General features: G+C 48.8%; 4 protein-coding genes and 1 non-coding gene across 5 annotated transcripts; all 5 read right to left on the bottom strand.

Moving 5' to 3' along the window:
• Nucleotides 1-38,136: 38,136 nt before the first annotated feature.
• Nucleotides 38,137-66,270, bottom strand: BPIFB4 (BPI fold containing family B member 4). The gene is made up of 16 exons (XM_023550149.2): nt 66,125-66,270; nt 64,839-64,901; nt 63,827-64,346; nt 62,772-62,876; nt 61,721-61,864; nt 58,357-58,420; nt 57,835-57,895; nt 56,660-56,751; nt 54,851-55,054; nt 53,244-53,297; nt 50,478-50,648; nt 48,716-48,783; nt 46,321-46,363; nt 44,235-44,298; nt 41,709-41,785; nt 38,137-38,234 (listed from the first exon to the last, which is right to left on the bottom strand). Exons 1-16 carry the CDS (start codon nt 66,228-66,230, stop codon nt 38,211-38,213), a joined length of 1,860 nt encoding a protein of 619 aa, XP_023405917.2. The 5' UTR covers nt 66,231-66,270; the 3' UTR covers nt 38,137-38,210.
• LOC111751139 (U6 spliceosomal RNA) lies at nt 46,589-46,696 on the bottom strand. The gene has a single exon (XR_002786227.1). It is a non-coding gene; the product is annotated as a U6 spliceosomal RNA (small nuclear RNA).
• Nucleotides 66,271-74,332: 8,062 nt separating the features above from the next.
• On the bottom strand, nt 74,333-91,104 carry BPIFB3 (BPI fold containing family B member 3). Its single transcript, XM_003411656.4, has 15 exons — nt 90,114-91,104; nt 89,016-89,172; nt 88,059-88,163; nt 87,474-87,614; nt 85,872-85,935; nt 83,947-84,007; nt 83,082-83,173; nt 82,764-82,943; nt 81,047-81,100; nt 79,037-79,207; nt 78,054-78,121; nt 76,553-76,595; nt 75,742-75,805; nt 75,147-75,223; nt 74,333-74,362 (listed from the first exon to the last, which is right to left on the bottom strand). The coding sequence occupies exons 1-15, from the start codon at nt 90,223-90,225 to the stop codon at nt 74,333-74,335; spliced, it is 1,419 nt and encodes a 472-aa protein (XP_003411704.1). The 5' UTR covers nt 90,226-91,104.
• A 7,010-nt stretch (nt 91,105-98,114) lies between these two features.
• Nucleotides 98,115-110,986, bottom strand: BPIFB6 (BPI fold containing family B member 6). The gene is made up of 15 exons (XM_003411502.2): nt 110,887-110,986; nt 109,446-109,545; nt 108,221-108,325; nt 107,611-107,760; nt 107,369-107,432; nt 106,838-106,898; nt 105,969-106,060; nt 104,964-105,140; nt 103,480-103,533; nt 102,913-103,086; nt 102,090-102,157; nt 100,554-100,599; nt 99,720-99,783; nt 98,783-98,859; nt 98,115-98,147 (listed from the first exon to the last, which is right to left on the bottom strand). The coding sequence occupies exons 1-15, from the start codon at nt 110,984-110,986 to the stop codon at nt 98,115-98,117; spliced, it is 1,365 nt and encodes a 454-aa protein (XP_003411550.2).
• Nucleotides 110,987-119,976: 8,990 nt separating this feature from the next.
• Nucleotides 119,977-142,101, bottom strand: BPIFB2 (BPI fold containing family B member 2). Its single transcript, XM_003411501.3, has 15 exons — nt 141,993-142,101; nt 137,843-137,936; nt 136,199-136,303; nt 134,446-134,592; nt 132,729-132,789; nt 131,150-131,210; nt 125,456-125,547; nt 125,023-125,208; nt 124,745-124,798; nt 124,103-124,273; nt 123,514-123,581; nt 123,282-123,327; nt 122,364-122,427; nt 121,926-122,002; nt 119,977-120,018 (listed from the first exon to the last, which is right to left on the bottom strand). The coding sequence occupies exons 1-15, from the start codon at nt 142,099-142,101 to the stop codon at nt 119,977-119,979; spliced, it is 1,377 nt and encodes a 458-aa protein (XP_003411549.1).
• Between the last annotated feature and the right edge of the window lie 478 nt (nt 142,102-142,579).

The following is a 142,579-nucleotide window of genomic DNA, read 5'->3' as shown; positions in this document are numbered from 1 at the left end:
CTGACCAAAACCACCGAAAGACTTGTCCCTAGCCTGGCTATTCATTGATCTTGCTCCAGATTGACCCACACCACCAAATGACCCAGACCTAGGCTGAGCATTTGTTGACCCTGTTTGAGACTGATCATATTCTCCAAATGACTCTCTCCCAAACTGATCATAACTACTAGATGACTCAGTCCCAGTATGACCACTTATTGACCATGCCCCAGAATGACCAAAACTACCACTTTTCCTAGACCCAGGTTGGCCATTCATTGACCCTACCTTTAAGTGACTATAACCATTAGAAGACCCAGCCTCAGACTGACCATTTGTTAACCCTGCCCACATTTGATCAAAATTACCGGACCTGTCCCCAGCCTACCCATTCATTGATCCTGCCCCAGATTGACCAAAACCTGCAGAAGACAAGGCTCCAGACTGACCATAACTGCTAGGCATAGTCACTCCAGACGTGGCAGCACTTCTTTGAGAAGAAACATCTGAAGGATGACCACTACCTGAGAAATTCATACCACTCACACCTGTATGGCCAGATTGAGTTGACCACTTGTGGTCAGAGTAGCCAGGGCTGTTTATATCTTTGTAACCAAACTGTCCAGAAGGAATCACTCCTTTGTGGCTCAAGGATCCTTGGCTGATCATATCTCTTTTGTCAGTACAACTTTTACCACTCATCTCACCTTGACCGAGGTTATCTTTAGTATCCTGATTGGTCACATGGGTTCTCACGGATGGAGTAGGAGTTGGCCCGGCCCTTCCCCCTGAGGGTGTGGCCAGAATGTTGGGCTTTCAGGGCAGGGCTGGGAGCATACTGGATTTCCTGGGCTGGGAACTGTTTTCAGTGAAGTCTTCAGGGTAACTCAGGTAAATGTATTCCCGGTTACTTTCAAGGAGCTTCTCTTCATAGGACTAGCTGGCTCCTCTGCTACTCAAAGAACCGGTGTTGGCTCCAGCCTGATGGTTACTCCCACTGAGAAGACCTGTGCCAAGCACACCACCATTGCCAAGCACCTGGCCATTCTTGAGAAGGCCTGTGCCCAACAGACCACCACTTCCCAGGAGACCTTCATTTCTACTGCCTGTTGCAACAGAGAGACATGGGTGAGTCCAAGAGCACACCCTCCCATTAGGGGAATAAGAATGAAGAACTGAGCCCCAAATCAGCTCAGTGACTATGTCCAGTAACCAGAGTAAAGTTTACTCCAGCACATTTAGAACTGAGACTCAGTCTTTCACTAGATTCTCTTGAGCACTTGATCCAGGAGAAAATGAAAAGCCAGATACAAGGTGACTACATTTGGGCCATCTACGGTGGAACAAGGTCCTTGGGCAGTGCAAATGATTTGCTCTTGGCTACTAACCAAAAGGCTGGAGGTTTGAACCCACCCAGTGGCACTATGGAAGAAAGGCCTGGCAATCTACTTCTGTAAAGATTACAGCCAAGAAAATCCTGTGGACCTCAGTTCTACTCTGTAACACATGGGATAGCTATGAGTTGGAATCAACTTGATGACAACAGGTTTGGTTTTTTTGGTTTTATGGTGGAACAGAGAAAACACAAAGAGAAAATGATGATACAGTTATGCTCAAAGAAATAGAAACAAGCACTGTGGTCTCATACGGGGAGTAGCTGCTTTAGTTTCTGACAGCTTCCCAAATCTTGGTTTTAGTGCCTTTGGAGGCCCAGGGGACTTCTGAAGTTTGAAATCAGTGGAATAACCCCTCTCCCTCCCCCATAAATCAGTTATTTTGTTTAACTACTTTGTAGTGGGAGGTTTCTATTCCTTGCAACCAGACAATCTCTATTTCAGAAATTGGTACGAGGAACCATCAGAGAAAATGTGGGTCAGGCTATGGAACTGAAGCCGTTGGATGGTTTCTAAGGAGTCCTTCATCCCAGAATTGGAAGCTCTTAAGTCTATGATATGTGGCGCCAAAGCATCTGTTTAAACTTTCACCTGCAATCTCATGGGGTTCAGGTCATCAGAGATTAAGGTTAGAAAGATGTACCTGGAAACTAAATATAAGAATTGGAGACTCTGATGAGACAACAGAGAGGTGATGTGTGGTTTGTCTTAAATATATGTCTAAACACCAAGAGGTAACCCAGAGGGATTAGGAACCTCTGAGGAAGGCAAACTGCCTCCAGGTGGCCCATGTAGCACTTGCAAATCTAAGTTTTTCCAAGAAGTCAGGTTTGGTAACAGATGCCAGCTCCAACAGAGATGAGTTTGCTTCTTCTGGAGTCTCCTTGGTTAAACTCCCAGGAAGGATGGGATGGATTACCTGTTCGGGATCTGGAATCTCCAAATCGAGCTTGGCTTGTGCTAAGCAGGCACCAAGGAAGGAAGAGAGCCCACAGCAACTCCCCCGTGTTCACTCCAGCTGCCTGTGGAGGTGAGAGTTGGGCAACATTGATCTGGGAGCCAGGAGGCCTGGAGTCTCATCTCATCTTCACCATAACTTTCTTTCTTTTTTCTGAACTTATCAAGGATTTCATTTTACTTAAATCCACAATTAATGCCCATAGAAATCAAACAATGTATTGCATTGAGCAAATCTGCTGCAAAAGACCTTTCTTTAAAGTGTTAAAAAGCAAAGATGTCACTTTGTGGACTAAGGTGCACCTGACCCAAGCCATGATATTTTCTTTTTTTAAAATTTTTTATTGCGCTTTAGGTGGAAGTTTACAGAGTAAATTAGTTTCTCATTCAAATGTTTGTACACAAAGTGTTCCATGCACTCTCCTCATTTCCACCCCAGACTCCCCATTTCCTTTTGTCCAGATTTTCTACCCCTGTGTGGCTTCTTATCTTTGCTTTTGAGCAAATGCCGTCCTTTGGATCTCATAGAATTGATTGTTCTAACGAATACTTTCCTCTTGGGTGTTACCGTTTATATTATGGGCCTGTCTATTGTTTGGCTGAAAGGTGGTTTCTGGGAATGGCTTCAGTTACAGGTCAGAAGGGTGTCTTAGGGCTATAGTCTTCAGGGTTCGTCCAATCTCTGTCAGACCAGAAAGTCTGGTCTTTTTTGTGAATTTATTCTATGTTTTCTTCCACTCTGTCTGGGACCCTCTGTTGTGATCCCAGTCAGAGCGGTAGGTAGTGGTACCTGGGAACCATCTAGTTCTTCTGGTCTCAAGGTCATGTAGGCTGTGGTTCATGTGGTCTGTTAGTCCTTTGGACTAACTGCTCCCTTGAGTCTTTGGTTTTCTTCACTCTCCTTTGCTCCAGACGAGAAGACACCAATAGTTGTATGGCTGCTCACAAGCTTTTAAGATCCCAGACACTACTTATCAAAGTAGGATGCAGAACTATGTTATGCCAATCGATGTAGACATCCCCCAAGTCTATGGTTCTTTGCCTTTGAGCCTAGAAACTTTGTCCTGTAAAGTGTTGGTTATGTCTAAGAGATTTCCGTGACTGTGCCTCTTGTGTGCTCTATTGTCTATATTAATATACATGCAGCACCTACAATTATATATGTAGAAATATCCACAACCAAACCTGTATCTACAAATGAATGTGATCTCTTACACCCTCCCACATTTCTTTAGCATACCTATCTACCTATGTATCCATGATAGATTATAGTTTGTTAATAATATTATTGCAAGATTGTCTATGTTATAGTAACTATTGTAATTGCTCTTTATTCTTGTGTTCCTCTCAGTGTCTTCCTTTGCCTTGGTCATGTTGTGCTGACTTCCCCATATCGTGTATTTCCTTTCTCTTCACCAGTATTAACACATGTCTTCTATCTAGTTAGTAATTTTTTCCCTCCCTCTCCCATCCCTGGTAACCATCAAAGAATTTTTTTTTTTCTGTGTGTTAACTTTTTCTTGTTTTTTTTTTTAATAAAGGTCTCAAACAAGAATAGTCCTTTTATGATTGACTTATTTCACTTCACATAATGTCCTCCAGATTCATCCATGTTGTGAGATGTTTTGTGGATTCATAGTTATTCTTTATCATTATGTAGTACTGTTGTGTGTATGTACCACAGTTGGTTTATCCATTCATCTGTTGGCAGACACTTAGGTTGTTTACACCTTTTTTGCTGTTGTGAACAACGCTGTAATGAACATGGATATGCGTATGTATATTTGTGTCATGGCTCTTATTTCTTTAGGTTATATACCTAGGAGTGGGATTGCTGGATCATATGGTATTTCTATGTCTAGCTTTTTAAGGAAGCACCGTATCATTTTCCATAGTGGTTGCACCATTTTACATTCCCACCAGCAGTATATAAGAGTTCCAGTCTCCCCACAGCCTGGCCAACATTTGTTATTTTCCTTTTTTTAATTAGTGCCATTATTGTCAGGGCTGGATGACATCTCATTGTAATTTTGATTTGCATCTCTCTAATGGCTAACGATCATGAGAATTTCTTCATGTGTTTGTTAGCCGTCTCAATGTCTTCTCTAGTGAATGTTTGTATCCTTCCCCCCCCCCTTTTTTTTATTATTGTCCTTTAGGTGAAAATTTACGGAGCAAATTAATTTCTCATTCAACAATTTATACACAAATTGTTTTTGCAATATTGGTTCCAATCCCTGCGATGTGTCAACACTCTCCCCTTCCACATCCCAATTCCCCTTTTCCATCCGTCCATTTTTCCTGTCTCTTCCTGCCTTCTTATCATTGCTTTTGGGCAGGTGCCAGCTGTCCTTTTGGTCTCGTATAGATGATTGAACTAAGCAGCACGTTCCTCACGGGTGTTACCGTTTTTTTTTTTTCAGTCCTGTCTAATCTTTGGCTGAGGAGTTAACTTCAGGAGTGGCTTCAGTTCTGAGTTAGAAGGGTGTCTGGGGCCATAGTCTCAGTGGTGCCTTTGCGCATTTTTTAATTGGATTGTTTGTCTTTTTGTTGTTGAGGTGTTGAAGTTTTCCATGAATTTTAGAGATTAGACCTTTGTCAGATATATCATAGCCAAAATTTTTTCCCAGTCTGTAGGTTCTCTTTTTACTCTCTTGGAGAAGTCTTTTGATGAACATAAGTGTTTAATTTTTAGAAAGTCTCATTTATCTAGTTCATTTTCTGCTGTTTGTACATTTTTAGTTATGTTTAGTATTCTATTTATGCCATATATTAAGGCCCTTAACATGGTCCCTATTTTTTCTTCCATGATCTTTATAGTTTTAGCTTTTATATTTAGGTCTTTGATCAATTTGAGTTAGTTTTTGTGTATGGTGTGAGATATGGGTTCTGTTTCATTTTTCTACAGATAGACACCCAGCTTTGCCAGCACTATGTGTTAAAGAGACTGTCTCTTCCCCCACTTAATGGACTTTGGCCCTTTGTTGAAGATCAGCTGTCCTTACCTGTTGCCGTTGAGTCAATTTCGACTCATAGTGACCTTATAGGACAGAGTAGAACTGCACGATAGGGTTTCCAAGGAGGAACTGGTAGATTCAGACTGCTGATCTTTGGTCAGCAGCCAAACTCTTAACCACTGTGCCACCAGGGCTCCTCAGCTGTCCATAGATGGATGGATTTATGTCTGGGTTCTCAATTCTGCTCCACTGGTCTGTGTGTCTGTTGTACCAATACCAGGCTGTTTTGACAGGCTGTATAATAGGTTCTGAGATCAAGTAGTGTGAGACCTACTTCAGTCTTCTTCTTCAATAAGGCTTTACTTAGCCAGAGCCTCTGTCCTTTCCATATAAAGTTGATGATTAGTTTTTCCATCTTGTTAAAGAATGCTGTTGGAATTTGGATCCGGATTGCATTATATCTACACATCTCTTTGGGTAGGTAGTATTAACATTTTCACAATGTTAAGTCTTCCTATCCATGAGTGTGTTATGTTTTTCCATTGGTGTAAGTCTCCTTTGGTTTCTTGCATTCATCATTACTTTCTATGTGTCTTAATCAAGCCACTCTAAGCCTCTGTTTCATTGCCTGTAAAACTGGCATATTTTTACTTGCCCTACCTCTTGAGAGGAAAACATGATGCTGGATACAGAGGCACTTTGTGGAAAGTAAATTCCTCTGTACATTTAGTTGTAATCACAGGTAACATTTATTAAGCTTGTTATGTATCAAGCTTTGTCTACATTATCCCATTTCATCTTCATAAGGACCATATGAAATAAGTGCTATCATTATCTCTGTTTAATGGGGGGCAGAAATAAGGTGTGAGGAGGTAAAATAACTTGCCTAAGATCACAGCTGGTCAGTGGCAGAATTAGAATTCAAAGCCAGGCAGGCTGGCCCCAGAGCCCATACTATGGCGTAATGCTTCATCTGATAGCAGAGAGTGAAACAGCAGTTACTATTTATTGAGGGCCTACTCTGTGCTGGTTTTCATGCTAGGTGCTTTCTACTCACCATTTCACTTAATCAAATCTTCAAAATAACCATGAGAGGTGCATACTATTGATTAAGTTACTGATGAGGAAACTGAAACAAATTGACCTGCCCAAGGTCACTTGGTGGGTAATGACAGAGTTTGGATTATGGGAGATGCTTATTGTTTGAATTCACTCTCTCTGACACTTGGGCTAGAACGTTGTGGTAGATCCCATTTTCCAAAGAGGGTTGTTGTTGTTGTTAGGTGCCATTGAGTCAGCTCTGACTCACAGCAACCCTATAGGACAGAGTAGAACTGCCCCGTAGGGTTTCCAACGAGCAGTTGGTGGATTTGAATTGCCATCCATTTGGTTAGCAGCTGAGCTCTTAACCACTGTGCCACCAGGGCTCCAAAGAGGGTCAGGCTCTTCTTACATATTAGGGACACCCCACACACTGAGAGGTGGGACCTATGTTCCGTCTTCTTGTATCTGAGGTGGAGGGGCTGGTGATTGTCCCAACAAATGGAGCTCAATGGAAGTGATACTATGTGACTTCTGAGGCTAGGCCATTAACAGGGCACAGCTTCCTCTCACTCTCTCCCTCTCTTTTGGGATGGTCACTCTTGGAACTCAGCCACAATCTTGTAAGGAACCCACATGGAGAGGCTACATGTAGGTGTTCCAGCTGATGGCCCCAGAAAAGGACCCTACTAATAAGAAGCATCAATTGCCAGATGCATGAGTGAGCAAGCCTTCAGATGACTACAGCCCCCACCAACACCTCACCACAACCTCATGAGAGACTTCAAGGTAGAACTGCCCAACTCCAACTGCTCCTGAATTCCTGAGAGAAGCCATTTGTTAAAAAAAAAAAAAATTGTTGTGTAGCAATATATAATCAGCTGCAAACGAAATGGTACTAAGAACTAAACCCAATGGCATACCTTATCGTGGGCATCACAGCAACCTGGCACTGCACACTTGAAGGAAGGCCCTGTTCTGATTTCCCCAGCTCTAGCACAGGGTCTTCCTGCACACAGTAGGCACTAGCAGTGAGAGAATTTCTCCCTACCCGTATCCCTCAGCTCAATCTCATCATTGTGGAAGCAATGGCAGACAGTGGGGAGAAGGTGCCAACTTCCTCAATCCCACAGAAAACCGCCAAGGACTTCTTTTTAGTAAGAACTCGAATGGATCAGAGTGGGGATTATAGGTGGTTACAAGTGGTTAAGGGAGTTAGGAAGATTTATCTTCCAATTCCAGCCCCACCATTTAATGACTGGGTGACTGGTTGAGTCCCTTGCCCCTCTGAACCTCAGTCTCCCCAGCTGTAAAATGGGGATATGAGGACACCCTCCATTACAGGGTGATTGGAGGGTTCAATGAGGTAATGTGCATAAAGCCCCTGGCACAGCGATGGGCTCATGAGAAACCCCAATGAAGGATTGTGATCATGGGAAGGGAATTCTTAACAATCTAAAGGAGCCTGGCAGCCTCTTGAGAATTACTCTGGATTTGTTTTTAATACTGTAGAAACTGGAAAGGGATGGTCCCCTCTCCCTAACCCTAAAAACAAACAACAGCAAAAAAAAAAAAAATCCATTGCATTGTATCAACTCTGATTCCCCATGTGTTACAGAGTTGACTGAGATCCATAGGGTTTTCTTGGCTGTAATCTTTATGGAAGTGGATTGCCAGGGCTTTCTTCGATGGCACTGTTGGGTGGTTTCAAACCACCAGCCTTTTGCATAGTAGCTGAGCAGAAGCCACTTGTGCCACCCGGGGACCTCTTCCTAACCCTATGCCTGTGCTTTGGTGCATGTTGGAGGTGACAAGGAGGCCAGGTGGGGTAGAGTGGGAAAGAGGCAAGGGTCATTAAGAGCCTTCCTTGTTCTTCAGCACTGACAAGAGTGGTCAGGCATGAAGGAGACAACCCCAAGTAGGACTTTGCTTCCCAAAAATCAAGGCCAGGGATTACCAACTTCAAATATCTTTTGGAGCCAGGCCAGCAACTCAAATGGGGGACAGGGACTGCCTTGCATTGGAGGGCAAGTGGCCATTTAGAAGGTGTGGCTCTTACTAGGCTTCAGCCAACTGCTTCCGTGTGGGAAACATGGGCCTATTGTGGCTAGAACTTACAATTCAAGAGAAGCAGGAGTTTTTATTTTAATACAGCAGCCCATAAAATGTAAGGTCCTTGTTGGCAAGATTGTTGTTCATTGCTGTGTCTCTAGGCTCTGTAACAGCACCGGGCTCAGAGTAGATGCTCAATAGCAATTTGTCAAAGGGATGAATTGGAGTTCTCGATTTTAAAATATCAGCAATATAATTCAAATTTCGTAAAGTCGTTTAAATGCACTTTGTGAGACACACACACACACGCACACACACACCTGTGCATGCAAGTCCAGGCTTCTGATTGACTGAGTTGGATGGAGGAGGAAAATGAATAATGTTTTGCGGCTGGAGACGTTGACAGCTGAGGCCCCAGAATAGGGCAAAGCTCACCCAGCTGGGGCATGAGGAGGACAGATGTGGGACGGCAGGATCTGGGCTCTCGCTGGACAGAGGCTAACAAAATCCTAAAAATATGACACCTCAGGCGGGGTGATAGAAGGTGTAAGAAAGAATGAGTGCTGTCAAAATCACAATGAGATAATCATTTTACTCCCACTAGGATGGCTAAGATAAAACAAAAACAAACAAACAGAAAATAACAAATATTGGCAAGGATGTGGACAAATCGAAATCCTTACCCATTGCTGGTAGGAATGCAAAATGGTACAGCCATTGTGGAAAACAGCATGGTAGTTCCACAAAAAGATAAAAATAGAACTACCATAGGACCCAGCAATTCCACTTTAGGTAAATACCTGAAAGACTCGAAAACAGATTCAAAAAGAGACTTGTTCACCAATGTTCATTACAGCCCTATTCACGATAGCCAAAAGTTGGAAACAATCTAAATGCCCAACAACAGATGAATGGATAAACAAAATGTGGTGCATACATACAATGGAATACGAGTCAGCCAGGTTGAAGTTGTCGAGATTTCATTTTACTTGGATCCACAATCAATGCCCATGAAAGCAGCAGTCAAGAAATCAAACAACATACAGTATTGGGCAAATCTGCTGCAAAGACCTCTTTAAGATGCTAAAAAGCAAAGATGTCACTTTGAGGACTAAGGTGTACCTGACCCAAGCTGTGGTATTTTCAGTCACCTCATATGCATGTGATGGCTGGACAATGAATAAGGAAGACCTAAGAAGAATTGATGCATTTGAATTATGGTGTTGGCAAACATTATTGAATATACCCCGGAGTGCCAGAAGAACAACAAATCCGTCTTGGAAGAGGTACAGCCAGAATGCTCCTTAGAAGCAAGGATGGCGAGACTTCATCTCACGTACTTTGGACATGTTATCAGGAGGGACCAGTCCCTGGAGAAGGACATCATTCTGGGTAAAGTGGAGTGTCAGCGAAAAAGAGGAAGACCCTCAAAGAGATGGGTTGACACAGTGGCTACAACGATGGGCTCAAACATATCAGCGATTGTGAGGATGGCGTAGAACCAGGCAATGTTTTGTTCTGTTGTACGTGGGGTTGCTATGAGTCGGAACCAACTTGACTACACCTAACAATAACAATCTTTAAACCTTAAACCAAAAATATCCTCTGAATTTTTCTTAAACCAAACAATAATTTTAGCTTAACTGGTAAAAATGTCTGCTTTGAGCATTATGCTCTTTTAAGAACTGTTTATCAAATTGACAACATCAACTGTATTGTTTAGATAGGAACTTTAGAGGGCAGAAACCAAAAAACCTGTTGCCATCGAGCCGATTCCGACTCACAGCATCCCCATACTACAGAGTAGAACTGCCCCATATGGTTTCCAAGGAGCACCTAGTGGATTTGAACGGCCAACTTTTTGGTTAGCAGTTGAAGTCTTAACCACTACACCACCAGGGTTTCCCAGAAAGCAGAGAATTTATGTTAATGGGGGAGGAATAGCTCAGAAAAGGAGGGTGAGAGTGGTTACACATTTCAAAGAATGTAATCAGTGTCACTAAATGGTACATACAGAAACTGTTGGTGTATGTTTTATAGTGTGATTCTCAACAACAACAGCAAAATAAATAAAATTACCTACATACCTACACATATATATACATATAAAAGAAAGAATGGGTGCCGAGCTCCCCCAGGCCTCAAGTTGACGGGGAAGCTGAGGGGTAGAGGTGCCCAGCTCCACCCTGCAGGCTGGGTGAGGAGCAATGAGCACCAGCAAAAAGCACTTGTTTGGTATGTGTGTATCTTAGGGAGGGGAGAGGAGGGGTCTAGGTTCTTGAGCTGGATTTAATTTGATTTAGAAAAACAGACAAATGTAGGAGAAAAGATGGTACATGCAAGCAACATGGATGAATCTCACAGACATTATGTTGAAAACTAGTCAGTTACAAAAGATCACACTCTGGGGGCAGGTACTGACTGAGAGCGAATGTGAGGGAGAATTTTGGGTCATGGAATTGTTGTGTAGCTTGATCTGGGTGGCGGTTACATGGTTGTACACATAAGCAAAACACCATCAAGCTGTACATTTTACTGAGTGTAACTTAAACCCCACCTTTAAGACATGGAATAAAGAAAGGAAGGAGGATGGCAGGTGGGCAGGAGGGGTACTTCTTGCCCCTTGAGGGCTGGGAAACTTGTCATGGTGATTATACCATCATGGTTTTTACTACTGAACTTCATTGACTCTGAGACATATATTTTCTCTCCTTTTACTCTCTCTGAGATCAGGATGCATCTTAACAACCAATTTGCTTAATTAACAGCATGTTTCTCTCTTGGCATTGCATGCAAAAGAGGGGTGCATCATATAGTTGATGGCATCTAAGATCCAGAAGTCCCTTTAGCCCCCTCTATAGAACCCTGGAGCCCTGGTGGCGCAGTGGTTAAGAGCTTGGCTGCTAACCAAAAGGTCGGCAGTTCACATCCACCAGCTGCTCCTTTGAAATCCTATATGGCAGTTCTACTCTGCCCTATAGGGTCACTATGAGTCGAAATCGACTAAACAGCAACGGGTTTATAGAACTTTAGAAGTCCCTGGGTGGCGCAAATGGTTTGTGTATGAATACTAGAAAAAAGGTGGGTGATATGAACCCAACTAGCAACCCTGCAGAAGAAAAATCTGGCACTATGCTTCCGTAAAGATTACAGCCAAGAAAACTCTATGGCACAGTTCTACTCTGTAACACATGGGGTCACCATGAGTTGAAGTCGACTGTAATTTGTTTGGTTTTTTTGGTTTTATAGAATCATAGCACCTCAGAAGTCCCTGGATGGTCAAAATGGTTAACATGTTCAGATGCTATCCCAAAGGCTGGAGGTTCTAGGACACTCAGAGGCAGGTATTTGAATAGAACAAGGGGATACTGCATGGTTTAAAATCAGGAAAGGTGTGTGTCAGGGTTGTATCCTTTCACCATACTTATTCAATCTGTATGCTGAGCAAATAATCCAACAGACTGGACTATATGAAGAAGAATGCAGCATCAGGATTGGAGGAAGACTCATTAACAACCTGCAATATACAGATGACACAACCTTGCTTGCTGAAAGTGAAGAGGACTTGAAGCACTTACTGATGAAGATCAAAGACTACAGCCTTCAGTATGGATTACACCTCAATATAAAGAAAACAAAAATCCTCACAACTGGATAAATAAGCAACATCATGATAAACAGAAAAGATTGAATTTGTTAAAGGTTTTATTTTGCTTGGATCCACAATCAATGCCCTTGGAAGCAGCAGTCAAGAAATCAAACAACATGTTGTATTGGACAAATCTATCGCAAAAGACCTCTTTCAAGTGTTAAAAAGCAAAGATGTCACCTTGAGGACTAAGGTGTGCCTGACCCAAGCCATGGTATTTTCAATCACATCATATGCATGTGAAAGCTGGACAATGAATAAGGAAGACCGGAGAAGAGTCGATGCACTGAATTATGGTGTTGGAGAAGAATATTGCATATACCATGGACTGCCAGAAGAAGGAATAAATCTGTCTTGGAAGAAGTACAACCAAAATGCTTCTTTGGACACGTTATCAGGAGGGACCAGCCCCAGGAGAAGGACATCATGCTTGGTAAAGTAGGGTCAGTGAAAAAGAGGAAGACCCTCAACGAGATGGATTGACACAGTGGCTGCGACAATGCACTCAAACATAGCAATGATTGTGAGGATGGCTCAGGACCAGGCAGTGTTTGGTTCTGTTGTACATGGGGTCGCTAGAGGTCAGAACAGATTTGATGGCACCTAACAACAACAGCTCGGCTGCTAATCCGAAGGTTGGAGGTATGAGTCCACTCAGAGGTGTCTTGGAAGAAACGCCTGGTAATCTGCTCCTGAAAAATCAGCCTTTGAAAACCCTGTGGAGCACAGTTCTACTCTACACACACAGAGTCACCGTCAGTCAGAGTCGCCCCACGGCAACTGTTCTGTTTGTTTGGTTTTGGTTTTTGGTTATAGAACTGTAGAGATGAAGTCGGCTGGGAATTGTCTCCTCATCAACTGGGCAGAGGAGGAAGCCATTACAACTCCCGTTATTATTGCATGAGCTCAGTTCTTCAAGAGACTGTGCTGCCTCCTCCCCTGGGACCTGTGGTGAAGTGGTGGAAAGGAGTCTTGAAAAGCGGAGGACCTGTACTCTTTGCGGCTAACGGCGGCCCCCATACAACAACAACAGCAGCAGCAGTGGCGATAATAATAGCTGTCAGGTATTGAATGCCTTCTAAGTGCCACGTCCCGTGCCCAGCACTCACCTCCCATGTCTTCTTTGACTCCTCATGCCCCGTTTCCCTCCCCAAGTGGGTGCTGCTGTTGGTGACATTTAACAGAACACAATTTCAGAGCAAGAAATTTGGTCCCAACAATATTAAAGGCATTGTCTATGTCCTTAAAATTTACTACAAAGAGCAAATAATTACAGAATGTCCACGAGCTGACACACTGTGGTCTCTGACAAGTGAGCGTGGGGTTTCCCTGAGGCAGTGTTGGCTCTTTGACAGATATAACGTACAAGAAGTTGAGGGCTCCCATTTTCACATCTGGAAACTGAGCCCCTGGGTCACCCAGCAGGTCAGTGACAGAGCCTGAACTAGAACCCACAGCTTCAACTCCTTCCTCACCACCACCTGGCTGGTCTCCAGTCCTCTGAGAGTGGAGAGCGCAGGGCCCTCACCTGGAACATGGTTCCAGTCTCCCAGGACCTGCGGGCCTCCCCCTTCTGCTTCCAGAGTGAGAGCCGGGAGCGGAGAGGAGCTTAAGTAGCAGGCAGGCCAGGCCAAGGGATTGGCCAGGACAGAGGGGGTGAGCAGATGACCTGAGCACAGCTCCTGGAGCACCACTTCTGGTGACACCAGGTCAGAGGTGAAGAGGGCAGGGCAAAGGGCTGAAACCCAAAGAACTGAGGAGGATGAGGCCGTACGGTCATCTGGGCCAGGAATTGGGCCAGGAATTGTGACTTTCTGAAACCACAGAAACCCACATGTGTGTGAGCATCCGTGTGTGTCTGCCTGTGCATGTCTGCAGGCATATCTGTGTCTGTGTGAGCTTGTGTGCTTGTGTGTGCCTGTGGGTGTGTTGCATCTATGTGTCTGCATTTGGGTGTGTGTCTGTAGGCATGTCTATGTCTGTGTACACTTATGTGTGTTTGTGTCTACATGTACCCATGTGTGTGCCTGTTGACACACATTTTGGCAGGGGGCGGGAGGCGAGCACAATTCACTCCACAACAGAAGGGAAACTAGGGCATTAGGGGCAGGTCTCAGCTTGGCCCCTGGCCAGTTATGTGACCATGAATATGTCCCTTCCTATCTCTGGGTCTCAGAGTTCCCTGGGCACTGTTCTTCACACCCCTCCCTAGTGGATGGGGAGGGTAACTTGCAAACCGTAAAACGCAGTACCTATTGAAGGGGCTGTTGTTACCCCAAGGATGGTTCTTTCTGCTGCCATTTGCTCAACTTCAGCACGACTCTTCCGGGGTTCCTCCTGGAGGTAAGAGGGATATTAGAGGCAGAGGGGATCAGCACAGTCACCCAGCGAGTTAGTGCTGGATGGGACCGCAGGGGACAGGGGACCTCTCCATTCTCTCTTTCCTTTTAAGGTGCACCAAAGCCCTTGAGGTGCCTCAGGTATGGGAACCAGGAGTCACTCACAACGTGGCCAGGTCAGGAGTGGTGTGGGTGGGCAGTCTTTGTGGAGAGGGCTGGCTGGCCTCCCGCCCTGCTTGCAGGCTCTTTGTCCATTTCACACCTCACTTCACAGAAGGAAGGAAAACAGTCACTCCCATGTGGGCTGATGATGTCAAGCCTGAGGGAACAGGTAGCGTGACCAGGCTGAGTCAGGAGTGAGGACAGTCAAAGCCAAAGAGCCAGGGTGGCCTCTGGGGTGAGCTCTTCCACTTCCAAAGTCTAAGTTTACACCGTCTGTAAAACAGGCACATGAGGGGCTGGAGACTTCCATTGGTTGGGGACAAGGCAAACCGGGCTGGCCAGCATGTTCTTCCCAGAGACTAGACAGAAAGCCCTGATGGGCTCCCCTTTCTCTGGCTGTCTGCAGTCCTTCTGAGGAATTATGCTGGGCATCGTCTTAGGGACTTTCAAAGACGCGCTGCTAGCTTTAGTCAGACCAACCTCTAACTGAGTGGATTCCAGCCTTTTTTTAATTTCTACTCAGTAGTAGAATATTAGAAAATCATGTACCCCTTCGTTGCTTTTTTGATTGAAGTATAACATACATACATAAAAGTGCACAAATCATAAGCATAGAGCTGGAGGAAATTTTTTTAAAGTGAACCGTCCGATGTTACCAGAAACCAGACAAAGTACATGACATCACCGGCACCCCAGAAACCCCTTCCAACCTCTCCCCGAGTCTCTCACTCTCTCCACCAAGGTTAGCCGCTATCCTGACTTCTAACAACATAGACTAGTTTTTACCTGTTTTTGCATGTTGCATAAACTGAATCACGCAGTGTCTGGTTTCTTTTGTGTCTAATTTCTTTCACTCAACACTGTGTCTGTGCGATTCACCCCTGTCGTGTCTGCCACCATTGCTGGCTGATTCTCATTGCTGTATAGTATCCCATTGTATAAATTACCGCAGTGTATCCAGTCTACTGTGGTTGGTCATTTGGGTGGCTTATAGTTTGCAGTATTACAAACAGCGCTGCTCTCATGATTCTGGCACACGTCTTTTGGCGAACATGTGCACACATTGCCGTTGGGTAAGTATGTAGGAGAGAAATTGTCGGATCACAGGGTTGTGAGTGGTCAGTTTTTCTAGATACTGCTAAACAATTTTCCAAAGATGCACCACTTTATACTCCCACGAGTGACGTATGCAAGTTCAAGTTGCTCTGTATCCTTGTCAGCCCTTGTATTTTTCGTCTTTTTCGTCTTAGCCATTCTGGTGGGTGTATAGTATTGTCACATGACCCTGCCTCATTTTTTGGTTGACATATCAAAATTTTCAGCAGGAGTTGAAGTAGTTGCAAAGTTGATCATTTTCAGAGGGTTGTAAATATTGACATTTTGCAATAATACATTTATATCACTCTTATAAATATGTTCAATGGTATATAAATACCATCATACTGAGTCCCACCTTTATCCATTTAAAAACACATCAACTAGTTCTTTAACAACTGGAAGTTCAATGACATTTCTTTTTCTCCTTGAACTTGTATCTGCTTTCCACTTCCTCCATAGAGCTTTATCCTAATGTGATGTATATTTATGCTTGGAAGTCTGTCGTCGATTAAGCCCGTTCATTCATTTATTCATTCAACTATAATTTATTAAACACCAAACAATGACCGTCAGGCTCTGTTCTGGGGAAACTGGTGGTAAATAAAACAGACAAAAATCCCTGCCCTTTTGGGTCTGACATTCTAGTTTATCTAGAAACAAAATAAATAAGTACAATATATGTGCAATATGGTGGTAGGTGCTAAAGGAGCGGGGAGGCAAGAAGAGGATATAAAGAGTTGAGGGAAAAAGGGAGAGGTTTTAGTACAGAGGTTAAAGAAGGCTTCATGGAGAAGGTGACTTAGAGAAAGGCCACAGTAGACAAGGGAGGCAGCCATAATTACATCTGGGGCCCAAGCAGTCCCAGCAGAGAGAATAGCATGTACAAAGTCCTAAGGCACCAGTGCGCCTGGCATATTAGAAGAATAGTGAGGAGGCCTGCGAAGCTGGTGTGAAGTTGTAGGGGTGGGAAGAACAGGAGATGAGATTGGACAGGCAAGTAAAGAGGTGTACTTTTCTGTATCAAAAATGTGCATATTGATTGAAAATTTTTCAAATCTTTTACAATAGGCACAAAATATTTTTTAAAAATTTTTAGATTGTTATTGTAATTATTAGTAAGGTACAATTTATCAAGACAAAATTTAATAATAATTAAATACAAAGTAATATTGATTTTGAAATAGATGTCTTAATGACATAAAAAACTGGTTGTCATCAAGCAGATTCCGACTCATGGCGACCTCATGCATGTCAGAGTAGAATTGTGCTGCCTACAGTTTTCAATGGCTGATTTCTCAGAAGTAGGTCACCAGGCCTATTTTCCAAGGTGCCTCTGGGTGGACTTGAACCTCTAATCTTTTGGTTAGCAGTTGTGCACACTAATAGCTCTTTTCTCTATGGATTAATTTACTTGTTGATAGAACAAGGCACAGTTCAGCACCCATCAGAGACTTAATTTTTATTTTTAGAGACTTAAGTACTGTAAGAAAAACTTTCTGCTTATTTGTTTAGACAAACAAGCAGATGGGAGCAAAAGTTTTATTAGAACAGTGTTACTCAAGTCTTTGAACAGCTTTCAACATACCTGTTGCCGTCAAGTCAATTCCAACTCATAGTGACCCCATAGGACAGAGTAGAACTGCCCCATAGAGTTTCCAAGGAGCACCTGGTGGATTCGAACTGCCGACCATTTGGTTAGCAGCGGAACACTTAACCACTGTGCGACCAGGGCTCTGCTTTCAACAAAAATTGTTTCTTACAACATTGCCATAGCCTGATAATAGCAGTAGTAACAATATTTCCCTTTTGTTAAAAGCATAGCTGAAAACCACCTGGGCTTATTTCCTGGATATCGGAGACTCTTTCGTGGTTCCTGTGTTCAGAGCCCTGAAGGTCAATTCTCTCAAGTAATGTGCTCGAGAAGGGAGTGGGGGGAAAGAGAGAAGTGTCTTTCTTCTATTAAGAGAGAGGAGTATTTGTGGGAGGGAAGGTGGGAAAGGAGAAGTCACTCTTAAGAGGAAGGTTCTTGGGAAAGAGAACATAGGAACTCCGAGAATCTGGAAATAGACTCCTTTAAGTGAGCCATATATGTGAACCCTGGAAAGTTTTCTTGTATCCCTGCTCCAACCCACTGGATCCATATCATGGTGCGGAAGAGGTGTCTGGGTTTGAATCCCAAGGCTTCCATTTTTTGTCAGTGTGATCTTGGACTAGTTATCTAACTTGGCTAAGGCTCAGTTTTCTCATCTGTAAAATGGGGATGAGAGGAGCCATAAATGAGGTAAGGAAATAAAGGGCTGGCCAGATGGCACCCAGCACATGGCAAGTGCTCAGAGAACCTCAGCTGCTGTTGTAATAATACTTCGCATTTCTCTCGAGTAGTACTTTATTACCATTGTTGCCATTATTCTCCTCACTAATCTCAGGCTGTCTTGGGAGCGAAAGGGGCCGGTGGGCAGGGCTCCAAGACCTCCTCCTCCAGCAACCCAACCAGCTTCACCCTCATCTGTGTTTCTATCAGGCTGCCCAGAAACCCTTGTTTGAGAAGAGGGTTCAGCGTGAACACCCCTGGTGTGACATGGACTGCTGGTTCCCAACCTCACACCCACACCCTCTAGTCACTTTCAAAAAAGCCTGTGGCCATTGGGTTGATTCTGACTTACAGCGACTCCATGTGTGTCGGAATAGAACTGCTCTCCACAGGGTTGTCGATGGCTGATTTTTGGGAAGTAGATCACCAGGCCTTTCTTCTGAGGTACCTCTAGGTGGTCTTGACCCTCCAAAGTTTTTGTTAGCAGTCGAGCACGTTAACCATGTGTACGCTCAGGGGCTTCAGTCACTTTCAGCAGGGACCCTCTTGAAATGCCACGCTTGGCTGGATTTGAATTTCAAATGTGCGGCTTAGGTTAAGAGTGATCTGGAATCAGGCCAACCCGCGTTTGACTCTTAGCCCCACTCTTCATGTACTGGGTGACCTCAGTCAAGTCACCTCTCTGAGCCTCAGTTTCCTCTTTTGTAAAGTGGGGTTAATGATTTTACCTCCTGTGAAGGGCTATTATGATGGCCGAATGTATCTCATGAAAAGAGCTTATCTCTAATGTCTAAGTAATGATTTTCAACTGGCTTTTAACACGATTAGCAAAGGGCCCTGCAGCCAAGATCAGGAGGCCTGGTCACATCATCTCCACACTGCCCTTTCCTCACCAGATAGCCTTGGCAAGTCACACTCGCATGCCTTAGTTCCCCTGCCCGTGAAACGGGAATCCCAATCCCTCCTGCGTCTCACAATTCTGAGATGAAGTCAAGTGAGATGCTAACTACAGCATGCTTTTCCACTCTCCATGGGGGAGGTAGGTTGGGGGGCAACGGTGCCCAAGTCTGGGAAGGTACATCCCAGCCTGCACCTGGATCCTAGAGGTTGATGGCTGCACAGGGTTCAAGGACCCAGGACTCACTGCCTTGTCAAAGACTCCAAGCCCCAACTTGGCCTCCCAAACAGTAAAGTTGCCTAATTTCAGAGAACAATAGGGAGGGGAGACTGTTTTGCTCATCTTTGTATCCTGGCACATAGTAGTTGCTCAATAAAAATTGCTGTATCGAAGATAGAATCTGTGGCCCAGGATAGGGTAGAATCCAGGAGGGAACATGAGCCGGGAGATTTTCAGGTCCAGAAACCAGGCAATGAGGTCCTGATTGGAGCACTGACAGCAGAAAGTTTCAAATGACCATCCCAACAACTTGCAGGGGTGGCCGTAGCAAGCCTAGGCTGAGGGATGTGGGCAGGGAGGGGAAGGACAGAGAAAGCTTGGAGATGCAACCTCCGTGGCTGGAAAGAGGATGCCAAATTCCCCCAGGTGGAAGGCAGGTGACTGTCACAGGCCAACAGGTGAGATGTCAGCTTTCAGGTGGGGTAAGGAGGGAGATAGGGCTCCAGAGGGTCAACTCGGGGCTCAAAACAAGGGCTCCTTAGAGCTGGGTCCCTGCAGGGCAAGTGCCTGGCTTGCATTTATCAAGCCCAGGCCATGCCAGCTTCTGTCTTTGTCTTTTTCTGAGTCACCTCTTGCCTAGAAATTGGCTGGGACTGGGATGTGACAGTTGAGTTGACTCTGTCACAGTTGGCTCACATCTTGATACAGGGAAGGGGGACAGACAGAACTTGGGAGACGAGACAATGTGACCGTAAGTCAGGCCAAACTGGGCTCAGGGCTGAGCGTCCAATACCTAGATTTTAAAGCCGACTCTGTCCCCCACTTGCTGTGTGCTCCTCACTGAGCCTGGGTTCCCAGGCTGTACAATTTCAGACGAAAAACAAGAACTGTTTGCTGTGGACTCGACTCCTACTCATGGTGACTCTATATGACAGAGCAGAACTGCCCCATAGGGTTTCCAAGGCTAAAGCCTTTATGGAATCAGACTGCCACATCTTTCTTCCATGGATGGGACGATGGGCTCGAACTGCTAACCTTTTGGTTAGAAGTGTCACCAGGGCTTCTTCCAGCTACACAACTGGGAGGGTAAATTAAAGCACTGTTTCTCAAAGCATGTACCCCACTCCAGCTGCATCAGAATCACCTGGGAAGCTTATGAAAATCAGATTCCCAGGTCCCCATCTGGAGCTACGGAGTAGGAAGCCGCGAGGAGCAGGGCCTGGGAATCTGCATTTTACATGCTGCCCTGGAGATTCTCTGCTGGCCAGATTTGAGGCACGGTGATGCTATGGAAAGAGTTTGACGTGGACTAGGGAGACCTGGTCCTGATCCTGCCCTGCTATTCCTGGCGCGTGGCCCTGGGCTATTTCCTTCACCTCCCCAGGGCTCGGTTTCCTTGCCTCCAAATTAGAAAAGGTTAAAGGTAAGGATGTGCAAGGAGGTCGGGAATCACATTTTTTAAGCACCTGCTAGGTGCTCAGCACCCCACACTGGAGGCATTTAGGTGGTTTGTTATCAAACCACGGACACTGACTCTGCCCCCAAATCATGTGCAAAATGGAAAGTCTAATTGTTTGAAAGCGACCACTGACGACATGGGTGGAGTGCCAGTGCCCAGTCCAAGAGCCTCGGTGTGTGGGAGAAAGAAGGTGGTCGCTGGGGGCACGTAATGGCCCTCCATGTCTGAGCTCAGACCTCAGGGCTTGTCAGTGGGGATACCTCAGAGGTCCAGGCTTCAGGCTTAGGGAGTACTCAATCTGCACCAGGGAAGAGTGAAAGGGCAATGTCCAGTTGGCCAGGCGTCTCCAGCCTTTCTCACTCTGCACACGTTGTGCACCTCCAGCATATCCAATGCCAACGTCAGGTTTCTCTTCTCTTCAAGAACCTTCTAAAGCTTCCCACTGCCTACAGGAGAAAATCCAAACTCTTCAGCCAGCCTTTCAGGCCTCCATGACCTGGCACCAACTTACCTCTCCAGCCCCATCTCCTGCTGCTCACCACTCTGATCAGACCAGTCTTTTTTTTTTTTTCTCCTCAACCCCTCTAGGTTTTCCTCTTTCTGTGCCTCTACTCACTGTGGTGAAGTGAGAGAGCAGGCTCTAGAGTCAATCCCAGGGTCAAGTCCCACTTTATCCACTTACTTGCTGTGTGAGCTTAGGCAAGTCACTTAACCTCTCTGAGCCTCACTCCTCATCTGTAAAGTGAGAATAATACCTCTCTTATCCCCCAGGGTGGCTGTGAGTTTCTCACAAGCTAATGGGTGAAAAATGCCTGGCCCTGCTCCTGGCACTTGGCAGACATTTAATAAACAGTGGTTGCTACCCTTCCAGGCCCCTCCTCTCTGTCAAATCTGACTTGGGTTAGTGGGTTTAAATGTGGAAGGTCACTTCTTCCCCTCATGCTTTTCCTGCCCCAAAAGACCAACCTGCTAACAGCAGAGATACAAGGTTCTTCTTACCAGGGGAACTCCTAGGTGGGGCTGTGGGTGCTGTCTTCTCCGAGAATTTCCAAATTACTTCGAGAAGGCCAGGGCCAGGAGCATGGAGAACAGGACGGAACAAGAGCTCTTGGGAAACCTGTCCTCAGAGAAGAGGCTCTCTTGGTCTGGGATGAGGCTGACACAGCCCAGGGTGTCACTTAGAGCAGAAATGCCCCTGGAGCTGGGGGAGTGTGGCGTGTGGGAGCCCTGGGCTGGCGAGCGTGTCAACGGTTTCCAGCTGACATCATCACCTTGTGAGCAAACCTCGCAGGAGACCCCTCAAGGCACGTCCCATCAAATGCACCACTGGATAATAGAGATAACCACCATCCCCAAGCAAAGCCGACATAGAAAAACGTGTGCACACACACACACACTCTCCTCAGCCTTCCTGTTGCTCTGACACTACTTGTTACCCCCATAAGAGCACCCCACCCCCCAGACCATCACCTCCACCACGACTACCCACCACCTGCTGGAAGAGCCGTCCTAATTACGGAGCTTCACTGACAGGCCACCTCCTGAAGCACCACATCTCCAGCCTAAAACAAAACCTCCGCCATTGTGGACGCTCAATTCTACGCCTCGACGAGACCGCCTCAGGCTGTAAGACGCCTTCACTTTGCGTGAGTGGCAGTCAAAGGTCAAACCTCCCCCATAGGCACCTGGGCCACCCCCCAGCACTGCAGTGCTGTCCTTGCTGCCCCCCCCCACCACAAAGCCTCCTCCTGAGCCCTCGTCAGCAACCCCCTACAAACGGAAGCTGCTGCTGGACTTATTGACCTACACACACCCTGCCAACATACCACCAAAGCTGCCCAAGAGCTCCCCACTGATGTTGTTGCCCCCAGCAAGCACACCTCCTCCCACTGTGCCCCCATAGCACCTGACACCACATTGCTGCCATTGTAAAGCCACACCCCTGGCTATCCCACCGCTGACACCACCAAATACACCCTCGCTGCCATTAGGTGTCTACCACCAGCCCACCCTGCCACCCACACCGCCCACCAGAAAGTTGCTGCCGTAGCAGCTAATGCCCAGCATGCCTCCTCCAAGCACCCCATCAATGCTCCCCACTAGCCCCTTGCTGCCATTGTGGGCGTCAGAGAGCAGCTCGTCACTCAGCACAGTGCCCCCACCAGCCAGCAGAGTTTGGCTGTCCTTGTGGCTCACACTCAGCACTCCCGCCTGGACAGTGTGGCCCACGCCACTCAAATTGCCGTCCCTGCCATCCTCTGCCAGCACCCCCTAGGCCGACACTCCCGCAATAGCTCCAGCAACGTAGGATTTATCACACATGATGTCTTTCTGAACCTTCTGAAGTCCATCCTTCCACAGCCCTGAAACAGCAAAACGTTGAAAACATCAGTATCTTCAAATAGATACTTCAATTTCTCCCTTTCTCCCAGTCCTCAATGGTTACCTTTTTTCAGTGAAATAAGCCAGATTTCCCCCACCTTCTTGCCCAGCAAGGACTCTGGGTAGTGCAAGCAGTTTGCGCTTGACTACTAACCTAAAGGTTGGTGGTTCAACCCACCCAGTGACACTGCAGAAGAAAGACCTGGCAATCTCCTTCTGTAAAGGTCACAGCCAAGAAAACCCTATGGAGTTCAGTTCTACTCTGTAACACATGGGGTCACCATGAGTCAGAATCTACTCAAAGACGTTTTGTTTTGTTTCATTTTTTAATTCCACAGCACCAGGGTTGGGTTCATGCCCCCTCTAGACTGTGAGCGTCATCCGGGCAGGATTTTTTTAATGCCCTGTTTACCCATGTGAATGTGCTCACATACAGCAGGTGCTCAATATATGCTTACTGAAGGCGCAGATAAATGGGTACCTTTACGTTTGCACCTGCAAGGCCCTTACAAAAAAGGTTGTTTTCTTCGGTACTTGGCTGCTTTTTGGGTTATTTTATTCTTCTGGGTCTTATGTATCAGTCTCTCTACTGAATCCTGAGGACCCAAAGGGTAGGGGCTCTGGTGAATTCATCTCTGTCCCCAGTGAGGCCCAGTTCAGAGCCTATACTGGAGCTGACGCTGATCAATATTTGGGGTCAAATGAAAGAGGGAGTGTGAACTGACCTCTCCTGTGATAGCCTGGATTCTCTCTGACTAGATGTCTGAGAAGACGACAGCCTCCAACAAGACCAGCAGGTAAATTGTCCAGAATATTTCAATTCTAAATCCTTGCAAAGGAGATTCCCCATCAGTCACCGACAGCCATGAACGAGAAAACCAGAGGCACCTCAGACTCTGGGGAACAGGGGAAACAAGCCTCTGGAAAGAGGAATGAGAGGGATTGAAGACGAGGTCACAGATGGAGGTGGGGGTGTGGTGGCCCTGGGGGGTGGTAAGAAGAACCCGTGGCTCCCCCATAGTAGGGGGAGGTGAGTACTTCACTCCATGTTAATCTTCACTGAGCCTCAGATAAAACTGGCAGCAAGGTCTCATCACTCATGCTTGATTAGCCAAAGACCCTTGTAATTGCTCATCAGAGTTTCTGGTCACTGACATAAAACTGATGTTGACATGACCCCCTTCCCAAAAAAAAAAAATTAAAAAAAGAATTGTGATGGTGTGTCAGGAGGTGGCTGACTGATATGGGATATTTGTTATGTTTGGAACAGTAAGCTGCAGGTACCATGAGCACCCTCCCTGTTCCTGGCTCAGGGCTGGAATCCAACCACTAGATGTTTAACTAGGGTGACCATATGTCCTTGTTGTACAGGAATCTCCTGGCTTATGCCCGTTGTCCTGTGTAATTATTAATAGGGCCCCCTTTAATGTCAAAGCTGTCCCAGTTTAAATAATAAATCAAATCATCACGGTATATTTAACCCTCCTGACAATGCCATGTGATTTTTTTTTTTGGTCTTAATTTGACAGCAGAGCATTGATGATTATAAGCCCTGGCTTCAGAGTCTCATGGATCTGGGAAAGATTCTCAACTCCTCCACGGACTTACTGTGTAACAACGGGCAGCTCAATTAGCTTCTCTGAGCCTCGGTCTCCTCATCTGTATAATGGAAGGATAAATAATAACACCTCCATTAAAGTTGTTGTGAGCACTCAGCACAGTGCCTGGCATGTAGTAAGTACTCAGTAAGTGACTGTTATTATGGTGAAGACTGATGATGACAACAGTTTTTTGACTCAAGGACTTACCTTCCTCAATTGGCCGACAAGAGCCAGGGCTCCACAGCACGGACAAGATAGGCTCAGTTTGGGAGTCAAGGGCTAGTCCTGCAGTGTTTCTAGGCCAGAACCATCTGCTAAATGGGAAGCTCCCAGAGCTGGGATTGGTGATAGGGCCTTGGCACCCCAATCCCAGACAGGACCAGGAAAAAAGCAGGGATTGGCAGGACTTGCAGAACATCAGCCAAATGCCAATGCAAATGGCCTACCTGGGGACTGGGTCCAACAGCTCTACAGGCAGACACTGGCAGGGCCCAACCTCATCCTTGAATGCCTGGCTGATGCTACACAACCCAAGAAATTTATCTAAAAAAAGACCTAAGGCTCCATGCCCAGCTGTCATCCCCAGGTTGTTTTGGGATCTCTTTTTAAATATATATATATATGTACACACACACACACATATATATACACACAAGAGATCTATTTCTGTGATGATTTTTTTTAAAAGAAAATGCAGATTTTCAAAAAAGAGAGGGAAGAAATGAAATTAACATCACCCTCCAAAAGAACCACTATAAAAATTATGGTATACCTTCTTCCAGAAGTTTTTCTGTGCATTGTAAATGTAAATTTGGATAATTTTTTCCAAAACAAAAATGGGATTACACTCTGCAGTGTTTTATAATGTACTGATACACGGTGACTATCTTTCCCTCTTTTTAACAGTTGTATTGTATTTATTGTATTCCACTACATGCATTGAAAACAATTATTCTAACCATCGTCCTTTTGTTGGGTATTTAGGTTTTTTCCAGTTTCTCACTTTCACAAACCACACTGGGATGAACATTCTTGTGCCTTCAGATTGGCCCACCTCCCCATTACCTCCTATGGAGTGTGTGGTAAATGAAAGATGACAAGAATCTACACCCATGGAAGCAGCAGTCGAGAAATCAAACGACACATTGCATTGGGCAAATCTGCTGCAAAAGACCTTTTGCGTTGTACATGCAAAAGCTGTACAATGAATAAGAAAGACCAGAGAAGAATTGATGCCTTTGAATTATGGTGTTGGCAAAGAATAACGAATATACCATAAATTGCCAAAACAACGCATAAATCTGTCTTGGAAGAGGTACAGCCAGAATGCTCCTTAGAAGAAAGGATGGTAAAACGTAGTCTCACATACTTTGGACAGGTATCAGGAGGGACCAGTTCCTGGAGAAGGACATCAGGCTTGGTAAAGTAGACGGTCAGTGAAAAAGAGGAAGACCTTCAACGAGATGGATTGACACAGTGGCTGCAACAACGTACTGAAACACAGCAACGATTGTGAGGATGGTGCAGGACCGGGCAGGGTTTCGTTCTGTTGTGCACAGGGTCGCTATGAGTCGAAACTGACTCAAAGGCACCTAACAACAACAATACGCATTCTTTGCCTCATGCCATCACAGGATGGAGTCTATTTCATCTCTCCTTAGATCTAGGCTGGCCTTGTGAATTGTTCTGACAAAATAATGCAGTAGACATGACCCTGTATAACTTCCAGTGCTGCACCTGAAGAAATCTGCAGCATTCCCTCTCCCCACTGTGGAATGCTCTTTCCCGAACCCAGCCACCATGCTGTGAGGAAGCTCACTAATAGGATAAAAAAAAAGCTTAGACAAACTGGAAACATTCTTTTTTTTTATTATTGTACTTTAGATGAAGGTTTACAGAACAAACTAGTTTCTCATTAAACAGTACGCATATTGTTTTATGACATTGGTTAACAACCCCCACAACACGTCAATGCCCTCCCTTCTCAACCTTGGGTTCCCTACTACCAGCTTTCCCGTCCACCCCCCTCCCCGCCCCCTGCCTTCTAGTCCTTGCGCCAGGGCTGGTTGCCCCTTTGGTCTCATTTTGTTTTATGGGCCTTGGACACATTCTTAGAAAGATACAAACTACTGACACTGACTGAAGAAGAAATAAATTATCTGAATAGACTTATAATAAATTAAGAGATTAAGTTAGTAATTTAAAATCTCCCACAATGAAAAGCCCAGATCCAAATGGCTTCACTGGTAAATTCTACCAAACATTTAAAGAAGAATGAACATCAGTCCTTTACCAACTCTTCCAAAAAAATAGAAAAGGAAGGAACATTTCCCAACTCATTAGATGAGGCCGGTATTACCCTGGTACTCAAGACAGCCAAAGACATTACAAGAAAAGAAAACTACAGACAAATACTCCTTATAAATATATGTGCAAAAGTCCTCAACAAAATACCAGCAAACAGAATCAAGCAACATATAAAAAAGATTATACACCATGACCAAGTGGGATTTATCCCTGGACGGCAATGTGGGTTTAACATCCGAAAAATCAATCAATGTAATACACCACATTAATAGATTAAAAGACAAAAACTATATGATCATCTCAGTAGATGCAGAAAAAACGTTTGACAAAATACAACACCCTTTCATTATTTAAAAAAAAAAAAATTCAACAAACAAAGAATATAGAAGAAAGAAAGAAACCCGATGAGTCGATTCAGATTCATAGCGACCCCATAGGACAGAGTAGAACTGCCCCATAGGGTTTCCAAGGAGTGACTGGTGGATTCAAACTGCCAACCTTTTGGTTAGCAGCTGAGTTTTTAACCACTGCACCACCAGGGTTCCTGATAATACTTAAATGGTGAAAAATTAAATGCTTTCCTACTAAGATCAGGAACACGACAAGAACTTCCACGCTTGCCACTATTATTAAACATTGTGCTGGAGGTTCTAACCAGAGCAATTAAAAAAGAAAAAGAAATAAATGGCATCCAGATAGGACAGGAAGGAATAAAACTGTATTCACAGATGACATGATCTTGAAGGTATCCCCGCTCTCCCCTCAAAAAAAAAAAACTATTAAAACTAGTTTAGCAAGATTGCAGGATACAAGATCAATATACAGAAATCAACTGCATTTCCATATATTAGCAATGAACATTACAAAAATGAAATTAAGAAAATAATTACATTTATAATAACATCATAAAGAATAAAATATTTAGGAATAAATTTAACACTATAAATGCAAAATTTATACTCTGAAAGCTACAAAACATTGTTGAAAGAAATTTTAATCATTATTAATCAATAATGGAAAGAGCGCATATTCACGAGTTCGAAGACTCAATATTGATAAGATGGCAATATTCCCCAAATTGATCTACAGATTCAGTGCAATCCCTATCAAAATTGAAGCTGGATTTTTTTTTTTTTTTCAGAAATTGGCAAACTGATCCCAGAATTCATATGGAAATACATGGGACCTAGAATAGCCAAAACAATCTTGACAAAGAAGAAAAAAGTTGGAGGATTCACACTTCTCAATTTTAAAACTTATTACAAAGCTACAATAATCAATACAGTGTAGTACTGGCACAAGGATAAACATACAGATCAATGGAATAAATTAAGAGTCTATAAATAAACCTTAGTTTTTATGGCCAGTTGATTTTCAGCAAGGGTGCCAAGACAATCCAATGGAAAAAGAACAGACTTTTCAATAAATGGTGCTGGGATAACTGGATATCAACATGTCAAAAAATGAATAGCTAGCAAAATACACGAAAATAACTCAAAATATATCATAGGCCTAAATGTAAGACCCAAAAGTATAAAATACTTAGAAGACAACATAGGAGTGAATCTTCATGACTTTGGGTTAGGCAGTGGTTTCTTAGTTATTACCGCAAAAGCACAAGCAAAGAAAGAAAAATAGGTAACTTGGACTTCATCCAAATTAAAAACTTTTTAGCTGCAAATAATAACACTGAGAAAGTGAAAAGACAAGCAACAGAATGGGAGAAAATATTTGCAAATCATATATCTGATAGGGCCTTGTATCCAACATGTATAAAGAACTCTTGCTGTTAGTTACCCTCGACTCATCTCCAACTCATAGCGACCCTATGTATTACAGAACGAAATGTTGCCTGGTCCTGCGCCATCCTCACAATAGTAGGTATGTTTGAGCCCATTGTTGTAGCCACTCTTACTACTCAGTAATAAAAAGACAGATACCTCTATTTGAAAATAGACAAAGGATTTGCATACATAGTTCTCCAAGGAATGTATACAAATGGACAATAAGCAAATACAAAGTAGCTGAAGGTCATTAGTCATTAGAAAAATGCAAATTAAAACCCCAGTGAGATACCACTTCACAGCTACTAGGATGGATTAAAAAAAAAAAAAGATAATAACAAATGTTGACAAGGATGTGGAAAAATTGGAATCCTCATATTTTGCTGGTGGGAATGGAAAATGGTGCAGCCACTTTGGAAGAGTCTGGCAGCAAAAATAGAGTTACTATATGACCCAGTGTATTACTATATGATACACTCCTCGGTATATCCCTGAGAGAAATGAAAACACACACACACACAAACTTGTACATAAATGTTCATAGCAGCACTATTCACAATAACCAAAAAGTAGAAACACCCCAAATGGCCAGCAACTGATGAATGGATAAATAAAACATGGCATAGGCATACAATGGGATATTACTCAGCGAGAAGAGAAATGAAGTATTGATACATGCTACAACATGGATGGACCTTGAAAACTTTATGCTAAGTGAAAAAATCCACAAACAAAAGACAACATATGGTATGGTTCCATTTATATGAAATGTTCAGAAGAGGCAAAATTATAAACACAGAAAGTAGATTAGCAGTTGCCTAGGGCTGGGAGGTTCCGAATCAGAACCTGGAATGTACGAAGTATGAACCTAGGAAAATTGGAAATCATCAAAAATGAAATGGAACGCATAGACATCGATATCCTAGGCATTAATGAGCTGAAATGGACTGGTATTAGCCATTTTGAATTGGACAATCATATAGTCTACTATGCTGGAAATGACAACTCGAAGAGGAATGGTGTTGCATTCATCATCAAAAAGAATATCTACGCTGAAGTACAATGCTGTCAGTGATAGGATAATATCCACACACCTACAAGGAAGACCAGTTAATACGACTATTATTCAAATTTACGCACCAACCGCTAGGGCCAAAGATGAAGAAACAGAAGATTTTTATCAGCTGCTACAGTCTGAAATTGATCGAACATGCAATCAAGATGCATTGATAATTACTGGCGATTGGAATGCAAAAGTTGGAAACAAAGAAGAAGGATCAGTAGTGGGAAAATATGGCCTTGGAGATAGAAACAATGCCGGAGATCGAATGATAGAATTTTGCAAGACTAACGACTTCTTCATTGCAAATACCTTCTTTCACCAACATAAACGGCGGCTATACACATGGACCTCACCAGATAGAAAACACAGAAATCAAATTGACTATATCTGTGGAAAGAGACGATGGAAAAGCTCAATATCATCAGTCAGAACAAGGCCAGGGGCCGACTGTGGAACAGACCATCAATTGCTCATATGCAAGCTCAAGATGAAACTGAAGAAAAACAGAGCAAGTCCATGAGAGCCAAAATATGACCTTGAGTATATCCCACCTGAATTTAGAGACCATCTGAAGAATAGATTTGATGCATTGAACACTAGTGACTGCAGACCAGACGAGTTGTGGAATGACATCAAGGACATCATCCATGAAGAAAGCAAGAGGTCACTGAAAAGACAAGAAAGAAAGAAAAGACCAAGATGGATGTCAGAGGAGACTCTGAAACTTGCTCTTGAGAGTTGAGCAGCTAAAAAGCAAAAGGAAGAATTGAGGAAGTAAAAGAACTGAACAGAAGATTTCAAAGGGCGTCTCGAGAAGACAAAGTAAAGGATTATAATGACATGCAAAGAGCCAGAGATGGAAAACCAAAAGGGAAGAACACGCTTGGTGTTTCTCAAGCTGAAAGACCTGAAGAAAAAATTCAAGCCTTGAGTTGCAATAGTGAAGGATTCTATGGGGAAAATATTAAACGATGCGGGAAGCATCAGAAGAAGATGGAAGGAATACACAGAGTCATTATACCAAAAAGAATTAGTCGATATTCAACCATTTCAAGAGGTGGCATATGATCAGGAACCGAAGGTACTGAAGGAAGAAGTCCAAGCTGCTCTGAAGGCATTGGCGAAAAACAAGGCTCCAGGAATTGATGGAATATCAACTGAGATGTTTCAACAAACAGGTGCAGCGCTGGAGGTGCTCACTGGTCTATGCCAAGAAATATGGAGGACAGCTTCCTGGCCAAGTGACTGGAAGAGATCCACATTTATGCCTATCCCCGAGAAAGGTGATCCGACCAAATGTGGAAATTATAGAACAATATCATTAATATCACATGCAAGCAAAATTTTGCTGAAGATCATTCAAAAACGGCCACAGCAGTATATCGACGGGGAACTGCCAGAAATTCAGGCTAACTTCAGAAGAGGACGTGGAACCAGGGATATCATTGCTGCTGTCAGATGGATCCTGGCTGAAAGCAGAGAATACCAGAAGGATGTTTACCTGTGATTTATTGACTTACGCAAAGGCATCCGACTGTGTGGATCATAACAAATTATGGATAACAGTGCGAAGAATGGGAATTCCAGGACACTTAATTGTGCTCATGAGGAACCTTTACATAGATCAAGGGGCAGTTGTTCGGACAGAACAAGGGGATACTGATTGGTTTAAAGTCAGGAAAGGTGTGTGCCAGGGTTGTATTCTTTCACCACACCTATTCAATCTGTATGCTGAAGAAATAATATGAGAAGCTGGACTATATGCAGAAGAACGGGGCATCAGGATTGGAGGAAGACTCATTAACAACCTGCATTATACAGATGACACAACCTTGCTTGCTGAAAGTGAAGAGGACTTGAAGCACTTACTAATGAAGATCAAAGACCACAGCCTTCAGTATGGATTGCACCTCAACATAAAGAAAACAAAAACCCTCACAACTGGACCAATGAGCAACATCATGATAAATGGAGGAAAGATTGAAGTTGTCCAGGATTTCCTTTTACTTGGATGCACAATCAACAGCCATGGAAGCAGCAGTCAAGAAATCAAAAGACGCGTTGCATTGGGCAAATCTGCTGCAAAGGACCTCTTCAAAGTGTTGAAGAGCAAAGATGTCACCCTGAAGACTAAGGTGTGCCTGACCCAAGCCACGTTATTTTCAATCACATCATATGCATGCAAAAGTTGGACAATGAATAAGGAAGACTGAAGAAGAGTTGACGCCTTTGAATTGTGGTGTTGGCGAAGAATATTGAATATACCATGGACTGCCAAAAGAACGAACAAATCTGTCTTGGAAGAAGTGCAGCCAGAATGCTCCTTAGAGGCAAGGATGGTGAGACTGCGTTTTACATACTTTGGACATCTTGTTGGGAGGGATCAGTCCCTGAAGAAGGACATCATGCTTGGCAGAGTACAGGGTCAGTGGAAAAGAGGAAGACCCTCAACGAGGTGGATTGACACAGTGGCTGCAACAATGAGCTCAAGCATAACAATGATTGTAAGGATGGCTCAGGACCGGGCAGTGTTTCGTTCTGTTGTGCATAGGGTCGCTATGAGCCTGAACTGACTCGATGGCACCTAACAACAACAACAACGCTGGAAGGTAAAATAAGGAAAGGTGTACAACAGGGTTGTATCCTTTCACCATACTTATTCAATCTGTATGCTGAGCAAATAATCCGAGAAACTAGACCATATGAAGAAGAATGTGGCATCAAGACTGGAGGAAGATCCATTAACAATCTGCGATATGCAGATGACACAATCTTGCTTGCTGAAAGTGAAGAGGACTTGAAATACTTACTGATGAACATCAAAGACTACAGCCTTCAGTATGGATTACACCTGAACATAAAGAAAACAAAAATCCTCACAAGTGGACCAATAAGCAATATCATGATAAACTGAGATAAGATTGAAGTTGTCAAGGATTTCATTTTACTTGGATCCACAATCAATGCCCATGGAAGCAGCAGTCAAGAAATCAAAGAATGTATTGCATTGGGCAAATCTGCTGCAAAAGACCTCTTTAAAGTGTTAAAAAGCCAGGATGTCAGTCTGAGGACTAAGGTGCCCCTGACTCAAGCCATGGTATTTTCAATTGCTTCATATGCACACAAAAGCTGGACAATAAATAAGGAAGACCAAAGAACTGATGCATTGAATTATGGTGTTAGCAAAGAATATTGATTATACCATGGACTGCCAGAAGAATGAACAAATCTGTCTTGGAGGAAGTATAGTCAGAATGCTCCTTAGAAGCAAGGATGGCAAGACTATCTCACATATTGGAGAAGGACATCATGCTTGGTAAAGCGGAGGGTCAGCAAGAGAAAGGAAGATTCTCCACAAGATGGACTGACACAGAGGCTGCAACAATGAGCTCAAGCACAGCAACGATTGTGAGGATGGCGAAGGACTGGGCAGTGTTTCGTCTTGTTGTACATAGGGTCGCTATAAGTTGGAACCAGCTCCGCGGCACCTAACGACAACAGGGCTACGGTGTAGGGGCCTTGAGGGAAATGGAGAGTGACTGCTAATGCGCACAGGGTTTGTTTTAGGGAGGACAAAATGTTCTAAAACCAGATTGTGTTGAAGGTTTCACAACTCTACAAATATACTTAAAATTGTTGAATTGTATACTTTAAATGGGTAAGCTGTATGGTATGTGAGTTATACCTCAATAAAGGTGATATCCTCTTTACTCCATTTGTATGTTACAAATTCAAATTCCAACTATTCCAGTTACCAGCTGCCAGATTTGGGTCAATTCACGTCACCTCCCTGAGCCTAGGTTTCTACATCTATACATTGGTGGAGGACAATATCACCCATCTTATAGTCTGAATGTCAAGTGCAAACTTTAGCTTTTAACACTAGCAAATAAACATGTTCAAAATGATCATCTCGATGTGTTGAACACAGACAGAAAGTTTCCTGGAAAAGGCAGGGACCTCCAAATCAGCGATTCCAAAATGTTGATACCTGGTCCTTTGCTAGGCCACAAAAGGTAATAAGTTCTCTGCTCCCCCAACCCCCACCTCCCTTTTTTGTTTTTGCTTTCTTTATTTTTCATTGAGTTATAAAGCCCAATGCTGTCGAGCTGATTCCAACTCTTAGCGACCTATACGACACAGTAGAACTGCCCCATAGGGTTTCCAAGGCTGTAAGTCTTTAAAGAAGCAGACTGTCACGTCTTTCTCCCACAGTGCAGCCGATGGGTCGGAACCTCCAACCTATCAGTTAGCAGCCAAGCACTTGAACACAGCACCACCAGGGCTACTTATTGAGGTATAATTGACATAAAGTAGAATGCACAGATATTCAGTGTTCAATTTAACGAGTCTTGACACTAAAGTTTGATACCCACGTAACCACAGTCCAAACCAAGATATAGAACACTTCTATCATCTCCCCAGAAAGCTCCCTAAGGTTGTGCTCCTTTCCAACCAATTCCTCCCCTCCCCAGCAACCGATTTCTGATTTTTATCACTACAGATTAGTTTTGCCTATTCTTGGACCTCATCTAAATGGAATTGTATTGTATGTATTTTGTTAAATAACAGCTTTATTTGGCAAATGACTCGCATTTCATAGACTTCCAATCGCACATACCGTTAAAGGAGACTTACTAGGGGCCTATTATGACAGACAATATTTCCCAAAGATGGCTACAATATCTCCCATCCCACATGCTCTTCTAGAACCTTGTCCCTCCCCAATCAAGAGGTATGGTTTACATGTCCTTTCCTTGAATGTAGGAGGGCCCATGTGACTGCCTCATATAACAGAATATGGCAGAAGGGAACTCTGTGGCTTCCAAAATGAGATCATACAAATGCCATGCAGCTCCCATCTTACTCTTGTGGGATGCCCACTCTTAGAATCTAATGGCCATGCCGTGAGAAGCCCAGCCTCACGGTCGTGGAGAGACCACATGGAGAGGCTACGTGTAGGTGTTCCAGCCAGCAGCCAGCAGCAATCACCAGACATGTGAGTGAAGATGCCAGCAGATGATTCCAGCCTCTAGCCATCAAGTTATCCCCAACTGTTCTAGTTTTCATAGCTTGAGACCCCGGCCATCTTGGAGCAGAGACAAACTTTTTCCACTAAATCTGTGAGGTTACTAAAATTATATTTGATGTCACTAAATTATGAGGTGGTTGTTATTCAGCAATAGTAGCAGAAATATCTAAGTGAGCTCTTTGAAGGAGTGCTAAAGGTTATTTGTCAACTATAACCAAACTGGGACATTGTTGCTAGGTGCCTTTGAGTCAGTTTCGACTCACAATGACCCCATGTAAGAGAGTAGAACCATCACCATAAGGTTTTCTAGGCTGTAAGTGCTCGCCTGCTAACTGAAAGTTGGCTTGTTCAAACCTACTAGCTGCTCCACCCTTAACCATTATGTCAGGGCTCCTTACCAGTGCTTTAGGCACTAGGAACTCCATACTTGATAAAAGAACAGGGCTCCTACCTTTGTGAAGCTTAGACTCTGGTCCCAGAGATAGATAATAAGTAAGTAAATAAATAAAGAAGCTATTTTGAGATTGTCTTGAGTGCTATAAAAGGAATAAACAGAGAGACACAGCAGGGAGGGAAGTAGGAGAGGCATCACGGGGTGCTGAGGTGAAGACACATCATTAGAGCCCACTCTGGGGGTCTTCACAGTCCATTCCCCCTCCCCTCCCAGAACCCAGAGTCTCCAGCCCTCTCTGTCGTCTTGCTGATGCCCAAACCTTAGGGAGAAGGCTCAAGAAAAGGAGGGTGGGAGTTCCTGTCCTGCCTGCCTTAGAGGGTGGTGCCTGGGGAAGGAGCCCAGATCTTAATTCTGGGGCTTTGGGATCCTGTCGTGCCTACCTTCTTCCTACTTCCACCTTGTTATGACAACCTGCTATAAATAGTCATGAAGTCATCTCTTTGTCACTATTTCTACTGGTCCTACTACCATCATCTCTTCCCTGGATGACTGCTCCCACCTACTGTCTGGTCTCCCCTCTTCCACTCTTGCTCTTGCTATACATTCTCTACTTGGCAGCCAGGGGATTGTGTTCCTTTTTTGTTTTTTTAATGCAAATACAGTCACCTCCTCTCCTGCTTCAAGCCTTTCCATTGGCTTTTCTTGGTATGATAACACAATTCAGACCTCGGACCACTCCTATAAGGCCTTCAGTGTCTTCACACCACCATCACCATCCCAATGTCACACAGGTCTCCAGTGCCGTCTCTCCCTTGATCCTCTGCTGGAGGAGGCAGTGAAGCCCTCCGTAGGATCCTCTCTTTCCTCTAGAAGCCCATCCCAAGTTATGTCGGGCATGTTAAAATGCACCCACAACCCTCAACAAGTCGAGAAAACTGTATGGGGCAGTTCTACTCTGTACTATACAGTTGATATGAGTTGGAATCAATTTGATGACATTGGGTTTGGATTTTTTTTGTTGTCATCATTATGACAACATAGAGCACTTATGGTGTGCCCTTCTTAGTGCTAAACACCACAGGAAAAAATTGCCTCATACATCGACCTTATAGTTATTACTATTCCCATTTTACAGATGAGGAAATTAAGGTTCAGAAAAGGGAAGGGTCTTGCCAAAGGCACACAGGCACAAAATGACAGATAGGATTTGAATCCCACCCTGTCGACTCCAAAATTCTTTCTCTTTGAATGACCTCCCAACGTCAGGGTGAGATTAGTCATGTACGAAGCTGGAGTGCTGGCAGACAGAGTTTCTAGGAGCCTTGGGGTGGGAGCTGAGGAGGAGGTGCTCTGAATGGGGGGCCGGGTTCTAGCTTTTTTTGAGTTTTATTTCTAGAAACCAAGGACATACTCATAAAGGACTGATCTGGGGTCTTCCTCCTCATTTTCTGGGCTGCTGCTGGGTCTGTGCCATATCTCTATGGCAACAGGAGCTGTGATCCTCCTCGGCTGCTTCTCCATCTCCACCTACCCAGGAGGCCACGGGGTATGTGGAAGACATTGTGCTCACCGGTATATCTGGTTTTCCTCCCCTTTCTGGGCTTAGGAAAGGATTGCACTTCCTTACGCCTTGAGGAAGAGTCCCCCCGGGTGGTGCAAATGGTGAAGTGTTCAACTACTAGACAAACGTTGGCAGTTTGAACCCACTCAGAAGGCCTCCGGATACAGGCCTGGCGATCCGCTTCGGAAAGGTCACAGCCCTGAAAACCCTGCACACATGGGGTCTCTACTGCAACTGACAACATGCCTTGAGGTCAGACATGGTCACGTGACTTCTTCAGCCAATGAAGTGTGAGAAGAAGTGATGTGCCTCTCTTCCCGATGGAAGTATTTCAGTGCTGGTGCCTGATTCTCCATGTTCCCTTTCCTCTGCGAATTGTGCAACTTTGGGACCACGTTCAGCCTGGGATCATCCCATCCAATTCATGAGCAAAGGCAGTGTGGTTAGGGCTCGGGCTCTGGAGCTAAATGATCAGGGTTCAAGCCCGAGCTCTGCCACTTTCCAGCTGTGTAACCTGGGGCAAGTCACTGAATTTCCTGATACCTCAGTTTCCCCATCTTCAAAACAGAGACGATCCTGGTATCTCTCCCCAGGGGCTGCCATAAGGGTTAAGTGAGCTCAAGTCCCAAAGGCTTAGTATAGGCCTTGGCAGGAAGTAAGTGTTCAACAAAAATTAGCTCTCAGAAAGATGGGGCAGAAAGGGTACTGTTTTTTTGTTATTGTTTTTTGTTTGCCTTTCACCTCTGCCTGTGGTCTGGGATACTCCCATCACCCTTCTGGATATGGGCAAGCCACGAGCTTGGAAAACAGAGGAGGGGGAGAGGAGAGGGCAAGTAAAAACTGAGAAAGGAGATGAGGCCCTCACCCCATGGCACACAGGGGTCATATTACAAGGCAGTTGCTCTGGGAGTGTGAAGTCTGATGATTTTGAACGTATTGTTTCCGAGTCCTGGCCATCCTCATGTGCTGAGGAGGGTGGGGGAAACAAAGGCAAGAGAGGCCAGCCAAGAGAGCACTGAATGAAGGTGGTGAGAGTCCAATTAAAGCCTCTTTCTGCTCACCTGTGAGTCCTTGAACGTGTCTGACATTTTTCCCAGCCATGGACTAAACTACCCTCTGTCCACCAGTAGCTTTAACTGCCAATGTCCCAGGACTGCCAAGGAGGGAAGAAAAACGCCCAGACCCTGAGGGAGGGCCCTTCACCAAGACTCACCCAACCGACTGCAGGGAAAGTGGAATCTTTTATTGAGAGTGTAAAGCACGAAGTGTGGAGTCTGTGGAGTCTGGAGTGGAGCCCACAGGGCCTCAGTCTTTGAGGTGACCTCCTTCCCTCTACCCAGGGCTGACGTGGACCATGGATGGGATTGTTTGCCAGTGGGTGGGGGGAGCAGTGGCTGGGTCCTTTCTCGGGGTGGGGGTATGTGGGGAAGGGGGTTGGAGGGCTGAGGAGGGACTTGTCACGGAGGGCTGAAGCATCCTAGGGCTCGGGTACTGTGTCCAAGTTGAGCCTTTCCAGGGCTGGGTCTGGCTTCTCTGGGGGATGCAGTATCTGTCATCTCTGCCTTTGTCACTCAGGCACTCAGCACCAGAAGGTCCTTGGAGGGCAGAACAGAGAGCCCAGTTAGTGGGTGAGGAGCTTCTGGCTGCAGCTTCAGCCAGGCATACCTGCCTTTGGATTGAGCAAGTCATGTTTCTGGAAAGCAAAAACTCTGAGCAATGGGGATGAGTGGCGTCAAATGGGCCTGAGGATCACCCTGGCCATGTCCTCCGCTTGCCTAGACAGAAGTCACTTCCATCCTTGCCCCTCATCTCATTCCTCCCCAAAATAAGAGAAGTGGGCCTAAGTCCTTCTCCACATTCTTCCAAACTCTTCTTTTCATAATTAAAAAAAAAAAAAAAATTCTACAACAAAATAAATAAGAGTAATGAATTATAACCCATAAAAAACCCATAGAACAAAATAAATATTCATGAGTCGGTACTGATTAAAAAAAAAAAAGTTGAGTAAAGAAATAAATGAGGAAGGAGGGACGGCTTTTCCTTACAGTAGAATTCCAATTACTAAATGTAAAAGGAATAACAGAAATAGAAAATCGCTATTAGGCAAAACCATAGTAACTGTTGCAGGCAAGAACCATTAATGCCAGAACTAGTGGGAGAAGTCTGATGGGAAACAGGATATTTGCATAGTCTTCCCAGAAGATACTAATTAATTCCAAAAGGGAAAATAGTAAGTTTACAATGGAAAACCCGTCAGGTGTTTTAACCATGTGATCAAAGTCAACATCACCCGTGATAAGACACAGACATCTTTGTACACCTGATACGATGCATTTGGAAGGACACAGCCTCACTTCTGTGGTGTTCTTGCCAAAATGCAGACCCTCAATCTAATCATGAGAAAACATGGATTCTACAGAGCTCTAGGAAACAGGCCAGACTTGTCAGAAAAGTCACAGTCATAGAACAGAAGGAAAGGGTGAGGAATTGTCACAGATTGGAAGAGACGAAGGAGACATGACAACTAAATGCAAGGTGGAACCCTGGATTGGATCCCCAACAAGAAGGGACATCCGTGGGAAAACTGGCGACTAAGGTCTGCAGTTAGTCCATAGTTTTGAGTGAATGTTAATTTCCCGGTTTTGATCACAGAACAGTGAAACCTGTGAAAGCTGGAACTTGATGGGACTGCCTTATTTTTCCAGGTCTCGCAAGCTTTCTGCCTTTGACAGGGTGCTGTCTTACCACTTTTCCATCGCTCTCTATTAGTGGGAAATATTTGAGTTTTCCTTCTCAGACAGGTTTCTGCCTTACATAGGTTCCAGCTTTTGTAGGTTTTACTGTGTTATGTAAGACGCTAACATTAGGGAAATCTAGGTGAAGAATATTCTGGAACTCTACTGTTTTTGCAACTTTTCTGTAAGTCTAAAATTATTTCAAAATAAAAAGTAAAAACAAAAACTTCTAGATCCATATAATGATAACAATAATAAGATTAGCTACCACGTACAAGGGGCTTACTAGGCCAGGTACGGGGCTGAAAGCTTCTATAAACCAGCGGTTCTCCACCTTTCAGATCCAAACACTCCATTTTACATATTATTACAGATATTTGTGGTATCCTTTTTATTATTCTGAAATAAAATTCATAAACTGTATGACCTACTTACGCATATATTGTAAAAACCTGTATAATTCTGACTGGAATATAAAGGAAAAATAAAAGATAAGTAATTTATAACAAAATGATATTTTGGTATAAAAATGCTCAAGCACAATTATTCCAGAAAGAACAACTTGCCCCCCACCAATTTGCAAAAGGTCCTGGGGAGGTGCTGGGGACAGTGGGGACAGTGCAGTGCCCATTGAGAACCACTGATGTGAGCTGTCTCCCATTATTTCAGTGCACACCCCAGCCCCAGCCTTCACTAGCTGCGTGACCTTGAGCAAGTGGCCTACCGTCTCTGATACCGAAATTCCTCACCTATGATGTGAGGACAAACATCTACCGAGGCTTCATAAGACCAAACCACGTGTGTGGATCAACACACACGTTAAGTAAATGGTAGAAATGATGATGATGACGATAAATTTGCATCAATCCCATTCATATTTCCTAGCCTCTCTTTTTAAGGGAATAATAACAGTTAACAATCAAATACTTTATCTCACTTAGCATCTCACCACAAACTCCACAAGGTGGGTATTGTTCTTTCCCCATTTTCAGATGAGGAAACTGAGGCTCAGAACAGTGTTGAGGTCCTACAGGTACTCAAGAGGTGGGACTAGAATGGGAACTCTGGGGATTGTCCCAAAGCTTGAATCTGACCACTGCCTACAGTGCCCATCCAAGGCCATTGTCCACCTCTCTCGCTTGTACCCACTCATGTGCAGGAGCGCAGCTCCCTGGCCGTTGTCTAGGCCTGGCAGGGCAGGAGATGGGTGCTCTGCACACTGCTGGTGGCAATGCACATGGATGAAACCTTTTGGAAAGGAAATTGTCTGTCTGGGGTAAAGGTCTAGTCATTCCACTTCTGGGAACCTGTTCCAAAGAACTAAATCCTGGATCCAGAAACACCTTTGTGTACCCAGATATAATGGCAATACTGATAACGATGGACATTTCTAGAATACTTACAATGTGCCACGGATTGTGCAAGATGTTTTACGCACAGAATCTCTTTTATCCTAAAAGCAGCACAACGAGTAAGTACTATGATTAGCTCCTTATTACAGAAGACAGAACTGAGGCTCAGAGAAGTTAAGTAACTTACCCAGGTCACCCAGGTGGAAACTGGCAGAGCCCAGATTTGAACCCAGGCCATCAGGCTCCAGAGCCCTCATTCTTGAACCTCAATGATCTCCTGACTCCCTGATCAGAGCCATGTTTAAAAATAAAATGCCAGAAAGACTGGGATGACAAACATCAAAATGTCTCAAGTGGTGATGTCTGGCTTGCAGGTGCTTTTAGGAGGATACGCGCATGTTGTTTTGTATTTTTCCCCCATATTTCCCAGATTTCAGATGATGAGCACATGTGGTTTCTATAGTGGAAACAAGAGTCCCTGCACTTGAACTTCAAGGCACCTGTCATGACTATAATTAGGCCATGACTTCTGGAATATTTACCCAAAGGCCGGTCTCCCCACCGAGCTGGGAGAGCTTGCCAAGTGCCAGGCTTGTATCTTGCTCACTGCTGCAGCGCCTTGCACAACATCTGGCATACAGTAGGTGCTCAACAAAAGTTTTCCCGATGAAAGAACTTCACACTTTGAGCCCCTTAGCCACTCTGAGACTCAGTTTCCCCATGTGTAAGATGGGGCTAATGACATCTGCTGTGAGGATTAAGAAAGCTCATGACGTGAAAAGCGCCCTTTAAGGAGCCTTTGCAGCTTTCTGTCTTGTTCCCTCAGTCCCATACTTTGAAAGAAGAGGCTCCTGATCTCCCAACCTTTCCTTCCCCTCCTTCCCCCCACCTCCCAATTTGTGGCCTGGCAGCATGCAGTCACCAAGGCTGATGGACAAAGGGCATGGAGGAGAAAGCAGAACGGGCCTCTAGCTCCCCTTACCTCCAAGACGTCAATGTCTGCGTTGCTGAAGTCGATGTTGAGGATTTTGGGAAGAGGGACTCCAGAGCCCAGCACGGCTGTGGAAAAAAGTTAGGCACAGTCAGCACGGCCAAGGGGTGTTAGCATGGGGGAAGCCACCAGTATTTACAAGAAGACTGGGAATTTCTTCCATTCCTCTAGGCTCTTGTCCTTGCGGTTTCTTCTTCCGGTGGCACCCTGCCTCACCCTTGCCTCCCTGGTGAGATCTGAGCCTTCCCTGAGACTCTGCTCAGAAGTCACCTCCTGAGTGAGGCTTCCTGCAGGCTACTCCTCCACTAGAGAAACCTCAAAACATCAATTCTCTGTTTCTCCATCTGCCTCCCCTACCAGACTGTGAGTTCCTTGTGGACAAGGACAGTGTCCCCAGCCTCACCCAGCCCTGTGCTGGGCACACAGGACAGGACAAATGATTGCTGAACAAAGGAATGGAAAATGCACTCGGGGTCCCAACAATGACCACCATGCTGTTTGTTTTCAGATTGTTAGAGCCCAAGCCAACCTCCTCATTAATGTTCTGGAAGGAAAGGAGGGAGGAAGGGAAGGGTGAGTGGGGAAAGTTGGAATAAGTAAAATTAAACAGACTTCCTGACTTTAGCAGGATTTTCAGAGCACTGGTGACATTATGAATCTTCCCAAGAGAAATACATTCAGCATTTCCCAAACTTGCTTGGCTAGAGAACCCTTTTCTCAGGGTATCTTGTGTGTTCAATGTGCTATGGAATCCACCTTGGGAACCAGAAATCTAGTCCACTCTCCCACTTTCCAGAAAGGTAAACTGCATTTCAGTGAGGATAAAGGACTTATCCCAAGTTCACACCATATCTTAGTGACCAAGCTAGGATGAGAGTCTCGATCTCTTGCCTCTCAGGTCAGCCCAGCACAGTTCCTGACATCATCCCCAAGATGGGGAACGTGAATGGGCTGTGAGACCAGTGTTTTCCCAGGATCGACACTCCTCCACCAGTGGTACCCAGAATAAGAGTCTGTTTGACATCAAGGTCTCTCCCAGCTGGTACAGCTGATGGCATTGGCTGGCACTTGCTCGGCCTTCTTATTCTCCCTCCCATCAAGCAGAGTGGTTGAGGCCAAGCAGCAGGAGGGTTTGTGCCTGAGGTTTCCAATCATAATGGGGTTACTTGGCTGTGTGACCAGCTGTCACAGCCCCAGATGACACTCACAGCTCAACAAGCAGCCTTCTGAAATCATGCCCAAGAAGCCACAGAAAGGATCAAACACCCTCTATTCTATTTATGAGGTTGGGCCAGAAATCCTCTAACTGATATCATGGCTGCCTGTGGGGAGGACCCTGGGTTAGGACGTAGGGCTGTTGGTAAGGAGAACTTTAGCCTGATCTGCACTGATTGAGGTTTTTACAAGAATGTATCTTTGTAGTCCCTGTATAATTAAAAATAAATACACGCTTAACAATAAATCAGAAGCTGGACATGAATGCTCACTGCAGCGCTTTTCACAATAGCCAAAAGGTGGAAACAAGCAAAGTGTCCATGACCAGATGAACAGATAAAATGTGGTACACACAGAAAGTGGAATATTATGCAGCACAAAGAAAGATGAAGTTCAGATACATGGCACCACATGCATGTACCCTGAAAACATTATGCTGAGTGAAATCAGTCAGACACAAAAGGACAAACACTACGTGATCTCACTTACATGAAATAAGCAAACGTATAGAAACCAAAGATTATTAACAGTTACCAGGTGCAGGAGGGCACTGAGTTTGTGTTAATGGTGGTAGAATATTTTAGAAAGGGATAGTAATAATGGTGGCACAACATAAAAAATGTCATCAATGTCGCTGAGCTGTAAATGTGGACGTTCTACCGCTGAAAGTTTTGGTGTGCATATTTTCACCAAAAAAAAAAAAAAAAAAAACCAGAAATTATCTCAACTGTATGAAAAAAAATGAAGAAAGAATAGTTTAGAAGGAAGTAACTGCCTCTGAGAGGTGAGTTCATATATATATATACATATACACACACATATACAAAAAAAATTCTTTGCCATTGAGTGGATTCTGACTCCTAGTGACCCTACAGGACAGAGTAGAACTGCCCCAGTTTCCAAGGAACGGCTGGGGGATTCGAACTGCTGACCTTTGGGTTAGCAGCCAAGCTTTTAACCTCTGTGCTACCAGGGCTCAATATATATAAAACTGTTTTGGATTTTCTAAAAGTTTACACACTTGTAATTTTCATATATAAACAGAATTTTACATATATAATTAGAAAAGCAAAACGATCAGCCCCACTAACAGAAAAATAGAATAAAGCAGAGGAAGCAAATAGGGAAGTTGATAGATCCCTGGAGACAACATTTATATTCAGAGGCTTCAATAAGTTTAGAATGAAGTTCTCACAATAACTTCTTGAAGCAGGACAGCCATATTCTAACAGACCCAACAAACCAGCAACCACCCGATTTCCAAGCCACAGCCCTTGGGAAAGCACAGGTACCCACTCTCACCGTTCATCGCGGGCATAAACGCCAGGTTGAAAATCTTCCCGACAAGTACCTCCATAAGGCCAACCTGCAAAGGAAGAACAGGAACTGAACTCAGGCAGCAGGTTTGCTCAGACCCAAATGGGCCCCTTGAGCTCAGCCCAGGGGTCTCCGTGGACCTCTGGGCAGGTTCCTTCTCCTCTCTGACCCTCAATTTCCTCAGCTGTAAAATGGGCTAGTGGCCCCAGCTCGGAGTCCTTGTGTAGTGAAAACAGTTAAGCACTTGGCTATCAGTCAAAAGGTTCATGGTTCAAGTCCACCCAGAGGCACCTCAAAAGAAAGGCCTGGTGACCTATTTCTGAAAAATCAGCCATTGAAAACCCCATCGATCGCTCGTCTACTCTGACGTACCCGAGGTTGCTATGAGTCAGAGCTGACTCCGCATCAGCTGGAAAGTTGGACCCTCACTCACCTTGCAAGGACGAGGTAAGGGTTACAGGCAAATCACGTGAAATGCCTGGCATTGAGCTTTTTCATGTATCATCTCCCTTAACTTCTCTAATCTTCAGTTTCTACATCTGAAAATGGGGGTGAATAATCCTTACCCCTAGGACGGATGTAAAAATCAGATGTAAGCTCCTATCTATAAAATGAAGTCCCTGGGTGGTGCCAATGGTTAACATGCTCAGCTGCTAACTGAAAGGTCGGTGGTTTGAGTCCACCCAGAGGTGTCTCAGAAGAAAGGCCTGGCAATCTACTTCTGAGAAATCAGCCACTGAAAACCCTACAGATCACACTTCTACTCTGACACACATGGGGTCACCGTGAGTTGGAATCGACTCGGAGGCGACGGGTTAGGTATAAAACACCTGCTGGATGGGTCCTCACAGCGGTAGGAACATGGGACTCAGATCCCAGCACTGTCTCTTACTAGCTCTGTAACCTTAGGCAAGTCCCTTAACTTCTGAGTTTGGAAACGATGATGGAGGACAGAATGAGGAAAACTTAAAAAAAAAAAAGCTTAAGATAGCTCAATAAAAATTCATTTATTTCACAATAAACGTTAGCTCCTTTCTCCATTTAGAGTCCAGAGATTTCAGCTCTAGTACCAACTCTGCCCGAACCAGCTGTGAGGCTTCGGGCAAGGCACGGCCTCTCTCTGGGCATCTGTTTCTCCACCGATACAATAAAGCTGGTGGTACCAATCCCTGGGGCTGCAGTAGTTTGGGTCAGAAAAGCTTCAAAACGAGCAACAAAGTGGATCTGACTCTTCTCTGCACAGGTGGAAATTTCATCCAAGCCTCTGTTGAGTTGGCTGTTAGTTAAAAAAAGGAGGGGGCATTTCTGAAGCTCTGGGGCAGGGGAGGGGGGATACCCCAGAATGAACGAGTAGGTGAAACAGAACCAAATGCTAGAATGTCAACATCTCAGATTCAGGGGCTCCTAGAAAAGCAGAATTTTAGGACCCCTTCTTTTAGGTAAGAAGGGATGGAGCCCTGGTGGCACAGTGGTCAAGTGTTCGGCTGCTAACCAAAAGGTCGGCAGTTTGAATTCACCAGCAGCTCCTGGGGAACCCTAGGGGCAGTTCTACTCTGTCTTATAGGGTCACTAGAAGTCAGAATCGACTCGATGGCAATGGGTTTTTTGGTTTAGGTAAGAAGGGAGGTTAGAAATTAGCCGAAACTCGTCCATTTTGCAGATGAGGAAACTGAGGCCTGGAGTGAGTTGATACTGCCCAAGGTCACAGGACAAAGCAAAGCCTCCTGACTCCAGGAAGGAAGAAGTCCCAAGGACACAGCCGCCCCCCAACCTCCGCGCCCTGCAGTGGAGAGATCTGGGCCAAGGGCCCCACCCAAGGCTGCCAGTTACGGTGGGACAGCACCACAGGCGGAGGAGAAAGAGCCAGGAGTTTGTGCTCTGCCCTTACTCACTCTGTGGGCCTCAGTCTGCAGAACGAGGCTGCTGACCTCCAAGGGCCTGACAGAACTAAAACCTGCGTTTCTCATTTCACACTAACTCCCCAGCCCCCAGGCAGCCTCTCAGGGATGCCCTGGGACTTCCCTGGGTTCCACTCTCAAAAGTAGCCCTGGGGTCCAGCCTTAGGACTTACATCAAAATTGCCCACATTTGAGGTTCTGAGGTTGAGGCTGGTCCTGCAGATAAACAAAACAGCCTGTTGGAAGCCGCAATTACCCAAGAATCAAAAGGTGCTTGCATTTAAGTAAACTACGAAAAGCCTCCCACCGACATCCTCACGGAGGTCTCTCTCCATCTGGGGGGTTAATAAAAACCATGCTGATTTCCACCTTTCTGAGCATTAACTACGTACCAGGCACGATGTTAAGGGCTTTAGATGTCATATTCTTTTTTCTTTTATTAAAAAGATGGAACACTTCAGGGATTTGAGTGTCATCTTCAAGCAGAGGACAGGCTTAATCTTCTCTGTATCCTTCCGATTTTAGTATATGCGCTGCTGAAGCAAGCACTAGATACCATATTCTACATGCCAGGTTCAAATCATAGCAGCTGTGGGACAGGAGCCCACGGGTGGTGCAAATGGTTAAGAGCTCAACTACTAGCCAAAAGGCTGGCAGTTTGAACCCACTCAGAGGTGCCTCGGAAAAGAAGCCTGGCAATTTCCTTCCAAAAGGTAACAGCCTTGAAAACCCTATGGAGCAGTTCTACTCTGCACGCATGGGTTGCCGTGAGTCAGAACCAACTGGACTGCAACTAAAAACAACAAGCTGTGGGACCTTGGTCAGATGACTTAACCTCTCTATGCCTCAGTTTCCTCGTCTGCAAAGTAGGTGGCTGCAAGGACTAAATGAGGTAATTCATGTGAAGTGCTTAGAACTGAGCCTGGCATAAAGTGAGTGCTCTGCACACATTAGTAATGGTCACTACCTCTCTTAATCCTTACAGCAACTCCATGGAGGAGGGACTGAGGCTCCGGGGGAAACTTGTCTCGACCACAGAGCTAAGGAGGGATAGTGCCAGGACTCACACCCTGAACCTGGATTTTCAGCCGCTAGGCTATTCTGAGTTATGTACCCTGGTGGCGTAGCGGTTGAGTGCTACAGCTGCTAACCAAGAGGTTGGCAGTTCGAATCCACCAGGCGCTCCTTGGAAACTCTGTGGAGCAGTTCTACTCTGTGCTAAAGGGTCACTATGAGCTGGAATCGACTTGACGGCAGTGGGTTTAGGCTATTCTGAGGAGTAGGGCCCGGGGCCTGGATTTGAGACCTCACTCTGCACTGTGAAGGTCTCAGTCTCACTGCACCTGAATCTTACCTGCAAGCCTACAACCCCACCTGAAAGAGCCCAGACCAGACCCTTGGGGCAGAACATCATTTGGGACATTCAAAAGGATCAGCACAACCTCCAGCAGGAGAGAAGCAAATCTTCTCAGGGGAGAAGACGCTCTGCTTCAAACATATTTTATTCCTCCCTGACTTCGCTTCTGTCCCTCACTCCCCATTTGCCACTCCATTCTCACCACACCCAAGCTCTTTCCCTCCCAGTGAAGTCTGCCTTCACCGCTGTCCTTGCCAGAAGGCCCAAGCTCTTCCTGCGGCTGGCCCCTTCTCATTCAGGCTTCAGGTGAACATTACTTTCTTAGAAACTTCTGGAAGGCTCTTATTAGCATCAAATTATGAACACTTCCCATTGTAGGCTGGATAAATATTTGTTGTAAAAAGACTAGGCACATGCTGAAAATTTTACATGCAGTCTCATTTAGTCTTGAAATGGAATTAATAATAACACTTCCATAGGCTGATGTCAACAATTAAATGAATTAAAGCACATTTAGGACATAGCTCAATGCCTGGTACACAGACAATATTCAATAAATAATAGTTATTATTATCATGATTCCTGTGAGGTAGGGACTGCTATCCCCATGTCCAAATGAGAAAACAGGCTCAGAGAGGCAAAGCCACTTGGCCAAGGTCACACAGCCAGTTGGTGGTCACATCAGGATTTGAGCCCATATTTCTTGGCTCCAAAACCTGTGCTGTAACCACTTAACACAGTGCTAGGTCAGATAAGCCTATGTCAGCTCACAGCCTCTCTATGTACTTGCTGTGTGGCCTTGAGTAAGTAAATGTACCTCTCTGATCTTAGTTTTCTTCTCTTTAAAAGAGGAGAATAATGGCCCTAACTTCACAGGACCATTTTGAGAGCTAAACAAAATAATAGTCATCACGTGCCTAGAGCAGAGCTGGCACACATCATTATTGTTATTGATGTCGTTGACGTTACTGACAGTAGGTTCTCTCTACTAAGCTCACAGCTTCACCCACCCTGCCCAGCATGTGCTAGCAGACTTGACAGTCACAGTCCATTTCCACCTTCGAGGCCTCTGGATTTGCTCAGCCCCGGACAACCATGCCAGCAGAACCCTAAGGCTCCCTGGTGGCCCCTCTGTGAGCCGGCCACAGCCACAGCACTGCCAAAGTTGCCCTTCTGAGGAGCAGGAGCCCAAGGCAGAGAAACTCCCTTACTTGTCTAGCTTGGCATCAATCATGAGCTTATCTCCCTCCACGGAAAACGTGGCCAAGAGGTCTGTGTCCTGCAGGGAAAGGGAAGAACAAAGTATCAGCACCGTCATAAAATTAGCACTGTTTGCTGAGGACCCACTGTGTGCTGGGTGCTGCCCAGGTGCTTCATGAACACTGAGCATGACAACACGCTGTTCCCAAGGCCTTGGTCAACTCCCCTTTACAAGCTGAGACCTCCAACAATGCTCACCACGTAATGGATGGTTTTTCCCTCTCCTGGGAGTGAGAAATCACAAACTGCCCACATTCACTATTGTTCACAAGTAAGTCACATCCAGGACTGAGTGCACGTTTCTCAGAAGGGCAAATGCCACAGGATACCAATGACTGGGATGTGAGATGTTTACCAAGTTTATCTGAGACGTGCCAGTTCTAAAAGAGAGGGGTCCACTGGGATGGTCATTAAAAAAGTCAAAAACAACAACAAAAAAGGAAAATAATGGTTGGCGAGGATGAGGAGAAATTGCAATCTTCGTGCATTGATGGGATTATAAAACAGTGCAGTCACTATGGAAAACAGTCCAATGGTTCTTCAATAAGTTAAACATAGTTACCGTATGACTCAGCAATTCCACTCTGGGGTGCGCACCCAAAAGAATTGGAGACAGAGACTCAAACAGTTGTTCATACAGCATTATTCACCATAGCCGAAAAAGCGGGAGCAACCCCCGTGTCTACCAACTAATGAAATGGATAGAAAATATGTAGTATATTCATACGATGGAATAGTATTCACTCATAAAAAAGGAATGACGTTCTTATACAGGCCACAGGTGGGCTTTGAAAACATGCTGAGTGAAAGAATTCAGACACAAAAGACCAAATATTGTATGATTCCACTTGTATAAAATATCCAAAATAGACAAATACACAGAGACAGAAAGCAGATAGTGGTCACCGGGGGCTGGCGGGAAGGGAAAAACGGGAGTGACTGCTTACTGGGTGTGGAGTTCCTTTTGGGGTGATGAAAAAGTTCTAGAACAAGATGGCAGTGATGATTTACCATGTTGATAATGTACTAGGTACTGAAATGTACACTTTAAAATGGAAAGTTTTATGTTATGGGTATTTTACCACAATTAAAAAAAAAAAAAAAAAACACGGGACGAGTCTTGCTGCCTACAAAACCCACTTTAGACGACCCACTGCAGATAGGACTGGGTATCCTCCCTGCCAATCGTAACTGTCCCGCCCCCTAGGAGAGGGCATAGAAGGTCCCTACTCGTTCCCTCTCCAAGTAAGAAGCCTTTTGGTAGGAAAATCCCTCCCCACCCCTACCCCCCAAAATAAACAAAATTAAAAAATTGGCTTTATGAAAAAAAATAATCTCTCACCAGATTCAAGTGATAGCATTAGTAATGGTAAGGATAACAATCATTGTGGGGAACAACTGGGGCTCTGACTGTATATGGCATGGGAGATCGCCCTGGGGAAGCGGCGTTTGAGCTGAGGACTGAAGGATATGTAGGACTGAGGCAAGCGAAAAAGACGTGGGAAAATCAGGCCCAGAGAGCAGAGTAACCCACCCAGAGACATGCAGCTAAAAGTGGTAAAAGAATAGAGGCATCATCTGGCCCTAAAGCCACACTCACACAGTCACCAGACTGGCGACCAAGCACGGGGACTTGAAGGGATCTGTGGGTCCCAGGGGACTACATGGCCGTCTTGAGGCCCAGCTGAGGGTTGTCCACCCCCAGACACTCACCACGTCAATGAGGCAGATGGTGGTCTCGACATCGTTGGGCTGGGAGACCATGATCTCACTTGTGGCAAACACCTTCACCAGAGCCTTGTCCTTCTGCAGCGTCACCGTCGGCGGGTTCGGCACCTGGATCTTGATGGTGAGTGGGAGAGACTCGGGGTACTGCTGAAAGACCTGAGGGTGGCACCGGGTCAGGGTGAGTGGAGGGTCATCAGCGAGCCTCTAAACATATAGCACAGGAGCTTCATGCTCAGGTGCCTTCAGGTTCTACAACATCACAGCTTGAGTCCCACAAACAGCATGCAGAGCCCCGGCCCACTGGGGGATGTGGGCAAGGTGCTGCCCTCCCTGGACCTCTCACGCGGGCCCTTTGTGATGATGAAATATAAGAGGGCTGGCAAAGCCTCCAGGTCAACGCCCGACACGTGGAACTGCTCACGGCCTGGCATTCTGCCAAGGTGGGGTTCCTGTGGGCACCGGATCAGGGCTGGACATGGAAAATAGCATCAAATTGTCACCACAACCCCATGAAGTGTTATTTTCTCCATGTGACAGGTGAGAAAACTGAGGCTCAGAGGGAAATTGAGGCTCGGGGCCAATTGTCCACGGCCAGCAGGAGTGTTGAGATTCAATCCCAGGTCTGTGTGACTCAGAAGCTCAGGCCCTTTCCTATTCTCCCCCTGCCTCCGGACACCCTTCCTGCAGCAAGGGAGCCCACAGTTCAGGGCGTTTCCTAGCGAAATTCGAGAGGAAAGCCAGGGCTGTCTCACCCACCTGGATTTGCTGGGGCTCCTGAGACCCAGAGTGGAAAGGATCTGAGCCTGTTTGCTGCACACTGATCGTCGAATTACTCAGCTTTTGGTGAAAGGACAATTCACCAAATGTCTAGCTTGCCAAGCTTACTAAATAACTGATTTACCAAAAAATATATATTTTCAGGGATACTCTTTTTAATATATCAAATAAATGTAAATATATGGGCAAAACCATAAAATTGCTTTTAAAAGAAATATAAAGGAACCTGTTAAAATGGAAAGCTTTCCATATGCAATGCATGGCCCTGCAGGTCATGGTCCTAAGACGAATCTGTTCATTTTCCTGAGCACATTTAAGGTGGAGACTATTTTGGCCAAGCTCTTGGTCATTTGGTAAACCTGGTCAGTTCAATCAGTTGGCCACTCAGTGAATTCACCCTTTGGCAAACTGGCTTTCAACAAGCCAACTATTTGGTGAACTAGCTTTTTGAAGGGGATGTCCCAACCACCCCCACTGGAACCCACAGAGTCTCTAAGAATTAGCAACACTTTCACTCATGGGACACCAGAAGGTAACTTGGCCCTCTCCCCTCACAGAGGCAGGAGACCTGGGATGTCTTCCCAGCTGTGCTCCAGCCTCTCCCAGTGATGCCACCTCAGCCTGTGTCTCCAAGACACATTCTCCTGTGCCCATCCTCAAGCCCGCTTCTCACAGACCCAGTCCAGTTTCAAGGCCTGAGTTCCTGTTCTGGCCCAGCTCTGCCACTGAGACTCAGTTTCCCCATCTGTATAAGGGGTGTCCACTTCCCTAATGGTCCCGTGGATGATGGGTGATTAGAACCAAATGAGTGGATTCTCAAAGTATTTCATAAGCATGTGCAGAGCACATGGGAGGTGCTTCAATAAATGAAAGGTTCAGTTAATTGAGGGGTCCACCTGCCTCCTGAGCTGCCTTAGTTACCACGATGTTCGATAAAGTGTGCTTCTGTCATTTGGCTTTCAACCACATGAGGGTGATGGTGATCATTTGTTGAGTTTGGTGTTTGTTGTAGATTGTTGGGAGGAGGGGGTGAAAGGAGGAAGACTTTTCAATCTCTTCTCCCCCAGAGGCCCTCTCCTCCCTTGCTTCCTTCTTGGAATTCTACCCAGAACTAGACAGGGCACATCGAGAAGAGATGAAAATTGTCAAAAATGCCTGTAAATTACAGCAACCCTTTACACCTGTGTAATGCTTACTGCGTGTGGACTTTTTTTTCAGCAAGGTGCCGTGTAAAGGGCCTGGGGCCAGAGCAGGGACCAGAAAGACCCTGTCTCTGTTTCAACTGTATATGGACACTAATTGGACAAGACTGTTTTTCCTTCCCTTTTTTTAAAAAAAAAAAAAAAAATTTTAACAGTTTTGTAGTTGTTAACAACACTAACAATACTTAACATTTGTCAAATGCCTGCGCTGTGCTTGGGTTCAGATCCCAGGTCCACAATCACCCTGTTTTCTGAACAAGAAAACTGAGGCTCAGAAAGACAGTCATTTGTCCAAGGTAATATGGTCGGAACGTTTTAAGTTGGGATTCAAATTCAGGTCTGTCGACACCAAAGGTATGGCTCTCCCCTCTAAGCCACCGTGGACACACCATGTGTCTGGCCCTGGACTGGCATGGCATATGCATTATCCCCTTTACCCTCATCCATGAGCCTGTGGAATAGATGTTAGTATCCTTTTACGGCAGGTGAGGACACTAAGGCTCAGAGAAGTCAAGTGTCTTGCCCCAAGTCACACAGTGAGGAAGTGGGCAGGCCAGGATTAGATCTGTGCAGGCTGGTCCACTGCTAGAGCTCAGGATCTTTCCACCCCAACCGCGTCACAGAGATCTGGCCTCCAAGCCTTTGTCACTGCATTTCAAGGAGGACCAGGGCACCCCACTCTAGCGGTGAGCACCTTCCCTTCCAACCTGGTTCCTGGGACAGCTGGAAGGAAGGTGAGCCTGAAGACAACATCACCGTTTGCCTTACATACCTTAGGAACCAGCGCCCCCAGCGTGGATGTGGTAAGCGGAGGAAGCTCTGCAAACTGCAAGACAGAAGAGTCCTGTGAGTCCCTGAGGGTACAGGGACAGAGAGGAGTTCCTTACACAGTGACTAAACCCCTACTTGCTTGAAGACAACCACTAACGGCATCTTCTCCCCCTTAAAGAAACAGCAAGAGCCCTTTGGAGGCCCTGCCCATCCGGCAGGCCACATGGTCCACAGTAGCCATTTTGGGCTTCACTGGCCTGGGCCAGTTAAGCTCACCACAGACACCCTTCCAGAGCAGAAGCCAAGACCCGAATCACAGGCATCCTGAATCTGTCTTCTCTAAAAACTGTAACTTTGTATTCAAACAAGGTGAGCACCAGCAAGTCCTATTTGCATAACGCAGTGTCCACCGCATTCATGACTTGCACCATATCCCTGGGAAACCCTGGTGGCTTAGTGATTAAGAGCTACAGCGGCTAACCAAAAGGTCGGCAGTTCAAATCCGCCAGGCACTCCTTGGAAGCTCTATGGCACAATTCTACTCTGTCTTATAGGGTCACTATGAGTTGGAATCGACTTGACCGCAACAGGTTTGGTTTTGGCTTTACCATATCCCTGAGCCACCTGTTACTTTTATTTACTTTCTTCTTTAAATTGAATTATTTTTTAAAACCTCAAATGCTCTTTTTTTTAAAGGAAATTCATAAGGCTATTAAAAATGGGAAGCTAGATCCACTTGACAGAAAGAGATAGTAGTTTTAAAAATCAATGCAATAAAAACTAAACAATGCCATTACGTTCTAGGTGGATATTATTGCCTGCGTAGGGCTTTGAGTGTGAGCCCTGTTCTGTCTTAGTTAAAAAGAGGGCACTAATCAGTGCAAGAGAGGGCTGGCTATGCACTGGGACCAAATGGAGACTTTCCTCATGATGGAATCAGTTTGACATGATCTGTCTTGTGCTTCCTCAGAGAACACTTTGTTCATAGTGAAGTTTATCGAGTGAAATACGATGTCTGAAAAACTCAAATTGTTCAAAAACAACAAATAGGTGAGTAGGTAGATAGACAGACAGATAGGAAGTAAATGTGGCAAAATAATAACAACTGGTGAATCCAGGTAAAGGGGACATGGGTGTTCATTGCACTACTCTGCAACTTTTCTAAAGGCTTAAAATTTTCAAAAGAGAAGGCTTGGGGAGAAAAATAACTCTGGAGCATACCTATGGGTGGTAGTTTATGTTTACGTATCGTTTAGTTTCTTATTCTAAAAATTTATACTGAGATACATAAATATATATATACACATATATTATGCTTTTTAAAAAGGCTTGGAATAAAATTGAATAGGGAGCAACTTTCTCACCATATTATGATTTGATGTCACCTAATGCCATGTCTGTGAACCATCTAAAATCCCCCTGGGCAGCATGCTTGGGTAAACACTGACACAATGATTACATACCCAGGAATTGAAGATGAGTCAAGGGGTGAACTGTCTACAGTTCTCACTTTAAAGAAATTGTCCTGAGGCTATGGGGACAGGAAAGGATCAAGAGGGAGCTGTTTGCTGCCCAGCCCACTCACCCCCTGATGGGGCCATGGCTCACCATGCCATCAGTGATGTCAATATCCAGTGCCCCTTGTTTCTGCAGGAGAGTCAGCACTGAGCCCAGGAAGTTGGCAGAAATGGCCAGTTGGGAGTTGGTGTTGTCGCCCATGGGGGGCAATTCTGGCATCTTCTGCCTGGGAGCCATAGCTGGCCGCCCCAGTGGATAGTCGATGAGGTCGCCTCCAGCCTCCCCAACCAGAGTCTGAGGGAACAGAGAGGAGAGGAATCATGGGGAGGGGCACGGGGAGAAGAAGGGACGGGGGAGGCCAAAGGCTGGGGTGAAGCTGCAACTCTGCCTCCAGGATGCCTTCTCTGATTAAACCCATTGGGCCTGAGTGATTTCTTCCTTTATGGCCCCCAACTCTTCTTCAATTTTTGATGGAAACTCTTGCAGTTCCCGCTTTATAATCACTTATAATTATGCCATGGCACATTACCATATATTTTAGATATGTATATGACCCAGATTCACTACCACCTCACCCCTGCCATAATGAATTAGCACATTTATCTGTCTGCACAATACACATTGGTTTTTACGATCTTTAAAGACCACACTCCTCTCCGTGGCCCACAGGGCACTGTGTGATCTGCCTCAGAGGGCCTCTCCAGCCTCATCTCCAGCCACTCTGTCCTTCAACCTCCGCAGCCCAGCCTTGTCAGTTGGTCACACCACCTCACCACCCCCACTATGGCGCCTTTGCACATGTTGTGCCATCCTACACACTCTTCTCTTGTTAAGTCCCACTCATGTGGAAGGCTTCAGATCAAGCGTCACCTCCTCCAGGAAGTCCTCTTTGATCTCCCTAGATAGATAATATCCTCCTGCTTTAGGCCTGATAACCTTGGATCCTCTTTTATAGCACTCATGATCTATAATTTCATTTTTTTGAGTGATTCTTTGATGATCTGTCCCCTCCAAGAGATTTTAAGCTCCATCAGGGGAAGACCTTGTCTCTGTTGTTCACTACTGGACCTCCATCACCCAGCCCTCAGACCTTGCGTACAGCAGGTACCCATATCTCTTGAATGAGTGTTTATGAATATACTAGGCATGCATATGCATGTGTTCACAGGTGTGACTGTGTACAGGGGAACATGTGTGTACACCTGCACCTCTGTATCTGGTAGAGCAAGTAGGGAAAGTGTCCATGTTTGTGCAGCCTAGGAGAAATATGCACTGTGTGTGCCCATGTACAATTAGGGGCCAGATTCAGTGATATGCTGGAGCCAGCTCATACCAGCTCATGAGAGCCAGTTGTACACACCCACATTCAGTGACATCCATCAGTAGCCTGAAATCAGCCACGGTGGGAGTATTTACAGCACACAAATTGGCAAACACTATAAATCAGGGCTCTTTTTTTTTTTTTTTAAATCGGGAAGAGCCCACTGTTAAAAGCTTAATAGCACCCTGCTGGCCATATCATTCCTCTAGCAAACTCAAGCCTGTAGCAGCAGCTCTAGTAGCTAGAAGCTAGGTTGTCCGAGTTCTGATTCTAAGTTCACAGTTATTAGCTGTGTGACCTCGGACAAGTGGTTTCACCTTTCTGTGCCTCGGCCCTCTCACCTGTGAAATGGGTTCAGTAAGAGTGCCTACCTCATATGTTTGCTATGAGGACGGACTGAGTTAATCTACGTAAAGCACTTGATAAGTGTTGGCAGTGATAATGTTTCCTAACATGGCTTCAAAAACGTCCAAATGTTGCTTCTTAGGCACTCAGCAGGAACCCTAGGGGACCCTCACCCACACCCTGCCTTCAGGGACGAGAGCTACTTCCCCTTGCTCCAAAGCCCAGGTACTCACATTGAGGTCTAGCTCCAGGAATTCCCCAGTCACAAGCGGAAGGCTGGAGAAGGTGTACTGGACGCTTCCCAATATCCCCAGAGGAATCAGAGCTGCAGGCAAAGAAAGGGGTCCTAGGAGGTCCCCCTAACCCACCGAGAGGCCCCCCTTCCTCGTGCCATGCTGCCAGGGGCCCAGGCTCCAGATTCAGGCACTGAGGAAAGAGCAAGAACGCTGCCTCTTCCTTTCTGCAAGACCTCAGGCAAGTCATTACACCTCTCAGAACCTCAGTTCCCTCCTCTGTAAAATGAGTTTAATGTAACACCTCAGACTACATGGAGGAGGCTCAGTGAGATCCCGAACAATGATAAGCCTTGTAAACTGTCAAGCAATGTGCAGCAGGGAGGAAGGTTAGGGATCCACAAAATAGAGCTGAGTTGAAGCTGACATTTCTCTGACTGCTTAGTGATGAACAGCCCCACCTCTGGCCTTTTCCTCCCTCATCCCTGGCCACAGAAGGAGAGCTTTTTACCTGCCTGAGAAAGTCATCCTCAAACTCCATGGAGTCCCAGAGAAGCAGGGGCACTATCAGAGAGGACAGCCCTGTATGGCTATACAGGCTGCAAAATACAACTGGAGATACTGCCATGTGGCCCTCGTGAAAGGAGACCCCTGGGATTGTGCAGTGCACGAACTACACAACCGTATGGGGCAGCCCTGGAGTGAGCCCAGCAATATTCACTAAGAGGTCCAGGAAGGGGCTGGGGTTTGGTCCTTGTTTCCCAGGTCTGAGGACCTGGACAGTCTCCATGGTGCCTCACATTATTCACTTGCCCAGTCCCTCTGTGGTTTGAAGCTAGACCCTTCATTTTAGAGATGGAGAAACTGGGAAAAGTCTTTCCAAATTCACCTGGCTCTCAGGCTGAGCTACGGCTTGAACCCAGCTCCCTGACTCCTAGTCCAGGGCTGTAGCCTTCCAGGTCCATGTAGAAACTCCTCCCTCTGGAACTTGGGGGGATTGGCCCCTCTCTCAGACACCACCCCACCACACTTCAAGGGCCTGATGGTGGGTCTGCCTCCCCCTGTGCTACCTCCCCCCCCAGATATCTCTACGTCCCCAGGGCCTTCCCTGGGGCTGGGCCCAGAGCAGGCACTAATAGGTGTTGGCTGAATGAAGCAAAGCAGGAAGGACTTACAGTCCACGAGACCCAGCTGGTCGTTGACAAGGCCCAGCACCACGTCCACGATGGGGCAGAGCTGTGAGGGAGAAAGGGCCATGAAGTAAACTCCAGTGATGTCACGGGGGCCAGGGGAGGGGGGTACACCAGTAATAACAGCACCAGTAGCTAACATTTACTGACTGCTTGCTGGGTGCTAGGCACATCGTGGGGAAGGTTCTAGCATAATTCCCATTTTACAAGACAGTGAAACTAAGATTCAGAGAGAGGATGTGACTAGCCACATAGCTGGGAAGTGCCTGAGCTGGGATTCAAACCAGAATGGTGTGAGTCTCCAGCTTCATCACCTCCCTCCTTCGTTAATCTGCCCCTCTACACTCCTCAGGGTCCTGCCCAGGCTCCAAGAGCATAACCCCAAGCCCTGGGCTCCCTCTGTCCCTCTGGGTCATCTGCATGCCCCAGGGAGGGGGCCTGGACAGTGGCACCTTGGACAGGGGAAAGTCTAAGTCTCTTGACCCCTGTCCCAGGACAGGTTCTTACCACGTCAGGGAGGACGTTGACCAGGACTCGGTTCACTAAGTTGTCCACAAGGTTGGGGAGAAGACTAAGGAGAGAATTGTAGAATGAGGACAAGGCTCACAGCCACAGAGGGGCTCATCAGGCTTGTCCACGCTGGGGGTTCCTAGCCCAGCGAGAACCTTGGGTGCTGGAACATGGTTCTATAAAGCTGGAAGGACACTGTACTTTCACTCTGGGCCAAAAGGACAGGCTACCCAGGCAAATTGTTTGGCGTTTCATTCATTCATTCACTCATTCATTCCTAACAGACAAATGTTTTTTGAGGTCTACAATGGGCCAGGCTGTGATGTTTCTCACTTTTAATGGCAAAAGTCATCACAACCCTGGTTCCCTCCTGCTCATCGGACCCACTGATGGGCTGTTCACTGCAGCTTTGCATCACTTTCCAAGAGGGAAAATGAGTGTATTACTTTATCCAAGCATCTAACACAGGTTTTGGTACATAGAAGGTACTCAGTAAATGTCAGTGGAAGGGAGGGAAGGAGGAACACTGGCCAATAAAATGTTGTCATGTGGTTCACAAGAAAGGACTGGTTGTCGGTCCGAAAAAGATTGGGAGACATGACCCATTTTCAGACAAGGAAACTGAGTCCAGAGAAGTGGCCCAGAGCAAGTTCTAAGTACATTACACAACTCTTAACTAAACCTCCTAGCCAGTTAACTAAGGGCAAAAATAAGCAATTCACCCATGGACAAGATGCACAGATAGGCAGACAGATAGATTTGTAATCCCAGTATATGTTTCCACAGGCCCTGCAGTGATAGGGGTAATGAGGGAAGCATGGCCCAGTTTGTTGTTGTTTATACACTGTCAAGTTTATTTCGACTCACAGCGACCCTATAGGACAGAGTAGAACTGCCCCATAGAGTTTCCAAGGAGCGCCTAGTGGATTCGAACTGCCGAACTTTTGGTTAACAGCCGTAGCTCTTAACCACTACGCCACCAGAGAACTGGTATTAGCTGAATGAAGCAAAGCAGGAGGGATCACTGACAACCTGACTCCTAAAAACTGGTCCCCACCCCACCTCCACGGAGCGCTGCCTGTGCCCGCCTGCAGAGGCTGTAGCTGGCTGTCCAACGTTGTGCCAGTCGGACAAAGCAAAGAAGTCCTTCAGGTAAAATCCTAATTAGAACATTTCCTCCAAAGCTCACTATGCACTTCGGTCTTCCATTTAAGTGGATCCGCCTTACAGGGCCTTATCTTGATTCCAGTTCTGGGGTGAGAAGTGTCTGTGTATGTGTGTGCATGCATGTGTGTGCACATGAGTGTGCGTAAGCATGCATGCATATGTGCATGTGTGTGTACGTGTGTTAGGGGCATAGTTTGAAGTTCATTCATATGTATTTAGGGCACAGACTGTTTTCCCCTTCTAGGAAATTATCCAATAAACACATCTGCTCATGTGTGAAATGGTGTACATAAAAGGTTATGCATTGTAGCCCCATTCGAGCAAAAGATTAGGCAAGCTGAAATACCCAACAAGAGTGGGATGGGCAAATAAATGGCAGTTCATGCAGATAATAGACTGTTACACAGCTGTAAAAAAGCTAAACACCAAGGAAGCTCTCCATGTCCAGATACAGAAAACTCCAAAGAGAGTAAATGAAATAAGCAAAGTGTGAAACAGTGTGTATCTATAGTATGCACCCATTTGTGTGACAAAGGAGGATGGAAGAGAAGAGTCTACAGCTCATGTTTGCTCCCATTTATATAAAGAACCTGGAAGGAAACTCAAGAAAGGAAGATCCATGGTGAGCTTGGAGAGACAGGGCAGATGGGAGACAGGGCTGGAGGAAGGCTCTCCACTGGGCATTTTTATCATTTTAGATTTTTACCCATGTATTACCAAATATATTTTCTAGTGAAAAACATAAATGTGAAAATATGTAAGGTGTGCTTCTGTCCCCCTCGTTCCCCTCACTGGGGCCGCAGGGGCCAATTCTCCCTGCCTCTACCCACCCTGAACCAGAAACAAAGACTCAGAGACGCTGATATGAATCAGAAAGATTTGGAATCAAGTTGCACAATGAGTTTTTCTGTTCCCAAAGTCTAGATAAGATGAATGCTGGTGGGATTGGCCAAGGAATTAATAAGACAGAAGGGGAAGGAGCAGAGGGCCGGAAGCCTGGAAGAGAGAGGCCAAAGAAGGATCTCCCACGATGAAGATCAAGGAATGAAGAGAAAGGGACTCAGTTCTGAGCAGTCCTGAGTGTGTGCTTGTCCAAGACCACTACCTGGGGACGGCGTAGCAGTTAATACAGAGACACACGAAACATATCTGGACAGAAAGTGGGAACTTGGCTATAGGCAATACCTAGATTATGGACAAATTCCATTCCCAAGTCTGTCTTTGAGTCAAATTTGTACATAAGTTCGAACTGTTGGGTACAATTTGTATCTAAGGTCAGTTAGTCAAATGTCTGTCTTATTATATAGTATATACTGTATCTTTCTATGCATAAAAAACATTAAAGAAACACTTTCGGATACACTAAAACATCTTTAACATAATAATACAGTAATAATAAAAATAATATTTTGATGCACTTTGCAAAGTAGCACCCATTTGTTATTATGAATCAGTGTATATACCTCGAATTTTTAATATAATAGGCTTTATGGGGGTTGGTTCATAACTATGGGCTGTACATAAATCAGACACTCATAACCCAGGGACTGCCTTACTTTATAGCGAGGGTGTGATAGAAAAAACTCATGCCCTGACCAAGCTTGAATTGAACAGAACCAACAGAGAAACTTCCCCAGGAGTTGGGGTACCAATGGACATGCCACCCCTGTTAGATACATATTCATAAACTCTTAAAATGTGCCAGATCCTACACTAAATGTTTTATATCCATTCTCTCAATCCCCAAGGGGAAAAGAATTACTCTCATTTCACAAATGAAGAAACTGGAGCTTGGAGAAGGCAACTGAGTTGCCCAACGTCACACAGCAAGGAAATGGTAGAGTTAAGATTTGAACCCAAGTCAGCTTCTAGAGCCTATTCTCTTAATCATTATGAATCAAGATTGCAATCGGGATTGCAAAGCTGCAGGCATGTATCATCAAACTATTCTTCAGGTTGGCTGAAGCCCCACATCCTGGGTTGAAGGCACACCACCTAGTGCCCAGCCATGGAAGCGCTAGACCAGGGCCAGAGGTAAGAGTATGGATGGCTCAGCATGAGTCTTCACTACTCCTGCAGAATCACTCTTCTGCCCACACCAGTGCCCATGGGTAGGTGGGTGGTGCCATTTTGTTTGCCAAAGACAGACCACTCTACCATCTCCCAAGGCACTCCCCTTTCCAATGGTACTCACCCTCTCAGCAGCTTAACTTTGATGCCCCCCAGAAGGGTGTCACATCGTTCAACAACCAGCCGAGGATAACCCGCTCGATCCATGGTCAGCCGGACCTTGGCCGTGATGTTCACTTCCACCGCAATGTCCAGGAAGCCAATAAGACTGGATGAGACCAAGAGGCCAGGGAAACAATGAGTCACACCTCAACCGCCAGGCAGTTCACACTATCCAGGCCAGCCCGGCACCTCCCCACCTCAGGCTTTTGCCCTTGCTGCCTGCCATCAATTATGCCCCTTCCTGATCTTTATGGGTCCCAAACCAGGAAAACTTCTTTGATCCCTAAAGTAAATAATAATAAATGAACTCCATGTATAAATTCTGGTTTCCAAGGTAACCATCCAACCACCTAGCTTTGTAGACATTGACCTCATCTTATGGGGATAAATCTATGCAAAAGCCCACCCTCTGAGGTCCCCTAATAAGCACCTGCTGTATGGCAGGCGGAGCCCTGGTGGCACAGTGGTTAAGACCTTGACTGCTAACCAAAAGGTCAGCTGCTTGAATGTACCAGTCGCTCCTCGCAAACACTACGGCGCAGTTCTACTCTGTACTGTAGGGTTGCTATGAGTTGGAATCAACTCAATGGCGACAGGCTTTTGGTTTTACATGGCAGGCACTATTCAGGGAGGCATTTTGCTTGCCTCCTCTCACTTATGGCCACAGCCACCTGGAAAAGGAGGTGGTCTTATTATTCCTGTTGCAGGGGAAGACACTAGGGCACACTGACATTGAGATTGGACCAAGGTCATGCAGCTTGTAAATGAGAGAGTCAAGATTTGAACCTAAGCTGTGACCTGACTCCAGCCTCCCAGCTCTTAACTACTGCTCTAGGCTGCCCTCACTGCCAACACGGACATCAAGATGACCTTGAGGCAAGACATGCACTGGCCTGATAATTCCTATTTTATGGACCAAGGGACTGAGGCGTAGAGAGAGGAGATGACGTGCCCAAGATCTCCCAGTGAGGACATGGGGTGGTAGGGGCGCCTCCAGGGCCGAGGACACACACCTCTTCCCGTTGATGGCCACGCGGGTGTACAAGCTCAGGTAGACGCCGACGCCAGGCAGCAGCCGCACAGACACCCGAGGGAGGGTCAGCTCCACAATGCGAAGCCTACACGGGATGGGGGCAGAAAGCGCTGGGGAGGCCAGCCCCCCCCCCAACCTGGGGAGCGCCTCCCTCACACCCTGTCTGTCCCACACTCATTCCTCCTGACTCTCGGGAGACCTGAGGTTCATGGACAGAACTTGGAAAACAAAAAAGTTGCAGGCAAAAGTTGCCACCATCTGTGATCCCACTGCCCAGGGACCACCATTCACATTTCTGTTTCCTCAGAATCTCTTTTCCATGTAAAGATGCCATTCCTTCTCCCTGACCCTGCCCCTCTTCACCTGAGTCTCTCCTGCGCATTCTTCAGACTTCGGCACAAGTCTTCTTCTTCCAGAAAGCCTCCCCTGACCTCCCAAGGTAGGTGAGCTTCCCCATACACACATCCTCATCACCCCATGAAATTCTCTTGTCATTGTTGCAATTGGATCATTATTTACAGGCTTCTTCCTCAATGCCCATGCACCCCAACTGCCTGCAAGTTCTGTGAGGACAGGGGAGAGGTATCTTTTCTTGGCCAAACACTGGGTCATGTCCCCAATGCAAGCACAGTGTGCCACCCGTAGCAAGAACTCTAAGTACTTGTTTCATTAAATAATGAATATGAGGAGACGGCTGGCACAGTTGAAATTATACATGTAATTTTAAATCCTTGGGCTTTTTCCATTTAAACTATATTACTATGACCTTTCTACAGATGAGGAACCTGAAACTCAAAGAGAGAGGAAAAGGATGGCCCAAAGTTACACAACAAATATAAAAGGTCGAGTTGGGACTCAGCTCAGACTGTTTCATGGCAAGACTCCAAACCATGTAACTTGGGACTTTGAAGATGATCTTGACACCAAGCCCTGAAGTGTATGGGCACTTAAAGACCATCCCTCCCCCAACCCCAGGCCTCTGGGGGTGACCGCCCCTGTTTGTAGTTTGGTCAGTTGAGACCAGCCCTTTCTTACCCCGTGATGCCCTGCACAGTGCTGAGGATGCCGCCCTCGCCGAGCACACCCAGAACGCCTCCTCCTCCAAGAAGTCCTCCGTCACCAAGGAGACCTCCCCCGCCGAGCAGGCCACCTTGGCCTGATAGGATGCCATCAGCCGCCAGCATACCCCCAGTCCCCAGCAAACCACCTGGGCCCAGGGCCCCAGTGGCCACTCCAGGTGGGATTTCTCCAGGCCGAATCTCTCGCCGGTGAAGCCTGCCAACGGTTGGTGCGCCCTCTGCTGACCTGTACTGTCCATGGCCCCTATGGCCACCATACGCATTCTCGGCATTGCGGTAGTCACTATTTCGAAGGTCCCTGATGTTTCCATCTGACTCTAAAATCTCCCCATATCGGTATTTGCCCCCCAACTGTGCGGCGTTGTCGTTGGTCTCGATGTGACCATACTTGTAATTACCACCAAGCTGTTTGCCATTGGTATATTTTGGGGGTGGCCCTCGGATATGGAAGTCGTTGTAGGGAACACCACCAACACCTCGGGGGAATTCAACGTGTCTGTAGTCATCGTAATGGTGTCGGCCACCGCCCAAAAGACCACTACCACCCAAGAGACCACCACCACTGCCACCCAGCAACCCACCACCACTGCCACCCAGCAACCCACCACCACTGCCACCCAGCAACCCACCACCACTACCACTAGTACTCCCCCATAGTTCACCATCACTACTGCTACCTCCACCACCCAACAACCCCCCACCACTACCACCCAACAGCCCCCCACCACTACCACCCAACAGCCCCCCACCACTACCACCCAACAACCCCCCACCACTACCACCCAACAGCCCTCCACCACTGCTGCTACCACCACCCAATAAGCCTCCACCCAACAGGTCACTGCCACCACCTCCACCCCCACCACCAAGAAGGCCTCCCAGAAGACCACCTCCCCCGCCACCTCTGCCTCCACTTCCACCAAGCAGACCCCCCAGGAGAGGCCCACCATCATCACCACCAGCTTTACCCAATGGCACCTCTCTCAGGGCCGAGTGGAGGGCATCACTTTTCTGCAGGGTGCCCGAAATGGCTGCAGAAAGGCAAAGACATCAGTCAGAACTTCCTCTTTCTACCACCTCCAGCCCTTAGGCACCGCCCCCGGAGCATCAGAGCAGGAGCATTGCTAGGCTTTCTGGACCTCACTTTCCAATCGGTATAAATGCAGAGGCCAAAAGAGATGATTCCTTCAGCCAGTCTAGCTCTGACCTCCTAGGTGAGCTCAGTAGCTACTGGGTTTTAATGAGATTTTGACATCATTCAGCCAAAACTTGATGGATTCACTTCCTCACTCTCCCTTCCAAGTGCTCCACCCTTTGTTGTTATTGTTGTCAGTCGCCGTTGAGTCGATTCCGACTCATGGCAACCGTGTGTGTTACAGAGCAGAACTGCATCATAGGGTTTTCTTGCTTCTCATCTTATCAGAAGCAGATCACCAGGCCTTTTCATCCAAGATGTAACCAGGTGGGTTTGAACTGCCAATCTTTAGGTTAGCAGCTGAGCATGAACTATTTGAGCCACCTAAAGGCCATCTCTCCACACCTTACAGCTTAAAAAATCTACTTTCTCATGCATTGTCTCAACTGATGCCTGGGCAATAGTCAAAGCCAAAATTATTGTCCTTATTTGATAGATAAGGAAATTGAGGCCTGTGCCATACTCAGTGACCTCTTAGTTAGGAACAATCTCATGTCCTATTCTCATGATTGCCTTAGGCAGACACTGGGGCAGAGAGTGTGCCTTGTTTGCCAGATGACACAGAGAGGTCCTAAGAACTGGAGGCAAGAATAACTATGGCTCCCTCTAATTGAGGGCCTTCTATGTACCAGGAACTGTGCTAAGTTTTCACAGAGGTCTTCTTATTTAGTTCTCCTATCAGTCCCCGATGGGAACCATAATTACACCCATTTTGCAGATGAGGAAACTGAGGCTCAGAGAACTCAAGTCATGGACTTAAGGTCACATAGTCAGGATTTGCACCCCAGGAAGACTGACTCCAGAGACCAAGTTCTCAATTACTGCTCTCTACTGCCTCAAGAGACAGGAATATAATGTCCCCAGCATGGCACCTGGCACAAAGTAGGTGCTCAGGAAGTGGTAGCCAAAAAAAGGGGGGGGGGGTGGAAACTGAGGCCCAGAGAGGAAAAGTCGCCTGAACATCTGATGTGGAATCTGCCAATGAGGATGAGGGTCCTTCAGAGTTGGCTGTTCTGCCCTGCCCACCCCATGTCCATTCCCGCTGTGGGTTGGACTCACTGTTGCTCAGCACATCTTTGGTAACCCTGAGGACAGTATTTGTCTCTTGGCGGATGCCACACACAGCCGCCACGGATAGGGCAGCCACATACCACGCCGTCCACATGCTGGCACTGCTTCCCTGCCAAGGAGACACGGTATCAGATGGTCACTCGTCACCACCATCACATGGCCAGCAGGGGGAGCTAGCCATGCCCTGCCATGAGCTATTTCAGGACCCTGAGGCCCAGGGACAGGGGAAACTGACTCCATGTCACACAGTGGGGTAGGGCCCAGAATTCCAGAAACTTCCTGCATTTTTCAAACTGAAATGAATCTGGGGACACAAGGCAGACATCAATAACCAAACTGTCCCAGGGTGGGATGTCGGATTATGTCCCAAGCTGGGATTTCCAAATGGAGCCTCAAGGGTGGAAGGGTAATGGTGATTTCTATGTGAAATAGTAAACTGATCAGGCAGGCTCTGGGGAACACTTGCTAGCATCTACCTATCCAACCATTCATCCATCCTTCTACTCATCCAACCATCCATTCTCCCCTTCCTATTCATCTATGCACCCATCCATCCATCCAGCCAGCCAGCCAGCCAGCCAGCCATCCACCCATCCATCCATCATCTAACCAGCCAGCAGGCCAGTCATATGTCCATCCATCCATCCATCCATCTATCCGTTCAGCCTTTTATCAGTTCATCCACACATACATCTAGCCATCTTCCCATACACCCAGCCAACAAATATCATTTTCTACCTCTTTGGAGGAGACCTTTCTATACCAGGTGATCAGAGCTATCTGAGTTCTAATCCTTAGGCAAGAGACCTTATCTTTTTTGAAACTCTGCTTCTGAATCACTAACACACCATATCTAGTACCTAGTGCCAAAAAACCCATCACTGTCAAGTCGACTCCAATCCGTAAAAACCCTATAGGACAGAATAGAACTGTCCCATAGGGTTTCCAAGACAGTAAATCTTTACGGAAGCAGACTGCTACATCTTTCTCCCACAGAATGGCTGGTGGGTCTGAACTGCTAACCTTTCAATTAGCAGCCAAGCATTTAACCACTGCATCACCAAGGGTCCTCTAGTACCTGGTAAACACTCAATAAACAGCAGCTATTGTTATTGTTTTTGGACTATTATTTCAGACCCCAAGAAGTGGGTGAGGAATGTTAGATTGGAGGGATGGGTGAAGCAGGTATTTTGAGACAAGCTGGTCAGTCTCCAGGAAACTCAACTGTGTTGCCTCCATGCCCTTGCCCATTTCTCTTGCTCCATCAGCCTGGTCTACCCATTCACCAGCCTCAGGTAATCAACACGGGACATGGCCTCCCAACACGGTTAAACTGTGAAATTCTTGCCTTCCGCCTCCTCCACTTATGTATCTTCTCCTGTTTTCCCTGCTCCCAGTTCTCTGGAAGTTCCCCAAATTCTTTCCCCATCCCCATCTGCTCCCAGGAAAGAACTGGAGGCACTCGTTTATACTAGAATATGAAGGACTGATATATCCAAGGCCTTTTTTTTTTTTTTTTAATGGCTTCTTCACCTGAGAGCTGTGTTCAAACAGAGATCGCCACCCTCAGTTAAAAAGATGGACACTAGCGGAGGGATTTCTGGTATCAGCAAGCAAATGAGGAGTCTCAGGGAGGCAGCAAAAGTCCTAGGTACTTGGCATTCATGGAAAAGATGGGTGTGGCTCTGCCCCGGCATGTAATCAGGGTGATTAGGGCCCTTTTGATCAACTTCTGAAAGGGTCTCATGACTATGCCTATATTACAGGCAAGATAAAGGAAGCTCAGAGAGGGGTCAGGTTGCCAGTCTGGGACCCTCCCTTCCTTGCCTCAGACACGGATGCCTCCCCAGGCCTCAGCCTTCCCCTGCAAGCCCAGACACTGAATAAGAAAGGGGATCCTCCTTACCCCTGAGAGGTCCCCGCAGCTCAGTCCAGGAAGGTCCCCTTCACCGGGTCCTCTGCTCTTGGCTGAGTCTGCTCACAGGTCAGCCTTATATACCAGCTGGAGTCTGAGCCTGGATCCAGAGAGGGAAACACTGTGTAATTACCAGAGACCGGAATTCAGATTTGCTATGCGAATCAGGCCTTGAGCCTCAAAACCACAAGGGTTTGCGGTTTGTGGCTAATTTCAAGAGCTGTGCTCAGTCCCAAATGGCGTCACATGAGCTGGGGTTTATCAGCCCCTGGTCTGGGCACGTTCCTGGAGACCCCAGCTAGGCCCCCTAGATCGGGGACCCAGAAGCACCCCCAAATGCATCACATTTCCAGCTCTCTACACGGTCTGGGTAGACAGGATGTGCCCAGAACTGGACTCAGGACCAGGCTGACCAAGGTTCAAATCCCACTCATCCCCTAACTCACTGTGTCACCTTGGGCCAGCCACTTCTCCTGTCTGAGCCTCACATGATTTCTGTCTGTAAAATGGGTGTAAAACCTGCCTCACAGGTCTGATTGAAGGATTAAGGGAGATGGATGTAGATCTGTCCCCTCAAACTTTCCACCTATGTGTGGAAAACATGAAAATGGGCTTTTTTGTCCTACAAAAGGTCTCCCCACAAAATTTCATTAAGAAATTTTCATACATATGATAAAGTTGAAAGACTTGAATAGTGAACAGCTGTGTACCTGTCATCTTATGCCCACCACCTACATCTACCATTATCATTTTGTTATACTTGCTTTATCACATATCTACCCATCCATCCATTAATCTGCCTTTTTTTTTTAATGCATTTCAAAGTAAGTTGCAGACCACAGTACGCTTGCCCCTAAACACTTTAACATGCCTGCCATTACCTAGGCTTCAAGATTTGTTTATGATTCTTTTCCTCGGATGTAAAATTTACATGCCGTGTGATGCACAAATCTCAAGTGTTCATTCATCGAATTTTGACAATTCTGTACAAACCTATAGCCCACTCGCTATCACAATATCGGGCATTTCCATCACTCCAGAAAGTTCACTTCTGCCTCTTCCCAGTCAATCTCTGCTCCCACCCCGCAGAGGCAGTCACTGCCAGCTTCAAGACCTGCCTTGGCTACCTTTGTCCCTAGGTACAACCTGGACCTCTTCCTTTGACATTCAAGACAAGACGATCTGCCTTCCACACTCAGTCCATTCCCTTCTCATCACCCCCGGCCTCCCTGTCTCCGGGCCTTTTCATGTGCAGTCCCTACCATCTAGAATGTTCTTTTCCCAACTCCATTGATCAAAACTGTGCAGAGATGTCAACTCCTTCAGAAAGCTTTCCTTGATAACCCCAAGCCCTTACCCTTCCTCTGGACCACCCAGGGCCCTTTAGACCCCAGAATGAGGTGCCTTTTCTCCAGATAAGACAGGCATGTAGCCCACACTTAGCCCAGCATGGGCACATACGCCAGTGTAGTGAATGAATGAATGAATTCTTTTACCCTCGACCGGACTGGGAACTCCCTGAGCCTCCTTGCTCACCTGCTCTCCAGCTGCAGCCCCGTCCTCTCTCCATGTTTAATGGGTGCCACCTCCTCCATGATGCCACCTCACCTGCCTGCGAATTCCTAAGAGTTGGGGACATTTCTCACTTCCTGTCAGGGACCGCTCTCAAGTTGGGCCAGGAGTTAACGAGAGTGTTGTCCTGAACTCCACAAAGAGGTGCTTCCTCCTCCCTCCCTGGGGCTCTGAAAGCAGCATGGCTGACCTCAAGTCCTGCCAAGCTCAGCCGATGTCACCACAGGCTTCTCTTCATGTGCCCCCAACCCAGCGTCTCTCTGGAATTCGATTTCCCTGTCTGCAATGGGGGCATCAATGTAACAGTTAAGAGCACCGGCTCCCGAGCTGGCTGCTGGGTTTGAATTCCGCTGCCATCTCTCTCTGATCCTGTTTCCTCGCTTGTAAGATGGTGATAGGAACCGTCTCAACCTCAAAATGATGCCGTAAGGCTCAAGTGACTTAATTTCACAGACCACTGAGAACAGGGTCTGGCACACAGTAGGTGCTCAGGAGATGGTATTTTTATCCTCCACATCTAGCTCCCTGCCAGCTGCACATGACAGTGAGTTGGCAAAGGCAGAGAGGGGCATGAGGAAACAGTTTCAAACTTGAATTCCCACACCCCATCTGATCTATCAGCCCCAGAACAATTACTTCTCCTCCCTGGGCCTCAGTCTGACTAACTGCAAAATGGGCATAACCGTCCTTCCCCAGCAGACTTATAAGGCTTACACGGGAAATATCTAGGATGTGCCTGGAGCCTTGGGGGCTCAGTAAACAACAGCCCACTTTTTGCTTCCCTTGATGAAGGCAGCCTCTCTGTAGGAGTAGCTTCTGCCCAAAATGATATGAGTGTGAATTTGTGACAATGGGTCTCCTTTTCTGTGCCTCAATTCCCCCCTCTTGGGAGACTAGAAATGACATCTTAAAATGATGATAATTATCTGGGTTTAATCAGCTCCTGATCCTCCTTTGGTTAACACTTTGTGCCCCCCATAGCCTGGCATTTAGTAAGTGATAGAAATGCTTATTTAAAAAATATATTGCAATTGAAAAAAAAACGCAAAGAGAGCAACTGTGCCTTTCCCACCCTCCTCCCCCGACCAGGGGGGACAACTGCACACTGTAAACTGTAGGGGGCAGTGCACACACAGGGTGGTTTTTGTTAGTTATCCAAAGCTTTATCCTTGTCCTCAGTCCTGAGACCAGCCAGTCCCTGGGGGTCATGACACTGCCTGCTCCCAGTGGCCCCCTGGCCTCCCCAAGAGGATTAGTGCAGCCCTGGCGCCCGGGAGATCACCTGGGCTTAGTGTCCAAAAGGCACCTTTGTCTGGAGCTGGCCAGGGATGGGGGGAAGGATATCTGATTCCCTTAGAGGAGCCCAAAGAATATGAGTCATCCACACAGGAAGCCACACAGGGGGCCATGCATGGGGTCATGAAGGCAACTGCAGAGATCAGGAAACAGCCCCAGCCCCACCACTCACCCCTCCAACTCAGCCCTGTCTCCCTCCCAGACTGTCAGCCCACCAAAGCCACAAGGGGGCTCCCAGAGAAGGGACTCCCTTCACATCTTCTTTTACACCCACCCTTCTATCCCAAGGGTGCAGGTTCAGAGCCCAGGCTCTGGAGTCAGATGGGCCTGGGTTCAAATCCTGACTCCCTAGCCATGCAGCCTTGGCAAGTCACTTAACCTCTTTGTGCCTCAATTTCCTCAACTGCATAATGATGGTGGAGTCCCTGAGTTGTGGAAACAGTTAAGCAATTAACTATTATTCGAAAGGTTGGAAAGTCTAGTCCACCCAGAGGTGCCTCAGAAGAAAGGCCTGGCAACCTGCTTCCAAAAGGTCACAGCCTTGAAGACCCTATGGAGCTATTCTACTCTGCACACATGGGGTGGCCATGAGTTGGAATCAACGGCACAGCAACTGGTTTGTTTCATTTTTCTTCTCATCGCTACTTTGTGCAGCTGCAGGTCTCACCACGATGAAGCAGATGCTGTCCCCAGCCTTCGGGGGCCTCTTGGTCAAGTGGGAGAGTGAGACAGAGGCAGTGACAATGCAGCATGCTGAGTGTAAGAAAGGGGGTGAGAGACTCCACTGGCGGGAAAATACAGTGCCCTGCGCACTGATGATGGTGGGGGTTGCCAGGCAAACCGGGGGAGCAGGATGCCCCAGGAAGCAGAGGCTTGGACACACATGATCGAACACTGACCACGTGCCAGCCCCTCTTCTTAGTACTTTACAAGAATGGTGTCATCGAATCCTCAAATAACCTATGAGTGAGTGCTACATTATTCCCATTTCACAGGTGAGGAGCCTGAGGCCCACAGACAACTCTGCTCCCTTTCCACACTCCAGGAGGAATCGGCTGAGGCCAGGTTATGGGCAGCCTTGAATGCCAAACCTGGGAGTGTGGATGATTTCTTGTTGGCAATGGGAATCCAGCCTCGAGGGGCTGTTGGTGACAGTGTGAGACCGTCAGATATGGTTAAGGATGGGCTGGAGGCCAGTGGGATGGAAGAGAGGTTGGTGGGAGACCAGGGAGGGGCAGCGTGGTCCTCTCCGAGAGATGATGCCAGGGTGCCGGGGCAGGGACGTGGAGTGAAGAGGAGGAAACAGGGCTTGGTTAGGAGGTAGAATAATGCAGTAATAACGAGAGCTAACGGTAGCTGAGTGGAGCCCGGGTGGCATACCAGTTAAACACTCAACTGCTGACTGAAAGGTTGATCATTTGAACCCACCCAGTTACTCCACAGGAGAAAGACCTGGTCATCTGCTCCTGTAAGGATTAAAAAAAAAAAAACTTTTTTTTTTTTTTTTTGATTGCAGCCCAGAAAAACCTATGGGGCAGCTCTACTCTGTCACAGGGGTCGCTGAGTCGAAATCAACTCGGCAGCACCTAATAGCAACAACAATAATTGAGTGCTTTTTATGGGCAAGTCATCATCCTGAGGGCCAACTTAGCCCTCAAAACCCTATTACTGTCTTACTATCACCCCTATAAGGACCCCTGGTGGTGCAGTGGCTGCTAACCATTTCAGCAATTCAAATCCACCCAGCCAATCCATAGGAGAAAAGATGTGACAGTCTGCTTCCATAAAGATTCTAGCCTTGGAAACCCTATGAGCAGTTCTACCCTGTCCTATAGGGTCACTGTGAGTAGGAATCAACTTGACAGGAGTGGGTTTTTTTTTTTTTGGCTTATCATCCCTGTTACTGAGAAAACTAGGCTGAGAAAGATTAAATGACTTAAGCCAGGCCATATGGCTAGTCAGCAGGCTGGATGGGATTTGCACACAGGCAGCTAACCCTTCAGCAACTTATGTAGCCTCTATGCTAACCTGGATGGGAGTCAGTAGATATCTGCAAGTGAGAAAGGAGTTGAATTAAACCCCAACATCGTACAGCACTGAGCCTGGCATGTAGTGAGTACCAATCAATGTAGGGTAGATGGGTGGGAGGGTTGGAGGGAGGAAAGAAGAAGAGGGCAGATAGTCAGGTGAATAGATCGGATGACAGATGGATGAAGCAAATGGATGGGTGAATGGGTGGGAGGATGAATGGGTGACTAGATAGAGATGGATGAGGATGGGTAGGTGGATGGAAAGATGGGCCCAGGGCCATGCCTAATGGTAGACAAACCTCCAGATAGGTTCCAACTCTTCTCTGCATGTCCCTCAACCCCAAATCCTCTGATTCAACTACCAAAAGCTCATTGGTACTTTTTCAACTCAGTCCCACTCAGTGCCAACTTGGAGCCATTCGCCAGAACCAAGGAGGCCCATCCTAAGCAGCAGGGAGGAGCCCAGTGCCAGGAGACAGGATCTGCAGATTCCCACCCCAATTCTGCTGCTGTGTGGCCTTGAGCCAGTCAGATCCCCTCTCTGGCTTCCGTTTCCCATCTGCACTGAGAGCATTTGGTACAGCTTTGCTCTGATGTCTGTCTTGAGATGTGTCCACATCTGATATACAGCCAGCGGGGATCCTTCCAGGGCAGGACGAGTCTCATTCATCCTTGCATCCTTGCATTCTGGAATCCCAGTTCCTTTTCTCTCCAGCAAACACCTATCCATCCTTCAAAATTCAGCTCAGATGCCACTTCTGAGAAGCACCAAAGGCACAGAGACAGAGAGACATAGACTCAGACAGACTTAGAGAGACAAAGAGTGATGGCGTGAAAGATAGATTTGGATAAACAGAGAAAGAGAGAGAGAGATCAAGGCAGGGAAGAGGGTGAAGGCAGGACAGGACACAGAGGCTGCCCAGGCCAATCAGGTAAGTTTGGGACTCAAAGCTACAGTAACTAGGCACAAGTGCCCTCACCTCCAGGCACTCCTGCCTGAGGCTGGGGAGGGCATTGAAGGCAAATGCCGGGGCAGCCCCTGTATGACGGAGAAAGAAACCAGCCAGGAGGTACTGAGATAGGCAAGCAGTTTATTGAAAGCTCAAGACTTGCCACTGAGGCCCCAGAGCCTTCTCGAAGGCAGAGTCCTGTGGCTAGCCCTGCAGTCCCCACCCAGATTGGGGCAGAGTTTCAGGGCCAGAGTGCCTGGGTAGGCCTAGTGGAGAGGGGACACTGATGACTGATGCTCTCACCAACACAGACTAGAGTTAAAAAAAAAAAAATTTTTTTTTTTTTTGGAGACTGGGAGGGAAATTGAGGCAGAGTGGGCAGTGGACAGGACTCTGGAAGTCAACAGGAAGGGATGGCGGCCACCTCCCCACCTCACGATGCCACGGTCAGCACAACGGCATTCTGCAAGGAGCAAGAGTTCTCTGTTAGACCCCTGTCATACCCCATCCCTGCAGTCAACTCTGTACCCTCCTCCCTGGGCCCTAGGGTTAGCACTGAACCTGGAACCCAGTAGGCACTCATTAAATATCTAGGAAACAGATGCATGAATGGGTGAATAAATGACACTGGTGTAGGACAGATTGCTGACTTTAAGACTTAAGGAGACCCTAGTTCTAGTTCTAGTTCTGCTGCTAATTTACTGTGTGACCTTGAGCCAGAAATTTGACCCCTCCCAGACTTAGACCTCCTCTGAAAAATCGGTGCAGAGTTCTCTAATCTGCCTACTCCCAGGGCCATTCCAAGGCTCAAAACTGTGCTGGGTTGAGAAAGATTGTGAGGTCATGTTTATACTGAGCAAGAAAAAGTATCATGGTAGATTAGCCATGTCTGCCACAAGCACAGGATAAAGGAGAGACAGCCCATGTATTCGCCACCTCAGGACCAAGGTAACTCTGATTCTGTGAGAATCTGAAGTTCCATCCTTGTAGACCAGAGTATGTGTCTGAATTCAACAGGAAAGAACTCTGTGACTGATTAGCAGTGTTTGCCATGAGCAAGGAAGGGGTGAGAGCACACATATCATGTATTTGCCATCCCCAAATTAAGAACTTTTAATTCTCTGAGCAATTTAGAAAATGGTGCAGGCTAAAGGGTGAGGCATAGAATTCCCCTCATGGATTTTAAGCAGGGCCCCCTATAGACAAGCTAAAGGCTCATTTGGGCCAAGTCTGCATGGGAAACTCACCTCTATGATCTCCAGGGCCGCATTGGCAAAACTGACATTGAGAACCTTAGGCAGGGGGATTCCAACATTCACATCCACTGTGAAGAGGGAATGGTTGAAAGCAAAGGTATATAGAGGGCTAAGGTGACCTATTTCTACCACTTTCCTTAAACCAGCCATTTCTTTTCTTCAGGACTCAGTTTTCCTGTTGGAAAACTCCTATTCATACCTCTAAACCCAAACAAAAATGTTCCTTTTCTATATTGTCATCACTGGCTCACCTCAGAAAAGCCTCCTTGAAGCTCCCTCGGCCCCTCGTACATCCTGGGTCATCTATAGTCTAAACATTTATTTATATAACTATTTCCCACTTGATTAGGAGCTTGAGAACAGAACCAGGTTAGACGCATCTAGACCCATCTCTGACCCAGAGCTCAGCATGATGTAGGTACTAATCAATGTTGTTTGAATGAAAACATTGGTGCCTCAGTTTAAGCATCTTAGCAATGGGAGGACCTCAGTGTCCCCATCGGAACAATGAAGAGAGGGAGTAAATCAGACAATCCCAAGTTCAGATACTCCATATATCCAAGAAGACAATTAAGGCTACCCATACCGTTGAGCTTCGGCACGTAGGCCGCCCGGATCACATTGCTGAGCCATTCCTCTAAACGGGACGCCTGCAACAGAGCACACGGAAGGCTTCACAGGGAGCAGCTCACCCCTTCCCAGGGAAGGAAATCCAGAGGTCCACCTGCCCCAGACTCCCTCAAGCCTGGAGACATGGCTCCTGGTGGCAGTACGGCTTATTCAGGTGGGTTGTCCACCATCACCCCAAAGGTGACTCTGATTTAGGCCAGCATCAGCCTCGGAAGGAGATTGGAAGGGGCACCTTCCTAAAGGAAGGGTCTCCAGGGGCTGGAGGGGGCAGTGCCTGAGAAAGAGGGAGAAAGATGCCCAGCTCTCATAGAACTCTGTGAGGTCAGACCTCAGTCAGTTTGGGGACCCTTAAAATGTTCTAGAACCTGAGGCCATCATGAGATTCCAGAACCTCAGAACTCTGGGAGAAGCAGGAACCTCAGGGCTCTGTAGGGCTCTGAAATTTTAGAACTTCCTGAATTTGGGAAATGTATTATTTTTACTATGAAAAGTTTCAGAGTTTTAGACCTTTGTGAGGTTCTAAATGTTTACAACTTTGTGAGGTTCCAAGACCTTGGAAGATCATGAAATTTACTTTTCTCAGTGATCACTGTTTTACACACACACACACACCCCTGTGCTGATATTTGCCCGCTCTGTCTGGCTTGAGCAAAGCCCAAACTGAGGCCAACTCAACCATATGAACCGTGATTCATCCCCACCCCCGTTCCAACCCCCACCTAAAGACCCTCACCACCACCAAGCTGCTCACCCTCCCAGGAACTTACATCGAAGGCCTGGGAAAAGGAGGAGGCCAGCTTGACCCTGAGCCTGATGGAGAGGAAACAGATATGAGGGGCCTGGTTCCCACCTCCAGCTGCTGAGAGCCACCCTGCTCCCCAATGAGCTCCACCCTTGGCCTGCCCCAACCACAGCTCACAGGGATCAGGAAACAGGGGTACAGGCCCAACTCTCCCTCTATCCAGCCTCGACTCAGAGACTCAGTTCTCCTGCCTGTAAAATGGATCTGGAGCCATCTAACCTCACTTCTGACACATTCTGACTGTTTCCGGGACTCCACGGTCTGACTCTCAGCTGTCTGACCCTAGGCAAGTGGCTGAACCTCTCTGAGGAGTCACTCTCAGAGACTGAGCGATAGACACAGGATGCCCTGCATGGAGCATGAACTCACTAAATAGGCAGCAACACACCGATGGACCACAGCTGGCCCAAGTGCAGGTCCAGAGCTGGGCCAGAGCCAAACACGGGTCTCTACCTCCTGAAGGGCTGAGGCACGAACTGTCCCCAGGAAGAGGGAGATTACCCCAGGTGGTGGGCAAGGCCCTCTGTCCAGGGTAGTGACCAGGCAGCAGTGAGGGCAGTAGGAGCCCAAGGGGCCTGAGGGGGCACTGACATGGGGTCAGGTGAGCACTAGGTGCCTGTGGCTCAGGACAGGCAGATCCCAGAGACCCCTGGGAAAGCTCTTGCATCCATGCAGGAACAAACAGCCCCAGGCTCCGGGCCATTGTCAGAGCACTGGATCTGAAGTGTGGAGGCCCAGACTGTAGACATGGTCCCACAGACAACCCAGCACATGAGCCTGGGCCTATAGCATGTTCTACAACCTGTAAAGTGCCATATGCATGGAATGAAGGATTGCTATTGACCTCATCACCTCGGTTACTGTTATTATCATGATGTCTAATTACCATGATGATGGGAAAGGAGATCAGAGAAGTAACAAGTCACAAGACTAACAAAGCATTTTACAATATTCCAGGCCAGCTAGTCCAGTGGTTAGCATCTGGGGCTGATAATTCAGGAGTTTGGACTCCATTTCCTGCCTGGTTGGTGGCACAGTATTTAAGTGCTACAGCTGCTAACCAAAAGGTCAGCAGTTCAAATCCACCAGCCACTCCTTGGAAACCCTATGGAGCAGTTCTACATATAGAGTTGCTACAAGTCATATAGAGTTGTCATGTAGAGTTGCTACAAGTGGGAATCCACTCAGCAGCAGTGGGTCTGGTTTTTGGTTATCTTCCAGGTCTAAGTTGTGAGCAGCAGTGGGGTGCAGTGGGAGAAGCCCGGCTCTGAAGTCTCCCTTTCCGAGGCCCAGATGCCTCGTCCGTATAATGGGCTAACGTGGTCTCCCCTCAGGCAGGTCCTGAAGGCAAGGATGAAGCTGGTAGGACACGTGGACTCTAACTGATGCTCAATAAATGGGAGATGGGTCCTGATGGTCCCTAATTCTTGTACCTAAAGCTGAGCCCCAGGCCCCACATTACCTACCGTTCCAGGGACAGGGAGATGTGCAGCTTGGTGGCCGAGGGAGCCAGCTGGGCATTTAGAGTCATAATCTGCATGGGAAAAACGGTCAGAGGTTACCCTCAAAGTCATCAGAATGAGCTGGAAGGACAGGTCTTCCTAGGAGACAGGTGGCCAACAGTGAGCATCACCACCCATCCTTTCCCTCACACTTTCTGAGGCCCTAGTGTGTGTTAAGCTCCGTGCTGGGCACTGGGGAGGTAACTTAAAGGTTCTGGTGTTGAAGAACCAGAGCCTGAAAAGTGAGGGCGATCGGTGTGTACGAGAGGAAGCCTTAGGGCTGCAGAGCTTGGAGGAAACTCTCGGCCCAGCCTGCAGCAGGGGCAAAGGGGTTAGGGAAGGCTGCCCCAAGGAGGTGACACCTGAGCTGATTCCTGAAGGATGTGCAGTTAGCCAGGGAAGGGGGGAAATGGCACTCCAGGAGGTGGACCCTGAACAGACAGGCAGGGAGGTGGGACCTGGGCTACCTCAAGTAGCTGAGGCTTAGGGTGCAGGATGGGAAAGGCTGAGAATGAGGCAGGAGGGCATTGAATGCCAGGGTCAGGAGCTTGGCGATGGGGAACCAGGGCAGAAGGAGAGCAGGAAAGGGACCTGCCTCTGCCCAGATGTGTGTCTGAGAAAACTAGTGGAGGGTGGGCTGGAGGGAGCTGGAGGGTTGTCCAAGAAAGAGCTGAGCACAGAGAGCTAGGGAGAAGGGAGCAATGCCTGAGAGTCCAAGGAAGAGTGGACAGGCCTCCGGTCCACAAGATGTGTGATGAGGGAGCAGGTGGGAGTCTGGGCAGGCACTCAGGTATCAGCCCAGGTGAAGGCAATGGGGGAAAGGACTTTCCTGTGCTGTGCCACGTGGGGCCTCCCCTGCTGAAGTCAGGAGGAATCCCCCCGCAGCCTGGGGTGGGCCAGCCTCACTCAAAGCCCCAGCACCAGTCCCCTCTCCCTCAGCCACTCACCCCATTCAGCTCAAAGAGGGCTTCAGGAGTCTTTTTAGGGACATAGAACAGCACGTGGATGGCAGCTGGGATGGAGACCGTGGCCTTCTTGTTCTGGAGTGTGAAGGTGGGGGCTTCCTTCACCCGCAGCGAGAGCAGGAGCTGCTGGCCTGGGGGCAACTTCCCCAGCGCCTGGGGAGAGGCAGGGCGGAGCAGGGACATGAGGGCAGCTTAGACGCCCCGCTAATAGAATCAATCAGGCAGTCAACACTCCTGAGCACCTACTGTGTGCCATGCTGAGCACACACGTGATGCCTGAACCAGAGAGCCCTGACATTCTGGCAGGGAGACATCAACCCGTGGAAGCACCGTATCTTAGACTCCCAGTCTCACTCAGGGTCAAAGTCCTCACCCAGGCCCTCCAGGTCCTACATGATCTGTCCCCTGCCCTCTTCTCAACCTCACCTCCCTCCATTGGCCCCCTCATTCTCTCCTCTCTGGAGTCACTGGCCACCTCATTCACTGTTCCTCCAACCTGCCTGGCAGCTTCCACCTCAGGGCCTTTGCACTTTCTGTCCCTGCTGCCTAAAATGTTCTTCCCCAGATACAGCAGGGCTGCCACCCTCACCTCCGTTGGGCCTCTACTCAAACATCCCCTCCTCAGTGAGGCCTCCACACACACACGCCTGCTCCTAATCCACCTCACTCCTCCATTCTCCATTTTCTGTCACTGTTCATAATCTACTTATTTATTTGTTCCGTGCCTGTCGCCCGCTGCCTTCTCCCCCCGCCCCGGAATGGCAGCCCCTCGGGCATCCTCAGCACCCACCACAGATCCTGGGACATAGTATGTGCTCAATAAATATAAACTGATGTGCAGAATAAATCCTATAATTAGGAAATTCTGAGACACAGAATCATCACCCTCAGGACACTTGAATGATGGAATTTGGGGACCAATTCCTCAAGCCCAGGCTCCCAGAGTTGCAGGATCATAAAGACAGAGAATCGCCAGATTCCACCATCACGTGTCTGCAGGGTCTGGAGCCATAGAACCAGATGCAGAGGGGGTGCTGTGAGGTTCTGATGCTCAGAGGCTAGCGAGTGGAGAACAAAGGCTTCAGCCCCAGAGGCAAGTCCAGCCTCCCGAGCTGGAGGGACACTTCCCCCTCTGCTGCCTTCACAGGCCCCTGTGCTGCCGCCTCTGCCTCCCCCAAGTCTCTCAGCTACCTTACAACCCCTGCCCCAGGAGGTTCTTCTCAATGTCTAACCTCAATCGGCCCTTGCGCATGACTCCACCACCCTTTAGCCAAGGGACTCCAACCACATCCCACCAAGGGTGCTTTGAGTCACCACCACCTGTAAGGACTCACAGAGCTTGTCTTCTGCTTCCCTAAACTCAGCTGCCCCCTCCACCTCCTCCAGTGGAAACCCAGGGCCCCTGGGCCCCTTTCCAGCCCTTGTTAGAATCTGCTATCTTGTAAGGACTTGTAGTAGTCATTTCAACTTCAGTATGAATTCAGATTCTCACAGCTGGAAAGTGGCTAGTCCAGCCCCAGGTGAACAGAGAGGAAACCAGAGGCCAGGCCCTGCTGTCACATACTGATGCCCACCAGTCAAATCTCCCTGACTCTCCTCCTTTCTCTTCCCTCCCTAAGGCCAGCCAGTACACTGAGTCTTCTCTCTGGGGACAGAGAAGATCAGGACCAAGATGAAGTAAGGCAGTCGAGGGAGAGGGCTCAGTAAACTGCAAAGAATCCCCCCATCCTGACCTCTGCCTGATAGAGAAGGAAAAGCCACAGGATGAACGTTCAATTGACTTCCAAACCCCGATCTTTCCTCTCCAAGGAAAACCTACTGTCAGGAAACAATAAGGTATCAGCCATTCACACTTTAGTGTGAATTTGAACTCAATATTCAAACACAAGCTGCCTGGAGTGCTATATTAAGAAAGATTTTAGGGTTTCACTCAGGTGCATCAGATTTGCAATGATAAAAGCCCACACTCCCAAACAGGACAGGGTCACTCACCTCAGGGACCAAAGCTGCCAGGTCCGTGGTTGTCAGTGGGACATTGCTGGGAACCTGGACCCAAGACCAAATGGGAGGAGGTGTGAACACAGCCACAGGACAGGAATCTCTCAGCACACACAGAATAGTTCTGTCCACACACAATACCAATTACACATACATCCCTACAAACACCTCTGTTTGTTCTATCAGCCATCGATCGCTGAGTGTTTACTACAGGCCAGGCACATGCTAAGAGCTTTTCATGGCTTTGGTCACTTCACCTTTACAACAGCTCGAAGAGGCAGATGCTCTGATTACCCCCATTTTACAGGTAGGGAAACTGAAGCTTCTGCCTAGGGTCCTACAGCAGGTGAGCTTTTAACCAGAGCCTTTTTTTTTTTTTAACCGGAACCTTTTAACCACTCTACCATAGCTCCCAACCTGAAGGCCCAGGGACCAAATCTGATCACAGACATTTTTGCCTTTTACCCAGACGGTATTTTCAAAAACTACCGATTTGCTTGCAATATTTATACATCTGGAAGTTGCACACAAACTTGCTAGTTCCTGGCTAAAAAGTTGGAAAATCTGGTCACACTGGCCCTGTACTCCCTCCCCTCCAGGCAGCTGAGTGGCAGCCACACAAGAGATGGGGCCCAGGCCCACCAGTTCACCACAGTCCTGTTTCCCTCATCCTGCCACCTGGCTGCCCCCGAGCCCTGGGGTTTGAGACACCTGAACTCCATATCTTAGCCTCTCAGATCAGACTGTTCTCACAGAATAAACACAGACACACTCTCCTGGTCAGAAGGACTCTCAGATACTCACCCAGCACTCAGCTGTCACCCCTTAGGGGTAGGCAGCACCCAGGACGTGGCCTCTGAGATCCCTTTCTCTCACCACAACAATCGCATGCACACATCCATGCCCGCAGGCTGCACACACACACACAATCTCACACATGGAGCCTTTAGCTGACTATGGCTCCCCTAGCAAAAAGACACCTGTTTTCACTCAGGGCCCTGTCCCAAAATCCCAGAGGCCTTCTGAGTACTCTCTGGACCCCACCCTCAGGGAGTGACCAAGCCCTACTCCACTGGGTTTAAACCTCGAGTATGGAGCCCAGGAGGTCAGAGTTCACTGCCTCTGGAGAGGGCTGAGACCAAGAGAATACCTCTGGGTGGGGCTTCTGGGGGCTGGACCTTCCAGACATCTGTGAGGATGTGAGACAGTCCAGAATTGCGATAGGGAGGTCTCAGAAGCTTCAGAACAAATGTCCAAATGAACTTTGGCTCAGTCTAACCCTAGTTTTCTTCTCTCCAACTCAAATTTACTCCTGAGAAAGCAGTAGGAATGTTAACCATTTACACTTTAGTGTAAATTGTGGCTTCAACTCTGGAAGGGCTCATCTGGTGTAGGGATTCAGAATTGGCTTCATTTCATAGGCTAGTTCTAACCAATTGAATGTGGCTTCCTAGAGCGAGGTATTGAGAAGGAGTCAGACGTCTCGTTCAGGTTTAGCCAAATCGAGGGCCGTGATCGGTTAGCAATGTGTGCCACGAGCACAGGAGGGAGCAGCAGCCACGCGTATGCTGTAAACTTGTCCAGCTCCGAGGACAGAGAAGAGGGCTTGGCAAGGCTGAGCAGGGATGATGTGACTAGGTCAGTGCTGGCATTGCCAAGACAAAACAAGGCAGGGAACCTACATGCCAGCATTCCCTGCTGCCACACTTACCAGCTCAGGGGTGATGTCTATGTCGAGAGCACCGTTGGTCTGTAGGAGTCCAAACACGGTGTTGAAGAGGTACAGTGGCACCGTCACTTGGGATGTGTGGTCCTCCTTGGGAGGGACCTTGATGGGCTTAGGGGGCTTGGGAAAGTCAATGATGTCACCGGCCACGCTCTTTACGATGGGCTGCAAGTACAGGAGACAGGATATGGAAAGGTTACAGGGCTGCTCATCTACCCAGCCTTGACCCAGATCCCCTACACGGCCCCCCACCAGGTCCCCACCCCACACCCAGCTTCAGGCAGGGCCTCTGCACGCACTCACATTGATATCCAGCTCTATGTACTGGTTGGAGATGAGAGGCAGGGTAGCCAGAGAAAATTCCACGGACCCAAGGGCCCCAAGGGGCACCAGGCCTGCATGGAGTTGGGCGGCGGGGGGGCGGGGGGGGGAGCCAAAAGAAAGACTCCGTGAGCCCAGGCCCTAATAACAGTTTCTACTTCCATTTATCAAGTTCCTACTAAACACCCAGCACAGTACTAAATATTCACTTGAATGCTACTGTCATCCCAGGCAAAGGAATTCACCAGCTAAGGCCATACAAGCCACACAGTGACAAAGCCAGGATTCAAACCCAGGCCTGCCTCTCCTTCAGAGATGGTGCCACTAACCACATTGCTGCCCTGCCTTTCTCAAGTACCACCACAGACAGAGACACATCTGTACCAAGTTTTCTGTCCTTACCCTGGTTGTGCCTTCTTAAACTTTTCAAAACCCTTTTGTGAACCAAAACACATCTGTGTCTCCATAGTGCTCAGGGAGACTGGGGCCTGCTGTGGCTTTAAGCTCTCTGGGCCTCAGTCATCTTGTCTGTCCCGTGATGACGTTAGTAATAATATCTGTCTCATGTTTCTGACAGTGACAGATACACTGCAGATGCTCAGTAAAAACGGGCCTGAAGCCCCCACTAGACAAAGAACTGCAAGGCTCCAAGTCCCCATGCCCTGCTGAACTGCCTCAGCTCAGGACTCCACCATGAGGTGTTCTCAAAATGGCAGCCTCATCAGTGTGAGGAGAAAGTGAAAGATTCCAGAATTCTGCCCCTCCCCACTTCCCTTAGTACCCCCACCGGCTTGGCAATGGCAGGGAGGGGGAAGGGGGCACAGAGGAAGGGCTACCCCCAACTTACTCAGCACAGAGCCCAGGAGCTCATTCACCACACCCAGCATGCTGTCCACCACAGGGCAGAGCTATGTTGGAGGAGAGAGACATTGCAGGAAAAACAAAAGTGAACCCCAGCTTGGCACAGGGGCAGCTGCATTTCCTTTAAATGATTTTCTATGCGGTCCCAGGGACCAAGGCTAGGTGGAATGTGAACACTAATGGGGGATGCAATGTGTGAGACAGGGCTGGAACCTAGGCTTCAGCTTGAAGTCTTGGAAGACAGAGTGAGGACAGCAGAGGGCCAGGGCCCCCAAGCCCTGCTTACCTTTGTTATACAGGTCCCATCAGTAAACCCCAAAAGATGCTGGGCAGAGGGGTGACACATTTCAGAGGCTGGTTAGGGTGTGGGGACAAGGCCTTCCTTTGGTAAGTTAAAGGTGGCTGTGGTTCCCTTTGAGGTCTCAGGCCTCTTCTCTCATCCGCAGGTGGGCACAGAGAGGCCAGGCCCTGGGGTTCCCTGAGACTCCTAGAATTATGGCCCCCAGAGGGGTGCCTCCTCTCCTCCACCAGAGAGTCAGGCCTGGGTCCAGAGTGTCCACCATCCATGCCCCTGCATGTTTCCTGAAAACCCCTGTGCCATGAAAACCAGGGGGCAGGTGGTCAACTTCCAGTGCTCTGAGTGTAGGAATCACAGAATCTGAGGCCCCCAGTCCATCAGAGTCCAGCCCCTTCATTCTACAGCTGGGGAGAGCCAGGCCCAGAGAAGATGGGCAACTTGCCCAAGGCCACACAGCCCAAGGCTCACAGAGAGACAAGGGGGCTGTGGCAGTTAAGCTTAAGGCCCCAAAGCTGGGGCCTCTGGGGTCAGGCACGTCAAAATCGAGAGAAGGAGGCCAGAAAGGGCTGTGCTGGGCAGGAGAGCAGCCACCTTGGCACCAGCCTTGTATGGCCTGTAGGAAGGAGGCTCCAGGCTGGCTGGGCCGCCTAATTGCGCAAGAGAAGCCAGAAATCCGGGTTGTTAAGAGAAATTCGGGTTGTCAAGAGAAATGTTGGCAACGAACTCTTATTTTAAAAACCTCTTTTGAGCCACACAAAACTCATCTTCCAGCCCATTTTTCCAGGGATCCAATTTAAGGGCTCTGGTTTAAATGCATCCACCTGAGAGTGCCTGGGTAGAAGCCCCCCTCCCCACCTCCAGCGGCTGAGAGCTTCCCACTTCTGCTGAGTTTCTTCAAGCTCTGGGTAGCTCTGCTAACCTTCTTCCCATCTCTGCCAGCTCCATTGCAGACGTTATTCCCAAGGACTTACAAGGGAGGTATAGCCAGGCCTGGGGGCCAAGAGGTTGTGACACCCCCTGCTGGCTGTGTGGCCCTGGCAAGTCCCTGCCCCCTCCAGCCTCAGCGAAGGCAGTGTTGGGGTTGGGCCAGACCAGCTTTCCTCAAGGGTGGTTTTGTTTTCCCCAGTGGAAGCCGAGAAGGCCATGGACAAGGATCCTCGGTCAGATTAATCATAATGTGTCTAATTTCTGATGCCTTAATATATAAAAATTAGATAAGTGATTTTCTGGATGCAATTGTTAGGAACAGGGCTCAGTTTAAAATCATCAGGGGAATTAATTTAAAGCTAATTTAAAGAAAAAAATCAAGTCAATAATAATACGAGTGGCAAATATAGAACAGGGGGTAAGAAAATCACCTGAATTTGTAAGCAGTGGACTGGAGCTATCTGGAGCTGTAAACTCAGGACTCAGAGGTCTGGGGGCTAGACCCAGCCACAGACACAAAGGTGGCAGCCAGGGAAGCCAAGGGGCAGGCCAGGATGGGATTACCCAGAGGTGTGGAAGGGAAGTGCAGCCTAATCCGGCTGGCGCCCGGCTTTAGGTAAAGCTGAGTTGGCGGGTGGGGCGCAGCCCAGGGGGAGGAGCATGCCTGCTGCGGCTCCCACACTCACCAGTCCCGGCAGCACCTTGAAGAGCGTCTGTTCCACGACCGCAAAAAGTGGTGCGGGCAGCAGCCTGGACAGAGCGAGATGTGTGAGGGAGTGGCCATGGCATGGGGGAGCACCAAATAGGCGACGGATGATGGGAACGGTGGACGCTGGGGGTTCTGCATGTCTTCCACCTCCTCTCTTGGTGGGATTGGCTGGAGCTTTGGATTTAAAGCTGATCATGGGCCGTGGGGGGTTCCTTCTCCACCTGGCTTCAGTTTCCCCATCTGCACCAGGCCCGCCTCATAGAGTTGTTACAGCCGAGATTAAACTGTGTCTGGTCTACAGTCTGTGCTCGATAAGTGTCTGTTCTCTTTGTGTTCCTCAACATTTATAAACAAGTGACACGTGGGCCGAGAACAGCACCTGGTTCAGAGTAGGGGCTCAGAAAATATTTGCTGAAGTAATGAATGAATGAGGCAATAGCTTGAGGATGGGAAGTACATGCAGACCCACTCCGGTCTGTTTGGAGACCATGGGGTGCAGGCCTGGGTGGCAATCACAGGATCGCAAACACAGGCTGCCCAACCATCCAGAGCTCTGCTCCCTCCACCCCAGAGGAGTAGGATGGAGCTGCTGGAATTCAAGGAGCCCAAAGACCTGGCCTGACATCTCCTTATTAAGGTCCTTCCAGAGTCAGGCTCAACAGGGGCATTTAATATGGCTAACCCTATTCCGACTCGACAGCAGTGGGTTTACCCCTATTCCTAGAAGCTAACATGGAGCCATTGGATTGCCCTTCACTGTCCAGGGCCACCCAGCAAAGACTGGGGATGATTGGGGGTGCAGGATTCGGTCTGGAGTGTAGAAACTAATGGGGAGACACAAGGTGTAAGGCAGGGGAGAGGGCAGGTGCAGCTGGAGGTAGGTACAGAATGCTGGGGGAAAAGCCTTGGACCTGAGCTCTCAGACCAGCCCCATCTCCATCCCTGACTCAAACTCTGTGTATTTGACCTTGGGCAAGTCCCTTCACCTCTCTAAACAGAAGAGTAAGGAAGGGATTGAGTACTGAAGAGATGGGAGAAGAGATGGATGTAAAGGTGTTGGGACCAGCAGGGGGGACTCAGAGCCTTCCTGAACATCAACACCCCCCAAAAAAAAAAAACAAACCCACTGCCATCGAGTCGATTCGACTCATAGCGACCCCATCAAACCCAGGCCCCCATTATACAGATGGGGACACTGACACCCATAAAAGGGATGGAGCTCGTCTGGTGTCACACAGTAAGTCAGGGCCAGAGCTGGGTGTTCCGATGTGCCTGGAGAGGGGACTGGAATCCCTGCAGATAGACTCTAGACAGCCCCAGGCCTGCTCTACCTGGAGGAAGGGGCACCGATCCCAGAGGCCGGAAAAAGGGGAGGGGGGCGCAGGGCAGCCTACGGGCTGGGCAGAGAGGCCTAGCCTGTAGGGACCTCAGTCGGCCGGTGGAACCTGGCCGGGCCGCGAGGGAGGGTAGGTTCAGGCCCCGCCCAGGCGGTCGCTAGGGATGAACCTAGGGGACACCCCCGGTACGCGCGCGAAGCGAGTCAGGGGCGCGGAGTAGCGGGCTCGAGCCTGCGACTCACCCCGAGAGCAGGCTGATGTGGCCCAGGAGCGTGCTGCAGCGCTTGAGGATGAGGAGGGGCGTGCCTCGCGCACTCACGCCCAGCGCCACCCGCGACGACACGTTCACCTCGGCGACAAGCTGCAGAAGGCCCCCCAGGGGGCTGCGACAGACGCTCAGGGCGTGGCCAGGCTGCAGGCTCCACCTGCCAGGACGCGCCCCAGCCGCACCCACCCGAGGCTGCCCCCTGCCCTCCCAGCGGCCTCTGCGTGAGCCCTAGTCCCCTTCTTCCACCCCCTGCCTCACCGCCCCATTCTGCAGGTCCCTGCGCCTCTTCCATTCCCGCTGGCGATCCCCAGACACTGGGGTAGAAGCCCGGGGGATGGTAGGCTAGAAGTCCCTTGGGGGCAATGGGTGGAGGTCCCTGTGGGGTCGGCAGTGGGATGGAGTCTTGGGGAAGTAGTGGGGTGGAAAATTTCTTGAGCAGGAAGTAGGGCAGGCATGGGGAACAGCGGGGTGGGGGTGAGGGGGACAATAGAGTAGCAGTCCCCAGTGAGGCAGTGGGGTGGGTGGGGAACAGTAGGATAAGGCCTCCAGGGCAACTCACCCAGAGCCATGCAGGCCCACCTTGGTGTGCAGGCTCACCTGCACCCCAAACCCCGGCAGCAGTTTCAGAGACACCTTGGGCAGTGTGATCTCCTCAATCTTCAGCCTGGAGTGGAGGGCAAGGAAAGAGCCTTCACTCCTGGACACGCCAGCACTGCCCTCAAGTAGTGCCTGGACCATTCCAGACCAGCTAGGGCCCAGAGCCTGTCTTGAGTGTGCCCCCTTACCATCCCTAACCCATAGGGCCCAGTTTGGACCCCTGGGCCAGTTACCTTGCCTCTCTAAGTCTCTGTTTCCTCATCTGTAAAGTGGGGCTAGTACCTATCTCATAGGGATGTCACAAAGACGCGAGATGATGCAGGTGCAGAAGCTGATACAGCAGGAGCTCAATAAATGTCACAGCGTCATCATCATCATTGGAGGCTCAATGAATTGAAGTTTTCTCCCCACCAGATGCCCATGGCCTCAATCTGGGTTCAGCTTCTGGCTTTGATCATTCCTCCCCACCCCCACCTAGGCTCTCACATAGCAAACCATAGAGAACTTGAAGGCAGGGAAGGGGATAAGGAGGGACTGGTCAGGGCAGGGCTCTTTTGAGCAGAGACCTGAAGGAGGTGAGAGATGAAGCCATGCAGATACCTGGATTAGCCCAGAGAGACTACGTAACTTGTCCCAGGTCACACAGTGAATAACTGGAATTGACCCCAGAGCTGGAACCCTCAACCACAGTGGCGCAGCCCCATTCCTTTCTGCCTGGCACACAGTGGACTTGCTATCTTCAGACCCAGATCCTGGGTCTCCCTGCCCACTGCCCCCGCCACCTTGATACCTTCCACTGCCTGCTAACAACTTAGAAAAAGTCAATCTCTTGTCAAGTCCCTGAAGCAAAGACCAGATCCACTCTCCTCTAGGGCACCCATTAAGTGGGCAGTCAAGAGGCCCCACTGCAGGCACTCACCCGGAGAGCTCTTTGACGGTGCCAAAAACCCCTCCATAGCTCAGCAAGCCGCCTCCTCCGAGCAGCCCTCCTGAGCCCAGGAGGCCCTGGTTCACGGATGTGACCGTCCCCAGCACATTCTGCAGAATAGGCCCCCCAACCAGGGAGTTCTGGATGGCTGCAGAGAGGATAGGAAGGTTCTGGAAACTCCTAGGCCACCCCCAGGACCACAGCAGCCACCCTGTTCCTCTGAGCCTCAATCAGACCCCATTTTTTTAATGGGACTGACCCAGAGGTTCCATTCAAATAATGGAATCCACTGAGCCTGCACTACAGGGAGAACAGCCACTCACCCTGCATGACACAGGGAAGGTGCTCAGGAAGTGTTTGAATGAATTAATGAATCACATGACAATCCCTTCATGGGGAAAGTGAGGCCCAGAGAGAGGCAGGGACTTGCCCAAAGTCACACAGCAAATTGGGTATGACCAGGGCTCCCGACCCCAGCTGCCCTGCAACACCAGAAGGAAGGGCAGAACCAAAGGAGAGGGCGTATGGCAGCCACCAGCAGCATGATTAAGATAGAGGAGGCCATTCCTGCTCCCATGGGGCACCCCAGACCTGGCTCTGTGAGGCCTGTGAGAAGGGCAGAATGGAAGGGACCTCTCCGTGGATGTGGGGGGATTGGGGCAGGCCAAGGTGGTCTTCCTAAGCATTTCCTGATCGTGACTGCCCTACTCCTTCCCGAGACTCACCCTGAGCTTTTGGGCCCTGAAGTACCAAACACCCAGGAGAGTTCCGCCACCTCAGAAATATGAAGCAGAGACAGTGGCCTGGCCAGGGCCCTCCCCTTAACTTTCTCAACCCTCCTGCATCCGCATCCCAGAGCCAGACACAGCCCCCACACAGCCACAGCCCATATCTGCCCAGTTCACAGCTCAGGAGAAAGTGAACTAATCACCCATTTCAGTCTGTGAAACAAACTGCCTGAAGAAACTCAGCTACTTCCAGTGTCCCGGGAGAATATGCTAAGCAGCTGAGAATCTCAACCTGTTCTTATCTGTTCTAAGCAGGTATATTCCAGCCAGACCCCTCACAAACTGTCCACCTCGGGCTCACCTTTGCCGAGCTCATCCTTGTCGATCCGAGCGAGTGTGCCCATTGTCTCCAGCAGCCCCTGGCACGGAGTCGCTAGACCCCAGAGGAGAAGCAGGGACCACACACCCAACATCCTTGGCCACACACCTATAAGGGAGCAGAAGCAGGAGCTCCTGTGCCCAAGCCTTTCCCTGTCCCTTCCCCATCATCAACCTGGGGCCCTCCGTCCCACCTGGTGCAGCCCACGTCAAGCTTCATTCCCAGGAAATCCCTCTCCATCCAAATGCAAGCCACGCTAACATATGCGCAGCACAGTACACTTTCAGAATGCTCTGTGGTCTACAAGACACTTTCCAAGCTCCTTCTTCATTGCATCACACTTTACAGATAGGAAAACTGAGGCAGACAGAGGGAGGGACGAGGACTTGACCAAGGCCACAGAGCTAATCAGTGACAGGGTGAGAATTCACTCCTGAGTCCATCTGACTTCTGAGCCTTCGTCCTTTTCAGCCCCATGAGCCTGGGCTGCCCTCCAGACGGACAGTTACAGAGGGGCTGCCCCTTCCAGGATAACAGGACGAGAGATTTAGTTCCTGGACTCGCTTCCCATTGGCTCATGAGGCCATTTCAGAAGGTGCGGCTGATTAAGTACACTCAACACTTAGACTTAACTTCTTCCCCCACCTCCAACTCCAATGTTGTTGGAGAAAGGAATGGGATGGCAGGCAAGAGATTTTTTTAAGCCAAAAAACATGGCTAATTTACTAGTTTCATAGAATGGGATTTTTCTTTATGGAGTCCATATCTTCCCATCCAATCACGTATCCATGTACCCCTCATGTCTCCCTGCTTAAGCCCTTCAATGACTCCCCACTGCTCTTGGGATAAAACCCAGGTTCCTTGTCATTACCCACAAGGCCCCTGCCTGCCTCTTTGACTTCCTTAGTTTTCCTTAAACATGCAAAGCCCTTTCCCACCTCAGGACTTTTGCACATACTGTTCCTTCTGTTAGGAAGGCTCTTTTCCTGGTTCTTTGCAAGACTGACTGCTTGTCCTTCGGGTTCCAAATAAACGTCACCTCCTCAGTGAGGACTTCCTCTTTCACCTTGACTAAAGAAGGCTGCCTGTCAATAAATATTTCCCAGAGTATTTCTTCTAAGGCACTTATCTCAGTTTGCAATTATGCCTTGTTTGTTTGTGTCTTCTGTAAGCTCCCCAAGGGCAGAGGCTATGTCTAGGGCCTTGTGCACGGCTGTGCACTCTGTATGCTGCAGGGGACGCCTGCCAACGAGGCATTGTTGTTGATAGCTGCCATCGAGTCAATTCTGTCTCATAGCACTCTCATGCCTGCAGAATAGAACTGCTCCATAGAGTTTTCAAGGCTGTGAACTTTTGAAAGCAGATTGCCAGGCCTGAGTCCCAAGGCTCTCTGGATGTGTTCAAACTGCCAACCTTTCAGCTAGTAGTCAAGAGGTTAACCATTTTCACCAACCAGAGATCCTCCAAGGAGGAGAGCAAGGGTGGAATCCAGCCGCACTTTACTCTTCGTCCATTTGCCTGGGCACACAAGCTGTCTGCACAGAGAGGGCATCTTTTCCTCATTTGCACAAAGGTGCCCTACGAGCATCATAGGAACCAGGAGTAACCTTGGCCGTGACTGCGTTGTTTCCACCAGACTCATCCCAAAGTGTCTCCCTGTAAGCTCCAGGTCTCTCATAGAAGGAAGCGTACTCAGAATGGGAGACCAGTCAGCTTCCATGGCTGAGCCAGAAACAGGTACCCCTCGAGCCCTGTCATAGATTCTTGTACCCAGCCCATCCAGTCCTGCTATGACCTTGTACAACAGCTTCTGCCTTGCTCTGGGCCTCAGTTTTTCCACCTGTAAATTGGGATTCCCTCCCTCCTCCCGTTCATCCAGTTCCTTCCTAGGGATGAATTCTTTCTGTGCCCATTAATCAGATGGGACAACAGGAAGGTCACAGGGCCAAAGGCTGGGAAGGGGGACAAAGGGCTGCTTCAGTCTGACTTACCTGCTCCTGCAGCTCCACGAGGGGTGGGTGGGGGCTCCCAACCTCCTGTCAGCTCCTCCACCCACCCGGGCCCAGGGACTGCCCTTATATGCCCACAGTGTCTTGGAGACACAAAGGGGGCACAGCCGCCAGAAATCCGTCAATGTGTCATGTCAGAAGCAAATTGCGGTTTTCCCTGAGGGCCTGGGCTAAGCTCCCTTCTGGGGGAAGAGTGGCAGGGGAGTGAGGGGGCTGGGGTCAGTGCCCAGAGCTGGGGGTGGGGGTGGGGCTCTGCCACGTGCCCAGTCAGCTGCACCTATAGGGTCTCCCTCCAGGTTTCCCCAAGAGCCACCCAAATGGCACAGAATCCAACCTGCTTCTTCCCACCCCTAACTGAGGCCCTGTTCAGGCCTGGCAGAGAGACAGCCCTGGGACCTGGAAAGAGGCACTCTCAGCCAAGTCAGAGAGGGGAACCAACTCTACCCCACATCCCAAGACCCAGTGTCTCCTGGGCACCAGAGCAGACTGCTTTTGTCCCCTTCCAGAGTCTGGTCCAGATGATGGTGGTTAGAAAATGATTCATCCATTCATTCTATAGCTCGTCCTTATGGAACATCCACTGTCTGCTAAGTGCTGGGGATACAGCAGTAGACAAGGTGACAAAGCCCTAGCCCTCAAGGAGCTGACTGGTAGAAATATAATGCAATTTTAAATTTTCTAGTAGTCACATTCAGAAAAAGGAAAAAAAATTTTAAACAGGCAAAACTAATTTTTAGTAGTATATTTTACTTAACCCAGTATATCCAAAATATTATCATTTAGCATGTAATCACTATAAAATTTTGACGAGCTAACTTACATCCTTTTTCTCATACCAAGTCTTCCAAATCCACACACAACACCTTCGTTTGAACTTGCCACATTCCAAGCTCAATAGCCTCACGTGGCAACGGGTGGCCATATTGGACAGCGCAGCTCCAGAGGGAACAAACAGGGCATTGTACAGTGAGTCAGAGCTGACGAGAAAGGAAAGCAGGGGAGGGCTGTGGGGGTGGGTGCAGCTTTCAATATGGTGGTCGGGGGGGCCTCATATTTGAGCAGGGGCGCTGTTGGCCTAGATGATGCAAGGGACAGAGTCAGGTGGATGTCTGGAAAAAAGCCTTCCAGGCAGAGGGAGTCCCAACTACAATGGCCCTAAGGTGGGGTGTTTCAGGAACAGCAGAAAGGCCAGTGTGGCTGGAGGCGGGAGGGCAAGGGGCAGTGGGAGAGATGGGGCCAAGGTGAGGGACCCCACAGTTTACTATAAGGACTATGGTTTCTACTTACGAGTCTTCTGCAAGTACTGGCTTAGGTATCACCTCCTCCAGGAAGCCTTCCCTGTCCCCCAGACTGGGTGAGGCCCTACCTCAGCCCCCCACAGCCCCCTGGGATTCCCTCTCTCAGAGTCTTCGACATACTGGGCAGTAGCTGTGTGTCTGTGTGTTTGTTTGTGGGTCCATCTCCTGTGTGGGGTCTGGAAGAAAGCAGGGAGATGAGGTGGGCAAGAAACTAGGTAACAGTTTCTTCCTTTCCAAGAGGCCTGGCTGGACAGTGGTAAAGATGGCGAGTGTATGGGGGGGGACAAGGGGCATTTGCCTCATTCACCCCAATAACCGCCAAACCCCTAACCCTATAATGTTCATCCCGAGGGTCACTCAATCAAACCACTCCTTTTTTTATAAATAAAGTTTTTTTTTTAATTTTAAAATTTTATTATATAAAATGCGTACAGAAAAGGGCACAGCTCAAATGAATTTTTATAAATTGAGCACTTCAGAGGCCCCCCCATGTGTTCCCTCAAAGTCACTCTCCCCAAGGTAACCACTGTCTGACCTCTAACATAGTGAATGAGGTCAGTATGATCTTGAGGTTCACAAAAATAGACTCACACAGAGTGTGCTCTTTTGAGTGTGTCTTCTTTCACACATTGTTGTTGGTCCCCAACTCACGGTGACCCCATGCACAACAAGATCAGACCATTGTGAGCCATAGGGTTTTCATTGGTTGACTTTTCAGAAGTAGATTGCCAGGCCTTTCTTCCTAGTCTTAGTCTGGAAGCTGCACTGAAACCTGTTCAACCTATAGCAGTAAGCAAGCCTCCCCTGACAGATGGGTGGTAGCTGTGCGTGGGGTACATTGGCTGGGAATTGAGCCTTGGTCTCCCCCATGGAAGTCGAAAAATCTACCACGGAACCACCACTGCCCCTCTTTCACACATTGTTATTGTTGTTAGGGGCCGTCAAGTCAATCCCTATTTATAGCAACCCCCCGTGACAGACAGGGTAGACCTACCAATAGGGTTTTCTTGGCTATAATCTTTAGGGAAGCAGATTGCCAGGTCTTTCCCCACCGAGTGGCTGGGTGGATTTGAACTACCCATCTTTCAGTTAGCAGTCAAGTGCTTAACCATTCGGGTCACCCAGGCTCCTATTCACCCATGTTGTATGTGACGCAATGGTTTATTCTTTTTCTTTGCCGTACTACCCCATTATGTGATGAACCCAGCTTGCTTCCATCCTCCTGTGTAGAGACGGCTGGGCTGTTTCCAGTTGTAGGCTGTTACGAATGAAGCTGCTATGAATGTTCTTGCCCAGTCTGTTTGTGAACATGTTTTTATTTTTCATTTCTCTTGGGTAAAAAGCTAGGAGTGGAACTGCTGGATCGCAGTAGCCTATGCATGTGTTTAGCTCTGCTGGACACTGCGCCAATTCCCCAAAGTGGCTGAGCCACTGGGCACTCCCCCCGGCAGTACGTGAGTGTTACCGCTAATCCTCATGCTCACCAGCACCTGGTACTGCCAACGTTTTTAAGACATTTGTTTGAGAGATGAGAAAGTAAAGCTAACACCAAGTATTTATTGAACACGTACTGTGTGGGGGACACCTAAACCAAAAAAACCCAAACCCAGTGCTGTCGAGTCGATTCCGACTCACAGCGACCCTATAGGACATAGTAGAACTGCCCCATAGGGGGACACCTAGCATGTGATAATCCGTCTAGCCATCACAACAAGCCGGTGAGGTCAATACTATTATTTTCCCATCTTACATTCTAAGGGCCCAGACTCAGCAAGGGGAAGTGGCTGACTCTAACATTTGCCATCTGAACCGTACATGCTGTGTGGCCTTGGACCGGCTACTCCATCTCTCTGAGCCTCTGCTTCCTCATCTAGAATTGTGGGAGTCTTGAAGGTGAGCAGTGCCCACAGGGACACAGTGGAACAGAATCTTCACTGTTGCCTTCCCAGGGGGTGGGGTCACAGTGCGGGGCTCCCCATGCCAGCCTACCCCCCATTAGCCATTGGCCATTTAGCTGAAGGTAAATTCATAGTAACTGACCATTCAAGGAATCAGATTGGAGGTCAGAGTACCCAGCCCGTCTCCCATGGTACAGATGAGATTCAGAGAGGAGCCCTGACTTGTATGAGGTCACCCGGTGTGCCCCAGGCCTTCTGATGCAAACAGCTGTGCCTTGGTTTCCCCATCTGCACACTGGGCCTGGGGGGTGCTGCTGTGTGAGCATCCAAGGGTGGGGGCAGGAAGGGGGCATCTCTGGCATGCCCAGGGTCAGGCGCCAGCCATCCGTGGATTACCCAGGCGCCAAACCTGTGTCAAAGCTGCCATTGTCCCAGAGCCTAGGAAGATGATGTGTGACGGGATTAGGGCCAACAGTAAGGGACAAGGGGATGGCCTTGGCATCCAGGCAAAGGAGAGGAAGGGCCCTCCCTCTTCTGTGGCATGGGCCTAGGCCAGGCTGGGATAAGGCCAACATGCCAGGGCCCCCCAGGTTCTAGGAGAGCTGGGCTCCTTGCCACAATGCCACCCACAGAAACGTGTGCGTGTCCAGATACAGACCCACCTACACGAAGAGACCTGCCAGATCCCCCATGTACAAAGACATCCCCCATGGAGACACAGGTGTACTGACAGATGCACACACCAACACACAGACACACGGACACGTGGCCACCACCCCAATAGCTTTCAGGGCTGGAGCACCAACTGATCATAGGAGGCACCTTGACATACATTTGTTTTAGTTATAGGTTTTGTTTTAATACTCTAGTAAATAACATTGATTATCAGGGTCCATTTATAACACATTTATTTTTCAAATGAGTCGATATAAAGAATGATATCAGTATAAGTCCTAGGGGAAGTGATGGGGAAGATATGACGAATGTCAAGGAGCTGATTCTCACATGGATGTCCTCTCTGAGACCTGGAGACACCCTTGGACATGGACCACGAACAAGTGGACAGGAGTCACACAGACACGGCAGACACCCAGAGGCCTCTTCACACACCACATGCAAACCTGCACACCTGGAGATGCAAGCCCCATGGCAGGTCACCCTGATCCCTGGGCCATTTTGATACTGGAACAAGCTCATGGACATACACACTGGCACACGGCCACGTAGTTCCCTCTCACACTCTGTGTTGGTCATCTAGTGCTGCCATAACAGAAATACCAGAAGTGGACGGCTTTAACAAAGAGAAATTTATTTCCTCACAGTAAAGTAAGCTAAAAATCCAAATTCAAAGTGTCAGCTCCAGGAGAAGTCTGTCTCTGTCTGTCGGCTGTGAAGGAAGTTCCTTGTCCTCAATCCTCCCACGGTCGAGGAGCTTCTCAGGCTCAGGGACCCCATGTCCAAAGGACGCACTCTGCTCCTTGTGCTGCTTTCTTGGTGGTATGAGGTCCCCAACTCTCTGCTTGCTTCCCTTTCTTTTTAACTCTTGAGAGATAAAAGGTGGTGCAGGCCACACCCCAGGGAAACTCCCTTTACTTTGGATAAGGGGGGTGACCTGAGTAAGGGTGGTGTTACAATCCCACCCTAATCCTTTTAACATAAAATTACAATCACAAAATGGAGCACAACCACACATGGCCTAAGCAAGTTGGTACACAGATTTTGGGGGGGACATAATTCAATCCATGACATACTCCAACACGGAAGCCCTGTTCACATCTCATTGGCCTCAGAAATCCACCATAGCTAACACTTATTGAGCACATGTGTGCCAGGTGCTGTGGTAAACACTGCTGTGACTGGGCCAGCTGACTCCCCACAATAACTTGCTGAGGTTGGTACTGCTATCATTCCTATCTTAGCGATGAGGAAACTGAGGCTCAGAGAGGTGAAGTGCCTTGCCCAGGGCACACAGCAGCGAAGAGGCACAGCCAGAATTTGAATCCAGGCAGGCAGGCTCTGGAGCCCAAATTCCAAGCCCAGCTCTGTCCTTGGGCTTGTGAGGTGGGCTCAGGCCAGTAACTCCACCGCTCTGAGCCTTAATCTTCTCATCTGTGAAACAGGGACAGTCCCTACCTGCCTCACCTATTATGAGGACTAAAGGAGGCAACCCAGCCGGAGCTCCTGGGGTGCCCCAGGCACTCCACAGGCTCCCTGTGAATAGGACCATCCCCAGGTTACCAAGTTTGGGTGGCACGTTGGAGCCAGCTAAGGTGGGTGGGAAGAGATTTGCCACTTGCTAAACTATGTGACCTTGGCAAGGGAGCTAACCTTCCTGTGCCTCAATTTCCTGACCTAATAAATTGGGGGTGCTGCCCTCTCCCCATAGGGTCATTGGGTGGATTAAATGCGATGATCCAGGCAAGACTCTGAGTGTGGTATTCAGGAGGTGCTCAGTATGTGCTCAAGCCACCCCCAAAGCTGTGACCGGCTACCCTCCAGACCCTGAATGGTCTTAGAAAAACCCACTGAAGGGGAAGAAAATCCACACGTTCATTTGCCATAAATAAAGAGGCTGAAGCACCAGGTGTTCGTTCGTAAGGGCCTTTGTCCTGTTTATTGCCAAGGCCCCAACCCAGGCCAGTCCCACTCACTCTTCAGCAAACGAAGCAGCCACCGGCAATAGCGGGCCAGGCCCACCCAGCTCCAATCAAGGGGCCAATCCGTGGGGCATGGTCAGCTGGCAGTTTGGCGGCAGCTGGTGTGTGAGTTCTGCCACGATCATTCCAACTTCAAATTCAGCACCAGAGCATTCTGGAGGAGGCAAAGGGCCAGTGTGGGCGAGGGGCAATGACAGAACCACCCAGGCGTGGGGATGGGATGGAGTGGGGCCTGTTGCCAGGAAATGGAAACCAGTGTGGTATTGAAGGGTGGAGGCTGGACTAGACTCGCCTTGTGACCCGGGGGAGGTCCCCTCACCTCTCTGTGCCTCAGTTTTCTCACACACCCCTACCTCCCCGAGTGGAGAGATAGAATGAAGAAATGCTCATTTAACACTCCAAGGGCAGTGCTTGACATGCAGTGAAAAGCTAACATCTATTGAGCACTTACTGTATACCGTTAGGTGAATTATCTCAATGAGTCATCAGGACAGCCCTATGGGGCCAGTACCTAAATTTTCATCACTGTTTTATGCACAGAAGAGCGAAGGCGTAAAGAGGTGAAGTAATTTGCCCAAGGTTGCAAACAAGAGAGTAGCAGAGCTTAAGTCTCCTCCTGGGGAGCCCCTGGCCAGGGTGGACCCAGGTTTTGAGGGACAAGGTCTTGCTCTTCAGACTAGCAGGATTATACTGATGGCCTCTCCGCTCCCCAACCCTCCCTTCAAGTTTGTGAGGGGCTCTTGCCATTGGTCGAAAGTGTCGATTGATATGCCCTCCGTCCCACCTCACCTCCACTATGTCCAGTTCAGCCCGGTTGTAATTCATGCCCAGAAAGTCCGGGAGCGGGAGCCCGACCTGGAGCACATCTGAGAAATACAGTAAGCGGCATCTCAGCCAGCCTGCTCTGCAATTGATTAAGGAGTGGCTGCCTGGCGCAGAGTAGTGGGAAATAGTGCATTGGTTGATTTATGATGTCTGCTGGCTGCACAGGCAGAGACAGTACAAGCCTGAATCACCATGTGTTTACCAACCCAGTTCTGGGTCAAGACCTGACTTCAGGGACAGAATTCACACATTTGTGGTGAAAAACGTGAGATTGTTCACTACAGATCAGTAAGTAAGCACAAGTAAGCCAGTGATTACCTTGCTTACTGGCTCTTCCATCCCTGTCAGGGATTGTAAATTTGAAAAGAAGCTTTGATTCTGTAGAAAGGTGCTGTGGGATTGGGGGAGAGACAAATGCCAGCCATACCTAGAAGCAGAATACTTGCTACGGTGAAAAAATGTGAAATTGTTCACTACAGTTGATCTGGTAAGCAAGGTAAGCACCATGCTTACCTTGCCTATTGAATAATCCGTCCCTGATTGGAAACCCTGGTGGTGTAGTGGTTAAGAGTTCCACTGTCAACCACAAGGTTGGCAGTTTGAATCCACCAGGCGCTCCTTAGAACCCCTATGGGGCGGTCCTACTCTGTCCTATATGGTCGCTATGAGTCGGAATCGACTCGATGGCAATGGGTTTTTTGGTTTGCTCATGGTCTGGGGTCAAGATCAGAGTCCAAAGAGTGGGAGGGGACTTTAAGACAATAAGACTGCATTGACCTCAGAGATTCAGCAGTGTTAGCCCAGAACTCGTGATGTGGCTTTGAGACCACCCAGGTGGCATCCCTTCCTGCTGATAGTGCTTCTTGGCACCAGCAAAAGCAAAGCCTATTGGAGCCCTCACCATTGACGACTGGGATGTAGGCCTCTTGGAGATAATTGGTGATGAAACCAGTCAGCTCCTGCTCCTGGGGAGAGAGAGAGAAAATTCCATGTCCTACCATTCAATTCATATAGTCTGACTGCCACGTTTTTCTTCCACAGAGTGGCTTGTGAGTTAGAGACATCAAGTAATTTGTCCAGCCACCGTCAACACTGGGCCTTAGCCCTGGCTCCATTCACCTACAGGCCTGTGCTCTTCACCACTGCTTTGTCCCTGTTCAGGTGACACCTGGGACTTTGGGTCACGGTGCAGGGATGGGGGAATTCAGGAGTTATAGGGCTATGTGGAACCCACTCCTGCTCCAACAGAAAACTCTGTAGTTTCATTCGTTCACCACCTCTCTGTACCTCAATTTCCCCAACTGTGGAAGTGGAATATAATAGCACCTACTTACAGGGCTTCCATGAGGATTAAATGAGATTGTGTGAAGCAGTAGCACAGAGTAAAAACTATTAAGTGCTACTGCTGCTGTCGTTGGCACCTACTGGGTCTGTGTTGGGCTCTGAGGCCACAGAGATTAATAAAAATAACAGCTTGGCCAACAAGGCCAACAAGCCCACTGCCCATGGCAATGTTTTTAAAATCAATCCAGATTCTATCTAGAAAATGAAACAGAGATTCAGAGAGGCCAAGGGATTTTCCCGAGGTCACAAAGAAAGCAGAGTCCTGAGGTCCACAGTGACCTTGCTCTATTCACCCTGTGTCCAGTTTGGGACCCCTTCACTGCAGCCCCAGGGTAGAATAGGCCCAGTCTTGCCCTCAAGCCAGGTCAGGCAGAACACTTGGGACACTTACCTTGAATGAGCCCATCTTTGAGGACTTCCGGGTCAGGCTCAGTAATCTGTGGAGGGCAGAGCATGAGAAAGAGGGGAAAAGGGTGGTCAGAGCCAGGGCCCAAGGGAGTTCCAAGCACTCTAACCTCTCCCTGATTCAGAAGTCTCCTCTACAGCCTCCAGACCAGGTGCTCGTAAGCCTCTGCTTGCATGCGGCCTCTGTTGGGGCACTCACCACCTTTCCTTATAGCCTGTTCTGTTTCCCACGTATCTCCTGTACCTCCTCTTGTCCTGACTCTCCCTCTGGGACTCCTAGCCATGTCTGCTGCTCCTGCCTGAGGCCAGGTGTGCAGAGGTTGGCAGCCCAACTGGTAGTCCCAGATCCTTGCAGGCAGCAGAGTTGGGGCCCCCTCACCTTGCCCCCTCCCCTGCATAGCCTCTGATAGGCACTAGTACATGTTGGCACCAGAACAGGCCACATGACAATGGTTATTTGGTGACTCTACTATCCCAAATTTATTTTCTAATCCCGTAACAGACCTTCCATTTTCTGCTCTCATTCCAAGACATTCAGGTGAGTCTGAACCCAGAGACCCCAGGATGAGCACATGACCCAGGCTTGGCCAACCAGAACATTACATCTCCCAGTTATGGTGATTAGCTTAGAGTTGGCCCTGTGATTCAAGCTATACCAATGAGAAACAGTCTTGGTAATTTTGTTAGAATCATTGGACAAGAGGCCTCTCATCACTGGAGTCACTTTGTCACCATATAGAGACTGCCTAAGAATTCAGCTAACAAAGTGGACAGCAGAGGAAAGGGGAACAGGGAGACAGATTTTTGAGATCTTTGTTTGTGTGCCTAGATCCAGCCATGCCTGAAGCTGCACAGACCTACTCTTAGAGTTTTCGATTATATGAGGCAAATGATTTCCTTTTGGGCTTAACCATATCGAAGTTGGAATTATATTTTTTGCAAATGAAAGAATTGTGGCCTGATACAAGTCAGATCAAAGATTTAAGCAAAAGCAAGAATTAATGAGCAGCTGAATGTAAAGCTAGGATGTTAATAGCACCCTCCTTACAGAGGGCAAGGATGAAGTGGGATAATGAATATAATGTACAATGCTTGGCATATAAATAAGCTCCATAAATGTTAGCTGATACTAGTATAAGAAAAGGCTTCCTGGAAGAGGTACCATTTAAGCTGGGCCCTGACTGACAGGTGGCATTTGGACAGCATGGGCAAAGGTCCATTGATGGACAAAGGGATATGGGGCCCACAGGCAGATTCACTGTGCAAAAGCCTAGTGGAATAGTGAGAGTGGAGGTGGAAGAATTTGAGAAGGACTTGCATGCCAGACTAAGATTTGAGAAAAGATCATGTAGACAGCAGGGAGCCGTTGAAGGTTCTAGGGCAGGCCTAGTGACTACAGCAGCCTAGTAGTGTGGGCTGTGCTGAATGGATCAGGGGGAGAGCCTGGAGCAGGAAGCAGGGTGGATGTGGTAATGCCCATGCAGGGGCACAGGGATGCTAGCGTGGGGCAGCAGGCTCTTACCTGTCCAGAGAGGTGGCCATATGTAGCCTGTCCCCATGCACTGAGTACTGGATTTTCAGGTTGAAGTGCTGGGGTCGGGGCGGGGGGAGGGAGGGACAGGGAGAAGGCAGTGGGTCTCCCAGTCAGAGCTGGTAAAGCCCTGGCACCAGCACCACCACCACTGCCAAAACAAAGCAGAGGTCAGATGGAACCCTGGTGTGAGTCCTCCTCTCTGCCCACCCCAGTCTCAGAGACTGAACCTACGGTCTCCCCATGACCCCAGTCCCAGCTCCTTACCTGGCCCAGGTCAGTACCCCCAAAATAACTGGCACTGTTTGCAGGTTCCTGCACACACTGCGTTATAGCCACAGGCCTTTGCACATGCTGTAACTTCCACCTACAGTGTTCTGCATCCCCAGCCTCCTCAGCATCAACCCCTTCCCTGGCCAGACTCTGCTCATCCTTCAAAACATAACTCAGGAATCACCTCCTCTGGGAAATCCTCTGTGATTTCCCCAAACTGGATTTGGGACCCCTCTGGGCTTCCATGGTTCCCTAAGTGAATCCTTTACTACCCATACAGATGCTAATGTATGTGAGGGGGAGAGGGAGGAAAAACTAAACCATTGACTCTCAGTTTGTTGGTCTTTCAAGCCATTCAAAAGCTCAGTGACAGATCTATGGAACAGACATCAAATGACAGTGCCTGAGAGGTTAGGGCTACATGATTGGGATTAACCAAGAACCCCTCGAATTCATTACTTGGCCATCAACTAAAATCCCTCCATCCAGCCTTGAATGTCCATGAGGGTGGGACTAAATGGGGATCAGCTTCCACACTCACGACTTCCAGGAGGAAGAGAGACACAGGAGCCTTGCTCCTCCGCCGAGCAGCCAGCATCTCTAGGGTGCCATGGAGGTGCAGCAGACTCTTGCCTGTCTTCATGGTGACCTTGGGGTGCTTGTTGATCTTGATCTGGGTCATCAAGGGCTTTGGCTTAGGATATGCCTCAGCCACCTGCGGAAACCAGGAAAATTCCCTCAGGCCAGCCATCGGACTGATGGCTTCAGTTGAAACCAGGAATTTCTCATGAAATAGGCAATTTCTGCCTTGGACACAGGAAGTACGATGTGCAAAGGCTGGGATGTGTCTATCAAGAAATGCAACAAAACTCACAAGATGACTTCCTATATCAGACATAGAAGGTTCAATGTGCAAAAGCAGAGCTGTTTCTGTTATTTCTGGACTAGACCCAAAAAGTACTTTATGGAGAAGCAGGATATTCTCACATTGACCAGGGAGATGTGGCATTGAAAAGCTGCCTCTAAAGTCCCTTGTCTGTTCAGCTGGAGAACAGAGCAGGGCAGGGCAGGGCAGATCATGGTGATCATGGGTGGCTGGGGCACTCACTTTAGGTATGAAGCTGGCCAGCGTCTCAGTGGTTTGTGGGGGCAGCTCACCAATCTACAAAATAAAATCAAGGTTAGGATTACTGAAGCTTTCCCTGATCCGTCCTAATAAACCTCTCCTAACTCTATAAGATGTACCCTTTGAAATTGCTTTCACAACACTTATCACTCATGTTCAACTCTGCTTTACTAGATAATGAGCTCCTGGGTTACAGAGACCGTGGTTTATGTATTCCTATGCCCACAGACCTTAGCACATGGTCAAACACTGGGAAAAGTTGTTGGATTAATAAGTGGAAAGATAGGAGATGGCGTGGAGGAGAGGAAAGTGAAATGGAGTGATAAATGGATGGAAGAATGGATGGATGAATGGATGGATGGATGGGTTGGTGGGTGGGTGGGTCGGTGAATGGATGGATGATGGATTGATGGACGGATGGATGGATGGATGGGAGGATGAAAGAATGTGTGGAGGATGATGGATGGTAGGTGAAGGGATGGTAGGATGGATGGATGGTCCAGTGAGGGATGGGTGGGTGGATGGGTATGTGGGAAGATGGACAGAGGGAATGCTAAATGGTTGGGAGAATAGTTGGATGGCTAAATGACTGGATAAGTAGGAGAATGAATAATGGAGAGTTATGTGGGTAGATGGATGAGTGATTGGTCTAGAACAAAGGAAGCATTAAGGGTCAGAGAATCAAGACAGCCTTCTAGGAGGTGGTGGCAGCTAAGCAGAATTTTGAAGGATGTGTGGGAGGAGAAACTCTAGGTGTGTGACCTTGAGCAGGTCCTAGCCCCTTCTTTATCTTATCAGGTAGATAAGACACCAAGGAACCCTAGGCAAATCCTGCCTCTTCCCTGGGCCTGACAGAGTATGATTGGGTGAGGCACTCATTGGGAGAAGCAAACAGCCTTGGGAGAAGTGTGAGTATGAAATTAGCAGTCCCAAAAATCAGCTCAGGGAATCAAGGGTTCATGTTCAGGACAGAAAGGGTGAAGGCCCCAGTGACTGGTTAAACACTCATATTTGTATGGTAGACAGAGAACATGCATAGACTCAACAGTATAAGTCTCTGTTCTGGGTGTTGTGTGGATACTATAAAGGTTTGGATGGCTGATAGCTGGAAAGATATAGCCTAGGGCATGAATACATGGCAGAGAGATAGGTGGATGGGAGGATGATGACTGGATAAAAAGAAGGTAGATGGATGGCCAATGCATGAGAGATATATGTTGATGAATAAATAGCTGGTTGTTTGGACAGTTGGAGGAATGGATGGATAGATGATAGTTACATGGATAGAGGGATAATGAATGGTGGGATGAACTGATGATAGGAACCCAAATTAGTCCTAGCATCTCCCAGTCCTGGTGTAGCCCACAACTCCAGGATAAATCTTGGAATAGATAAGCCAGACTGGGACTGTCATTACAGGGGACAGAAGCAGATGGGGGGAAGGGGAGAACCACTGGGCAGCTCACCTTCATGTCTCGGATTTTCACGTCAAAAGACTTCTGTAGGAGGGTGAGCTCAGCTGTGAGGAAGGTGGCTGAGAGCAGCAGCTGTGACGATCCTTCAGCATAGCCCTCGGGGACTTTGAGGTCCTCCCTGGCATCAGGAAGCTTGATGGTGCTTCCCTCTTTCTGCTGTACCACAGGCTGTGGGACGGTGGGAGGGAAACACTCAGACTTAGCCATGAGGGACTGTGGCTAGGGGTGAGTCTCAGTCCCCCACATTCATGGGGCTCAAACCAAGCCCCAAATCATCAAGTCATTAAATGTTAGAGCCAGAGAAGGCTACAGTGGTCCAACCCTCCCAGTGTACAGATGGGTAGACTGAGGCCTGAGAGGATGAGGGAGTCAGTCACTAGACCACTGGCAGTTCCTCCTAGGGTTTCTTAGGTAACCTCAGTTAATCTGACTCTGACTACTTGGGGTCCTCATTTATCCAGAATGTGTTTTCTGTTTTATTCTTAGGAGAAATAGGTAAGCAAAAAACAAGCCAAGGCATGGTAGAACCACATGGGACGGAGACTTCACAAGGAGGTGACTTCTCAGAATATATCTTCCCATTCCTGGAAGATGTGTCTCACCTAACCACCTGGGGCTCTGGAGACCTGAGTGAGGGCCCAGCTCTGCCACCAACTCACTGTGGAACCCTAGGCAAGTCCTGACTCTTTCCTGGGCCTCAGTATTCCCCTTCTGTACAATGACGGGGTGACTGGGTGAGACACTCATTGGGAGGAGCAAACAGCCCTAGGAGAAGGTGTGAGTATGAAATTAGCAGTCCCAAAACTCAGCTCAGGGAATCCAAGGCTCATGTTTAGGGCAGAGGGGGAGAAGGCCCCACTGGCAGGTTAAACACTCATGGTGGGCCTGGACCAACCAGGGCCTGAGAGGCCCCCTCACCCTCCAACCCTGGTGCAAACAGCCCCCACCCAGGTCAGTGAACCTAAGACCACAGCCCCCAGTTGTCCAGGTGCTTACACTCAAGTCCACTTGGATGTAACTGGCTGTGGTTGTCGGTGTGGATGACAGGACGTATTTGATGGTGCCCACCTGGCCCACGGGCATGGGGGCTGTGGGAACAGGAAGGCTCCACTCAGGACGGTGCCAACCCCATTAGTAGTCCAGAGAAGGCCACCTGAGCCTGTCTTGGGCACCAGGAAACCTGGCCCTCTGTGTTCCAACACAACCTGTTTAGCATCTCTGATACTCAGTAACTTCATTTGTACAATGGAGGTGACAGTGTCTGGCCTGAAAAATCACCCTCCTCACAGCATTCTGTGGACACAGAGCTTGAGTGGTCCCCAAGGACTATCACAGTTCAGATCTCACAATAGACCAGTAAGGTCAGGATTATTAGCTCCATTTTATAGATGAACAAACTGAGGATCAGAAGAGTGAAGTGACTTGTCCCAGAACACTTGCTGGGGACATGACAGAATTTCTACACACCCAGCAATTGTGCTTTCCTTTCCCCTACACCAAGAATTCTGTAGACCCCAAAATGATGAAAGTAGCAGATTCCCTTGGCAAGGGAAAGTCAGGTATCACCCTCATCAGGATTTATTCAGGGTGCAAGGCTTGTAGACGAGCCCAGAATGGCTGCTCTGTCTGTAGTCCCAGGGGAATGGATGGAACATTGGGTGGAGGGCTGAGAGGCAAGGACCCCAGAGTCCCCCGAGGCCTCAGGCTTCCCATCTGGACAATGGGGAGATGGATGTCATGACCTCAGACCTGCTCTAGTTCCCAGGCTGGGCTGGGAGCAGGCACCTGAATGGGAAGTCGGCATCAAAGTCCAACCACCCTGATGTCCCTGTGTTGGGGTGCGGTATGGCTGGGGCTGCACTCACTGTTCAGGTTGGCCCACTTCTTGTTCACATATACAAGGACCGCGTCGATGGCTGGACACATCTGGAAGCAGAGAATGCACCGGGCTAAGAGGGCCCCTGCCTGAAGGACCAACCTCCTCATAGCCAAATGGTACTCCATGGGGAGTCCCAAGAGCCCTGGCAAAACAGGGGCTGATGGGAAAACCAAGGCCCCAAGGCACACAGATAGTCAATGGCAGAGCCTGGACTAACCCAGATCTTCTGACTGCAGCCTGCAAAGTCGGGGCCAAGGGGGACTCATTCCCCAAGGAATGGTAATCTAAGCAGGATTGCAAAGACCTGCTATTCAGCCTGTCATTTTCTCCTCCCATGCTCATGGCAGACATCACTAGATGATCATGGCACCTTCTCACACTGAGCCAGCCACAGCTTTAGAAACATTCACACCAGTCTATCAATTAATCAGTCAGCACTCAAGATAAGATGCATTTGCCAGCCCTGGTCTAAGCAACCCCAGGAATGAAGGGTACAGGCTTTCTTTGAGCCACTCACCAGGCCAGGGAGAACTTTGTGCAGAGTGCTGTCCAAGAACTTGTTGACCACCTTGGGTAGCATGCTAGGCACAAGCACAGGAGGATGCAGTGAACAGGTACGTGAATGTCAGGAATTTAAGAACAGGACATGAAGGAACAAGGTTAAGGAAGTACAATGGCTGAGGAAGTAGGGTGCTGGGGGTTGTATTAATGCGAAACCAGCCTTCCTCCCCAGCCTTAGCAAGCCCCAGAGCTTCTTACTTGCTAGGCAAGTTGGTCTTCACGCTAACCAGGATAACCTCACAGCCCTCACTCTTGAACATGGGGAGGCCCGTCTCCTCATCCCGCAGAAGCCGGTTGGTGGCTGTGATGTTCAGGACCACGATGATCTCCATGTTCCCACCCATGAAGCTGGAGGAGGGGACAAGTGGGCATCACGGGCATCTCCATCACTGAAGGCAGTCTCCCTGCCCTCTCTTTGTCCACAATCTCAGCAGCTCTGGGAGGGAACAGGTGGGGGGACCACCTGATACAACAAAGAAGGGGACAGGACCTGCCCAAGATCACCCACCCAGAATTTCACCTCCCTCTTGCCTTCTTTTCTTGCCTTAGCAAACTCCCACACATCCTTCAAAACTCTGCTTAGTTGTGACGACCTCCTGGGAGGCTGTCTTGATTCTCTCACCCCTAATGCCTCCTTTGTTCTAGATCAATCACTCAGCCTGTTACTGTCCATGAAAGGAGAAACCAAGTCTGCATCATCTCAGGCCACAGTACCCAGGTGGCACACAGTAGGTGCTTAATAAATATGCATCAAATAGTGAGACAGAGAGACCATTCCTCCTCCCCCAGTTGCCAGCCCCATACTCACCTTTTGCCAGTGATGGTCATGCCAGTGGACACACATTGAGAGATGCCTACTCCGGGCATGAAGCTCAGTGTGATGACAGGCAGCAGGACATCCTTCACCTTCAGACTGGGAGGGGATAGGCATCCACAGGAATGAGAACTGGGCAGGTGAGACCCAAACCCTAGACCTGCTTCTCCACCACCTTGCTGGGAGGCCTTGGAGAAATCCCCTCATCCCGTGCCACCAGGGTAAGCCTGGTCATAGGGTCATGATGAAACCTAAACAAAAGGCTGGACGTAAACTAATTTGTACAGAAAGCACTTACTGTGTGTGAGGTAGGACACACGGCTAACACATTATATGACCTTGGACTTCTCCCTTCCCTTCTGTGAGCCTCAGTTTCCCCACTGGCAAAATAGGAAGGTTTGCCTAGATCAAGGTTTCCCAATAGTGGCACTATTGACATTTTGGGCCAGATAATTCTTTGTTATGGGCCTGTTCTGTGCATTGTAGGGTTTCCAGCAGCATCCCTGACTCCTACCCACTAGATGCCAATAGGGCCTGGTTTCCCCCTGCCAAGTTGTGGCAATCAAAAAATCATGTGCCAAATGTCCCCATGGACAAAGTCACCCCTACTTGAGAACCACGAGTCTACACCAGGATAGCAGAGATGTAGCACATATACCTCTACCTGACCATCCTGAGCTCTTGGCAGACATTGCTAACTGATCACAGTCCTACTTCCTGCTAAGCCAAGATGAAAAAAAAAACAAAAAAACCTGAACCATTGCTGTCGAGTTAAGTTGATTCCATAGTGTCCCTGGATTCTCCCCAGGACATCCCTCAGGCAGCCCCTACCAATCAATCCCAGATAGCATATGCAATGAAATCGATTTGCTCCTGTCATTAGCTGACTGTTGATACCTTTCTGGCTCTGCCATTTCAGGATTTTTATTCAATTTCACATCCGTTCAGTGAGTCCCTGCTGCATACAGGAAGTTGGAAATTGACCTGTCAGCCTCACGTCCTCCTCACAATGACCCCGCTTATGGGCAGGGCAGAAATTGTTCTCAATAGATAGCTGAGGAGGCTGAGGCCCAGGCAGAGGCAGTCACTCAGCAAGTCACTCAGCAAGACTGTGTGACAAGGCAGAAAGAGTCCCAAGCCCCATACCAGCTCTCACTTGGCTTTCTCAGGTCCCCGTACCACCCTGTGCCCAACTGCACCCCTCGGAGACCCCCCTCACTCAGTGATGCCTTTGATGGGTTTCATCCCTGGCCGCTTCTTGCCCGCCTCAGCTGCCATCTTCTCCAGGATGTGGCTCTCATCCATGGCGCTCTGGACCTCTGGAAATGGGGCCCACAGGGATACTCAGCTGGGCTCCCCACTGCCTCCCTGCCCGCTTGGTCCAATCTCTCAGGTCTCCCAGGCCCAGATCACTTATAGGTGCCACCACCCCGTGCCCCAGAGTCACTGTGTCCCACCCTGGACTGGGTGATGCTGGGGACCTGGAGATGAGCCATGCCCAGATCCGGCCCTCCTCCAGGCTAACGAGGGAGGCAGAGCCACCCCCAACAGCAGTAACAAGTGACAAGAGCCATAATACAGTAAGCACAGGAGCTGTAGGAACCATTTCAGGGTCCCAAGCCAGGAAGAGAAGACCTAGGGAAGGCTTCCAGGAGGAGGTGACATATGTCTTGGTCCATGAAGGAGTAATAGGAATTCGCCAGGTAGCAAAGAGATGAATGGGCCATTTCTGCATGGGGACAGTAGGTGCAAAGGCAGGGACGGGGAGGGGAGGAGAGGGAAGAGTGAGCAATTCAGCATGGCTAGAGGAGGGCTTTTTAGAGGAGGGTGGGCAAAGACGTGACAGAGAAATTAGGGAAATTAGCAGGGACACAACGCGAGGCCTGGAACACCAAGTTAAAGTGTCAACTTTATGTCGTGGGCTTGCCACTCCCAGACCTGGGCGATTTGGGGACGCATCTGGGAGAGTGTGAAAATGCAGATGCTGGGCCTGAACCCTAGAGATTCTGAGTCCCCAGGCCTGGAGGCCCCAACTCCAAATGACACCCTGCCAGAAACACTGCCAGTATGGTCACAGACTAATTCACAAAGGGGACAGAGGCTGAACTGACAGAACCGTCATTAGCCCTTTGCCTCTGAACGTGACTCCATTTAACTTAGGGTCAAGATGCTGGGGGTGGAAAATAAATTTGACTAAGGGCCCTCTGAGGCGATTTCCATCTCACATTTTATTTGGTCCTGACAGGGAAGAACTGGTCACCCCATTTTACATTTCTTTACATTTTACATTCACAGATGAGCAAACAGCAACACAGAGAGAATGAGTGATTTGCCTGAAGTCACACAGCAAGTTGTTGGCAGAGCTGGGATTAGAACCCAGGTTTATTACCCCCACAGCACCTGTGGTCACCAAACCCCTCCATCAGGGCCAACAAGAGGCCCCAAGGGGGCAGGATTTCCAGCTCTCTTTCTGCCTTTTTGAGAGAACCTTGGGCAAGCTTCCCCAACTTCTCTGGGCCTCAGTTTTCACCCACTGTAAAACGGGAAAATAATAACACATTGCTCTTAGGTTTATTTTGAGGCTCATAGGATGCTTGGGGTGTGCAAACATGAGCGTTTACTGCCCACCCCCCATCCCCACACCTGGCCTGCCAGCTCACCGTGGTTCATGACGTCCATACCCAGCCGCAGCAGTGCCCCGGGGTCAGCTCGCGTGCCTGTCAGCAGCCCGCAGAGTGCCAAGCACAGGATCGGCAGCATGGCTCCACCTGTGCCAGAGGGGCCTGAACTAGGTGCGGCCCACCAGGCCCTGGTGCCCCTGGGGACCTCCTGTACCCCAAAGCAAAGCAAACCACGCCCCTGGATGATCTTGGGGGTCCAGGAACCTTTTGGGCTCCATCCAGTCATTTCAGCAAACATTATTACTGCCTTCTCCAGAGGAGTCAAGCAGCATCCAGATTAAATGTAGGGCTTTTTGAGTCACCCCAGGCAAGTTACTTCCTTCTGTAAACCTCAGTTTCCTCATCTGTGGAATGGACATGATGTGCTCTGTGGAAGGCTCAACCGTAGTTATTTGTGGGTTCAAGTGTAACTGACTGCCAGATGATGCTAGGGCTGCAGAGCGGATTCCAATCCCTCTGACTCTGGAAGCTACCACTGCCTGTGGGAACAAGGGAACCCTCTGCTCCTGACCCTGACACCCCACAAATGGTGTCCCCACCTCCTCCAGTCCAGCCTCACTTCCACATTAGGACTAGAAATCTCAACTCGCAGCCCCTTAAAGCTCCTTTAGATATCACCTTACCAATAGGGAAACTGAAGCAGACACCCACGGTCACATAGGCAGTTAAAAGCAGAACCAAACAAGAGCCTCCCACCTCAAACCCTTCAGGGTCCCCAGGACAGCCCCACCGCACCCTTGGCCTCCCAGAAATCCCTCTCTCCTACTTACCAAGGCCCGAAATTCTCCCAACCAGAGGCCAAGTGTTGATTTCAGGTTTGAGCTTTGACTAAAAAGGTGATGAATTAAGCAGAAGCCTATGGGGCCGGCCTGTGTCAGCCCAGAGAAGGGGGAGTTCCAGCTGGACACTTGCTGGCCATGGCTGGGCCACTGAGGGCCCCACTGGTGCACAAACTGAGATGGATGCCTACTGTGGGCCACCTCCCCAGTCCCGAGTCTAGGTCTGCATTCATTCATTCATTGATTTCATGCTTATTGAGTGCCTACTATGTGCCAAAGGAACCCTGGTAGCACAGTGGTTAAACACCCAGCTTCTAACCAAAAGGTCAGCAGTTCGAACCCACCAGCCACTGTGTGGGAGAAAAGATGTGGCAGTCTGCTTACGTAAAGAAAACAGCCTTGGAAACCCTATGGGGCAGTTCTACTCTGTCCTATAGGGTCACTACGAGTCAGAATTGATTCAAAGGCAACAGGCCTTTTTTTTTTTTTTTTTTTTTTTTCAGGTACTCTGTGCCAAGCAGATCAGGCTACAAGGTTCACACGGCCAAGACCATCCTGCCCCTCTTGAATCATAAGCCTGGAGGAAGAGCAGAGGAAGCAATAGAACGGGCTAACGTGAAAGCAGGGTGTACGTGTTGTCAGGGAAGACCTCTCTGAGGAGGAGATCTCTAGGCTGAGACCCACAGGTTGAGAAGGAGACAGCGGATAAAGAGCCAGGGCAGAACGTTCCAGCCAAAACTCAATATTCACCAATCAAAACTTGATCTATTTCTCTCTCGTCCCTTTCAATGTTTAAATACCTGGACTTGAAAACCATCAATCCTAGCATTTCCTCTGCCTCTACACACCCATGGGCCATGGCAGGTGCCAGGCACCCACACATCTGTCTTTGAAAATCATCCCAGAGGGACAGCCAAGGTCTGTGCCAGGACAACAGTGCTGCAGGGGCTGGTGAAGGTGCCCTCCAGCCCCAAGCCCATCTCACTGATGGAGAGACTGAGCCCCAGAGACTGAGTGCCACCCCAGTCTCCCCACTTACAGGTCAGAACTGTACCAGGTGGTAAGGTCACCCAGAGCAGGGTTTTTTGTCCTTGTGGAACAAGAAGCAGCTCAAGGTAACATGGTTGCACAGGTGTTTCTGGGCAAATGGTTAATGCCGGGGGCTTGCTTTTGATTGTGCTGTTCCTAAGCGGTACTTCCCTCCTAGAATGCTCTGCCTCCACCCATCCATAGCCTGCTCATCCCGCCGGTCCTAATTTCTGCCCTTGCCTCCTCCACCAGGAAGTCTTCTCTCAACCCCCAGTCACTCGTCACCCCCCACAATCTGAAGGTGACCTTACACAAATTTCATCCCCTGTGATGAGTATTTCTTCCTGCCTCCCCCCCCCCCCAGCCTTTGCTCACACTTTTTACTCCACCTGAAGCCCCTTCCATTCCCTCTCTGCCTGGCAAATGCTCCTAGATGCCCCCAGCCCCGGTGGCCTCAGCCCAGTTCTGAGCTCTCACAAAGCAGCATCTGGGGTTTCTCCCCCCAGTCTCCCTTTGGCCTGGGATGAAGCCCGATGAGACCCCTTGAGCCTGCTGTTTCCTTGATCTGTCCTAAGTCCCACGATCAGGTGTTAAATATCTGAAGGTTGCGCCATCCATTGGCTACCTGTAAGTGGGGAGCACGGGGCTGGGGTCAGGATCTGAGCCCTCATGCTGCCACCATTTCCAGTGTGACTCAGCAACTCCCTTCCCTCCCTGGGCTTCAGTTTTCTCATCTGTAAAATGACAGGGCTGGATAAGGCACTGTCTGTGGGGCCTGTCCTTACCTTGCTGATCCTGGAACGTTCTGAAGCTGACTGTCACCCGTTTCCCAACCCTGAGACAAGGAAGCCCTTATATTTGGGAGCCCGATTAGCTGCTTGGATAATTAAGGATTTAATAAGGCCCAGATAATTATCTAGAGGCCTAAAGAACAGGAGCGCCGAAGCTCACGTGACACGTCAGTCTGTTCCAATGTAAATAGCACAGAGGACAAGGGTAGTTGGGGAGCCCAGGTGGCTACGTGAGGGTGGGTGCTGGGGAAGGGGCACAGTGCCAGAGCGACACCATGCTCACACTCTCCCCTTTCCTGGGCTTAGCACCTCCCACAGTGTTGGGCATATAGTAGGCACTCATTCGTTCCTTCAACAAACATTTAATGAACACCTACTGTGTGCCAGTCCTGGGCAGGGTTCTGGGGGTGAAGCAGTGAACAAGGCAGCCAGGGTGCCTTCCCTGAGGAAGAAGCCTAAAGGGGAAAATGGCATGCAGCAGATCAACAACCACAAACCCGGTTCTGAGGGGGACAAGGGCGGCGGAGGCCAACAAAGCAAAGGGATGGGTTGGAAGGAGGGGCCCAATTTATCATCAGCCTTCGAAGGTCCCTCTGAACAGAGGATGCTGGAGATGATGCCAGAGGCTGGAACAGAAGCCAACTCTGCAAGGCAGCAGAAAGGTGACAGGGGGTAGCCAGTGGCAAAGGCCTGAGAGACCTTGGCTGGACCGATGGGGACTTGTGTGCTTCTGAGACTCACTGCGGGGCACGGAGAGCTAATGGCCCAGTGGGGTATCCTCAGATGGCCCTTTCAGGGGGAGATGCTGGGAGGTGGAAAGTGCCAGCTAGGGGACTTTCTCTCAGGGTCCAAGCCTGGGAGTCAACGAAGACAGGGGTGAGCCCAGGTCACATGGAGAACCAGCCCCAGAGCTGGGGGTGCAGAGCCCAAGCCTCAGATGCCCAGTCTCTGCTCTGCCCTCCACAAGCCCTCAGAGAGACTTGGCTTGGGGATGCCTTGAGGGCCTTCACTTTTGATGGACAGTCCCAGGGGAAGAGGGTGCTGGGGGTCTGGGGCTTCTTCATCAACCCCACAGGGAGCCCACAGGTCTCAAAGATCGAGTAAGCTACTGTACCCTTTGTGCACGTGGGGCCACTGAGGCCAGGCGGGAACAAGAACCTCCTGAGATCACACAGAGTAGCTGAGGCCAGGTAGGGCCAGGGCGAGAGCAGGACTGGGTTAGCCCAGCCTGTCTCCATCCTGATCCCGGCCTGAGCTGGAGAAGCCAGTTCCAAGGCAGCACTACAGATAGCATCATTTGATCCCTGCTGGCCCGCCCCCAACAGACAGAGAGGCCTCACATCCTCCTCACACCCACAGATCTGACCCAGTGTGCCTCTGGCTTGGGTATCTTTGCTCTCCCTGCCCTCCTCCAGGGTCATCCTGGGTGTGGGGGGCTGGGTGCAGAGTGGGAAGGGCATGGGGTGGGAGGGGGTGAGACAAACCCCCTTGAATGGGTCAGAGATCTGGGTCCCAATCCCAATTCTGCACTCGTAAGCTGTATGGTCTTGGGCGACTCTCTCAAACCTCCTGGGCAACTGCTTTATCCTCTTTACGTTGGAGGGTGGGGTGCGGAAATCCATGACGCCAATGCGCTTCACCTGTGCCAGGCGGTGTGCTAAGTGTTTGCCATGCACCAGGCCACTTAATTCTCACAACTACCCTGTGAGGAAGGAGCCCTAGTGGCACAATGATTAAGTGCTTGGATGCTAACTGAAAGATGGGTGGTTCAAACCCACCCAGTGGGTCTGTGGGAGAGAGACAGGGCGATCTACTCCCATAAAGATCAAGTCATTGTCGTGGAGTTGATTCCAACTCATAGCAATCCTACAGGAGAGAGTAGAACTGCCCCATTGGTTTCAAAGGCTATAATCTTTACGGAAGCAGACTGTCCCATCTTTCTCCCACAGATCCGCTGGTGGGTTCAAACTGCCAACCTTTTGGTTAGCAGCCAAGTGCTTTAACCACTGTGCCACCAGGGCTCCTTCCAAAAAGATTGCAGCCAAGAAAACCCTATGAGCAGTTCTGCTCTGTCACATGGGGTCACTATGAGTCAGGAATTGACTCAAAGGCACCTAACCACTACCACCCTATGAGGTCAGTACTTTTCAACGTTTCTCCATTTTACAGATGAAGAAACTGAGTCTCAGGTAGGTGGAGAAACTTGCCTGAGGTTATATAGCAAGCGCATGGTACAGTTGGGGTTGAATCTGGATCCAAGGGGCTCCAGAGCCCAGGTCAAGACCTTCTAAGGAACACCTACTGTTATGGATTGAATTGTGTCCCCCCAGAAATGTGTGTCAACTTGGCTAGTCCTTCTTCTCAATATTGTGTGATTGTCCACTGTTTTGTCATCTGATGTGATTTTCCTATGTGTTGTAAATCCTATCTCTGTGATGTTAATGAGGTGGGATTAGTGGCAGTTATGTTAATGAGGGAGGACTCAATCTACAAGATTAAGTTGTGTCTTAAGTCAAGCTCTTTTGAGAAATAAAGGAGAAAAGCAAGCAGAGAGACCTGGGGACCTCATACCACCAAGAAAGCAGTGCCAGGAGCAGAGCGCATCCTTTGGACCTAGGGTTCCTGCACTGAGAAGCTCCCAGACCAGGGAAAGATTGATGACAAGGACCTTCCCCCAGAGCCGACAGACAGAGAAAGCCTTCCCCTGGAGGTGATATTCTGAATTCGGACTTCTGGCCTCCTAGACTGTGAGAGAATAAATTTCTCTTTGTTAAAGCCATCCACTCGTATTCTGTTATAGCAGCACTTGGTAACTAAGACACCTGCTCAGACTCCTGCCCACCTCTCTGACCTCCGCTTTCCCCACGTGCCAGGACCACCCTGGCTTGCCCCTTACAATACCTTCCCTGTCAGGGCTCCAAATTCAGCCATCCTTCCAGGTCCAGCTTGAGGATCCTTCCTGGGGGAGCCTTTCCTAACCGTTCCTTTCCTCTCCCACCCCTCAGGCACCGAAGATAGGGCCACTTCTGCAGCTCAGTGTTCTCTCTTCCCTTCTCTGCAGGAGACCCTCTGGGAACCCAATAAGGGTGACTACAAGTCCAGCAGCCCCCACCTGCTGCTGGGGATTAGGGCTAGGGCAAGTCTGGGACTGAGCTCCAGCATAAACATGTGCACACAACTCACTCACCACCTACGTTTTATGCATTTGTGTGCTGGGCTCTGGGAAGTGTCAGAGAGGAGTATCAGAGGCTGCTCAGAGTAGGTCTTGGGGGAGGGAGCCATGGACACAAGCAAACTTGGTACGAGATCTCAGGGCATCAGAGTCACAAGGGAAGAAAGAAACTGAGGGGCTTGGAGAGCTGGAAAGAGAAAGGTAGTGTTAGCCCATTGGTCAGGGAAGACTGCCTTGAGCTGGTTGATGAGGGGCACCAAAACCAAAAACAAAAAACCAGACCCGTTGCCATTGAGCCGATGCTGACTCATACAGGTTCAGGTAAAATATTCCAGAGGGGGCAAGCAGCAAGGCCTAGAAAGGAAATGTGTAGCTTGTATGTTCAAGGTTAAGGTGTCTAATTGGGGTATCTGAGGGAAGCCAGACCTGGGAGGACATGGGTCCATTACACATCTGTAGCCTTTCAGCTCCACATGCTCCTTCAATACATGTTCTATGATATATGTTCCATATGCATTCTACAGCAGAATTCACATAAGCCTATCTCCTTCACAATGAACACAATGTCAACCTTTCTCAGTAGAGGGCCCTGGCGGGACACTGCAAGACGAATGGGCTTCTTGTGCTTTCCAGCATGGGGCAGGGTGGGAAGTATGGTTGTGAGAACACTGGGTGAAGCCTGTCCCAGCCCTGGGCACAGAATGCCATACTGAAACCCTGCAGCCTCATCCTGGGACAGCTTTTCCACAGCCTTCTGTAAACCCAAACCAGAGCATTTTCCCCAACCCTCCTGACCCATCCACTCTGAAGACCTCCTGCTCACCCAGCACCCAACTCCCTCTACAAGTGCCCCTTGCAGCCTGCACGCAGCCCCCCCACCCCTATGTTCAACCTGCATGTGGGCTCTGAAGGCCTTCTGCCCCTGCTGTGCCCAGACTATGTGCCCAGCCACCTGTTTGCAGGTCACCAGCTCCTTCACCTGCACTCCAAAGAGTGGCCTATTATTTACTCAGCAGCTCTAGTCCAGCTCTGTCCTGGCCAAACCAGGGAACTTCTCCACCATCCAGGTGGACTGACCACACCTTTCCACCAAGGTCTCAATGCCCTGGTATGCATGTCTTTCCTTTGTACTCTCCCTCAGCCCTAAGGATACCATGCAGAGCTTCCTTATGTCTTATAGTTACTCTTTGATCATAGTTAATAGTTCTTCATACTAAACTTCCCCTGTTTAAGCTATTGAGTGGTTTTTATCTTCTGATTGGACCCAGTCTGAACACCCATTTGTCCCTCCCAGCAGCCAGCAGCCAGCAGCCAGCAGCCAGCAGCCAGCAGCCAGCAGCCAGCAGCCAGCAGCCAGCAGCCAGCAGCCAGCAGGCATCTCAGTGAATGACTGAATGGTGTTCCTTAGAAATTGGACCAACTCTCTTTGAGCAGACCATGGGCATCCTTCTGGGGGGGAAGCTTGATTCAGGTATCTTTGTTCCACTATTCTTGAAAGAGCATGTATCACAGAACCAGACACCTTCTGAGTACAAACAAAGCCTGGCTGGTCGGAAAAAAATGTTTGAATAAATGGATGAATGTATGGATGAGAGGATGAATGAGTGGGTGAATGGATGGATAAAAGATGGAAGTACAGATGGACAGATGGATGGATGGATGCATCCATGGATGGATGGATGCATGCATGGGTGGGTGGATGCAAAGGTGGGGGGATGGGAGGGTGAGTGGATGGATCAATGGACTGACAGCTGGATGAACGCATACTATATATTGGGCTCATGACCTTTTTCTAGGTTATTATGGTTATTATTATTACTATGGACTGGAACTGTGTCTTAAATTTTTTGTCTTCCCCATGCTCCAAACCATCTAGCCTTGGGCTGAGCCTATATTATGCCCCAATAAAAGTGGGATTAATGAAATAATTAATTAAGCAACCAAATGAAATATGCCAAGCTGTCCTAAGCAAAGTCATGAGGTTCGGTTTTATAGTCTGCCCCTTTCCACTCTTTCAGCACTGCCCCTACCTCCTTCCCGTCACCAAGTCCCCGCGCTCGGCCCAGGTTCCTCAGTTAGTCACACTGAGACTTAGGGACGAACCTGTAACTCTTGTAGGGAGAGAGGCTAGTATCACACTGTACCAAAGGCTTTGCTCACTGATGGAGGAAACACAGGCCCATTTTACTCCCCAAAGGAAGCATAAACAAAACATCAAGCTTGTATATCTGAACAGGAGGGAATACAATCTCTGGCTAAGAGATTAGTTTCGGGAGAGGAACACGTCTCTGGGTTGCCAGTGTTGGCATCCCTTGGTCTTCCCGAGGCCATCTTGACATGTGAAACCCATTGGGCTTGAAGAGGTGTCAGAAGGAACAGGAACTAGACATGCTCGTTGAGGCCAGAGGAGCTGAGGCCAGGCAGAAGATCCTCTCTCCTTAAACAAAAACCTTGCTCATGACTAGAATAAACCAAAGATGGAGATGCTGCCTGGAAAGGTGAGTTCCCTGTCACCTGAGTTTGTGACCCAAGAACAAACCCCACGAGGGGATGCTGGTGAATGGAAGAGGGAACTGGACAGCATCTTATGCCTGGATTCTAGCAAGACCACAGTCCTTGGGATCTGCCACCAACCAGCTTGGGGGCCTAGGCATATTCCTGTCCTTGCTGGGCTTCAGTTTCTGCATCTGTAAAATGGAACTTGCAGGGCTTTTATGAGGTTCTAGTAACAAGAAGGGACAAAACCCTGTAGAGGGGAAGAAGTGTGGGGCATGCCACCAGGCAGGAGCACAGTGCCTAAAGTGCCACCATGGTGTTCATACTTTCAGTCCATCTGAGTTGCTGTCCAGAGTCTTCTTTCAAAATATAAGTCTTCTAGTCAAGGAGGTGACAGAATCAACAGATGTGGTCAACAGAGATGTGGTCATGTCTTCTCCAGGAGCAGGCAGGACCAGGGACCACATGTAGGGAACCAACCTCACGTACACAAAGAGTTGGCTGGGTCTGGCTGGAAGTTGCAGCTCAAGAGATGTTTAATAGAAGAAGGGACAGCTCTGTGCAGCTTGGAGGGGTGCTCTGCTCCCCACAAAGAGGTAGGTGAGGGTAGGAGGGGGAAGGGCAAGGGGAAGGGAAGACGGGGAACCCAAGCACTCAGTGAAGATTATACAGCCCAGCAGGGCTGTCCCGCTTGCTGGTGATGGCTGAGTGTGGCTTTGCCTCAGTTTCCAGAGTGGCTTGAAGTGAGAAGGTCCCCTGAACAGCGAGCTTGCCCACCTTCAGCCCTCCCAGCAGTCCCACCTCAGTGCTGGTAGGAGAGTCCACTGGATACCACAGCATAGCCCTGAAGGTCAAAGAAAACCGGGGAGACCAGGTCAGAGGCCACACGAGAATAGGCAGGGCTCCCAACCACCCAGCAGCTCCAGCTCTGAGTTCCTGCTCGGCCACCCTTGCTGTGTGTCCTGGGGAGAGCTCAGTGCCTCTCTGGGGCTCAGTTTCCTGCTCTGTCACTTGGGGGTAGTAATAGCACTCCCCTGACAAGGCTACTGTGAGGACGTAGTGAGGCCACATGGGAAAAGCACTCGGCCTGGGGCTGGCACTCAGCACGTGCTCCGTGCGTGGTTGGGGTCATTGCTGCTATGACGGAGAGTCTGGAACCGTCAATATCTTCTCACCAAGGCTCCGCATCAGGGCGAGCCATCCCCCATCAGTACCACCCCACTCTCTTTACCATGCCGCAGAAATGTTCTTGGGCCTGCGGAGCACTCATTCATTCATTCAACAAATCATCATTCAGCCTCTAGTACAAATTAAGCCCTGTGCCAGGTGCTGAGGGCCTACCAGAGAACAAGCCAGACCCAGTCCCTGTCCACATGGTCCAATAGGGTAGCCGTTAGCCACATGTGGCTAACTAAATTTAAGCTAGTTAAAATTAAATAAAATTTAAAATTCAGCTCCTCAGTTACACTAGTCATGTTTCAAGTGCACAATAGCTACAAGTGCTTAGTCGCTGATAATGGCCTCTGTTTTGGACAGTGCAGCTTTCCATCATCCAGAAAGTTCTATTGGACAATACTGGTCTAGGGACCTTTGAGTCCTGATCCAATTGATTGGATTGGTGAGAGCCAAAGTCGGCCAGCCACTGACCACTCCTGTTTAGGAGAGTCTTGAGGAACTTCCCACTGTTAGCCCTGACTCCTCCTTTCCTTCTTACGAGGGTGGACCACACGAATGCCTCGGGGTTGTAGTTCTTAAGTAAGGAGGGCACCCGCCCTGGAAAGAAATTGGCAGGTCACACTCAGGCTGTGTGAATAATACATGTAGAAGTTGGGTTTGAGTTAAGCCTTTTGTGCTGTGTATGCCCGGTTGGATAAATTAGGAAGAATATTATCCTGTTATACTCCAAGTAAAGAGCTCTGCTGGGACAATGGTTGAAGCACTCAGCTGCTAACTGAAAGGTCAGCAGTTGGAAACCATCAGCTACTCCACAGAAGAAAGGACCTGATGACCTGCTCCTGTAAAGCTTACAGCCTAGGAAACCCTATGGGGCAGTTCTACTCTGTCCTGTTGGGTCACAATGAGTCAGAATTGACTCAATGGCACACACCAATAACAATAGTCCAGGTGAAGCAGAAAAAAGTTATAGGCTCTCACCCTGGACAGTGGCTGTGATTGAATTTCATGCTGGGCCCACAATTTCTGACCCAAGGAAAGTAATTTTAGAAGGGTGAGGGAGCCCCTTTCACCTACCAGGCCTGCAGAAGTTTGGCTACAAAACTTTAAGGAACCCCTCTGTTATCTGCCCCCACACATCAAAGGGGCCATGTTCAATCCCAGGCACAGAATGGTGGCCCAATTGAAGGCCTGAGTCCCTGATATGGCCTGGTGTAATATCTGATGAGGACTAAAGGGCAGGTACTGAAAAGTCAGAAGTTCGAATTCAATAGGTGTGCCTTGGAAACCCTATGGGGCAGCTCTACTCTGTCCTATAGGGTCACTAGGAGTTGGAATGGACTCGATGGCAATGGGTTTGGTCTTTGGTTTGGTTTTGAAAGGGCAAGTGAAGTCCTCAAACTAGCGTTTCGTGATGCCCCGAGTATTTCATCTCACTGCAGCTAAGGATTGGTCTGGGCAGGAAGAGGGCACCTCTGGCCTGGTTCACCCCGAGGCCCCACTGTTCACCCTAGCAGAGAGGCAGGGAGAGAGGTGATCCCTGCCTCAGCAAACCCACCCTCCATCCGAAGTTCTCACCTCATAGACGAAGACCTTGGCGGAGGTGTAGTGGAGGTTGACCACATTGGGGAGGGCAATCCCAATGCCCAGGAGAGCTGTAGGAGGGAAAGGAGAAATCAAGTCACCCAGAAGTTGGTAAAGAATCACCTCCTGAAGGCGGCCCTGTGCTGAGGTCCTCACTGCATCCTCATAGCCACCCAGGAGGAGCGACCACAACCCCAGGAGATTCAGCATTATTATTAGGCCCATTTTACAGAAGGGGAAACTGAGGCTTAGAGAGGGGAAGTAACTTAGCTAAGATCACACTTAAGCAGACATGAACATGGGCAGCTGGACTCCAAAGGCCACCCTCCTACCGGCTGAGCCTTGGAGGTGGGGAGAGGTGCGAGGCTCAGCAGGGAGCAGGTGTGGGGCAGGAGGATGCAGGAAGCTGCCAGGTTGGAGGGTGAGGCTCACCATTGAGGTGGTCTAGCAGGGGCTTCTCAAACACAGTGCCTATGAGGGTGTGCACTTGATCCATCTGCAGCCACAGAGCCAGGGAGATGGGGGCAGTGGGCCCACCCCAGCCAAGGGCCAGAGAAAGAGGGACAGTTAGACACACGCATGAACACACAAACAGAAAGACAGACAGACGGCAGGGGTACAGGTTAAGGAGTAGGGCAGGTCATCCATGCCTTGGGTTCAAGCAGAGCCCAGCTACGTCCCTGGAACTGGACCAGCCTCAGGGCATCAGGTACCCTGATATCAACTGACAGACTGACAGGAAGCCTGACTGACACCCGCTCACTCATGGTATGACCAACAGGTAGATGACGAACAGACACTGACTGACTGGCTGACATTCACTCACTCACTCTCCAAACAATTAACCACCAGATGGACAGACTGCCTCATGCCTGATGACTGGCTGACCTGTTGATGCTGACTGACAGACAGGCTGTCTGACAGAGAGATAGATTGGCGGGGCATACTGACTGACAGTGGCCCCTCCACAGTGACTGAGGGGAGCCAGCACTCTGCCTGAAGCTGATGTGTCCAACTAACTGGTGGACTTGGTGACTCTTGGGCTGAGGACTGGGTGGCCGAGTCATCAATGACAGGCAGAGTGACAGGTAGGCTGCTGACTGAACCCACTGAAGGACTGAGGCTGTCCAAGGGCTGACTGGATAACTAGCAGACAGACACCCTTTTAGCAGGAAGACTGGTGGAGGGATGGGCCAGCTGGCTGACTGTTGTCCCCATGCACCCTGGGAAGAAGCCCAGATGAGGGCAGCACATACAAGGACACACACACACATATACACACCCCTTCCCAGGCTCAAGTCCTGCCCCACTCAGTAGGGGAGTTTTTGGGGACCTGAGCCCCTGACTCACATCAATGGTGCCCACATTGGAGGAGGCCACGGTGACCTGGACATCCCTGGGAGAGAAGCAGGGGGATTCAAACTGGGTCTCATGCCTCCCACCCTGAACTTAACCTCCCTCCCTGCCACTGCATCCCAGGCTCATCTGACTGCCAAAGCCTCAGCTCAGTGGCCCAGAATGGTTGTGGGCCCATTGCCCGGAAGAACACACTGAGGCTGCTGGGTCCAGGAGGCTCACTTACCCCAACACAGATGCGGTCCCCTGAAGCTTCACCTTGTACACAGACAGCTGGAGGCTCAGGTTCACTACCTGGGTACATGGGAGACAGGGTCAGAGGGCACAGAGCCACCAGCTCCCCCAGGCTTCTACCCATTCCTGCAATCATTCAGGCAGCAGGTGTTATGCTCCAGGCCCTGCACTGGGTCCTAGGGACACAGTGTGAGCAGGACGAACCCTGTCCCTTCCCTTGGGAACCCCCACAGGCCAGCGGGAGAGGAGAACGATAACCAAGGTAACCAGATAAGATCCTTCCAGAGAGCAACGGGTGCTACAAAAGCAGGGTGATGGCATCCTACTCAGGATGGTCAGGGAAGGCTGCCCTGATGAGGTGACATTTAAACTGAGACCTGAAAGATGAGGAGAAGCCAGCCAAGCCAAGATTCTGGGTAAGAGTATTCTAGGCAGAGAGTATATAGCACTTGCAAAGGCTCTGAGACAGATAGGTCCTGACATGTTCAGGGAACAGTAAGATTAGTATGGCTAGAGCAAAGCAAGTGAGGAAATGAGGTCCCCCTGAGAGTCGCCCAGCCCACCTGGCCCAGCTCACTTACCACATCCAGGGAGAAGAGAGACTGGAAGGCTGAGTTAGAGGCCACAGCCAGGACCTCTATGAAAGGTTGCAGCTGTAGTGTGGCATTTTTGGTATGGAGTGTGGCTACGGGCGTGGCACCCAGCCGCACCTTGAGCACCACAGGCATGGGCTTAGGGAACTGGCGGGCCACCTGGAGAACGGAGATGGAGAGTGGGAAGAGGACCTTCCTATGACAAAGGCAGGTGGGCTTTCCATTCTGTTACTGTGCAGGCCCTGCCCTTGGGGATGCCTGTCTGATGGGGGTGGTGGGCATGTAGACAGGCACGGCCACCATGATCTGTGCTAGGAGAGAGGGTAACTCAGGGACCAGGGAGTTCAGAGGAGGCACCTGGACCAGACTCAGAGTTCAGGCTTCCCAAGAAGTTGATCCCCAAGCTTGGTCTTGAAGATGGATACAGGAAAGGAAGGAGAAAAGGCATTCCAGGAAAATAGCGTGACATCCAGGCAGAAAGAGGGGCCACCCCAGATGGAGGAGAAGCAGATACAAACGGCAGATGCTGAGCTCCACTTGGGACAGACATGAGCCAGCAGAGATCCCACAAGCCACAGTCCCCCAAACCCTGTGTCTCAGCCCCCTCGTATGACCAGAAACATCACCAACCTCGGGAATGAGCCGGCCCAATGCAGAGGTGTTCAGCAGGTTGTCATCTGAGTTCTGAAATCAGTCCCCACCCATGACAGGTGTTAGGGCAGCCTCATCCCAAGCTAGTCCACCCTTTGGCCCTCACAGATAGTAACCCCTACCTGAAGCCCCCATTTGACCCTTCCAACAGTCACCCTGTGGCCTGTCCCACCCACAATCTGGCCTCTGTGGGGCCTTCCAGGCTGGACCACAGGGTGCTCCTGCTCTACCCACCAGGCAGCAGGTACAGCCCTCACCAGCTGCCCTGTGATGTCCAAATTGAGGGCCCCAGCCTTCTGCAGCAGCAGGAGGGCAGAGTCAAACAGGTCCTGGGAGAGGCCCACGGTTGCCACAGTGCCCTGGGTGCCTGCATGGTGTGGCAACGCAAAGGGGGTGGTATCCACGGGCAGGACGATGGGCTTCCCCAGCAGGAAGAGCACAGCCTATGGGAAGTGAGGGAGAAAAGCAGCCTGGCCTCAGTAGGGAGGTGGATCTGGGCCAGAACATGGGCTCCCAGATACCACCCCACCAAGATGCCACGTGCTGTCTGGCCTCTGGGCCATGCTCCCACAGGGGATGCTCTTCCAGCTCCTCTCCCCCTAACCTCCCTGCTCCTGTAGGAATCCTCAGGACACCAAGGACTCCAGAGGTAACAAGTCCCCAGGTCTGGGTTGATAAGGAGGCACTTACATTGATATCCAGGGAAATGTAGTCATTGGTGATGGTGGGCACATTGACCAAGGAGTAGCGAATCTGGGACTCAGGGCCCACAGGTTTGAGGCCTAAATGAACCCAAGAAGAAGAGGTGGCATATTTAGCATTATCTACCCATCCAAAAGACTCAATTATATGACTACTTCAATTAGCCAGAACCAGGCCAAGAAACAAGGAGGTCACAAAGGCCTCTGAGCAAGCAAATTTAAGTTGCACAGTGCATATACCCAGGATCCAGCCACTCACAGCCTATTGACTCTTGGTTTACACATTACACTAACAGGTTTGGTTTCTGTTAGGTGTAATTGAGATGGTTCCCCAGCTCATGGCAACCCCATGTGTGTCAGAGTAGAGCTAGGCTCCACAGGGTTTTCAATGGGTGAATTTTCAGAAGTGTGATCACCAGACCTTTCTTCCAAAGTACTCCTGGGTGGATTTGAACCTCCAACCTTTTGGTTAGCAGCTGATCAGGTTAATCACGTGCACCGCCTAGGGCCTCAAGTAACCACTGTGCCACCAGGGCTCCAGTAGAAGACTAGAGGCTCCAAAGTAGAATGAAGAAGAAGGGTCACTCTAGGCACAAGCATCCCTTGACAAAAGCAAAAAGGAACCATAGAAAAAGAAGACAGCCCACATTTATCAAGGTCCAGACATTTGACCAACACTGTCTCGTTTAATCCTCACCACAGTTGCAAAGAATGGGAATTCCAGAACACTTAATTGTGTTCATGAGAAACCCGTACATAGATCAAGAGGCAGTCGTTCGAACAGAACAAGGAGATAGTGTGTGGTTTAAAGTCAGGAAAGGTGTGCATCAGGGTTGTGTCCTTTTGCCATACCTATTCAATCCGTATGCTGAGAAATAATCCAAGAAGCTGGACTATATGAAGAAAAACAGGGCATCAGGATTGGAGGAAGACTCATTAACAACCTGCGTTATGCAGATGACACAACCTTGCTTGCTGAAAGTGAAGAGGACTTGAAGCACTTACTGACGAAGATCAAAGGCCACAGCCTTCAGTATGGATTACACCTCAACATAAAGAAAACAAAAATCCTCACAACTGGACCAATAAGCAACATCGTGATAAATGGAGAAAAGATTGAAGTTGTCAAGGCTTTCATTTTACTTGGATCCACAGTCAACATCCATGGAAGCCGCAGTCAAGAAATCAAAAGACACATTGCATTGGGCAAATTTGCTCCAAAAGGCCTCTTTAAAGTGTTGAAAATCAAAGATGTCACTCTGAAGACTAAGGTGCACCTGATCCAAGTCATGGTGTTTTCAATCACCTCATATGCATGTGAAAGCTCGACAGTGAATAAGGAAGACCGAAGAAGAATTGACGCCTTTGAATTGTGGTGTTGGTGACGAATATTGAATATACCATGGACTGCCAGAAGAAGGAACAAATCTGTCTTGGAAGAAGTACAACCAGAATGCTCCTTAGAAGCAAAGATGGCGAGACTACGTCTTACATACTTTGGACATGTTGTCAGGAGGGATCAGTCCCTGGAGAAGGACACCATGCTTGGTAAAATGGAGAGTCAGCAAAAAAGCGGAAAACCCTCAAAGAGATGGATTGACAGACGCAGTGGCTGCACCAACGGGCTCAAGCATAACAACTGTGAGGGTGGCGCAGGACTGGGCAGTGTTTTGTTCTATTGTACATAGGGTTGCTGTGAGTCAGAACTGACTCGACAGCACCTAACAACAACAACACAGTACTATAGGGTTACTAGTCCATTTTACACACACACACACACTCACTAACTCACTCACGGGATTACATCCCCAGATAAGTCTGATTCCAAAAATACACTCTCTCCCCCTAATCACACTGCCTTCTTAAAAGGCACATGCCCCGGGGCCACGCAGCACAGGGCTCAGAGAGGCCTTCAGGGAGGCAGAACTGGAGTCCCGGCTCCTCCAAGGCAGTATATCCAAGGCTCAGAATATTTGGGTTGGGTAAACAGCAAAGGGTGAGCCGCTTGTGAGAACCACATGCCCAGAAAGGGCTAGAATGTTAGAAGTGGCTGGTAAAGCCCCAGCCTCAGCTGTCAGAAAAACCCAACTCTTAGCAACGGCTCCCCCAGGGCAGACTTCTGTCTGGTTTGCTGTTATTTCTCCTGGATTTAACTTTATTTTCTCTAATATTTTACAATTTTTTTTTATGATTCTGAAAACAATACAGCATGATTCCGTTTCGATGACATCCTGGACAAAGCAAAATTATAAGAATAGAAAACAGACCAGCCGTTGCCAAGGACGGGGGAAGAAGGGGCTGACTACAAAGAGGCAGCACAAGGGAAATGTCAGGAGCAGAGGGACTGCTCCGCAGCCCGAGGGTGGAGATGGTCGCACAGCTGTATGCCTTTGTTAGAATCTATAGAACTGCACACTAAAAAGGCAGAATTCTACTTTATGTTAAAAAAGTGAATAAAAACATTAGAATTTTAAGATAATAATACATGCTCATTGTGGACATTTAGAAAATACAAAAAAAGATAGAAAAGATATGTCATGGGTTGAATTGTGTCCCCCCAAAATATCTGTCACCTTGGCTAGGCCGTGATTCCCAGTACTGTGTGATTGCCTACCGTTGTATCATCTGATGTTATTACCCTATGTGTTATAAATCTTATCATTATGATGTAATAAGATGGATTAGCGGCAGTTATATCGATGAGATCTACGAGATTAGATAGTGTCTTAAGCCAATCTCTTTTGAGATATAAAAGAGAAAAGCAAGCAGAAAGACATGGGGACCTCATACCACCGAGAAAGCAGTGCCAGGATCAGAGTGCGTCCTTTGGACCTGAGGTTCCTACGCTGAGATGCTCCCAGACCAAGGGAAGACTGAGGCATCACAAGGACCTTCTTCCAGAGCCGACAGAGAGACAAAGCCTTCCCCTGGAGCCGGCGCCCTGAATTTGGGCTTCTGGCCTACTGGACTGTGAGAGGATATACTTCTCTTTGTTTGGTATTTCTGTTATAGCAGCACTAGATGACCAAGACAAGACAGAAAAAATATAACTCAGAATCTCACATTTCTTTCTTAAATTTCTTATGCAGAGATAAACTGTTAACTCTCCTTCATTTTCTTTCTCTCTCTCTCTCTAAAATTGGAATGAAACTACACACTAGTTTTGGGTCTTTCTCTTTTCCCCTCACAGCATGGCATTGCAGTTTAGTGAAGAGCACAGGCTCTGGGGCCAGACTGCCTCATTTTCTTCATCCGTTAAATGGGGGTAATAATGCTACAATCAATGTTAGCTTTTATTATATTGTGAATATTTTGCCAGATATGTTACCAGCTGATTAAATGCTCTTTTAAAGTAGGATTGCAATGGCGTCTATCACTCCACACTCTAGGTTTACATGACTCATTTAACCAATCCCTAGTGCTGGACACTCAGATTTTCTTTACTATATTTTTTTAATTCCTCAGAGACAAGGGCAAGAGCTGGTCTTTGGTATGAAGCCAACTTTAATGCATCTTGACTGAGATGACCCTACTGAGGAAGGAGGGGAGGACTAACGTTTAGCAACCCTACAGTGTGCCAGGCACTTCACCTGTGCTGTCTTACTGCAAAGACATATCAAAGAAGTGGAATTTTGATCCCTGTTTTTTTTGGATGGAATGATTTGGCTCAGAGAGATTGAGTGACTTTCCTAAGATCACACTGCAAGTAAGTAACAGAGTCAGAATTCAAACCTAGGTCCTCTGATTCCGCTGCCTCTGGTGCCTCACATTAAGGTAATATGGGGGTCGGAGCTGTAGGAGAAGTGAGAGAATCAAGGAAAGTTCCATAGACGAGGTGGCTTTGAGCTGGGCCCTAAAATGTGGCCAGAGCAGCGGGTGGACATGTAAAGAGCAGAAAACTAGGGTGAGCTGGTTCATGGGGAGGTCTGAGCAGCACACTGAGGATTTTAGATGTGGGGCCTTAGACTCCTCGCCTATAAATTGGGGACATTGATGCCACCTGGCAGGACCATTGTTACAAGGCTGCACAAGAACACCAAAGGTATATGACATGAAAATATTCACTGAAGAACCAACCACAGATAACTGCGGCCAGATATCCCTCCCGGCCTAACACCCACGTCCAGGTCCTATCATGCCCGCACAGCTGTCCCCAGCCTGGGTGAGAGTTAGAGCTAAATCCCTGCTCAAAGGCAGAGGCAACCAACTGCGAAGTGCAGCTGCCAACAGTCAACAGCTGCGGATTTCACAAAGGCAATAACAGCACGTGGGAGAGAGAACCCCGGGCAAAGCTGTCAGAAAGGAGGTAACCAAGGTGTGCTCCAAGCAGGAGCAGCTTCAAAGGCAGGCTTGTGAAAAAGCCAAGGAGGCCCTCGATTACGCTCAGGCCATGAGGATTACGCATGGAGAGAGCGAAGCCATGCTGAGCTCACCGAGAAATATCACACCCAAAATCAACAGCTGATGCAATCTCTGACAAGCCTAGGAAGGGGAGGGGTGGTCGCCACTGTAGCTCTTAAATATTGCTAAGTATGGATTGAAAAAAAGAAGACAAAGTCAACCTATTTTCATAGTTTTCACTTTTGTATTGTAAGTTAAAGTCCTGATGGAGCCTGATTTAGGCCACCCTTTTGGCTACTGTTCTATGCGGATTATCTGAAAGTGGCTGCAAGCACCCAGGACTCTACTTACAGGAGCAGAGCCAAGTGTGGGGGGCAGTGGAGAGCACTGGAGAGTTAACTTTCTAGGGGGGGACCCTCAACCAATGACTGACGGGAGTTGGTGGAGAAAGACCTCAGCTCCTTGGCCCTCAGGTAGGACAACACTGAGGCGCACTCGGTCTCCGAGAGCTCCCCAAAGGACTTGAGCCTCGATGGCCCATAGCAGTAATTTGCTCAGTAATACACCTTCTGTTCCCCGTCTCTTCACTGCTCCACTCTCCACTGGCGCTTTTCATATAACCCACTTACACTAAAATCCGCATCTCAGGGTCTGCTTCTAGGAGAATTAGCCTATGACAGCTACCTGCTTCTAACATCAGTCATCCCTGGGTAGTGAGGACCCCTGGAAAAGTCAGAGGTGGAAAAAGCCCAACAGAGGATGGAACAAAGAGAGAGAGACCTTGACTCTGGGCCCCTGCCTAGGCAGTGGGTGACCCATGAGAAGGGAAACAGGAGGGGCACTTTGGAGGAAAACCACTTCAACCCTGAGACGCTGAATGGAGGAGCATGTAGGACTTCCAGGAGGAGGTGTCCAGGAGGAAATGGGATATAAGGGCCTGAGCCTCAGAGAGAAAACTCTAGCCCTGAAAGTGGGGGAGAAGAAGAGGGATGGAGCAAAAAGAATTATAAGGCTTCCATTAAGACAACTACAGGGTCCCTCCAACTATGAGAATCTGGTTTCTAAAATCCTACAGTCTGAGTATGTGCACGATGCTACAGCCTAAGATCCAGTCGTGCTAAGATCCTCTAAGACTCATAACTTCAAGATCTGCTTTTATTTTGTTTTTCAGATTACTTGATCTCAGATATGCAGATTCTACAAGGACTTGAAGATTTCAGAGTTTGGAGATTCCCAGATTCCGTGACTAACTGTGCAGTTTCAGGTGCCCACACAATTCAGTCGATATAAGACTGACCTCCCAGAATCTTTCATCCCCTCCACCCGGACTCTCAGGTCTTACCAATTAAAGTGCCCAAGTGGACATTGAGGCCCTGCACCAGGTTGGAGACGCTCAGGCATAGCTGTGGCAGGACAGAGAGAAGGAGGCTGAAGTTAAGTTGCTCAGGGCTGGGGGAGCCAAGGGTCCCAGTCTTTAAGCCTCTACCTGCCCACACACCCTGGCCTGGAATCACCTCCTTCTCCTCCCACCCCAGGGAGGCATCTCCCAGCACCTACTAAGGGCGCTGGAGACACAAAGAAGCAGCAGCCCAACGGCTGAGGGGGCAAGGTGGCCCTGGGCGCTGAGGAAGAACAGGGGATGTGGAGCGCAGCAGCAGTGGCCACGAGCTGCAACCTAGGGGTTCAGGCAGGGAGCCTGCTGCTTCAGGGCCCAGAGGGCCAGCTGCTGAAATCATGGTGCCTGTGGTGAGGGTGGGCAGTGGTCAGCAAGGCCAGATCAGGCCAGGCTTCTGATGCCAGGCCAGAGAGACTGGAGTTCCTCCTGGGCATAGTAGGCAGCAGAGAAGAATATTAAGCTCAGGTGGCCACATGGTCAGCATGACAGGAGATGGGGGCGGAGGAAATACTGCGAGGCTGGGGGGCGGTCATAGCCTGGTGCAGGCAAAAAAGCTGGTGAGTCTGGGCCAGGTGAGGCCAGGAGGCGGAAAAGAGGGCAGGCCTCCTCTTCTTCCAGAGCCACCCTGCAGCCCCTTGCCCAGAAGAGGCTGGCTGTGAGCAGAGCATGGAGAGGGTACAGCGGGCCAACAGGCAGGGCCAGAGGGCCCTAGGGCCACCTGCAGGATTCTCAAGACAGGCTGAACCCACCTTCACCCCTCCAAGCCTCAGTTTGCTCATCTGCGAGATGAGAAACTGCAAGTACCTCCAGGTACTGTCGGATGGCACATAGTAGCTTGATTTGGCCTCTGCTACTGCCCCTTAAAGGGAGATGGGGGTGAGGCAGGTGCCAGGGAGGGAGAACCAGCCACCCCAGGCAGTGGGACCCAGACATTGACAGGAACAAAAATAGCAATAACAGCACTCACTCTGCCAAACACAGTTCTAAACTCTTCACAAGCATTAATTCATTTAATCCCCACACCAGCCCCATGAGGGAGTACTTTTACTCTCTGCATTACAGATGTGGAATCAGAGGCACAGAGAGGTTAAGTAACTTGTCCAAGGTACGCAGCTGGAAAGTAGGAGAACTAGGATTTGAACCCAGGCCACATCTGGCTCCAGTGCCATGTCATTGTGCACTCTCATTTTCTCTCCTTTTCACAAGCCACATGGGCCCTGAAAACACTGTCCCCCTTTGCCATCTGGCATGGCACTGGGAGCTGGCCAGAGGTTGAAACTCCCTCCTGTCCAATCCCACAGGCACAGCCCCTGTTTGGGGTCTTCCTTCACTTGCCTGCACCATTGCACCAGCCTCTCCCTTGCCCTCATGAGGGCACTGGAGGAGCCCCCAAGAGTGCCCTCTAGTTAAAAAAAAAAAAATCCTGGGCCCCCATCCCTGCCTAAAATCCCACCATTCATTCACCTTGTCTTCTGGGTTAAGCAGTGCCCTCCCTCCTGAGAAGTCATGCCAAGAAGTCCTTTACCTTGTTGCTCAGGACGGCTTTAATGTGCTTCTGCAAGAGGACCAGCAGCGCGGGGGAGGTACTGAAGAAGAGACATGGAACAGGCTCCCGTGTTGCCAAGTCAAACACATCAGGTCCTGTCCCTCAGCCACAAGTCTGAGAGAGAAGTCTCCACCCTCAGCAAGGAGACCAACAATCCCCATCTGATATCCTGCCTCTGCCAGACACGGTACCAGTGGCATAACTGTCCCCATCTCACAGATGAGGAAACCAAGTCTCCAAGAAGGAGATCATTTGTCCCAAGGTTTACATGTGGACAAGAACATGCTAAATGAGACCAGGCTGGGGGGAGACAGAGCGAATGCTGCAAAGGTCAGCCTCACCCAGCTGGCATCATGGCCACTCTGAGCCCAGTGAAATGGGGTTGGAGGGGCAGGTGGAGATGGGACCTGTGGGGCCTGGTCCCTGTTTGGGCTCCAATTCTCTGTGACTCTCTTAGTAAAGTCCCTTCCCCTCTCTGGGCCTCAGTTTCCCCTCTGAACAAAGAGAAATGGGATCTAAGCTGGTGTTTCTCAAGAGAGGCCCATAGGAAGCCTCTGAACCTTGGCTTGCTAAAATGCTGATACAACCACAGCCCAGACTCACTGAATCAACTCTTGGCAGGGGGTGGCCCCATTAGCAAGCCATGAGTAGGCCCCGCCCTTGAGGACCTTGAGGGCTCATGAGCTGCACGGGATGATCACCAGGCACAAGCTTGAGTGGGTTTACAGCCAAGCAGCCCTTGACAGGGAAGAAGTTCAGTCTTTGCACAAACATTGCATTCTTTTAAGGCTCCAAAATCCTCAACCACCTTACAGTGATCCCTTTGCTCCCACCCCATCTCCCCCCACCCCCCCCCCCCCGCCCGACTAGGAAGGTATTGACAGGCCTCGGGATTAGGCAGGTTGCCAGAGTTTGAATTCTGCCCCCACCATTTGCCAGCTGTGTGACCTTACCTGTTAACTCGTTGCCATCGAGCCAATTCTGACTCATAGTGACCCTATAGGACAGAGTAGAACTGCCCCATAGGGTTTCCAAAGAGCAGCTGGTGGATTCGAGCTTCTGACCTTCTGGTTAGCAGCCAAGCTCTTAACCACTATGCCACCAGGGCTCCTTAAGCAAGTTATTCAATTTCTCTGTGCGTCAGTTTGTTCTTCTGTAAAAAGGGGCAAGTAATCATACTCCACACACTTGGTAGGGCCATTGTGAGGGTGAAATGAGAGGATCCATGTAAAGAGCCTAAAACAATGCCTAGCATACAGTAGGTGCTCTGGAAATAGGAGCTGCTTTTAGCATTAGATCAGGCCATGAGCAACCAGCTGACTACCTGTGAGAGCTTGGTCAGATCCCGCTCTCTGGCATCAGATTCCCCATCCCTGCCAGGAGGAACCAGAGCCGTCTGAGGTCCCTAACATCCAGCCTGGTCCAGTCTGCCCAGAATCCTTCCATCCAAGTAGTAATGTCAATGGCTAGTGCGCATTGTCATATGGCACAGGGTGATGGAGAGAACACCGGCTCTGGCAGCTCATTTGCTGTGTGATCTTGGTCAAGTCCCTTCCCTTCTCTGAGCCCCAGTGTCCTCAGCCATAAAAAACTCATGAAAATTGGGGTCTCTTAGGCCGATTGTGGAGATTGGATTTAGTCTTGAGTGAGAACCACCACCCAGGAGCCCACATCCCTGCCTTCACCAGGCACCCACCTGTTGCTGCCAGCAGGCACACTGGCATTGCCGAAGAGTGAGTAGCAAGCAGAAATACTGACGACAGGGGTCTGGATGGGCCCTTGGGCCACATGGGCGTCAGCCAGCAGCACCACAGGCAGCATCAGCTCCAGGGGCTCTGGAACCCTATGGGGAGGCCAGTCTTGAGCCCCAGTGGTACCACCGCTGGCTATCACGAGACCCTGCAAATCCCCACAGACCTGCCCTCCTCTTGACACAGGCAGGGGCCCCACTCAGCATGAGATGGTCCCACAAGGGTAAGATCCAGGGCCCTCAAACTCCATTCAGGGTCCCAGATACTGCAGCAGACCAGTATGAACTCCGTCTCCCCACATCCTCTCACTGGGAGACCGTGGGCCAGTCATTCCTCTCACCAAGCCTCAGTTTTCTCTTCTGTAAAATGGCCATAAGATTGGTGGTACCTATCTCGCAGGGCTGTGCTGAGTTTTCTATGAGATGATCATGTAAAAGACCCAGCTCAGAGCCTAGCCATAGTAAGCACTCATAAAATGATAGTGTCAGGGCAAAAACCAAAACCAAACCCAGCGCCGTCGAGTCGATTCTGACTCATAGCGACCCTATAGCAGAGGAGTTAAAATAGGACACCCCTCTGCACGGCTAGCTCCTAGACTGAAGATTCAATGCTGCTGGGAGGGCAGTCTGCCTTTCTGATGCCCATCGGGGCTGCCTAAGCTGAGGCCTTGAGCTCAGAGCATTCTCTGATAAGAATAATGGAAACTGGGTCTCGCTCCCTCTCCCAGTTTCTTCTCCTTGTCAGAGAAGGCTCCCTCCCTGTTCTGAACTCACAATAACTTTCTCTGTCTCCATGAGTAGCCCTAACTACTTCACTGTACATAATCTTGTAGCTAGTGGAGAAACTGGTTGCAGGATGGCCACCATCTTTGTTCTTGAACAAAAACATCTTCCTGGTCACAGGATGGTTATGCTACCTGCACCGAAACAAAGGCACCCTCCTCTTACCCCTCTTCCTCTGGCTTCCATGAGTTCGGCATGTACACCCCTCTGGTTTATCTATATGAGCCCCAGCCCTGGGTTCCTCTTCTCTCACCCATGGCACATTGAGGGGCGCACATAGAAGTAAAAAAACATCTCACCAGTAGATGGCAGCCTTTTGGGAGACCTGGCTCTCCATAAACCCTGCTCCATTTATCATCGTCCTGATTACTATAGGTAATAAAAGCCTGTGACCACGCCCGTGAGTAGTGTGATTAGTCTTTCTGATCCAAAGAGCCCTGTACCGTCCTGCCTGATTGATTCCACTCGGTATGTCACAAATGAAGCAACATATGAAGTGTTTGGTGCACAGAAATAATTCTAATAACTACATGCATTGAACACCTACTCTGTGCCTTGCACTGTGAAAAGAGGGACAGTAATTACGATCACAGCCATGAATCCATTCACTACAACCCTCATAGCCACCCTGCAAGATTGCATCCCATTTTACAGATGAGGAAACTGAGGCTTGGAGAAGTGAAATGACTCCACCCAGTTGCGCAAGTGTTGAGCAGGGTCCAGATGCTCTGAAACTCTTTCACTATCTTGCTTCCCTGCAGAGGGTGGTGGTGGAGGACACCAGACAAGGAGCCAAAAGGCCTGGGTGCAAGTCCTGGAAGAATTGATGAATCCTGCCCCCCCCAACCCCCGCCACTCTGCCCTCAGGGTATCCCTGAAACTCCTCCTGTCTCCACCAACAAGAAGATCCACTTACCGAAAGACCTTGAAATTAAAATTGGCTGCTGCCAACAAGTGCACCCCAAAATCAGCAACAAAGTTCAGGCGGAGACGAGGCACATGGACATTCATAATCTGGATCCTGGGGGAGATTGGGAGGGAGGATCAAGGTTACAGTGTGGTTCCCATCAAACCATGAAACCAGCTGTGTGCCGTACCCACATCATTGATGCTATAAAGATTTTCCAACAATTGGAACCATGGAATGAGGGAGAGGTGGTGAGTTCTCTGTCACAGGGGGCATGCAAGCCAAGGCTGGACAACCAGCTGGTTAGAGAAAACGTGCAGAGGGGGCCCTAGCATTGGGCAGGACTTGGGTGAGATGATTGCTCAGGTCTTGGAGTGGGGACACTTTAGTTTCTTATCCAGGAAGCAGTCTGGAAAGGTAGGAAAGAAGAGACCTTAGGGTCCACAGAGAGCAGAAATCCCTTCCATAACATTCTCATCAACAGCCTTGGCTTGTAGTCCACTAGTGACAAGGAACTCACTCCCTTCAAAGCAGCCTGTTCTAATTGCTAAGCCCTCTGCAGCTAACCCATGATTTCTTTTTTTCTAAATTAAAACCTTGTTTATGTTTCTGCACAGTAGTTGGCGGGGGGAGGGGGAAGTTCAGGTACTACAAAATGGTATAAAGTTTAAAATCAAAACATCAAACCCCACTGTCAAGCAGTACTTTAACACCTGAGTATCTTCCCATGACTCCTTGGACATGGGCTGACCCAGAACCTGCCTCTTTTCATCCCTCGATGTGTTTCTATGCCACAAACAAGGGCCCTCGGCACTGGTTTCAAACAGCCACGTGATGGCCATTGTGGGTCCAGATCACAAGTCATTTAGGAATCCCCAATCTTTGGATGTTTATATCGTTCCCAGCTCTCCACAATGAGCCACAGGAAATCCTGGTGGCGTAGTGGTTAAGTGCTATGCCTGCTAACCAAAAGGTTGGCAGTTCAAGTCCAACAGGAGCTCCTTGGAAACTCTATGGGGCAGTAGTACTCCATCCTATAGGGTTGCTATGATTCGGAATTGACTCAAAGGCAATGGGTTTGGTTTGGGTTTTTCTATGAGCAGCATCCTAGCCCTGCCTAAGAGGTCTCAAGCTGGAGATCCTTGAGCCCCCTGTAGCCCCCAGGCATGTTTGACCTACCCAGTGTTTCAAATGTTTTTTAATTAATTGCCATTATTCAAATTTTGATATTTTTTAAACTTTAAGCCATTTGACTTCTCTCAAAAACTCTGAGATCAGGCCAATCTGCCCAGCCGCTGGAGGCGGTGCATTTGAGATGCCCCCAACTACTTACGCCTTTGAGCCTCTGTGCTTTATAGGGGGTGTGGGTAAATCTGGCTCTGGCTTGTGCCTAAATTCAGCCTCTCACTTTTGGAGGAAGCAGTCACAACTCCTTTCATTCCTGGGGGCTCAGAAGACCCAGTCTTGGCCCCTGGGGGCAGAAATCCACTAATTCAGGGGCACCAGGCTCCTGCCTCCACCTTCGTCCCCACCTCCTGATTCCTCTTGTGACCACTCACCTGGTGGGTGGGAGCATCTGTCTTGGTGGGGGAGCACTCATCTGGCTGGTGGGGAGAGGAGGGGAACACTCACCGAGCAGATGGGAGCACTCACCTAGTGGGCTGGAGAGTCTCTCCACTCTGGTCCAGGAGATACGGGAGAGTGACCTGTAGGGCCCGCTGGAGAGGAGCTTTCCCGATTTCAGACACTGTGGGGCCAGGGCAGGGTGAAGTTAGGCTGCCCTCGGGAGCCACCAAGCAAGACCACACGACCCACTTGTGCCCGACACTTTGGAGCAGAAGATGACTCCTCTCAGTCCTCACACTCTGCAAGGCATGCCCTTTCTCCCTCGGTTCTGCCTCTCAAAGTCCTGCTTGCTTACCCCATTCCTCAGAAGGAAGAACATTCTTCCCCCTTTTGCAAGGCTTCAGTCAGATGCCACCTCCTCTGGAGCCTTCCCTGAGTCCCCAAGCAGAAGGAGCATTTCTCAACTATGCCTGGTCAGCTACAGAAGCATCCTCTTGGGGGACACCCTCCCCTAGAGGCAGAGGACTCTAGAGTGCAAATCCCAACTCTGCTACTCACTACTGGTGTGGCTACCCTGTGCTTCAGTTTCTCCCATTATACCACGTTGAATTGTGTCCTATAAAAAAAAAAATATGCTCAAGCCCTAACCCCAGGAGCTGGTGAATAAGACCTTATTTGGAAATAGGGTCTTTGGAGATGTAATTAATTAAGTCCAGATGAGGTCATACTGGATTAGGGTGGGTCCTATATCCAATGACTGGTGTCCATATAAGAAGAGGGAAATTTAGGAGGAGACACCCAGACGCACACAGAGGGAAGAAGGCCATGGGAAGACAGAGGGAGAAGCCAGGGTGGTGCAGTTACAAGCCAAGGAATGCCAAGGATTGCCAGCAACCACCAGAATCTGAGAAAAAAAAAAAAAAAAAATCTCCCCCAGAGCCTTCAGTGGCCCTGTTGACACCTTGATTTCAGACTTCTGGCCTCCACAACTGTGAGAGAATAAATTTCTGTTGTTTTAAGCCACCCAGTTTGTGGTACTTTGTCACAGCAGCTGCAGGAAATGGAGATATTCACCTATAAATTTTCAGTGCTGATGATGGTACCTGTCACCTAGGGCCACTGTAAAAACTCAGCACACAGTAAGTGCTCACTATTATTGTTGCTATTCATTTCTGTAGTAAGAATGGCTGTCACTTATATGTCACTCCCATGTGCCAGGCACTATAATGAGTGCCTTACTTTGCCTCACCACAATTCTATGATGTTGTTGTTGTTGTGGTTGCTAGTTGCCGTCAAGTCAGTTCCAATTCATAGCGACCCTATGCACAACAGAACGAAACGCTGCCTGGTCCTGAGCCATCCTTACAATCGTTGTTATGCTTGAGCTCATTGTTGCAGCCATGGTGTCAATCCACCTCGTTGAGGGTCTTCCTCTTTTCCACTGACCCTGTACTCTGCCAACCATGATGTCCTGCTCCAGGGACCGATCCCTCCTGACAACATGTCCAAAGTATGTAAGACGCAGTCTTGCCATCTTGCTTCTAAGGAGCATTCTGGCTGTACTTCTTCTAAGACAGATTTATTTGTTCTTCTGGCAGTCCATGGTATATTCAATATTCTTCACCAACACCACAATTCAAAGGTGTCAATTCTTTTTCGGTCTTCCTTATTCATTGTTCAGCTTTCACGTGCATGTGATGCGATTGAAAATACCATGGCTTGGGTCAGGCACACCTTAGTCTTCGAGTCTTAAAGTGCTCTTCAACACTTTAAAGAGGTCCTTTGCCCAATGCAATGCGTCTCTTTATTTCTTGACTGCCACTTCCACGGCTGTTGATTGTAGAACCGAGTAAAATGAAATCCTTGGCAACTTCAATCTTTTCTCCATTTATCATGATGTTGCTTATTGGTCCAGTTGTGAGGATTTTTGTTTTCTTTATGTTGAGGTGTAATCCATACTGAAGGCTGTGGTCTTTGATCTTCATTAGTAAGTGCTTCAAGTACTCTTCGCTTTCAGCAAGCAAGGTTGTGTCATCTGCATAATGCAAGCTGTTAATGAGTCTTCCTCCAATCCTGATGCCCCGTTCTTCTTCATATAGTCCAGCTTCTCATATTATTTGCTCAGCATACAGATTAAATAGGTATGGTGAAAGAATACAACACTGACGCACATCTTTCCTGACTTTATACCAATCAGTATCCCCTTGTTCTGTCCGAACAACTGCCTCTTAATCTATGTAAAGCTTCCTCATGAGCACAATTAAGTGTTCTGGAATTCCTATTCTTCGCAATGTTATCCATAGTTTGTTATGCTCCACACAGTCGAATGCCTTTGCATAGTCAATAAAACACAGGTAAACATCCTTCTGGTATTCTCTGCTTTCAGCCAGGATCCACCTGACATCAGCAATGATATCCCTGGTTCCACGTCCTCTTCTGATGTAGGTATTATTATTATGCCCAGTTTACTGGTTTACTGGCAGGTGGAGAAACCTGGCAGGGGAAGCTCGGATCTGGACGGAGGCACCTGGTTCCAGAGTCTCTGAGCTTCCTCTCATCTGTGCTACTGCGCTCCAGGGAGGTGTTAATCAACCTTAAAATGAAGGTAATGTGCTGGGAAGGGAGCACTGAATTAGGAGTCAAGAGGCCCAAACACTGCCCAGGCTTGCTGTGGAATGTTGGCAAGTCCCTGCCCCTCTCGGCCTCAGTTTCCCCAAACACCGTAGTATAAAGGTAGGGGTCTTGCTCTGTATGTCCCTCTCTGTCCTGACCCTCTGTGGCTGAACTCAAACTCACACCCAGGCCTCTGGACTCCCTTGGCAGTGCTCCTCTGGCACAGAGCCTGGACCCATGGGGTGGGGAGGACACTGTAAAAAGCCATCTGACCCAGCCTTGGAAGTGGTGTGCTGCACGGCAGAAGCATCCCCCTGGATTTCCTCAGGGAGCAAACACAGCCAGGCCTCCCTGGGGGGCTTTCTGAAGACAAAGGAGGCTCACACAGGACAGGTCTCAGGTGGGCAGGTGGCAAGCAGCCCTGCCAGCGGCAGCCGGTCCCCCACATCTCCACCTGTAGGCAACCATGCGTGGCTCTGTGTATTAGTCACACTCCAGCACGGATCACTGACCCCTTTCATCGCCTAGATGGGAGGTTCCGGAAGGTTGTGTGTGCCCAGGAGGGGACCCTGCTGCTTTCCTGAGTCATTGCTTCATGGCTACTTGGGACATCAGAAGTCTCTCCTATTGTCTGACCTGAATCCCTCACACTGTAATCTGAGCTTGGTCTGGCCTTGGGAGAAACAGCTGCTGATGTCTCACCCCTGGCCCAGCTTCAGTAGGAGCTCTGAAAGCGTCCCTGAGGGAGCTGGAGATGGATGAAGTGCTCCGTGCCTGGCTCCTGGGCCTTGGCAGCTTCTGTCTTTCCCTGGGCCTAGGTTTCCTCACTGTGCTTCCCCAGGGGACAGAACAGGACTTGGAAGAATCTAGCGGAGCCGTAAAACAGAGGCTTCCTGCAAGAAGGGCCCAGAGAAGGATGGGTTCTCAGCACTCTGAGCCCAGCAGGAATCAACTTCGGGTTGCTCCCTACAGGACTGAGCTAGGCTGGCTTCTCCCCAAGCGCACAAGTACCGGCAGTCACCACATGTGCACACACCCCCGCACACCCCGCGTGCACTCCACTTCTTCTTCTCAAGCACCTGCTGTGTGACGAATGCACAAGTGTACATATGGGTACACAGTCACACCTGTGCACGTGTATCCAGACATGCGCCCGTGGGCACTCACACATCTGCCTCTGGGTACACACAGCCATGTGCGTGTACACACACACGGATGCATATGCCTTTCCCCACCTTGGAGCACACACAGGCATACCTCCATGAATTTTCAAATCCATAAGCAGATACACAAAAGCCAAAATTGACGTACACCCACATCACTAAGATACAGTAGCACAACCGTATGTGCCTACGTGCCCACTGGACACATGGCATATGCTTCTTTCATCCATCCATTCATTCATTCCACAAATATTTCTCAAGCAGTACTGTGTGCCAGCCACTGCCTAGGAGCCAGGGCTCTGGTGGTAGATGAGACAAAAATCCCAGTCCTTTTGAGCTCTTAGAAACACATGCATAATGAGGATGGCACACACGTGTATGGACATGCACAGCCTGTACTGGCATGCACACATCTGTACACAGACTCATGCAGAACAGAGGCCCAGGGGCACAGCTCTTACCATAGCTCAGCGCAGCCTTGTTGAGTCTGACCACGGTGCCTGGCATGGAGGTGCCAACCAGGGGCAGCAGCAGTGCCAGCAGCAGGCCTAGGCCCCACACCCGAGTCATGGCTGCTCTGGCCACTGCCCCCCAAGACCTGCAGGCTGGGGTGGGGACAAGTATTAGAGAGCTTGTCAAGACAGCCCATCCTCAGATGCTGGAGCGCCACCTCAGCTTGGAGGTCAAAAGCCTAAGTGGTGGTCCCAGTTCTACCCCAGGCCACCACTGGGACTAATCACTTTCTCTTGCCTGTTTCATCAGGAACCCCAGCGGGATCTGGCTGGAAATGGCCTTGCCTAAGAACCAGAGAAGAAATGGCCTTGTCCAAGACCACACAGCACACAGCGGCCAGGTACAGGACCCAAGCCATGAGAGAGGAGCATGGGGAGACTCCCAAATGGAGAGGTGAGGGCAGCTTCCTACCCCAAAGAGAAAGAAAACCCAGGCCACCACCCCAAGGCTCAGGGCTGGGTCACCTGATGTGAGGAGGCTGGCCAAATATGGTGGCCCAGCCTGGTGTCCAGCTATCCAAACTCAGCCAGGGGAG

The sequence above is a fragment of the Loxodonta africana genome, chromosome 24, assembly GCF_030014295.1.
Source record: "Loxodonta africana isolate mLoxAfr1 chromosome 24, mLoxAfr1.hap2, whole genome shotgun sequence".
NCBI classification, from domain to species: Eukaryota; Metazoa; Chordata; class Mammalia; order Proboscidea; family Elephantidae; genus Loxodonta; species Loxodonta africana.
This window is presented reverse-complemented; position numbering and strand designations above follow the sequence as displayed.

Excerpts from the sequence above, each read along its gene's own strand:
- BPIFB4 (XM_023550149.2), bottom strand. The coding sequence starts at position 66,230 with ATGTGGACGGCGTGGTATGTGGCTGCCCTATCCGTGGCGGCTGTGTGT. Across the intron at positions 61,865-62,771 it reads GTGGCCATCAACGGGAAGAG|TCTTATTGGCTTCCTGGACA; the intron begins GTGTGTGTCCTC and ends GGTCTCATCCAG. Across the intron at positions 58,421-61,720 it reads AAAGTTAAGCTGCTGAGAGG|TCTTCTCCCCAACCTTGTGG; the intron begins GTGAGTACCATT and ends TTCTCTCCTTAG.
- BPIFB3 (XM_003411656.4), bottom strand. The coding sequence starts at position 90,225 with ATGTTGGGTGTGTGGTCCCTGCTTCTCCTCTGGGGTCTAGCGACTCCG. Across the intron at positions 78,122-79,036 it reads CCCTCTTTGAGCTGAATGGG|ATTATGACTCTAAATGCCCA; the intron begins GTGAGTGGCTGA and ends TTTCCCATGCAG. Across the intron at positions 75,224-75,741 it reads CTACGTGCCGAAGCTCAACG|TGGATGTGAATGTTGGAATC; the intron begins GTATGGGTAGCC and ends CCCTCTTCACAG.
- BPIFB6 (XM_003411502.2), bottom strand. The coding sequence starts at position 110,986 with ATGCTGCCGATCCTGTGCTTGGCACTCTGCGGGCTGCTGACAGGCACG. Across the intron at positions 107,761-108,220 it reads ATGACCATCACTGGCAAAAG|CTTCATGGGTGGGAACATGG; the intron begins GTGAGTATGGGG and ends CCCCTCCTCCAG. Across the intron at positions 107,433-107,610 it reads AAGACCAACTTGCCTAGCAA|CATGCTACCCAAGGTGGTCA; the intron begins GTAAGAAGCTCT and ends GCTTGTGCCTAG.
- BPIFB2 (XM_003411501.3), bottom strand. The coding sequence starts at position 142,101 with ATGACTCGGGTGTGGGGCCTAGGCCTGCTGCTGGCACTGCTGCTGCCC. Across the intron at positions 137,937-141,992 it reads CAAGGCTGCGCTGAGCTATG|TGTCTGAAATCGGGAAAGCT; the intron begins GTAAGAGCTGTG and ends CTGGCCCCACAG. Across the intron at positions 132,790-134,445 it reads GTGCCTGCTGGCAGCAACAG|TACCTCCCCCGCGCTGCTGG; the intron begins GTGGGTGCCTGG and ends TCTCTTCTTCAG.